This window comes from Daphnia magna, unplaced genomic scaffold (assembly GCF_020631705.1).
Source record: "Daphnia magna isolate NIES unplaced genomic scaffold, ASM2063170v1.1 Dm_contigs188, whole genome shotgun sequence".
In the NCBI taxonomy this organism is placed as follows: domain Eukaryota; kingdom Metazoa; phylum Arthropoda; class Branchiopoda; order Diplostraca; family Daphniidae; genus Daphnia; species Daphnia magna.
The window spans coordinates 1-138,013 of NW_025533162.1; the positions used below are offsets into that span (position 1 = coordinate 1).

At 40.0% G+C, this 138,013-nt stretch overlaps 5 protein-coding genes, 20 long non-coding RNA genes, 52 other non-coding genes and 1 pseudogene across 79 annotated transcripts; 55 read left to right on the plus strand and 23 right to left on the minus strand.

Annotated features, from left to right (window-relative positions):
• Positions 1-2,957: 2,957 nt before the first annotated feature.
• Positions 2,958-4,163, plus strand: LOC123467437. The gene has a single exon (XM_045167389.1). The coding sequence runs from the start codon at positions 3,000-3,002 to the stop codon at positions 4,095-4,097; it is 1,098 nt and encodes a 365-aa protein (XP_045023324.1). The 5' UTR covers positions 2,958-2,999; the 3' UTR covers positions 4,098-4,163.
• A 2,303-nt stretch (positions 4,164-6,466) lies between these two features.
• On the plus strand, positions 6,467-6,539 carry Trnav-cac. The gene has a single exon. It is a non-coding gene; the product is annotated as a tRNA-Val (tRNA).
• A 1,390-nt stretch (positions 6,540-7,929) lies between these two features.
• Positions 7,930-8,002, plus strand: Trnak-cuu. The gene has a single exon. It is a non-coding gene; the product is annotated as a tRNA-Lys (tRNA).
• Positions 8,003-8,230: 228 nt separating this feature from the next.
• Trnav-cac lies at positions 8,231-8,303 on the plus strand. The gene has a single exon. It is a non-coding gene; the product is annotated as a tRNA-Val (tRNA).
• Positions 8,304-10,271: 1,968 nt separating this feature from the next.
• Trnak-cuu lies at positions 10,272-10,344 on the plus strand. The gene has a single exon. It is a non-coding gene; the product is annotated as a tRNA-Lys (tRNA).
• Positions 10,345-10,572: 228 nt separating this feature from the next.
• Trnav-cac lies at positions 10,573-10,645 on the plus strand. Its single transcript has one exon. It is a non-coding gene; the product is annotated as a tRNA-Val (tRNA).
• Positions 10,646-12,037: 1,392 nt separating this feature from the next.
• On the plus strand, positions 12,038-12,110 carry Trnak-cuu. Its single transcript has one exon. It is a non-coding gene; the product is annotated as a tRNA-Lys (tRNA).
• A 228-nt stretch (positions 12,111-12,338) lies between these two features.
• Positions 12,339-12,411, plus strand: Trnav-cac. The gene has a single exon. It is a non-coding gene; the product is annotated as a tRNA-Val (tRNA).
• A 1,392-nt stretch (positions 12,412-13,803) lies between these two features.
• Positions 13,804-13,876, plus strand: Trnak-cuu. Its single transcript has one exon. It is a non-coding gene; the product is annotated as a tRNA-Lys (tRNA).
• Positions 13,877-14,104: 228 nt separating this feature from the next.
• Trnav-cac lies at positions 14,105-14,177 on the plus strand. Its single transcript has one exon. It is a non-coding gene; the product is annotated as a tRNA-Val (tRNA).
• A 1,392-nt stretch (positions 14,178-15,569) lies between these two features.
• Trnak-cuu lies at positions 15,570-15,642 on the plus strand. Its single transcript has one exon. It is a non-coding gene; the product is annotated as a tRNA-Lys (tRNA).
• A 228-nt stretch (positions 15,643-15,870) lies between these two features.
• Positions 15,871-15,943, plus strand: Trnav-cac. The gene has a single exon. It is a non-coding gene; the product is annotated as a tRNA-Val (tRNA).
• Positions 15,944-17,333: 1,390 nt separating this feature from the next.
• Trnak-cuu lies at positions 17,334-17,406 on the plus strand. The gene has a single exon. It is a non-coding gene; the product is annotated as a tRNA-Lys (tRNA).
• A 229-nt stretch (positions 17,407-17,635) lies between these two features.
• Positions 17,636-17,708, plus strand: Trnav-cac. The gene has a single exon. It is a non-coding gene; the product is annotated as a tRNA-Val (tRNA).
• A 1,390-nt stretch (positions 17,709-19,098) lies between these two features.
• Positions 19,099-19,171, plus strand: Trnak-cuu. The gene has a single exon. It is a non-coding gene; the product is annotated as a tRNA-Lys (tRNA).
• Positions 19,172-19,399: 228 nt separating this feature from the next.
• On the plus strand, positions 19,400-19,472 carry Trnav-cac. The gene has a single exon. It is a non-coding gene; the product is annotated as a tRNA-Val (tRNA).
• A 1,392-nt stretch (positions 19,473-20,864) lies between these two features.
• Trnak-cuu lies at positions 20,865-20,937 on the plus strand. The gene has a single exon. It is a non-coding gene; the product is annotated as a tRNA-Lys (tRNA).
• A 229-nt stretch (positions 20,938-21,166) lies between these two features.
• Trnav-cac lies at positions 21,167-21,239 on the plus strand. Its single transcript has one exon. It is a non-coding gene; the product is annotated as a tRNA-Val (tRNA).
• Positions 21,240-22,631: 1,392 nt separating this feature from the next.
• On the plus strand, positions 22,632-22,704 carry Trnak-cuu. Its single transcript has one exon. It is a non-coding gene; the product is annotated as a tRNA-Lys (tRNA).
• A 228-nt stretch (positions 22,705-22,932) lies between these two features.
• On the plus strand, positions 22,933-23,005 carry Trnav-cac. The gene has a single exon. It is a non-coding gene; the product is annotated as a tRNA-Val (tRNA).
• Positions 23,006-24,397: 1,392 nt separating this feature from the next.
• Trnak-cuu lies at positions 24,398-24,470 on the plus strand. The gene has a single exon. It is a non-coding gene; the product is annotated as a tRNA-Lys (tRNA).
• Positions 24,471-24,698: 228 nt separating this feature from the next.
• Trnav-cac lies at positions 24,699-24,771 on the plus strand. Its single transcript has one exon. It is a non-coding gene; the product is annotated as a tRNA-Val (tRNA).
• Positions 24,772-26,164: 1,393 nt separating this feature from the next.
• Positions 26,165-26,237, plus strand: Trnak-cuu. Its single transcript has one exon. It is a non-coding gene; the product is annotated as a tRNA-Lys (tRNA).
• Positions 26,238-28,175: 1,938 nt separating this feature from the next.
• Positions 28,176-28,248, plus strand: Trnak-uuu. Its single transcript has one exon. It is a non-coding gene; the product is annotated as a tRNA-Lys (tRNA).
• Positions 28,249-28,782: 534 nt separating this feature from the next.
• Trnam-cau lies at positions 28,783-28,855 on the minus strand. The gene has a single exon. It is a non-coding gene; the product is annotated as a tRNA-Met (tRNA).
• Positions 28,856-29,541: 686 nt separating this feature from the next.
• LOC123467423 lies at positions 29,542-30,241 on the minus strand. The gene is made up of 2 exons (XR_006641763.1): positions 29,938-30,241; positions 29,542-29,866 (listed from the first exon to the last, which is right to left on the minus strand). It is a non-coding gene; the product is annotated as an uncharacterized LOC123467423 (long non-coding RNA).
• A 643-nt stretch (positions 30,242-30,884) lies between these two features.
• Positions 30,885-30,957, plus strand: Trnak-uuu. Its single transcript has one exon. It is a non-coding gene; the product is annotated as a tRNA-Lys (tRNA).
• A 534-nt stretch (positions 30,958-31,491) lies between these two features.
• Trnam-cau lies at positions 31,492-31,564 on the minus strand. Its single transcript has one exon. It is a non-coding gene; the product is annotated as a tRNA-Met (tRNA).
• Positions 31,565-32,250: 686 nt separating this feature from the next.
• LOC123467428 lies at positions 32,251-32,949 on the minus strand. Its single transcript, XR_006641768.1, has 2 exons — positions 32,646-32,949; positions 32,251-32,574 (listed from the first exon to the last, which is right to left on the minus strand). It is a non-coding gene; the product is annotated as an uncharacterized LOC123467428 (long non-coding RNA).
• Positions 32,950-33,592: 643 nt separating this feature from the next.
• Positions 33,593-33,665, plus strand: Trnak-uuu. Its single transcript has one exon. It is a non-coding gene; the product is annotated as a tRNA-Lys (tRNA).
• A 534-nt stretch (positions 33,666-34,199) lies between these two features.
• Trnam-cau lies at positions 34,200-34,272 on the minus strand. Its single transcript has one exon. It is a non-coding gene; the product is annotated as a tRNA-Met (tRNA).
• A 686-nt stretch (positions 34,273-34,958) lies between these two features.
• Positions 34,959-35,657, minus strand: LOC123467429. The gene is made up of 2 exons (XR_006641769.1): positions 35,354-35,657; positions 34,959-35,282 (listed from the first exon to the last, which is right to left on the minus strand). It is a non-coding gene; the product is annotated as an uncharacterized LOC123467429 (long non-coding RNA).
• Positions 35,658-36,300: 643 nt separating this feature from the next.
• On the plus strand, positions 36,301-36,373 carry Trnak-uuu. Its single transcript has one exon. It is a non-coding gene; the product is annotated as a tRNA-Lys (tRNA).
• A 1,293-nt stretch (positions 36,374-37,666) lies between these two features.
• LOC123467420 lies at positions 37,667-38,365 on the minus strand. The gene is made up of 2 exons (XR_006641760.1): positions 38,062-38,365; positions 37,667-37,990 (listed from the first exon to the last, which is right to left on the minus strand). It is a non-coding gene; the product is annotated as an uncharacterized LOC123467420 (long non-coding RNA).
• A 643-nt stretch (positions 38,366-39,008) lies between these two features.
• Positions 39,009-39,081, plus strand: Trnak-uuu. The gene has a single exon. It is a non-coding gene; the product is annotated as a tRNA-Lys (tRNA).
• A 534-nt stretch (positions 39,082-39,615) lies between these two features.
• On the minus strand, positions 39,616-39,688 carry Trnav-cac. Its single transcript has one exon. It is a non-coding gene; the product is annotated as a tRNA-Val (tRNA).
• A 686-nt stretch (positions 39,689-40,374) lies between these two features.
• LOC123467424 lies at positions 40,375-41,074 on the minus strand. Its single transcript, XR_006641764.1, has 2 exons — positions 40,771-41,074; positions 40,375-40,699 (listed from the first exon to the last, which is right to left on the minus strand). It is a non-coding gene; the product is annotated as an uncharacterized LOC123467424 (long non-coding RNA).
• Positions 41,075-41,717: 643 nt separating this feature from the next.
• Trnak-uuu lies at positions 41,718-41,790 on the plus strand. The gene has a single exon. It is a non-coding gene; the product is annotated as a tRNA-Lys (tRNA).
• Positions 41,791-50,882: 9,092 nt separating this feature from the next.
• Positions 50,883-51,234, plus strand: LOC123467433 (annotated as a pseudogene).
• A 1,045-nt stretch (positions 51,235-52,279) lies between these two features.
• Trnak-uuu lies at positions 52,280-52,352 on the plus strand. Its single transcript has one exon. It is a non-coding gene; the product is annotated as a tRNA-Lys (tRNA).
• A 1,293-nt stretch (positions 52,353-53,645) lies between these two features.
• On the minus strand, positions 53,646-54,345 carry LOC123467430. The gene is made up of 2 exons (XR_006641770.1): positions 54,042-54,345; positions 53,646-53,970 (listed from the first exon to the last, which is right to left on the minus strand). It is a non-coding gene; the product is annotated as an uncharacterized LOC123467430 (long non-coding RNA).
• Positions 54,346-55,283: 938 nt separating this feature from the next.
• Positions 55,284-58,196, plus strand: LOC116930478. Its single transcript, XM_045167386.1, is given in 6 exon segments — positions 55,284-56,069; positions 56,071-56,095; positions 56,568-56,632; positions 57,248-57,330; positions 57,558-58,108; positions 58,177-58,196. Coding segments are annotated over 6 exon segments (1,428 nt in total). The 5' UTR covers positions 55,284-55,385.
• Positions 58,197-59,540: 1,344 nt separating this feature from the next.
• On the plus strand, positions 59,541-59,613 carry Trnak-uuu. Its single transcript has one exon. It is a non-coding gene; the product is annotated as a tRNA-Lys (tRNA).
• Positions 59,614-60,906: 1,293 nt separating this feature from the next.
• Positions 60,907-61,606, minus strand: LOC123467417. Its single transcript, XR_006641757.1, has 2 exons — positions 61,303-61,606; positions 60,907-61,231 (listed from the first exon to the last, which is right to left on the minus strand). It is a non-coding gene; the product is annotated as an uncharacterized LOC123467417 (long non-coding RNA).
• Positions 61,607-62,249: 643 nt separating this feature from the next.
• Positions 62,250-62,322, plus strand: Trnak-uuu. Its single transcript has one exon. It is a non-coding gene; the product is annotated as a tRNA-Lys (tRNA).
• Positions 62,323-63,615: 1,293 nt separating this feature from the next.
• On the minus strand, positions 63,616-64,315 carry LOC123467416. The gene is made up of 2 exons (XR_006641756.1): positions 64,012-64,315; positions 63,616-63,940 (listed from the first exon to the last, which is right to left on the minus strand). It is a non-coding gene; the product is annotated as an uncharacterized LOC123467416 (long non-coding RNA).
• Positions 64,316-64,958: 643 nt separating this feature from the next.
• On the plus strand, positions 64,959-65,031 carry Trnak-uuu. Its single transcript has one exon. It is a non-coding gene; the product is annotated as a tRNA-Lys (tRNA).
• A 2,636-nt stretch (positions 65,032-67,667) lies between these two features.
• On the plus strand, positions 67,668-67,740 carry Trnak-uuu. The gene has a single exon. It is a non-coding gene; the product is annotated as a tRNA-Lys (tRNA).
• A 353-nt stretch (positions 67,741-68,093) lies between these two features.
• Positions 68,094-68,165, plus strand: Trnaq-cug. The gene has a single exon. It is a non-coding gene; the product is annotated as a tRNA-Gln (tRNA).
• An 868-nt stretch (positions 68,166-69,033) lies between these two features.
• LOC123467422 lies at positions 69,034-69,672 on the minus strand. The gene is made up of 2 exons (XR_006641762.1): positions 69,430-69,672; positions 69,034-69,358 (listed from the first exon to the last, which is right to left on the minus strand). It is a non-coding gene; the product is annotated as an uncharacterized LOC123467422 (long non-coding RNA).
• A 704-nt stretch (positions 69,673-70,376) lies between these two features.
• Positions 70,377-70,449, plus strand: Trnak-uuu. Its single transcript has one exon. It is a non-coding gene; the product is annotated as a tRNA-Lys (tRNA).
• Positions 70,450-70,802: 353 nt separating this feature from the next.
• Trnaq-cug lies at positions 70,803-70,874 on the plus strand. Its single transcript has one exon. It is a non-coding gene; the product is annotated as a tRNA-Gln (tRNA).
• A 2,779-nt stretch (positions 70,875-73,653) lies between these two features.
• Positions 73,654-74,316, minus strand: LOC123467432. Its single transcript, XR_006641772.1, has 2 exons — positions 74,049-74,316; positions 73,654-73,977 (listed from the first exon to the last, which is right to left on the minus strand). It is a non-coding gene; the product is annotated as an uncharacterized LOC123467432 (long non-coding RNA).
• Positions 74,317-74,994: 678 nt separating this feature from the next.
• Trnak-uuu lies at positions 74,995-75,067 on the plus strand. The gene has a single exon. It is a non-coding gene; the product is annotated as a tRNA-Lys (tRNA).
• A 353-nt stretch (positions 75,068-75,420) lies between these two features.
• Trnaq-cug lies at positions 75,421-75,492 on the plus strand. The gene has a single exon. It is a non-coding gene; the product is annotated as a tRNA-Gln (tRNA).
• A 3,033-nt stretch (positions 75,493-78,525) lies between these two features.
• LOC123467419 lies at positions 78,526-79,031 on the minus strand. Its single transcript, XR_006641759.1, has 2 exons — positions 78,789-79,031; positions 78,526-78,717 (listed from the first exon to the last, which is right to left on the minus strand). It is a non-coding gene; the product is annotated as an uncharacterized LOC123467419 (long non-coding RNA).
• Positions 79,032-80,419: 1,388 nt separating this feature from the next.
• LOC123467434 lies at positions 80,420-82,938 on the plus strand. The gene is given in 5 exon segments (XM_045167387.1): positions 80,420-80,816; positions 80,818-80,842; positions 81,316-81,380; positions 81,995-82,077; positions 82,305-82,938. Coding segments are annotated over 5 exon segments (1,182 nt in total). The 5' UTR covers positions 80,420-80,441.
• Positions 82,939-84,288: 1,350 nt separating this feature from the next.
• Positions 84,289-84,361, plus strand: Trnak-uuu. Its single transcript has one exon. It is a non-coding gene; the product is annotated as a tRNA-Lys (tRNA).
• A 353-nt stretch (positions 84,362-84,714) lies between these two features.
• Trnaq-cug lies at positions 84,715-84,786 on the plus strand. The gene has a single exon. It is a non-coding gene; the product is annotated as a tRNA-Gln (tRNA).
• Positions 84,787-85,654: 868 nt separating this feature from the next.
• On the minus strand, positions 85,655-86,462 carry LOC123467440. Its single transcript, XR_006641777.1, has 2 exons — positions 86,051-86,462; positions 85,655-85,979 (listed from the first exon to the last, which is right to left on the minus strand). It is a non-coding gene; the product is annotated as an uncharacterized LOC123467440 (long non-coding RNA).
• A 541-nt stretch (positions 86,463-87,003) lies between these two features.
• Positions 87,004-87,076, plus strand: Trnak-uuu. Its single transcript has one exon. It is a non-coding gene; the product is annotated as a tRNA-Lys (tRNA).
• Positions 87,077-87,429: 353 nt separating this feature from the next.
• Positions 87,430-87,501, plus strand: Trnaq-cug. Its single transcript has one exon. It is a non-coding gene; the product is annotated as a tRNA-Gln (tRNA).
• An 868-nt stretch (positions 87,502-88,369) lies between these two features.
• Positions 88,370-89,068, minus strand: LOC123467421. The gene is made up of 2 exons (XR_006641761.1): positions 88,765-89,068; positions 88,370-88,693 (listed from the first exon to the last, which is right to left on the minus strand). It is a non-coding gene; the product is annotated as an uncharacterized LOC123467421 (long non-coding RNA).
• A 643-nt stretch (positions 89,069-89,711) lies between these two features.
• On the plus strand, positions 89,712-89,784 carry Trnak-uuu. The gene has a single exon. It is a non-coding gene; the product is annotated as a tRNA-Lys (tRNA).
• A 353-nt stretch (positions 89,785-90,137) lies between these two features.
• Trnaq-cug lies at positions 90,138-90,209 on the plus strand. Its single transcript has one exon. It is a non-coding gene; the product is annotated as a tRNA-Gln (tRNA).
• An 868-nt stretch (positions 90,210-91,077) lies between these two features.
• Positions 91,078-91,741, minus strand: LOC123467431. The gene is made up of 2 exons (XR_006641771.1): positions 91,474-91,741; positions 91,078-91,402 (listed from the first exon to the last, which is right to left on the minus strand). It is a non-coding gene; the product is annotated as an uncharacterized LOC123467431 (long non-coding RNA).
• A 679-nt stretch (positions 91,742-92,420) lies between these two features.
• Positions 92,421-92,493, plus strand: Trnak-uuu. Its single transcript has one exon. It is a non-coding gene; the product is annotated as a tRNA-Lys (tRNA).
• Positions 92,494-94,233: 1,740 nt separating this feature from the next.
• LOC123467435 lies at positions 94,234-95,118 on the minus strand. Its single transcript, XM_045167388.1, has one exon. It carries the CDS (start codon positions 95,051-95,053, stop codon positions 94,331-94,333), a length of 723 nt encoding a protein of 240 aa, XP_045023323.1. The 5' UTR covers positions 95,054-95,118; the 3' UTR covers positions 94,234-94,330.
• A 1,458-nt stretch (positions 95,119-96,576) lies between these two features.
• On the plus strand, positions 96,577-98,372 carry LOC123467436. 3 transcript variants are annotated; one of them, XR_006641773.1, is made up of 3 exons: positions 96,577-96,728; positions 96,865-97,058; positions 97,358-98,372. It is a non-coding gene; the product is annotated as an uncharacterized LOC123467436 (long non-coding RNA). The 3 variants fall into 3 exon arrangements; XR_006641774.1 differs by having other exon boundaries at positions 97,402-98,372; XR_006641775.1 differs by lacking the exon at positions 97,358-98,372 and adding an exon at positions 97,200-97,231.
• Positions 98,373-105,775: 7,403 nt separating this feature from the next.
• Positions 105,776-106,475, minus strand: LOC123467425. Its single transcript, XR_006641765.1, has 2 exons — positions 106,172-106,475; positions 105,776-106,100 (listed from the first exon to the last, which is right to left on the minus strand). It is a non-coding gene; the product is annotated as an uncharacterized LOC123467425 (long non-coding RNA).
• Positions 106,476-107,111: 636 nt separating this feature from the next.
• Trnak-uuu lies at positions 107,112-107,184 on the plus strand. Its single transcript has one exon. It is a non-coding gene; the product is annotated as a tRNA-Lys (tRNA).
• A 1,292-nt stretch (positions 107,185-108,476) lies between these two features.
• On the minus strand, positions 108,477-109,176 carry LOC123467426. Its single transcript, XR_006641766.1, has 2 exons — positions 108,873-109,176; positions 108,477-108,801 (listed from the first exon to the last, which is right to left on the minus strand). It is a non-coding gene; the product is annotated as an uncharacterized LOC123467426 (long non-coding RNA).
• A 2,012-nt stretch (positions 109,177-111,188) lies between these two features.
• Trnaq-cug lies at positions 111,189-111,260 on the plus strand. Its single transcript has one exon. It is a non-coding gene; the product is annotated as a tRNA-Gln (tRNA).
• Positions 111,261-112,127: 867 nt separating this feature from the next.
• Positions 112,128-112,827, minus strand: LOC123467418. Its single transcript, XR_006641758.1, has 2 exons — positions 112,524-112,827; positions 112,128-112,452 (listed from the first exon to the last, which is right to left on the minus strand). It is a non-coding gene; the product is annotated as an uncharacterized LOC123467418 (long non-coding RNA).
• A 1,073-nt stretch (positions 112,828-113,900) lies between these two features.
• On the plus strand, positions 113,901-113,972 carry Trnaq-cug. Its single transcript has one exon. It is a non-coding gene; the product is annotated as a tRNA-Gln (tRNA).
• Positions 113,973-120,677: 6,705 nt separating this feature from the next.
• On the plus strand, positions 120,678-121,954 carry LOC123467427. Its single transcript, XR_006641767.1, has 2 exons — positions 120,678-120,885; positions 121,664-121,954. It is a non-coding gene; the product is annotated as an uncharacterized LOC123467427 (long non-coding RNA).
• A 2,790-nt stretch (positions 121,955-124,744) lies between these two features.
• On the plus strand, positions 124,745-125,314 carry LOC123467438. Its single transcript, XM_045167390.1, has one exon. It carries the CDS (start codon positions 124,802-124,804, stop codon positions 125,264-125,266), a length of 465 nt encoding a protein of 154 aa, XP_045023325.1. The 5' UTR covers positions 124,745-124,801; the 3' UTR covers positions 125,267-125,314.
• A 1,416-nt stretch (positions 125,315-126,730) lies between these two features.
• On the minus strand, positions 126,731-128,810 carry LOC123467439. The gene is made up of 5 exons (XR_006641776.1): positions 128,493-128,810; positions 128,333-128,426; positions 128,122-128,234; positions 127,954-128,054; positions 126,731-126,845 (listed from the first exon to the last, which is right to left on the minus strand). It is a non-coding gene; the product is annotated as an uncharacterized LOC123467439 (long non-coding RNA).
• Positions 128,811-138,013: the final 9,203 nt, after the last annotated feature.

A 138,013-nucleotide genomic window follows, 5' to 3' on the forward strand; every position in this document is an offset into this window, starting at 1 on the left:
CGATGTGCCCCCGTTCCAGTTACGTATTACTGAAACCTTTGTACGAAACAATGCTTTGGAAGACTGAAGATTGTCCATCCATTGAAAACTCATCGGATTTTGAAAATCGATTCCGCAAATCGATTGCAACTCAGACTACCGATATTTTCGAAAATGAAATCGGACCCGACAGTGACAATCCAGACGATACCTTGGACAGTGACGCCCTTCCATTTGACACTAATTTTCCGACTCAAGAAATGGGTCAACGAAAGTTAAGCCAAGAGGACGTCGCCGTTTCATCTCATCAAAATACAGAAAATCAGTTGCCATCCGCTGAAATATGCGCCGATGCTACAAGTCAGCGTCATTCCACTCCAATTTCCGATGACAACTCCCACACACGCGACACTAACGAGTCCGAAAATCCACCAACAGAGTCCAAGGACGATTTGTCAGTAGAAAAGCCGGAACACCAAAATGCTACCGGACGACGCCCGCAAAGAAATCGAAGAAAACCAATTCGGTTTACTGATGGAATGGTCGAATGACTTTATTGGACGGAAGCGGACGAGACATCCTCGTAATCACCATCCCCGGGGCAAGAGCTGGGATGCCAGCATCAACACCTGCCGTATCACCGTACGAACTTCAACACCAACCAGACATCGACCGGGATTCACCAGCGCCCAGCACTGATTCTCGGGAGTTCCTGCATTGGCGACACAGAGGATCGACCTGCTGATCCGACGATGGCACCGAGCAGCACTACCAGACGACGGGTCGTCGCAGGCCACCAACCGGCGGCCACAACAATGACATCGCCGTCGTGATTTTCTTTTTTTTTTTGTTGTATCCTTTGTAGTAATAAAATAGAAATACATTGGTTGTTTTATGGATCTCAAAAAAAAAAAAACACATAAGAAGTGAGAGAGAGAAGTAAGTCTCTCCCTTAATAGTAGAGAAAAAATAAAAAATAAAATAAAACAAAGGAAAGGTATAAAAAAAAAAAAAAAAAAAAGGGAAACAGAAGAACTCTGAAAAAAAAAAAAACAAACAAACAAGAAAAATGAGAACAATAATTTCTTGGAAAAAAAGGAAACAAAAACAAGAAAAAAAAACAAACAAACAAACAAACACAAAAACAAGCTTACATGAGTTCTCTCAAAAAAAAAAAAAAAAAAAAAAAAAAAAAAAATAGAGGAAAAGAAAATTACCTCTTTAGACGATTGAACTTCTTACATACTTTCCATACGTTGGGATACCATAAAGCAATGTCGTGTCCAACAAGTATAAAATATTTTGTTATTTCTTTTTGCCTCTGTGTTCTTTGAAATATTTGCATTTAAGTTGTTCCCTCTCTGAGTAGGCCCATAAATTGCAAAACTTCCATATTTCCGTCTTTTACGATAGAAGTAGCAGACATTTATCGAAAAAAAAACTTGAAAGAAATAGTAGAATTTATTAGAAGTCCATCTGTTACAATTATTCAGTAGCAATACTACATTGGAAATGGTAAAAAGTGAAGTAAAGAAAAAAATAATAAGTAAAATTTTGATAGTAATGTATGCCATTTCAATTTAACAACTCCCACTTCTCTAAGAAATCCGTAGACGAACGAAACAGTTGAAATTTTTCTAAGTCCCACTATATATCACTTCCCTTTCATGATTTTCTATAGCTTTACTATCACTGCAAAGACTTTCCCCATATACACTACACATAAAACAGCGCCACCGCTAGCGCATTCCATTCTTACACACCCCAACATACGCTAAGTTTTTCACTTTCCCTTTCGTTTCCCTACTGCAGCTTCCCCGCCGCAGCAATATTGAAAATATTCTAAGTTCCCTTTTTGCCGAAGGCTACTTTCTCTACTCCCCCTATTCCATTTTTATTCCCCTCCGCTTCTTCCCCCCATTTGTACTTTTCCCCTGCATTGGACTTAGAAAAAAACGAGAGATGCGCGTGACCTTCCACGGCAGAAAAAATTTTTCCGCCGTAAAACTTTGAAACGTTTCTTTCTCGTCAGCATTTCCACATGATTCAATATTTTTCAATTCTTTCTTTTTGATAATTAAGCTCACTTTCCCTCGTTCCAACGATATAAATTTATTCGAAAAATATTGTGTCCTTCTACCATAAAAAACGGTTATATTACGACACCCCTATTTTGCTATTATTTTGCCGTGGCGTTGCCGATGAAAAGCCGACGGAAATCGTTGACCTTTCAAAAGCCGTCAGAATTTTTTTCTTTGCTGTTTTCTCTTCTTCCCTTTGACGTTTACTTCCATTATTTCTTTTTCATATTTGATTTTCTTAGCTAGTAAACCCACATGATGACTTAGACTAAGTTGGCCAGTATACTGTTCATTTTGTTTTGTTATGTCATTTACCGTATATTTTTACATGTAGTAATGTTGCCAATGCCGTTACTATTGCTACCGCTGTGTCTTCTACCTACGCGGGCGCATTCCAAACAACTGTGTGCGATTGCGCTGAACCGAAGAATATGGGAATTATTCAATTTTCCGATTCAAACTGCAAACCGGAAACAAACAATACCGATACCGTGCAAGTGAAATACACCGTTTACAGTGATGGAACGTTCCGCGGGTGAAATTTCCGGTTTTATTTGCGCGCAGTGGATAAACATTCGCCGTATTACGAAGACCTTTTTCGGCCAATTAGTGATCGTGCCGGACAAAATTTCTATTGATACGACGCCAACCGAGTGCTACGACATGATAAACAATAAAAGGTGTGGTGAACATCATATGACTTTATCGGACAACAAATATGTTTTTGGACGTGATCCGGAAATTGTCGGATACTGGTTACAAACAATCGATTCGGAAATTCTGAATTGTGTGCTCGAACAAGTTCAGCTTTATCAACAAATGGAAGATGAAGATTTTTCGACACCTATCGGAACAGCTTCCGCAAAATCTGGTAGCTTATCCCACAATCACCTTACACTTGTCTGGGACAAAACGTACACGCAAAAATCCCAACATACAATGCGAATTGTTGAATCTGGAACCGGCTCACTAACGAAGAATTTGGGAGATGAAAAATATTTTCGTCTTTTGGATGACCGCCGCCAACTGGATTTCCATTTAACTCCTCAGCCACCTTGCGTTCCAACTCAACAACACTGCTCCAACCGTACTACAACCTTTAACATCGTCGGCCAATCAAAATTGTCCCTGGTAACGGCGGCCATCATGGAAAAATTTCCGCCAATCACCGTAGAGACTCCCGCGCCATCTAGCGCTGAAGAGTTAGACAAAGCGGCAAATCAACAATATATTCAAGACCGTGTTACCGATCGTGAAAATGAATTAGTGCGTATGATTCAAAGGTTAGAATGTGATGCCCGGAAAGCAAAACATGAAAGAGCAATTGCAGCCGCTCAGTATAACGGTTGGCTTGCCGCTTCACATTTAAAATTACCACAGTGCACGAAATTACAAGCCTTCGGACAAACTGCTGTTGTGGTTAAGTGTAACTCAGTGAACGTCACATTTGAAACTGTAATTACGTCATGCGGACCACAGCCAAAATTCAACAATTATACCATTAATCTCGATGGCTGGGAATTAGTTAAATATTCCCCATGCTATTGGACCAACGGGTTCGTTAACTTCAACGATAAGCCTTACGCTTTTCGCAACAACACCTGGAAAAGAGTTGACGCTAACGTGGTATTGCCGGAACAAACGCTGGCACATTCCTTCCGTTACGACGACGTAAAATTCTTCGATTATGAACATCGTACTAACCCTGCTTACAACGACAACCTACTTAACCACATGAATGTCATGGCTGATATAGTAGCCGCCATGAATGAACATCCACCGACCGAATTTTCGTTAAATCACCAGCCCAGCGCATCAAGTGTGTTAGTGACAGCCGCTGGAGTAATACATTATACCAGCTGGTGGGAGACCATTAAAATGTGGTTCTTCATCAGCATATTCTGTATTCTCGGCCTAGTCATCTTACGTATCTGCTGCTGGTTGGGTATCTTTCGATTCATAAGAAAATTTTGCGGCTATCCAATAGAAGAGGCTCGTTCAACAACCACCAACCGCACCGCCATGCATCCAGTTTGATTACGGGACGTAATCTCGCACCGCCGGGAGCGATGTAACGAAGGCCTACAAATACATTTAATTATGACACCCACATTCTTATTATATTATGCTTACTCTCCCTTGGTATATAATTATGTCTACATTTTACTCTCTTGCATTTACTCTTCTTTTGCATATTACTCGATTATTGTAATCCGCATAGTAACCATTTGTCATAGACATCTTAGCGTTGACCTAATTGAACACCTGCTGTCTGACTCCACACGTGCGACGCATTATCACGCCACTAAACAAACTTCCGTGATTGGTCACACGTGCGACGCATTATCACGCCATTAAATAAACATCCGTTTGATTGGTCGCACGCGCGACGCCAATCAAGCCATTAAACAAACACCTTCTGATTGGCTGCACGCGCGACATAGCGATACGTCAACAGCATCACGCCACTTTGACGAGATGCGAAGTTTCTTTGGTGAACCCAAAAAATCTAAGAAAGATCAGACAGCTAGCAGCTCGCTAAATGTTCAGTTGCCTTCAACAACACTAGTTCGACATCTAACTTGCCTTAGTGTTTTCTCTTCAAGTATTTCTCTGACTACCTGTTTCCGTAAGTGCCTATCTGAATTGTATTTCCAATCGTCTCCATTTCGTGTATGTTTTCTCCGTGTTCCGCTCTCGCTACCACGAGCCACTTCGTATCGTTTTACCAACGTGCGCTCCCGTAACGCTCGCGCTACATCGGTAAGCTTCCAAATTGCACTTATTCTGTTGGTAATTATGGTTTGGCTCGTTATTCCCTTTCTTGTTATATTGTATGTTCTTTCCCGTGTAATTCTTATGGCCCTAGTCTAATAATACACTGTCATCATTGTGGGTAAACGTCTCCGAGTTCCGTATTCATATATTTGTCTTAATCCGTAAAGTCATCCACCCCTGAGAGGGAGGATGCTTTACAAGTAGCATAACTAATAAAGATAACCATAATCTGTTTAACTGTAGAGTTATCATGGTTGTACACCACTGATGACTAGGCAACGATGTATACGGAAAAGATACAGATGATTCTTAACCTATCATAAGGAGTCTCTAAGGATAAAAAAGAATATGTAAAAACTCCTATGCTACGCCCCTGGGTGGGATCGAACCACCAGCCTTCCGGTTAACAGCCGAACGCGCTAGCCAATTGCTCCACAAAGGCATCTGAATTAATTGGGGAAACGGAAACTTTGTGCTTCTTTACGACTGAGAGAAACGTAATGTGTTCATTCTCCAACCCTTTTGGTAATCCCAGAAACAACAATTGGGCACCATTTATCTAGTTTATGCTGCTACTGTCAGTGACAGGATACAAATGTTTAGTAAATAAAACCGGAAACAGACGGCTTCTTCCAGACGTCAGATGGCGCTGATGTTTTTAAATATTTTTTCCCTTCGTTACCACCATCAAGTTTACCAGGAGTAGAAATGGAAGTACTCTTCTCACGGAAGAAATTGAGCTACACTCGTTCTGCTCCAGAGATGGCGTCGCGGCTGGTAAGTTCCAAACTAACAAATATTTTAGGTTTGATCGAATCAAATAATTTACATTTTATTCGTATCACTGAGACGAATCCAATGCTCATTTGGGAAATATTCGTTTACAATTCATCGTTGGAGAAATTTAGGGTAAAAGTTTGTATCACGTGATCTACCTTATGGACACGTGTGATAAAGAGGAAGGGCTAGTTCGGAAACGTTTACTTTCATTACCTTAACCCTTGAATCTTTGCTTTCTTTCTCTCATTCCCTCTCTTCAGAAATTCCAATTAACCAGCCGCAAACGCCATCTCTGGAGCTTAACACGCGTAGCTCAACTGATTCTGCAGCCGTTACTACTCCCGATATACATCATGGTCTAACCCACCTCCTTTCCATATGTGGAGGCAGCTGTTTCATGTCTTGCTGGGAATCAAACGTATGAATCACACACAAAAAAAATTTATTTAAGTTGTTATTTTTCTTTAGGACTCCACCATTCCTTTGACAGAAGAAATACTCAATGGATTGTTGGGATCGTTTTTGTTTGCGTTAACCATTAACATGTGCCTGGCTAGCTCAGTCGGTAGAGCATGAGACTCTTAATCTCAGGGTCGTGGGTTCGAGCCCCACGTTGGGCGTTCAATTCCATGTGGTCTTAATCGAAACTTGGTTTCAATCAATGCGTGTAATTCAGTTCCCATAGTGTAGTGGTTATCACGTCGGCCTAACACGCTGAAGGTCCTCAGTTCGATCTTGGGTGGGAACAAGACATCCTTTGCATACATTTCTGATGTGGTTATTTATATTGTTAACTTAGATTCGGTTGTAAAACCCTTTTATAAAAAGGATCCTATTGTAAAATTCGTGTTCTCATAGTGTAGCGGTTATCACGTCGGCCTCACACGCTGAAGGTCCTCAGTTCGATCCTGGGTGAGAACAGTCGGTTTTTGAAGTTTATCAATTTCACTGCAATCTGCGTGTCTGAGTAGTAACCAAAGGGCACGCCAAGTGGGGAGTCGGGTGAATTTTCCATATGGTCCCGCACAAGGCTTTTAACTAGCTGATTACCACCAGAAGACTCCCGAAAATGAAGTACACATGTTGTTTTTAGAGTAGTTTTGTTGTTTTGACGATTCAAAATTCCTTTAATTTGCTATTTTACGCGTCCCAAGTTTACTCATCATCAATGAAAGGAGTGCAAAGTAGCATAACTAATAAAGATAACCATAATCTGTTTAACTGTAGAGTTATCATGGTTGTACACCACTGATGACTAGGCAACGATGTATACGGAAAAGATACAGATGATTCTTAACCTATCATAAGGAGTCTCTAAGGATAAAAAAGAATATGTAAAAACTCCTATGCTACGCCCCTGGGTGGGATCGAACCACCAGCCTTCCGGTTAACAGCCGAACGCGCTAGCCAATTGCGCCACAAAGGCATCTGAATTAATTGGGGGAAACGGAAACTTTGTGCTTCTTTACGACTGAGAGAAACGTAATGTGTTCATTCTCCAACCCTTTTGGTAATCCCAGAAACAACAATTGGGCACCATTTATCTAGTTTATGCTGCTACTGTCAGTGACAGGATACAAATGTTTAGTAAATAAAACCGGAAACAGACGGCTTCTTCCAGACGTCAGATGGCGCTGATGTTTTTAAATATTTTTTCCCTTCGTTACCACCATCAAGTTTACCAGGAGTAGAAATGGAAGTACTCTTCTCACGGAAGAAATTGAGCTACACTCGTTCTGCTCCAGAGATGGCGTCGCGGCTGGTAAGTTCCAAACTAACAAATATTTTAGGTTTTATCGAATCAAATAATTTACATTTTATTCGTATCACTGAGACGAATCCAATGCTCATTTGGGAAATATTCGTTTACAATTCATCGTTGGAGAAATTTAGGGTAAAGTTTGTATCACGTGATCTACCTTATGGACACGTGTGATAAAGAGGAAGGGCTAGTTCGGAAACGTTTACTTTCATTACCTTAACCCTTGAATCTTTGCTTTCTTTCTCTCATTCCCTCTCTTCAGAAATTCCAATTAACCAGCCGCAAACGCCATCTCTGGAGCTTAACACGCGTAGCTCAACTGATTCTGCAGCCGTTACTACTCCCGATATACATCATGGTCTAACCCACCTCCTTTCCATATGTGGAGGCAGCTGTTTCATGTCTTGCTGGAAATCAAACGTATGAATCACACACAAAAAAAATTTATTTAAGTTGTTATTTTTCTTTAGGACTCCACCATTCCTTTGACAGAAGAAATACTCAATGGATTGTTGGGATCGTTTCTGTTTGCGTTAACCATTAACATGTGCCTGGCTAGCTCAGTCGGTAGAGCATGAGACTCTTAATCTCAGGGTCGTGGGTTCGAGCCCCACGTTGGGCGTTCAATTCCATGTGGTCTTAATCGAAACTTGGTTTCAATCAATGCGTGTAATTCAGTTCCCATAGTGTAGTGGTTATCACGTCGGCCTAACACGCTGAAGGTCCTCAGTTCGATCCTGGGTGGGAACAAGACATCCTTTGCATACATTTCTGATGTGGTTATTTATATTGTTAACTTAGATTCGGTTGTAAAACCCTTTTATAAAAAGGATCCTATTGTAAAATTCGTGTTCTTATAGTGTAGCGGTTATCACGTCGGCCTCACACGCTGAAGGTCCTCAGTTCGATCCTGGGTGAGAACAGTCGGTTTTTGAAGTTTATCAATTTCACTGCAATCTGCGTGTCTGAGTAGTAACCAAAGGGCACGCCAAGTGGGGAGTCGGGTGAATTTTCCATATGGTCCCGCACAAGGCTTTTAACTAGCTGATTACCACCAGAAGACTCCCGAAAATGAAGTACACATGTTGTTTTTAGAGTAGTTTTGTTGTTTTGACGATTCAAAATTCCTTTAATTTGCTATTTTACGCGTCCCAAGTTTACTCATCATCAATGAAAGGAGTGCAAAGTAGCATAACTAATAAAGATAACCATAATCTGTTTAACTGTAGAGTTATCATGGTTGTACACCACTGATGACTAGGCAACGATGTATACGGAAAAGATACAGATGATTCTTAACCTATCATAAGGAGTCTCTAAGGATAAAAAAGAATATGTAAAAACTCCTATGCTACGCCCCTGGGTGGGATCGAACCACCAGCCTTCCGGTTAACAGCCGAACGCGCTAGCCAATTGCGCCACAAAGCCATCTGAATTAATTGGGGAAAACGGAAACTTTGTGCTTCTTTACGACTGAGAGAAACGTAATGTGTTCATTCTCCAACCCTTTTGGTAATCCCAGAAACAACAATTGGGCACCATTTATCTAGTTTATGCTGCTACTGTCAGTGACAGGATACAAATGTTTAGTAAATAAAACCGGAAACAGACGGCTTCTTCCAGACGTCAGATGGCGCTGATGTTTTTAAATATTTTTTCCCTTCGTTACCACCACCATAGCCTTCTCTATTAAGAAAGCCGAAAGGTTGGAGCTTTTTTTTGAAGCAAATTTTGCTTCCCTACCTCCAATTTTGCCCATCCTTCAAGTGTACCCACGGGAGCCGTTTTATCGCCTAGTGGCGATTTTAAAAAGTTAACTTTTCGATCGATATGAATTCATTCCTTCTGAAATGAATGAGGCATCCCTCAATTACACATGTTATGCCCATTCTCGCCGAGCCGGAGACAAAAAATTTTATTGTACGGCTTCACGTGTTGAATGGCTGCGAATGAACATATGCAATAAACAGGAATGCATGCCGTTCCGTGTAACATCGTCATTAAAATCCCCCCCGCAAAAAATATTAAAATCCTCACCAAAAAATAAAAAGGGGCGTTCATAAATTACCGCTCATAAATCCAGATGATTCTCTCCCTCCCCTTCATTTTTTTTTTACCAAAGATGGCTCCCGTGGGTACCCTTGGAGGAAGGGAATGGGAGGAAAGGTGAGCAAAATGTGCTTCACTTTTCCAACATGCAAGGGATAGCGTTCCTTTCGGCTTTCTCTAATAGAGAAGGCTATGCCACCACCAAGTTTACCAGGAGTAGAAATGGAAGTACTCTTCTCACGGAAGAAATTGAGCTACACTCGTTCTGCTCCAGAGATGGCGTCGCGGCTGGTAAGTTCCAAACTAACAAATATTTTAGGTTTTATCGAATCAAATAATTTACATTTTATTCGTATCACTGAGACGAATCCAATGCTCATTTGGGAAATATTCGTTTACAATTCATCGTTGGAGAAATTTAGGGTAAAAGTTTGTATCACGTGATCTACCTTATGGACACGTGTGATAAAGAGGAAGGGCTAGTTCGGAAACGTTTACTTTCATTACCTTAACCCTTGAATCTTTGCTTTCTTTCTCTCATTCCCTCTCTTCAGAAATTCCAATTAACCAGCCGCAAACGCCATCTCTGGAGCTTAACACGCGTAGCTCAACTGATTCTGCAGCCGTTACTACTCCCGATATACATCATGGTCTAACCCACCTCCTTTCCATATGTGGAGGCAGCTGTTTCATGTCTTGCTGGAAATCAAACGTATGAATCACACACAAAAAAAAATTTATTTAAGTTGTTATTTTTCTTTAGGACTCCACCATTCCTTTGACAGAAGAAATACTCAATGGATTGTTGGGATCGTTTCTGTTTGCGTTAACCATTAACATGTGCCTGGCTAGCTCAGTCGGTAGAGCATGAGACTCTTAATCTCAGGGTCGTGGGTTCGAGCCCCACGTTGGGCGTTCAATTCCATGTGGTCTTAATCGAAACTTGGTTTCAATCAATGCGTGTAATTCAGTTCTCATAGTGTAGTGGTTATCACGTCGGCCTAACACGCTGAAGGGCCTCAGTTCGATCCTGGGTGGGAACAAGACATCCTTTGCATACATTTCTCATGTGGTTATTTATATTGTTAACTTAGATTCGGTTTTAAAACCCTTTTATAAAAAGGATCCTATTGTAAAATTCGTGTTCTCATAGTGTAGCGGTTATCACGTCGGCCTCACACGCTGAAGGTCCTCAGTTCGATCCTGGGTGAGAACAGTCGGTTTTTGAAGTTTATCAATTTCACTGCAATCTGCGTGTCTGAGTAGTAACCAAAGGGCACGCCAAGTGGGGAGTCGGGTGAATTTTCCATATGGTCCCGCACAAGGCTTTTAACTAGCTGATTACCACCAGAAGACTCCCGAAAATGAAGTACACATGTTGTTTTTAGAGTAGTTTTGTTGTTTTGACGATTCAAAATTCCTTTAATTTGCTATTTTACGCGTCCCAAGTTTACTCATCATCAATGAAAGGAGTGCAAAGTAGCATAACTAATAAAGATAACCATAATCTGTTTAACTGTAGAGTTATCATGGTTGTACACCACTGATGACTAGGCAACGATGTATACGGAAAAGATACAGATGATTCTTAACCTATCATAAGGAGTCTCTAAGGATAAAAAGAATATGTAAAAACTCCTATGCTACGCCCCTGGGTGGGATCGAACCACCAGCCTTCCGGTTAACAGCCGAACGCGCTAGCCAATTGCGCCACAAAGGCATCTGAATTAATTGGGGGAAACGGAAACTTTGTGCTTCTTTACGACTGAGAGAAACGTAATGTGTTCATTCTCCAACCCTTTTGGTAATCCCAGAAACAACAATTGGGCACCATTTATCTAGTTTATGCTGCTACTGTCAGTGACAGGATACAAATGTTTAGTAAATAAAACCGGAAACAGACGGCTTCTTCCAGACGTCAGATGGCGCTGATGTTTTTAAATATTTTTTTCCCTTCGTTACCACCATCAAGTTTACCAGGAGTAGAAATGGAAGTACTCTTCTCACGGAAGAAATTGAGCTACACTCGTTCTGCTCCAGAGATGGCGTCGCGGCTGGTAAGTTCCAAACTAACAAATATTTTAGGTTTTATCGAATCAAATAATTTACATTTTATTCGTATCACTGAGACGAATCCAATGCTCATTTGGGAAATATTCGTTTACAATTCATCGTTGGAGAAATTTAGGGTAAAAGTTTGTATCACGTGATCTACCTTATGGACACGTGTGATAAAGAGGAAGGGCTAGTTCGGAAACGTTTACTTTCATTACCTTAACCCTTGAATCTTTGCTTTCTTTCTCTCATTCCCTCTCTTCAGAAATTCCAATTAACCAGCCGCAAACGCCATCTCTGGAGCTTAACACGCGTAGCTCAACTGATTCTGCAGCCGTTACTACTCCCGATATACATCATGGTCTAACCCACCTCCTTTCCATATGTGGAGGCAGCTGTTTCATGTCTTGCTGGAAATCAAACGTATGAATCACACACAAAAAAAAATTTATTTAAGTTGTTATTTTTCTTTAGGACTCCACCATTCCTTTGACAGAAGAAATACTCAATGGATTGTTGGGATCGTTTCTGTTTGCGTTAACCATTAACATGTGCCTGGCTAGCTCAGTCGGTAGAGCATGAGACTCTTAATCTCAGGGTCGTGGGTTCGAGCCCCACGTTGGGCGTTCAATTCCATGTGGTCTTAATCGAAACTTGGTTTCAATCAATGCGTGTAATTCAGTTCCCATAGTGTAGTGGTTATCACGTCGGCCTAACACGCTGAAGGTCCTCAGTTCGATCCTGGGTGGGAACAAGACATCCTTTGCATACATTTCTGATGTGGTTATTTATATTGTTAACTTAGATTCGGTTGTAAAACCCTTTTATAAAAAGGATCCTATTGTAAAATTCGTGTTCTCATAGTGTAGCGGTTATCACGTCGGCCTCACACGCTGAAGGTCCTCAGTTCGATCCTGGGTGAGAACAGTCGGTTTTTGAAGTTTATCAATTTCACTGCAATCTGCGTGTCTGAGTAGTAACCAAAGGGCACGCCAAGTGGGGAGTCGGGTGAATTTTCCATATGGTCCCGCACAAGGCTTTTAACTAGCTGATTACCACCAGAAGACTCCCGAAAATGAAGTACACATGTTGTTTTTAGAGTAGTTTTGTTGTTTTGACGATTCAAAATTCCTTTAATTTGCTATTTTACGCGTCCCAAGTTTACTCATCATCAATGAAAGGAGTGCAAAGTAGCATAACTAATAAAGATAACCATAATCTGTTTAACTGTAGAGTTATCATGGTTGTACACCACTGATGACTAGGCAACGATGTATACGGAAAAGATACAGATGATTCTTAACCTATCATAAGGAGTCTCTAAGGATAAAAAAGAATATGTAAAAACTCCTATGCTACGCCCCTGGGTGGGATCGAACCACCAGCCTTCCGGTTAACAGCCGAACGCGCTAGCCAATTGCGCCACAAAGGCATCTGAATTAATTGGGGGAAACGGAAACTTTGTGCTTCTTTACGACTGAGAGAAACGTAATGTGTTCATTCTCCAACCCTTTTGGTAATCCCAGAAACAACAATTGGGCACCATTTATCTAGTTTATGCTGCTACTGTCAGTGACAGGATACAAATGTTTAGTAAATAAAACCGGAAACAGACGGCTTCTTCCAGACGTCAGATGGCGCTGATGTTTTTAAATATTTTTTCCCTTCGTTACCACCATCAAGTTTACCAGGAGTAGAAATGGAAGTACTCTTCTCACGGAAGAAATTGAGCTACACTCGTTCTGCTCCAGAGATGGCGTCGCGGCTGGTAAGTTCCAAACTAACAAATATTTTAGGTTTTATCGAATCAAATAATTTACATTTTATTCGTATCACTGAGACGAATCCAATGCTCATTTGGGAAATATTCGTTTACAATTCATCGTTGGAGAAATTTAGGGTAAAAGTTTGTATCACGTGATCTACCTTATGGACACGTGTGATAAAGAGGAAGGGCTAGTTCGGAAACGTTTACTTTCATTACCTTAACCCTTGAATCTTTGCTTTCTTTCTCTCATTCCCTCTCTTCAGAAATTCCAATTAACCAGCCGCAAACGCCATCTCTGGAGCTTAACACGCGTAGCTCAACTGATTCTGCAGCCGTTACTACTCCCGATATACATCATGGTCTAACCCACCTCCTTTCCATATGTGGAGGCAGCTGTTTCATGTCTTGCTGGAAATCAAACGTATGAATCACACACAAAAAAAAATTTATTTAAGTTGTTATTTTTCTTTAGGACTCCACCATTCCTTTGACAGAAGAAATACTCAATGGATTGTTGGGATCGTTTCTGTTTGCGTTAACCATTAACATGTGCCTGGCTAGCTCAGTCGGTAGAGCATGAGACTCTTAATCTCAGGGTCGTGGGTTCGAGCCCCACGTTGGGCGTTCAATTCCATGTGGTCTTAATCGAAACTTGGTTTCAATCAATGCGTGTAATTCAGTTCCCATAGTGTAGTGGTTATCACGTCGGCCTAACACGCTGAAGGTCCTCAGTTCGATCCTGGGTGGGAACAAGACATCCTTTGCATACATTTCTGATGTGGTTATTTATATTGTTAACTTAGATTCGGTTGTAAAACCCTTTTATAAAAAGGATCCTATTGTAAAATTCGTGTTCTCATAGTGTAGCGGTTATCACGTCGGCCTCACACGCTGAAGGTCCTCAGTTCGATCCTGGGTGAGAACAGTCGGTTTTTGAAGTTTATCAATTTCACTGCAATCTGCGTGTCTGAGTAGTAACCAAAGGGCACGCCAAGTGGGGAGTCGGGTGAATTTTCCATATGGTCCCGCACAAGGCTTTTAACTAGCTGATTACCACCAGAAGACTCCCGAAAATGAAGTACACATGTTGTTTTTAGAGTAGTTTTGTTGTTTTGACGATTCAAAATTCCTTTAATTTGCTATTTTACGCGTCCCAAGTTTACTCATCATCAATGAAAGGAGTGCAAAGTAGCATAACTAATAAAGATAACCATAATCTGTTTAACTGTAGAGTTATCATGGTTGTACACCACTGATGACTAGGCAACGATGTATACGGAAAAGATACAGATGATTCTTAACCTATCATAAGGAGTCTCTAAGGATAAAAAAGAATATGTAAAAACTCCTATGCTACGCCCCTGGGTGGGATCGAACCACCAGCCTTCCGGTTAACAGCCGAACGCGCTAGCCAATTGCGCCACAAAGGCATCTGAATTAATTGGGGGAAACGGAAACTTTGTGCTTCTTTACGACTGAGAGAAACGTAATGTGTTCATTCTCCAACCCTTTTGGTAATCCCAGAAACAACAATTGGGCACCATTTATCTAGTTTATGCTACTACTGTCAGTGACAGGATACAAATGTTTAGTAAATAAAACCGGAAACAGACGGCTTCTTCCAGACGTCAGATGGCGCTGATGTTTTTAAATATTTTTTCCCTTCGTTACCACCATCAAGTTTACCAGGAGTAGAAATGGAAGTACTCTTCTCACGGAAGAAATTGAGCTACACTCGTTCTGCTCCAGAGATGGCGTCGCGGCTGGTAAGTTCCAAACTAACAAATATTTTAGGTTTTATCGAATCAAATAATTTACATTTTATTCGTATCACTGAGACGAATCCAATGCTCATTTGGGAAATATTCGTTTACAATTCATCGTTGGAGAAATTTAGGGTAAAAGTTTGTATCACGTGATCTACCTTATGGACACGTGTGATAAAGAGGAAGGGCTAGTTCGGAAACGTTTACTTTCATTACCTTAACCCTTGAATCTTTGCTTTCTTTCTCTCATTCCCTCTCTTCAGAAATTCCAATTAACCAGCCGCAAACGCCATCTCTGGAGCTTAACACGCGTAGCTCAACTGATTCTGCAGCCGTTACTACTCCCGATATACATCATGGTCTAACCCACCTCCTTTCCATATGTGGAGGCAGCTGTTTCATGTCTTGCTGGAAATCAAACGTATGAATCACACACAAAAAAAAATTTATTTAAGTTGTTATTTTTCTTTAGGACTCCACCATTCCTTTGACAGAAGAAATACTCAATGGATTGTTGGGATCGTTTCTGTTTGCGTTAACCATTAACATGTGCCTGGCTAGCTCAGTCGGTAGAGCATGAGACTCTTAATCTCAGGGTCGTGGGTTCGAGCCCCACGTTGGGCGTTCAATTCCATGTGGTCTTAATCGAAACTTGGTTTCAATCAATGCGTGTAATTCAGTTCCCATAGTGTAGTGGTTATCACGTCGGCCTAACACGCTGAAGGTCCTCAGTTCGATCCTGGGTGGGAACAAGACATCCTTTGCATACATTTCTGATGTGGTTATTTATATTGTTAACTTAGATTCGGTTGTAAAACCCTTTTATAAAAAGGATCCTATTGTAAAATTCGTGTTCTCATAGTGTAGCGGTTATCACGTCGGCCTCACACGCTGAAGGTCCTCAGTTCGATCCTGGGTGAGAACAGTCGGTTTTTGAAGTTTATCAATTTCACTGCAATCTGCGTGTCTGAGTAGTAACCAAAGGGCACGCCAAGTGGGGAGTCGGGTGAATTTTCCATATGGTCCCGCACAAGGCTTTTAACTAGCTGATTACCACCAGAAGACTCCCGAAAATGAAGTACACATGTTGTTTTTAGAGTAGTTTTGTTGTTTTGACGATTCAAAATTCCTTTAATTTGCTATTTTACGCGTCCCAAGTTTACTCATCATCAATGAAAGGAGTGCAAAGTAGCATAACTAATAAAGATAACCATAATCTGTTTAACTGTAGAGTTATCATGGTTGTACACCACTGATGACTAGGCAACGATGTATACGGAAAAGATACAGATGATTCTTAACCTATCATAAGGAGTCTCTAAGGATAAAAAAGAATATGTAAAAACTCCTATGCTACGCCCCTGGGTGGGATCGAACCACCAGCCTTCCGGTTAACAGCCGAACGCGCTAGCCAATTGCGCCACAAAGGCATCTGAATTAATTGGGGGAAACGGAAACTTTGTGCTTCTTTACGACTGAGAGAAACGTAATGTGTTCATTCTCCAACCCTTTTGGTAATCCCAGAAACAACAATTGGGCACCATTTATCTAGTTTATGCTGCTACTGTCAGTGACAGGATACAAATGTTTAGTAAATAAAACCGGAAACAGACGGCTTCTTCCAGACGTCAGATGGCGCTGATGTTTTTAAATATTTTTTCCCTTCGTTACCACCATCAAGTTTACCAGGAGTAGAAATGGAAGTACTCTTCTCACGGAAGAAATTGAGCTACACTCGTTCTGCTCCAGAGATGGCGTCGCGGCTGGTAAGTTCCAAACTAACAAATATTTTAGGTTTTATCGAATCAAATAATTTACATTTTATTCGTATCACTGAGACGAATCCAATGCTCATTTGGGAAATATTCGTTTACAATTCATCGTTGGAGAAATTTAGGGTAAAAGTTTGTATCACGTGATCTACCTTATGGACACGTGTGATAAAGAGGAAGGGCTAGTTCGGAAACGTTTACTTTCATTACCTTAACCCTTGAATCTTTGCTTTCTTTCTCTCATTCCCTCTCTTCAGAAATTCCAATTAACCAGCCGCAAACGCCATCTCTGGAGCTTAACACGCGTAGCTCAACTGATTCTGCAGCCGTTACTACTCCCGATATACATCATGGTCTAACCCACCTCCTTTCCATATGTGGAGGCAGCTGTTTCATGTCTTGCTGGAAATCAAACGTATGAATCACACACAAAAAAATTTATTTAAGTTGTTATTTTTCTTTAGGACTCCACCATTCCTTTGACAGAAGAAATACTCAATGGATTGTTGGGATCGTTTCTGTTTGCGTTAACCATTAACATGTGCCTGGCTAGCTCAGTCGGTAGAGCATGAGACTCTTAATCTCAGGGTCGTGGGTTCGAGCCCCACGTTGGGCGTTCAATTCCATGTGGTCTTAATCGAAACTTGGTTTCAATCAATGCGTGTAATTCAGTTCCCATAGTGTAGTGGTTATCACGTCGGCCTAACACGCTGAAGGTCCTCAGTTCGATCCTGGGTGGGAACAAGACATCCTTTGCATACATTTCTGATGTGGTTATTTATATTGTTAACTTAGATTCGGTTGTAAAACCCTTTTATAAAAAAGGATCCTATTGTAAAATTCGTGTTCTCATAGTGTAGCGGTTATCACGTCGGCCTCACACGCTGAAGGTCCTCAGTTCGATCCTGGGTGAGAACAGTCGGTTTTTGAAGTTTATCAATTTCACTGCAATCTGCGTGTCTGAGTAGTAACCAAAGGGCACGCCAAGTGGGGAGTCGGGTGAATTTTCCATATGGTCCCGCACAAGGCTTTTAACTAGCTGATTACCACCAGAAGACTCCCGAAAATGAAGTACACATGTTGTTTTTAGAGTAGTTTTGTTGTTTTGACGATTCAAAATTCCTTTAATTTGCTATTTTACGCGTCCCAAGTTTACTCATCATCAATGAAAGGAGTGCAAAGTAGCATAACTAATAAAGATAACCATAATCTGTTTAACTGTAGAGTTATCATGGTTGTACACCACTGATGACTAGGCAACGATGTATACGGAAAAGATACAGATGATTCTTAACCTATCATAAGGAGTCTCTAAGGATAAAAAGAATATGTAAAAACTCCTATGCTACGCCCCTGGATGGGATCGAACCACCAGCCTTCCGGTTAACAGCCGAACGCGCTAGCCAATTGCGCCACAAAGGCATCTGAATTAATTGGGGGAAACGGAAACTTTGTGCTTCTTTACGACTGAGAGAAACGTAATGTGTTCATTCTCCAACCCTTTTGGTAATCCCAGAAACAACAATTGGGCACCATTTATCTAGTTTATGCTGCTACTGTCAGTGACAGGATACAAATGTTTAGTAAATAAAACCGGAAACAGACGGCTTCTTCCAGACGTCAGATGGCGCTGATGTTTTTAAATATTTTTTCCCTTCGTTACCACCATCAAGTTTACCAGGAGTAGAAATGGAAGTACTCTTCTCACGGAAGAAATTGAGCTACACTCGTTCTGCTCCAGAGATGGCGTCGCGGCTGGTAAGTTCCAAACTAACAAATATTTTAGGTTTTATCGAATCAAATAATTTACATTTTATTCGTATCACTGAGACGAATCCAATGCTCATTTGGGAAATATTCGTTTACAATTCATCGTTGGAGAAATTTAGGGTAAAAGTTTGTATCACGTGATCTACCTTATGGACACGTGTGATAAAGAGGAAGGGCTAGTTCGGAAACGTTTACTTTCATTACCTTAACCCTTGAATCTTTGCTTTCTTTCTCTCATTCCCTCTCTTCAGAAATTCCAATTAACCAGCCGCAAACGCCATCTCTGGAGCTTAACACGCGTAGCTCAACTGATTCTGCAGCCGTTACTACTCCCGATATACATCATGGTCTAACCCACCTCCTTTCCATATGTGGAGGCAGCTGTTTCATGTCTTGCTGGAAATCAAACGTATGAATCACACACAAAAAAAATTTATTTAAGTTGTTATTTTTCTTTAGGACTCCACCATTCCTTTGACAGAAGAAATACTCAATGGATTGTTGGGATCGTTTCTGTTTGCGTTAACCATTAACATGTGCCTGGCTAGCTCAGTCGGTAGAGCATGAGACTCTTAATCTCAGGGTCGTGGGTTCGAGCCCCACGTTGGGCGTTCAATTCCATGTGGTCTTAATCGAAACTTGGTTTCAATCAATGCGTGTAATTCAGTTCCCATAGTGTAGTGGTTATCACGTCGGCCTAACACGCTGAAGGTCCTCAGTTCGATCCTGGGTGGGAACAAGACATCCTTTGCATACATTTCTGATGTGGTTATTTATATTGTTAACTTAGATTCGGTTGTAAAACCCTTTTATAAAAAGGATCCTATTGTAAAATTCGTGTTCTCATAGTGTAGCGGTTATCACGTCGGCCTCACACGCTGAAGGTCCTCAGTTCGATCCTGGGTGAGAACAGTCGGTTTTTGAAGTTTATCAATTTCACTGCAATCTGCGTGTCTGAGTAGTAACCAAAGGGCACGCCAAGTGGGGAGTCGGGTGAATTTTCCATATGGTCCCGCACAAGGCTTTTAACTAGCTGATTACCACCAGAAGACTCCCGAAAATGAAGTACACATGTTGTTTTTAGAGTAGTTTTCTTGTTTTGACGATTCAAAATTCCTTTAATTTGCTATTTTACGCGTCCCAAGTTTACTCATCATCAATGAAAGGAGTGCAAAGTAGCATAACTAATAAAGATAACCATAATCTGTTTAACTGTAGAGTTATCATGGTTGTACACCACTGATGACTAGGCAACGATGTATACGGAAAAGATACAGATGATTCTTAACCTATCATAAGGAGTCTCTAAGGATAAAAAAGAATATGTAAAAACTCCTATGCTACGCCCCTGGGTGGGATCGAACCACCAGCCTTCCGGTTAACAGCCGAACGCGCTAGCCAATTGCGCCACAAAGGCATCTGAATTAATTGGGGGAAACGGAAACTATGTGCTTCTTTACGACTGAGAGAAACGTAATGTGTTCATTCTCCAACCCTTTTGGTAATCCCAGAAACAACAATTGGGCACCATTTATCTAGTTTATGCTGCTACTGTCAGTGACAGGATACAAATGTTTAGTAAATAAAACCGGAAACAGACGGCTTCTTCCAGACGTCAGATGGCGCTGATGTTTTTAAATATTTTTTCCCTTCGTTACCACCATCAAGTTTACCAGGAGTAGAAATGGAAGTACTCTTCTCACGGAAGAAATTGAGCTACACTCGTTCTGCTCCAGAGATGGCGTCGCGGCTGGTAAGTTCCAAACTAACAAATATTTTAGGTTTTATCGAATCAAATAATTTACATTTTATTCGTATCACTGAGACGAATCCAATGCTCATTTGGGAAATATTCGTTTACAATTCATCGTTGGAGAAATTTAGGGTAAAAGTTTGTATCACGTGATCTACCTTATGGACACGTGTGATAAAGAGGAAGGGCTAGTTCGGAAACGTTTACTTTCATTACCTTAACCCTTGAATCTTTGCTTTCTTTCTCTCATTCCCTCTCTTCAGAAATTCCAATTAACCAGCCGCAAACGCCATCTCTGGAGCTTAACACGCGTAGCTCAACTGATTCTGCAGCCGTTACTACTCCCGATATACATCATGGTCTAACCCACCTCCTTTCCATATGTGGAGGCAGCTGTTTCATGTCTTGCTGGAAATCAAACGTATGAATCACACACAAAAAAAAATTTATTTAAGTTGTTATTTTTCTTTAGGACTCCACCATTCCTTTGACAGAAGAAATACTCAATGGATTGTTGGGATCGTTTCTGTTTGCGTTAACCATTAACATGTGCCTGGCTAGCTCAGTCGGTAGAGCATGAGACTCTTAATCTCAGGGTCGTGGGTTCGAGCCCCACGTTGGGCGTTCAATTCCATGTGGTCTTAATCGAAACTTGGTTTCAATCAATGCGTGTAATTCAGTTCCCATAGTGTAGTGGTTATCACGTCGGCCTAACACGCTGAAGGTCCTCAGTTCGATCCTGGGTGGGTAACAAGACATCCTTTGCATACATTTCTGATGTGGTTATTTATATTGTTAACTTAGATTCGGTTGTAAAACCCTTTTATAAAAAGGATCCTATTGTAAAATTCGTGTTCTCATAGTGTAGCGGTTATCACGTCGGCCTCACACGCTGAAGGTCCTCAGTTCGATCCTGGGTGAGAACAGTCGGTTTTTGAAGTTTATCAATTTCACTGCAATCTGCGTGTCTGAGTAGTAACCAAAGGGCACGCCAAGTGGGGAGTCGGGTGAATTTTCCATATGGTCCCGCACAAGGCTTTTAACTAGCTGATTACCACCAGAAGACTCCCGAAAATGAAGTACACATGTTGTTTTTAGAGTAGTTTTGTTGTTTTGACGATTCAAAATTCCTTTAATTTGCTATTTTACGCGTCCCAAGTTTACTCATCATCAATGAAAGGAGTGCAAAGTAGCATAACTAATAAAGATAACCATAATCTGTTTAACTGTAGAGTTATCATGGTTGTACACCACTGATGACTAGGCAACGATGTATACGGAAAAGATACAGATGATTCTTAACCTATCATAAGGAGTCTCTAAGGATAAAAAAGAATATGTAAAAACTCCTATGCTACGCCCCTGGGTGGGATCGAACCACCAGCCTTCCGGTTAACAGCCGAACGCGCTAGCCAATTGCGCCACAAAGGCATCTGAATTAATTGGGGGAAACGGAAACTTTGTGCTTCTTTACGACTGAGAGAAACGTAATGTGTTCATTCTCCAACCCTTTTGGTAATCCCAGAAACAACAATTGGGCACCATTTATCTAGTTTATGCTGCTACTGTCAGTGACAGGATACAAATGTTTAGTAAATAAAACCGGAAACAGACGGCTTCTTCCAGACGTCAGATGGCGCTGATGTTTTTAAATATTTTTTCCCTTCGTTACCACCATCAAGTTTACCAGGAGTAGAAATGGAAGTACTCTTCTCACGGAAGAAATTGAGCTACACTCGTTCTGCTCCAGAGATGGCGTCGCGGCTGGTAAGTTCCAAACTAACAAATATTTTAGGTTTTATCGAATCAAATAATTTACATTTTATTCGTATCACTGAGACGAATCCAATGCTCATTTGGGAAATATTCGTTTACAATTCATCGTTGGAGAAATTTAGGGTAAAAGTTTGTATCACGTGATCTACCTTATGGACACGTGTGATAAAGAGGAAGGGCTAGTTCGGAAACGTTTACTTTCATTACCTTAACCCTTGAATCTTTGCTTTCTTTCTCTCATTCCCTCTCTTCAGAAATTCCAATTAACCAGCCGCAAACGCCATCTCTGGAGCTTAACACGCGTAGCTCAACTGATTCTGCAGCCGTTACTACTCCCGATATACATCATGGTCTAACCCACCTCCTTTCCATATGTGGAGGCAGCTGTTTCATGTCTTGCTGGAAATCAAACGTATGAATCACACACAAAAAAAAATTTATTTAAGTTGTTATTTTTCTTTAGGACTCCACCATTCCTTTGACAGAAGAAATACTCAATGGATTGTTGGGATCGTTTCTGTTTGCGTTAACCATTAACATGTGCCTGGCTAGCTCAGTCGGTAGAGCATGAGACTCTTAATCTCAGGGTCGTGGGTTCGAGCCCCACGTTGGGCGTTCAATTCCATGTGGTCTTAATCGAAACTTGGTTTCAATCAATGCGTGTAATTCAGTTCCCATAGTGTAGTGGTTATCACGTCGGCCTAACACGCTGAAGGTCCTCAGTTCGATCCTGGGTGGGAACAAGACATCCTTTGCATACATTTCTGATGTGGTTATTTATATTGTTAACTTAGATTCGGTTGTAAAACCCTTTTATAAAAAGGATCCTATTGTAAAATTCGTGTTCTCATAGTGTAGCGGTTATCACGTCGGCCTCACACGCTGAAGGTCCTCAGTTCGATCCTGGGTGAGAACAGTCGGTTTTTGAAGTTTATCAATTTCACTGCAATCTGCGTGTCTGAGTAGTAACCAAAGGGCACGCCAAGTGGGGAGTCGGGTGAATTTTCCATATGGTCCCGCACAAGGCTTTTAACTAGCTGATTACCACCAGAAGACTCCCGAAAATGAAGTACACATGTTGTTTTTAGAGTAGTTTTGTTGTTTTGACGATTCAAAATTCCTTTAATTTGCTATTTTACGCGTCCCAAGTTTACTCATCATCAATGAAAGGAGTGCAAAGTAGCATAACTAATAAAGATAACCATAATCTGTTTAACTGTAGAGTTATCATGGTTGTACACCACTGATGACTAGGCAACGATGTATACGGAAAAGATACAGATGATTCTTAACCTATCATAAGGATTCTCTAAGGATAAAAAAGAATGTGTAAAAACTCCTATGCTACGCCCCTGGGTGGGATCGAACCACCAGCCTTCCGGTTAACAGCCGAACGCGCTAGCCAATTGCGCCACAAATGCATCTGAATTAATTGGGGGAAACGGAAACTTTGTGCTTCTTTACGACTGAGAGAAACGTAATGTGTTCATTCTCCAACCCTTTTGGTAATCCCAAAAACAACAATTGGGCACCATTTATCTAGTTTATGCTGCTACTGTCAGTGACAGGATACAAATGTTTAGTAAATAAAACCGGAAACAGACGGCTTCTTCCAGACGTCAGATGGCGCTGATGTTTTTAAATATTTTTTCCCTTCGTTACCACCATCAAGTTTACCAGGAGTAGAAATGGAAGTACTCTTCTCACGGAAGAAATTGAGCTACACTCGTTCTGCTCCAGAGATGGCGTCGCGGCTGGTAAGTTCCAAACTAACAAATATTTTAGGTTTTATCGAATCAAATAATTTACATTTTATTCGTATCACTGAGACGAATCCAATGCTCATTTGGGAAATATTCGTTTACAATTCATCGTTGGAGAAATTTAGGGTAAAAGTTTGTATCACGTGATCTACCTTATGGACACGTGTGATAAAGAGGAAGGGCTAGTTCGGAAACGTTTACTTTCATTACCTTAACCCTTGAATCTTTGCTTTCTTTCTCTCATTCCCTCTCTTCAGAAATTCCAATTAACCAGCCGCAAACGCCATCTCTGGAGCTTAACACGCGTAGCTCAACTGATTCTGCAGCCGTTACTACTCCCGATATACATCATGGTCTAACCCACCTCCTTTCCATATGTGGAGGCAGCTGTTTCATGTCTTGCTGGAAATCAAACGTATGAATCAAACACACAAAAAAATTTATTTAAGTTGTTATTTTTCTTTAGGACTCCACCATTCCTTTGACAGAAGAAATACTCAATGGATTGTTGGGATCGTTTCTGTTTGCGTTAACCATTAACATGTGCCTGGCTAGCTCAGTCGGTAGAGCATGAGACTCTTAATCTCAGGGTCGTGGGTTCGAGCCCCACGTTGGGCGTTCAATTCCATGTGGTCTTAATCGAAACTTGGTTTCAATCAATGCGTGTAATTCAGTTCCCATAGTGTAGTGGTTATCACGTCGGCCTAACACGCTGAAGGTCCTCAGTTCGATCCTGGGTGGGAACAAGACATCCTTTGCATACATTTCTGATGTGGTTATTTATATTGTTAACTTAGATTCGGTTGTAAAACCCTTTTATAAAAAGGATCCTATTGTAAAATTCGTGTTCTCATAGTGTAGCGGTTATCACGTCGGCCTCACACGCTGAAGGTCCTCAGTTCGATCCTGGGTGAGAACAGTTGGTTTTTGAAGTTTATCAATTTCACTGCAATCTGCGTGTCTGAGTAGTAACCAAAGGGCACGCCAAGTGGGGAGTCGGGTGAATTTTCCATATGGTCCCGCACAAGGCTTTTAACTAGCTGATTACCACCAGAAGACTCCCGAAAATGAAGTACACATGTTGTTTTTAGAGTAGTTTTGTTGTTTTGACGATTCAAAATTCCTTTAATTTGCTATTTTACGCGTCCCAAGTTTACTCATCATCAATGAAAGGAGTGCAAAGTAGCATAACTAATAAAGATAACCATAATCTGTTTAACTGTAGAGTTATCATGGTTGTACACCACTGATGACTAGGCAACGATGTATACGGAAAAGATACAGATGATTCTTAACCTATCATAAGGAGTCTCTAAGGATAAAAAAGAATATGTAAAAACTCCTATGCTACGCCCCTTGGTGGGATCGAACCACCAGCCTTCCGGTTAACAGCCGAACGCGCTAGCCAATTGCGCCACAAAGGCATCTGAATTAATTGGGGAAACGGAAACTTTGTGCTTCTTTACGACTGAGAGAAACGTAATGTGTTCATTCTCCAACCCTTTTGGTAATCCCAGAAACAACAATTGGGCACCATTTATCTAGTTTATGCTGCTACTGTCAGTGACAGGATACAAATGTTTAGTAAATAAAACCGGAAACAGACGGCTTCTTCCAGACGTCAGATGGCGCTGATGTTTTTAAATATTTTTTCCCTTCGTTACCACCATCAAGTTTACCAGGAGTAGAAATGGAAGTACTCTTCTCACGGAAGAAATTGAGCTACACTCGTTCTGCTCCAGAGATGGCGTCGCGGCTGGTAAGTTCCAAACTAACAAATATTTTAGGTTTTATCGAATCAAATAATTTACATTTTATTCGTATCACTGAGACGAATCCAATGCTCATTTGGGAAATATTCGTTTACAATTCATCGTTGGAGAAATTTAGGGTAAAAGTTTGTATCACGTGATCTACCTTATGGACACGTGTGATAAAGAGGAAGGGCTAGTTCGGAAACGTTTACTTTCATTACCTTAACCCTTGAATCTTTGCTTTCTTTCTCTCATTCCCTCTCTTCAGAAATTCCAATTAACCAGCCGCAAACGCCATCTCTGGAGCTTAACACGCGTAGCTCAACTGATTCTGCAGCCGTTACTACTCCCGATATACATCATGGTCTAACCCACCTCCTTTCCATATGTGGAGGCAGCTGTTTCATGTCTTGCTGGAAATCAAACGTATGAATCACACACAAAAAAAATTTATTTAAGTTGTTATTATTTTTCTTTAGGACTCCACCATTCCTTTGACAGAAGAAATACTCAATGGATTGTTGGGATCGTTTCTGTTTGCGTTAACCATTAACATGTGCCTGGCTAGCTCAGTCGGTAGAGCATGAGACTCTTAATCTCAGGGTCGTGGGTTCGAGCCCCACGTTGGGCGTTCAATTCCATGTGGTCTTAATCGAAACTTGGTTTCAATCAATGCGTGTAATTCAGTTCCCATAGTGTAGTGGTTATCACGTCGGCCTAACACGCTGAAGGTCCTCAGTTCGATCCTGGGTGGGAACAAGACATCCTTTGCATACATTTCTGATGTGGTTATTTATATTGTTAACTTAGATTCGGTTGTAAAACCCTTTTATAAAAAGGATCCTATTGTAAAATTCGTGTTCTCATAGTGTAGCGGTTATCACGTCGGCCTCACACGCTGAAGGTCCTCAGTTCGATCCTGGGTGAGAATAGTCGGTTTTTGAAGTTTATCAATTTCACTGCAATCTGCGTGTCTGAGTAGTAACCAAAGGGCACGCCAAGTGGGGAGTCGGGTGAATTTTCCATATGGTCCCGCACAAGGCTTTTAACTAGCTGATTACCACCAGAAGACTCCCGAAAATGAAGTACACATGTTGTTTTTAGAGTAGTTTTGTTGTTTTGACGATTCAAAATTCCTTTAATTTGCTATTTTACGCGTCCCAAGTTTACTCATCATCAATGAAAGGAGTGCAAAGTAGCATAACTAATAAAGATAACCATAATCTGTTTAACTGTAGAGTTATCATGGTTGTACACCACTGATGACTAGGCAACGATGTATACGGAAAAGATACCGATGATTCTTAACCTATCATAAGGAGTCTCTAAGGATAAAAAGAATATGTAAAAACTCCTATGCTACGCCCCTGGGTGGGATCGAACCACCAGCCTTCCGGTTAACAGCCGAACGCGCTAGCCAATTGCGCCACAAAGGCATCTGAATTAATTGGGGGAAACGGAAACTTTGTGCTTCTTTACGACTGAGAGAAACGTAATGTGTTCATTCTCCAACCCTTTTGGTAATCCCAGAAACAACAATTGGGCACCATTTATCTAGTTTATGCTGCTACTGTCAGTGACAGGATACAAATGTTTAGTAAATAAAACCGGAAACAGACGGCTTCTTCCAGACGTCAGATGGCGCTGATGTTTTTAAATATTTTTTCCCTTCGTTACCACCATCAAGTTTACCAGGAGTAGAAATGGAAGTACTCTTCTCACGGAAGAAATTGAGCTACACTCGTTCTGCTCCAGAGATGGCGTCGCGGCTGGTAAGTTCCAAACTAACAAATATTTTAGGTTTTATCGAATCAAATAATTTACATTTTATTCGTATCACTGAGACGAATCCAATGCTCATTTGGGAAATATTCGTTTACAATTCATCGTTGGAGAAATTTAGGGTAATTTAGGGTAAAAAGAAATGGAAGTACTCTTCTCACTCTTCTTCTTCTTCTTCTTCTTCTTCTTCTTCTTCTTCTTCTTCTTCTTCTTCTTCTTCTTCTTCTTCTTAAGAATTCTTAAGAATTCTTCCGGAATTTTTATGTCCAATTATTTTGTTAACACCGCTTAAACTCTTTGCGTTTTCCCTGAACGAAACCTGTTAGGTAGGTGGTGTTCTGCCGTGTTAGGCCATCTTGTGAAGGACTCAGAAACCAAGCCACTAGCGCACTTGACATTCTACCGGTAGATGGTGTATCCAGAATGTCACAATAGCAGACGGAAAACAACAATGTGACCGTGAGCCGAGAAGCAAACGCTGTTTTCATCTTTGCTGGTTTGCTACGATGACCGTTATTTGGAATCAAAGCAATGTAAGATTTTTTGTTTTTGGTTTGTTTGAAGGTTTCCTCATTTTGCGTGACATGGACACCCTTATTTTCGACCAAGATAAACAAAATTGGAAAATTTGTCGGCTTCTTCATTTTTCGAGACATGGATACCGTGATTTTGGATCAAGGTAATGTAAGACTTATTTGAAAATATGTGGTTTTCATAATTTGTCGTCGCATGATCAAAGAAACTACGTGGTGTTAATATATTGAATAACATAGGCATGTATTACGTAGCCCGGTTAGCTCAGTTGGTAGAGCGCGGGACTTTTAATCCTGAGGTCGAGGGTTCAATTCCCTCATCGGGCGTAATTTGAAGAGTTTTCTTTCCAGCAAGTTCTCATTACCGGTGTTTTCGTTAAGTTTGTATGATATTGAAATCATCCGCTAACGCATTAGGGCTCAATACCTCAACGTGGTGGAAGTAATCAGACGAGGTGACCGAGTGGTTAAGGTGATGGACTGCTAATCCATTGTGCATTGCACGCGTGGGTTCGAATCCCATCTTCGTCGGGAAACTTAAACTAGAGGTCAATTTCGATGCCAAAGATGTTTGTCATAGTCAAGTGTACATCCTTGAGAAAACATTGATTGCTGCATTCAATTAAGAAAGCCTCATTTGTTATAAGTGATTCTATGGTGTTTGATCATTTGTTAGCAGTGGTTCTATGGTGTAATGGTTAGCACTTCAGACTCTGACTCTGACAATCTGAGTTCAAATCTCGGTAGAACCTTTATTATCGTACCGTGGTATTTCTTGTTTTACATACAGCATTTAGAAACCAACCAGCTCTTACAGAGATTGACTGTTAGTGGAAAAAATTTAGTTAGTTTACTTAATACTGCCCCGAGTGAGGTTCGAACTCACGACCTCGAGATTATGAGACTCGCGCGCTGCCTACTGCGCTATCGAGGCATGTATGTATATTCAACACATTCGATCGAGAAACAATCCTATGATACCGTAAACTCTTTACTACCTAAATGAATAAACAACTTAATTTGTTAGCACGCGCAACTAAAATCTGGTGATCTGTACCAAGAGTAGAAACTCCCATAGTTCATGTGAAAGAAATAAATGAATAATATGCTTTCAGTATTTGATGTCCAATTATTTTGTTAACACGGCTTAAGCCACGTTCAGACTACAGCCTTTTTGAGCGTTTTACGTACTACGTATAACGTTTTTACGCTCCGAGTTACGTAGCTGGGAACGGAAGAGTGTTCAGACACAACGCTCTACGTAGTACGTAATACGTAAACTCAAAACGTAGTCAAAACGAAGTCAAAACTGAGCCTACGTAAAAATGAGATTGATCTCTTTTTTACATAAGTTTTTGGGACGTTCTACGCACTACGTAGCCAAAATCTATTACGCTTGTCTACATTCTTTTGTTTTTTCAGGTTTTCTCTCCTGTTTATTCATTCTGGGATATGTCAGGTGTAGAATTGTAAATTTAATAATTAATTTTTTTAATTTTTATTTTAAAAATAAATATGGCGCCTACTAAAGTTGCCAAAAAGAACTCCCCTAACAAATTCAAGTCGCCCCCAAAAAATCACCGATAAAGAAAATCAAAAAGTAAATATTATGTCATGAAATCTTTTGCAACTATTTTGGTTTATTGCTTATTCTATTTCAATTCATTCAATTTCATCAAAATTTTACATGGAAATTAACAATAGTAAGATAGTAAAACAATGTAGTCTATACCAACTGGTATTGAACGTCTCATTTTTGTGTCTTTTTTTGCAAGTTTTGGACCAACCATTTTCAACAGTTTATTGAACATGGATGGAGACATTCGAGTGATGTTTCGGAAGGTAAAGCAATCTGCCATACTTTTCTCTGCAAGAAGGACAGTTGTACACAGTGAATGCTGCTCCCGTTGTGATGAAGAGTTGTGGAATCTAGTCCACAGCCTACCTATTTCAGAATGATAATATACACAGTTACTAGTATTCATGTGTTAACTCATTGGAAATAAGAACACCTACCAACTGGTCGATAAGAATTTTGTAAAGCCTTTAAACGACGACGTTTCATCAACAAATAGAGCAAACAAACACACTTGGCCTTCCATCTCTACATAGCCATTGCGTTTTCATGAGCAATTCGTTGTTTGTTTACAGTTTCATCACTGTCAGTGTCACTGTCTTCCATATCCACGTCACTATTTTCAGAAATTTCGTCCTCAGAACTTTTATCAATAAATATAACAAAGAGCTACAACAGGTACAAAAATCTACAGTAGACGCTAGAATCTCCGCAGAATCTAGCCTACTCTACGTAAATTTGACAGTGTAGTCTGAACAGTCTACGAACACATTTACGTAAATATGGCTCCGTAAAAAACGCAGCGAAATTTACGAAGTACAAACGTAAACTTTAAACGTTATACGTTATACGTTATACGTAGAAAAGAGCTGTAGTCTGAACGATACTTTAAACTCTGTGCGTTTTCCCCGAACGAAACCTGTTAGGTAGGTGGTGTTCTGCCGTGTTAGGCCATCTTGTGAAGGACTCAGAAACCAAGCCACTAGCGCACTTGACATTCTACCGGTAGATGGTGTATCCAGAATGTCACAATAGCAGACGGAAAACAACAATGTGACCGTGAGCCGAGAAGCAAACGCTGTTTTCATCTTTGCTGGTTTGCTACGATGACCGTTATTTGGAATCAAAGCAATGTAAGATTTTTTGTTTTTGGTTTGTTTGAAGGTTTCCTCATTTTGCGTGACATGGACACCCTTATTTTCGACCAAGATAAACAAAATTGGAAAATTTGTCGGCTTCTTCATTTTTCGAGACATGGATACCGTGATTTTGGATCAAGGTAATGTAAGACTTATTTGAAAATATGTGGTTTTCATAATTTGTCGTCGCATGATCAAAGAAACTACGTGGTGTTAATATATTGAATAACATAGGCATGTATTACGTAGCCCGGTTAGCTCAGTTGGTAGAGCGCGGGACTTTTAATCCTGAGGTCGAGGGTTCAATTCCCTCATCGGGCGTAATTTGAAGAGTTTTCTTTCCAGCAAGTTCTCATTACCGGTGTTTTCGTTAAGTTTGTATGATATTGAAATCATCCGCTAACGCATTAGGGCTCAATACCTCAACGTGGTGGAAGTAATCAGACGAGGTGACCGAGTGGTTAAGGTGATGGACTGCTAATCCATTGTGCATTGCACGCGTGGGTTCGAATCCCATCTTCGTCGGGAAACTTAAACTAGAGGTCAATTTCGATGCCAAAGATGTTTGTCATAGTCAAGTGTACATCCTTGAGAAAACATTGATTGCTGCATTCAATTAAGAAAGCCTCATTTGTTATAAGTGATTCTATGGTGTTTGATCATTTGTTAGCAGTGGTTCTATGGTGTAATGGTTAGCACTTCAGACTCTGACTCTGACAATCTGAGTTCAAATCTCGGTAGAACCTTTATTATCGTACCGTGGTATTTCTTGTTTTACATACAGCATTTAGAAACCAACCAGCTCTTACAGAGATTGACTGTTAGTGGAAAAAATTTAGTTAGTTTACTTAATACTGCCCCGAGTGAGGTTCGAACTCACGACCTCGAGATTATGAGACTCGCGCGCTGCCTACTGCGCTATCGAGGCATGTATGTATATTCAACACATTCGATCGAGAAACAATCCTATGATACCGTAAACTCTTTACTACCTAAATGAATAAACAACTTAATTTGTTAGCACGCGCAACTAAAATCTGGTGATCTGTACCAAGAGTAGAAACTCCCATAGTTCATGTGAAAGAAATAAATGAATAATATGCTTTCAGTATTTGATGTCCAATTATTTTGTTAACACGGCTTAAGCCACGTTCAGACTACAGCCTTTTTGAGCGTTTTACGTACTACGTATAACGTTTTTACGCTCCGAGTTACGTAGCTGGGAACGGAAGAGTGTTCAGACACAACGCTCTACGTAGTACGTAATACGTAAACTCAAAACGTAGTCAAAACGAAGTCAAAACTGAGCCTACGTAAAAATGAGATTGATCTCTTTTTTACATAAGTTTTTGGGACGTTCTACGCACTACGTAGCCAAAATCTATTACGCTTGTCTACATTCTTTTGTTTTTTCAGGTTTTCTCTCCTGTTTATTCATTCTGGGATATGTCAGGTGTAGAATTGTAAATTTAATAATTAATTTTTTTAATTTTTATTTTAAAAATAAATATGGCGCCTACTAAAGTTGCCAAAAAGAACTCCCCTAACAAATTCAAGTCGCCCCCAAAAAATCACCGATAAAGAAAATCAAAAAGTAAATATTATGTCATGAAATCTTTTGCAACTATTTTGGTTTATTGCTTATTCTATTTCAATTCATTCAATTTCATCAAAATTTTACATGGAAATTAACAATAGTAAGATAGTAAAACAATGTAGTCTATACCAACTGGTATTGAACGTCTCATTTTTGTGTTTTTTTTGCAAGTTTTGGACCAACCATTTTCAACAGTTTATTGAACATGGATGGAGACATTCGAGTGATGTTTCGGAAGGTAAAGCAATCTGCCATACTTTTCTCTGCAAGAAGGACAGTTGTACACAGTGAATGCTGCTCCCGTTGTGATGAAGAGTTGTGGAATCTAGTCCACAGCCTACCTATTTCAGAATGATAATATACACAGTTACTAGTATTCATGTGTTAACTCATTGGAAATAAGAACACCTACCAACTGGTCGATAAGAATTTTGTAAAGCCTTTAAACGACGACGTTTCATCAACAAATAGAGCAAACAAACACACTTGGCCTTCCATCTCTACATAGCCATTGCGTTTTCATGAGCAATTCGTTGTTTGTTTACAGTTTCATCACTGTCAGTGTCACTGTCTTCCATATCCACGTCACTATTTTCAGAAATTTCGTCCTCAGAACTTTTATCAATAAATATAACAAAGAGCTACAACAGGTACAAAAATCTACAGTAGACGCTAGAATCTCCGCAGAATCTAGCCTACTCTACGTAAATTTGACAGTGTAGTCTGAACAGTCTACGAACACATTTACGTAAATATGGCTCCGTAAAAAACGCAGCGAAATTTACGAAGTACAAACGTAAACTTTAAACGTTATACGTTATACGTTATACGTAGAAAAGAGCTGTAGTCTGAACGATACTTTAAACTCTGTGCGTTTTCCCCGAACGAAACCTGTTAGGTAGGTGGTGTTCTGCCGTGTTAGGACATCTTGTGAAGGACTCAGAAACCAAGCCACTAGCGCACTTGACATTCTACCGGTAGATGGTGTATCCAGAATGTCACAATAGCAGACGGAAAACAACAATGTGACCGTGAGCCGAGAAGCAAACGCTGTTTTCATCTTTGCTGGTTTGCTACGATGACCGTTATTTGGAATCAAAGCAATGTAAGATTTTTTGTTTTTGGTTTGTTTGAAGGTTTCCTCATTTTGCGTGACATGGACACCCTTATTTTCGACCAAGATAAACAAAATTGGAAAATTTGTCGGCTTCTTCATTTTTCGAGACATGGATACCGTGATTTTGGATCAAGGTAATGTAAGACTTATTTGAAAATATGTGGTTTTCATAATTTGTCGTCGCATGATCAAAGAAACTACGTGGTGTTAATATATTGAATAACATAGGCATGTATTACGTAGCCCGGTTAGCTCAGTTGGTAGAGCGCGGGACTTTTAATCCTGAGGTCGAGGGTTCAATTCCCTCATCGGGCGTAATTTGAAGAGTTTTCTTTCCAGCAAGTTCTCATTACCGGTGTTTTCGTTAAGTTTGTATGATATTGAAATCATCCGCTAACGCATTAGGGCTCAATACCTCAACGTGGTGGAAGTAATCAGACGAGGTGACCGAGTGGTTAAGGTGATGGACTGCTAATCCATTGTGCATTGCACGCGTGGGTTCGAATCCCATCTTCGTCGGGAAACTTAAACTAGAGGTCAATTTCGATGCCAAAGATGTTTGTCATAGTCAAGTGTACATCCTTGAGAAAACATTGATTGCTGCATTCAATTAAGAAAGCCTCATTTGTTATAAGTGATTCTATGGTGTTTGATCATTTGTTAGCAGTGGTTCTATGGTGTAATGGTTAGCACTTCAGACTCTGACTCTGACAATCTGAGTTCAAATCTCGGTAGAACCTTTATTATCGTACCGTGGTATTTCTTGTTTTACATACAGCATTTAGAAACCAACCAGCTCTTACAGAGATTGACTGTTAGTGGAAAAAATTTAGTTAGTTTACTTAATACTGCCCCGAGTGAGGTTCGAACTCACGACCTCGAGATTATGAGACTCGCGCGCTGCCTACTGCGCTATCGAGGCATGTATGTATATTCAACACATTCGATCGAGAAACAATCCTATGATACCGTAAACTCTTTACTACCTAAATGAATAAACAACTTAATTTGTTAGCACGCGCAACTAAAATCTGGTGATCTGTACCAAGAGTAGAAACTCCCATAGTTCATGTGAAAGAAATAAATGAATAATATGCTTTCAGTATTTGATGTCCAATTATTTTGTTAACACGGCTTAAGCCACGTTCAGACTACAGCCTTTTTGAGCGTTTTACGTACTACGTATAACGTTTTTACGCTCCGAGTTACGTAGCTGGGAACGGAAGAGTGTTCAGACACAACGCTCTACGTAGTACGTAATACGTAAACTCAAAACGTAGTCAAAACGAAGTCAAAACTGAGCCTACGTAAAAATGAGATTGATCTCTTTTTACATAAGTTTTTGGGACGTTCTACGCACTACGTAGCCAAAATCTATTACGCTTGTCTACATTCTTTTGTTTTTTCAGGTTTTCTCTCCTGTTTATTCATTCTGGGATATGTCAGGTGTAGAATTGTAAATTTAATAATTAATTTTTTTAATTTTTATTTTAAAAATAAATATGGCGCCTACTAAAGTTGCCAAAAAGAACTCCCCTAACAAATTCAAGTCGCCCCCCAAAAAATCACCGATAAAGAAAATCAAAAAGTAAATATTATGTCATGAAATCTTTTGCAACTATTTTGGTTTATTGCTTATTCTATTTCAATTCATTCAATTTCATCAAAATTTTACATGGAAATTAACAATAGTAAGATAGTAAAACAATGTAGTCTATACCAACTGGTATTGAACGTCTCATTTTGTGTTTTTTTTTGCAAGTTTTGGACCAACCATTTTCAACAGTTTATTGAACATGGATGGAGACATTCGAGTGATGTTTCGGAAGGTAAAGCAATCTGCCATACTTTTCTCTGCAAGAAGGACAGTTGTACACAGTGAATGCTGCTCCCGTTGTGATGAAGAGTTGTGGAATCTAGTCCACAGCCTACCTATTTCAGAATGATAATATACACAGTTACTAGTATTCATGTGTTAACTCATTGGAAATAAGAACACCTACCAACTGGTCGATAAGAATTTTGTAAAGCCTTTAAACGACGACGTTTCATCAACAAATAGAGCAAACAAACACACTTGGCCTTCCATCTCTACATAGCCATTGCGTTTTCATGAGCAATTCGTTGTTTGTTTACAGTTTCATCACTGTCAGTGTCACTGTCTTCCATATCCACGTCACTATTTTCAGAAATTTCGTCCTCAGAACTTTTATCAATAAATATAACAAAGAGCTACAACAGGTACAAAAATCTACAGTAGACGCTAGAATCTCCGCAGAATCTAGCCTACTCTACGTAAATTTGACAGTGTAGTCTGAACAGTCTACGAACACATTTACGTAAATATGGCTCCGTAAAAAACGCAGCGAAATTTACGAAGTACAAACGTAAACTTTAAACGTTATACGTTATACGTTATACGTAGAAAAGAGCTGTAGTCTGAACGATACTTTAAACTCTGTGCGTTTTCCCCGAACGAAACCTGTTAGGTAGGTGGTGTTCTGCCGTGTTAGGCCATCTTGTGAAGGACTCAGAAACCAAGCCACTAGCGCACTTGACATTCTACCGGTAGATGGTGTATCCAGAATGTCACAATAGCAGACGGAAAACAACAATGTGACCGTGAGCCGAGAAGCAAACGCTGTTTTCATCTTTGCTGGTTTGCTACGATGACCGTTATTTGGAATCAAAGCAATGTAAGATTTTTTGTTTTTGGTTTGTTTGAAGGTTTCCTCATTTTGCGTGACATGGACACCCTTATTTTCGACCAAGATAAACAAAATTGGAAAATTTGTCGGCTTCTTCATTTTTCGAGACATGGATACCGTGATTTTGGATCAAGGTAATGTAAGACTTATTTGAAAATATGTGGTTTTCATAATTTGTCGTCGCATGATCAAAGAAACTACGTGGTGTTAATATATTGAATAACATAGGCATGTATTACGTAGCCCGGTTAGCTCAGTTGGTAGAGCGCGGGACTTTTAATCCTGAGGTCGAGGGTTCAATTCCCTCATCGGGCGTAATTTGAAGAGTTTTCTTTCCAGCAAGTTCTCATTACCGGTGTTTTCGTTAAGTTTGTATGATATTGAAATCATCCGCTAACGCATTAGGGCTCAATACCTCAACGTGGTGGAAGTAATCAGACGAGGTGACCGAGTGGTTAAGGTGATGGACTGCTAATCCATTGTGCATTGCACGCGTGGGTTCGAATCCCATCTTCGTCGGGAAACTTAAACTAGAGGTCAATTTCGATGCCAAAGATGTTTGTCATAGTCAAGTGTACATCCTTGAGAAAACATTGATTGCTGCATTCAATTAAGAAAGCCTCATTTGTTATAAGTGATTCTATGGTGTTTGATCATTTGTTAGCAGTGGTTCTATGGTGTAATGGTTAGCACTTCAGACTCTGACTCTCACAATCTGAGTTCAAATCTCGGTAGAACCTTTATTATCGTACCGTGGTATTTCTTGTTTTACATACAGCATTTAGAAACCAACCAGCTCTTACAGAGATTGACTGTTAGTGGAAAAAATTTAGTTACTTTACTTAATACTGCCCCGAGTGAGGTTCGAACTCACGACCTCGAGATTATGAGACTCGCGCGCTGCCTACTGCGCTATCGAGGCATATATGTATATTCAACACATTCGATCGAGAAACAATCCTATGATACCGTAAACTCTTTACTACCTAAATGAATAAACAACTTAATTTGTTAGCACGCGCAACTAAAATCTGGTGATCTGTACCAAGAGTAGAAACTCCCATAGTTCATGTGAAAGAAATAAATGAATAATATGCTTTCAGTATTTGATGTCCAATTATTTTGTTAACACGGCTTAAACCACGTTCAGACTACAGCCTTTTTGAGCGTTTTACGTACTACGTATAACGTTTTTACGCTCCGAGTTACGTAGCTGGGAACGGAAGAGTGTTCAGACACAACGCTCTACGTAGTACGTAATACGTAAACTCAAAACGTAGTCAAAACGAAGTCAAAACTGAGCCTACGTAAAAATGAGATTGATCTCTTTTTTACATAAGTTTTGGGACGTTCTACGCACTACGTAGCCAAAATCTATTACGCTTGTCTACATTCTTTTGTTTTTTCAGGTTTTCTCTCCTGTTTATTCATTCTGGGATATGTCAGGTGTAGAATTGTAAATTTAATAATTAATTTTTTTAATTTTTATTTTAAAAATAAATATGGCGCCTACTAAAGTTGCCAAAAAGAACTCCCCTAACAAATTCAAGTCGCCCCCCAAAAAATCACCGATAAAGAAAATCAAAAAGTAAATATTATGTCATGAAATCTTTTGCAACTATTTTGGTTTATTGCTTATTCTATTTCAATTCATTCAATTTCATCAAAATTTTACATGGAAATTAACAATAGTAAGATAGTAAAACAATGTAGTCTATACCAACTGGTATTGAACGTCTCATTTTTGTGTCTTTTTTGCAAGTTTTGGACCAACCATTTTCAACAGTTTATTGAACATGGATGGAGACATTCGAGTGATGTTTCGGAAGGTAAAGCAATCTGCCATACTTTTCTCTGCAAGAAGGACAGTTGTACACAGTGAATGCTGCTCCCGTTGTGATGAAGAGTTGTGGAATCTAGTCCACAGCCTACCTATTTCAGAATGATAATATACACAGTTACTAGTATTCATGTGTTAACTCATTGGAAATAAGAACACCTACCAACTGGTCGATAAGAATTTTGTAAAGCCTTTAAACGACGACGTTTCATCAACAAATAGAGCAAACAAACACACTTGGCCTTCCATCTCCACATAGCCATTGCGTTTTCATGAGCAATTCGTTGTTTGTTTACAGTTTCATCACTGTCAGTGTCACTGTCTTCCATATCCACGTCACTATTTTCAGAAATTTCGTCCTCAGAACTTTTATCAATAAATATAACAAAGAGCTACAACAGGTACAAAAATCTACAGTAGACGCTAGAATCTCCGCAGAATCTAGCCTACTCTACGTAAATTTGACAGTGTAGTCTGAACAGTCTACGAACACATTTACGTAAATATGGCTCCGTAAAAAACGCAGCGAAATTTACGAAGTACAAACGTAAACTTTAAACGTTATACGTTATACGTTATACGTAGAAAAGAGCTGTAGTCTGAACGATACTTTAAACTCTGTGCGTTTTCCCCGAACGAAACCTGTTAGGTAGGTGGTGTTCTGCCGTGTTAGGCCATCTTGTGAAGGACTCAGAAACCAAGCCACTAGCGCACTTGACATTCTACCGGTAGATGGCGTATCCAGAATGTCACAATAGCAGACGGAAAACAACAATGTGACCGTGAGCCGAGAAGCAAACGCTGTTTTCATCTTTGCTGGTTTGCTACGATGACCGTTATTTGGAATCAAAGCAATGTAAGATTTTTTGTTTTTGGTTTGTTTGAAGGTTTCCTCATTTTGCGTGACATGGACACCCTTATTTTCGACCAAGATAAACAAAATTGGAAAATTTGTCGGCTTCTTCATTTTTCGAGACATGGATACCGTGATTTTGGATCAAGGTAATGTAAGACTTATTTGAAAATATGTGGTTTTCATAATTTGTCGTCGCATGATCAAAGAAACTACGTGGTGTTAATATATTGAATAACATAGGCATGTATTACGTAGCCCGGTTAGCTCAGTTGGTAGAGCGCGGGACTTTTAATCCTGAGGTCGAGGGTTCAATTCCCTCATCGGGCGTAATTTGAAGAGTTTTCTTTCCAGCGAGTTCTCATTACCGGTGTTTTCGTTAAGTTTGTATGATATTGAAATCATCCGCTAACGCATTAGGGCTCAATACCTCAACGTGGTGGAAGTAATCAGACGAGGTGACCGAGTGGTTAAGGTGATGGACTGCTAATCCATTGTGCATTGTACGCGTGGGTTCGAATCCCATCTTCGTCGGGAAACTTAAACTAGAGGTCAATTTCGATGCCAAAGATGTTTGTCATAGTCAAGTGTACATCCTTGAGAAAACATTGATTGCTGCATTCAATTAAGAAAGCCTCATTTGTTATAAGTGATTCTATGGTGTTTGATCATTTGTTAGCAGTGGTTCTATGGTGTAATGGTTAGCACTTCAGACTCTGACTCTGACAATCTGAGTTCAAATCTCGGTAGAACCTTTATTATCGTACCGTGGTATTTCTTGTTTTACATACAGCATTTAGAAACCAACCAGCTCTTACAGAGATTGACTGTTAGTGGAAAAAATTTAGTTAGTTTACTTAATACTGCCCCGAGTGAGGTTCGAACTCACGATCTCGAGATTGTGAGACTCGCGCGCTGCCTACTGCGCTATCGAGGCATGTATGTATATTCAACACATTCTATCGAGAAACAATCCTATGATACCGTAAACTCTTTACTACCTAAATGAATAAACAACTTAATTTGTTAGCACGCGCAACTAAAATCTGGTGATCTGTACCAAGAGTAGAAACTCCCATAGTTCATGTGAAAGAAATAAATGAATAATATGCTTTCAGTATTTGATGTCCAATTATTTTGTTAACACGGCTTAAGCCACGTTCAGACTACAGCCTATTTGAGCGTTTTACGTACTACGTATAACGTTTTTACGCTCCGAGTTACGTAGCTGGGAACGGAAGAGTGTTCAGACACAACGCTCTACGTAGTACGTAATACGTAAACTCAAAACGTAGTCAAAACGAAGTCAAAACTGAGCCTACGTAAAAATGAGATTGATCTCTTTTTTACATAAGTTTTTGGGACGTTCTACGCACTACGTAGCCAAAATCTATTACGCTTGTCTACATTCTTTTGTTTTTTCAGGTTTTCTCTCCTGTTTATTCATTCTGGGATATGTCAGGTGTAGAATTGTAAATTTAATAATTAATTTTTTTAATTTTTATTTTAAAAATAAATATGGCGCCTACTAAAGTTGCCAAAAAGAACTCCCCTAACAAATTCAAGTCGCCCCCAAAAAATCACCGATAAAGAAAATCAAAAAGTAAATATTATGTCATGAAATCTTTTGCAACTATTTTGGTTTATTGCTTATTCTATTTCAATTCATTCAATTTCATCAAAATTTTACATGGAAATTAACAATAGTAAGATAGTAAAACAATGTAGTCTATACCAACTGGTATTGAACGTCTCATTTTTGTGTCTTTTTTTGCAAGTTTTGGACCAACCATTTTCAACAGTTTATTGAACATGGATGAAGACATTCGAGTGATGTTTCGGAAGGTAAAGCAATCTGCCATACTTTTCTCTGCAAGAAGGACAGTTGTACACAGTGAATGCTGCTCCCGTTGTGATGAAGAGTTGTGGAATCTAGTCCACAGCCTACCTATTTAAGAATGATAATATACACAGTTACTAGTATTCATGTGTTAACTCATTGGAAATAAGAACACCTACCAACTGGTCGATAAGAATTTTGTAAAGCCTTTAAACGACGACGTTTCATCAACAAATAGAGCAAACAAACACACTTGGCCTTCCATCTCCACATAGCCATTGCGTTTTCATGAGCAATTCGTTGTTTGTTTACAGTTTCATCACTGTCAGTGTCACTGTCTTCCATATCCACGTCACTATTTTCAGAAATTTCGTCCTCAGAACTTTTATCAATAAATATAACAAAGAGCTACAACAGGTACAAAAATCTACAGTAGACGCTAGAATCTCCGCAGAATCTAGCCTACTCTACGTAAATTTGACAGTGTAGTCTGAACAGTCTACGAACACATTTACGTAAATATGGCTCCGTAAAAAACGCAGCGAAATTTACGAAGTACAAACGTAAACTTTAAACGTTATACGTTATACGTTATACGTAGAAAAGAGCTGTAGTCTGAACGATACTTTAAACTCTGTGCGTTTTCCCCGAACGAAACCTGTTAGGTAGGTGGTGTTCTGCCGTGTTAGGCCATCTTGTGAAGGACTCAGAAACCAAGCCACTAGCGCACTTGACATTCTACCGGTAGATGGCGTATCCAGAATGTCACAATAGCAGACGGAAAACAACAATGTGACCGTGAGCCGAGAAGCAAACGCTGTTTTCATCTTTGCTGGTTTGCTACGATGACCGTTATTTGGAATCAAAGCAATGTAAGATTTTTTGTTTTTGGTTTGTTTGAAGGTTTCCTCATTTTGCGTGACATGGACACCCTTATTTTCGACCAAGATAAACAAAATTGGAAAATTTGTCGGCTTCTTCATTTTTCGAGACATGGATACCGTGATTTTGGATCAAGGTAATGTAAGACTTATTTGAAAATATGTGGTTTTCATAATTTGTCGTCGCATGATCAAAGAAACTACGTGGTGTTAATATATTGAATAACATAGGCATGTATTACGTAGCCCGGTTAGCTCAGTTGGTAGAGCGCGGGACTTTTAATCCTGAGGTCGAGGGTTCAATTCCCTCATCGGGCGTAATTTGAAGAGTTTTCTTTCCAGCGAGTTCTCATTACCGGTGTTTTCGTTAAGTTTGTATGATATTGAAATCATCCGCTAACGCATTAGGGCTCAATACCTCAACGTGGTGGAAGTAATCAGACGAGGTGAACGAGTGGTTAAGGTGATGGACTGCTAATCCATTGTGCATTGCACGCGTGGGTTCGAATCCCATCTTCGTCGGGAAACTTAAACTAGAGGTCAATTTCGATGCCAAAGATGTTTGTCATAGTCAAGTGTACATCCTTGAGAAAACATTGATTGCTGCATTCAATTAAGAAAGCCTCATTTGTTATAAGTGATTCTATGGTGTTTGATCATTTGTTAGCAGTGGTTCTATGGTGTAATGGTTAGCACTTCAGACTCTGACTCTGACAATCTGAGTTCAAATCTCGGTAGAACCTTTATTATCGTACCGTGGTATTTCTTGTTTTACATACAGCATTTAGAAACCAACCAGCTCTTACAGAGATTGACTGTTAGTGGAAAAAATTTAGTTAGTTTACTTAATACTGCCCCGAGTGAGGTTCGAACTCACGACCTCGAGATTATGAGACTCGCGCGCTGCCTACTGCGCTATCGAGGCATGTATGTATATTCAACACATTCGATCGAGAAACAATCCTATGATACCGTAAACTCTTTACTACCTAGATGAATAAACAACTTATCCCTGAGGGTATATATGTATATATACTGAAGGACTCTAACAATTTTAGGGTGTGGGGTATAGGGGGTAGGGTAGTAGTAGTAGATCTCAGAAGGTTTAATGTCCATTATGTATTTCCATATACGTTTCTTCCCTGAATGACCAATCGTCCCCAAATTTTGTACAAAATTCTGTCAAAATTTGATACGTGGTATAGTAGCTTTTTCATTTGATTCTATTACAGTTTTAAAAAATTAATTTGCGTAATTGTTACCTAGTTGGTTGCCGAATCCTAGGCAGTGAATTTGATTTTGTTTGCGTAACCTTACAGCTGTCAATGCATTGCAGTCAGTGCAGAAGGCTGTATAACAGTCACTAAACAGTAAGTGTTTTCTTTAACAAAATGTTTTAAGCAGTAGATTTTTATATATTTTTTTATATTGCAGTAGTAAACATGCTGCCAGAACGGAGACTATGAAGAAGAAAGTTACACAGCGGCGACAAGATAACTAATTTTAGATGCTATATCTACATTTATGTGTGTGATAGCTCAGCGGTAAGGTGTTAGGCTCAAAACACCAAGATCAATCGATCAATACTCTTTGAAACACAAAATTTATTTAGTTTTTTCCTTTTTATGCGTATATTTTGTTAAATTTTTAAGTCGCTTAGTATGTCTGTACCTTCGAAAATTTGTAGGAGGTTTCGAAAATTGAAAAACGTAAAAAATACACTGCGAAATTTGAACGTAAAAAACCTTTTCGTTATTTGAATGTTTAAAACCTTTGATTTTCAAACTTCTATCTAATATCGACGGTATAACGGGATTTTAGCGTACTGAAATAAGAAAATAACATACTTTTATTCGTTTTTACCATACTTAAACTAAAATGATTATACTTATCAAATTGAACATACTTAAAAAAATAGTAAAGTTTTTAGATAAGTATTTTTAAAGAAATTAAGTACTTAAAAAAATAAAGTGCCATAAGTCAACGTACTTTATTTTTATTTACATACTTATTTGTAAAACAAAAACTTTTCATTAAAGTATTTTATAGAAAAGCAATTGCTGTCATACTTTTATTTCAATTTCCCGTCACCTACGTTACCTCACACACTCACATTTCTCAATTATCTCACATTTTTATGAGGAAACAAAAAAAATTTTCTAAGTCCTTATTCGAATCCCCAATATACATGGCAAAATAATTTGTCATTTATAAGAACACATAGCTTATTGGTTAGAGCGGGTGACTAGCGATCTTGTGGCAAAGTGGTACAGTGTTCAAACCCCACCAAAGACTTGCTTTTTTCGTATTTAAGTATAAGTACTCTCCAACCGCTGTTCATTTTTCGAAGGTTAAATACTTCGAAAAATGAAAGTTTCGTTTGGCGTAAATCGAAACGTGGAAACTAATTCAGTTTTCAAAGGTTATTAACCTTCGATCTGGGTTGTTGACAATTCGAAGGTTTTTTCGTTCGAAAAACGAACGACTTTTTTAACAGTGTAAGTAATATTTATATGGTTACATTCCCTGAAATTGCTTTTACAAGACAATTCAATTTGTTGTCTATTTTTGAGAAAAAATCTTCATCTAATTCAAGATTGCAATCTCAATTTTTTTTACATAAGTCCCCGTGTTGCTAATTCCGGACAGTATACTGCTGCAGATGATGTAAAATTAAACTGCTATTCATACTAGTCGCATTATGTCAATAACAGCGTAGTGGTAAGGTGTTGCGCTAGCATCATTAAGTTTAATTGTTCAATACTCATGCGGAAATAAAACATTTTTTCCTCAAATGTCATTGTTTTTCTAATTTTTGGAAAATTTTTTTAAGTCGCTTAATAGGTCTTAAACTTACATTATCCTTATAGACAATTTTTTTTCAAAAAAATTGCCCGAAGGACATTACCGAAGGAATCTTGTTTGTTAGCACGCGCAACTAAAATCTGGTGATCTGTACCAAGAGTAGAAACTCCCATAGTTCATGTGAAAGAAATAAATGAATAATATGCTTTCAGTATTTGATGTCCAATTATTTTGTTAACACGGCTTAAGCCACGTTCAGACTACAGCCTTTTTGAGCGTTTTACGTACTACGTATAACGTTTTTACGCTCCGAGTTACGTAGCTGGGAACGGAAGAGTGTTCAGACACAACGCTCTACGTAGTACGTAATACGTAAACTCAAAACGTAGTCAAAACGAAGTCAAAACTGAGCCTACGTAAAAATGAGATTGATCTCTTTTTTACATAAGTTTTTGGGACGTTCTACGCACTACGTAGCCAAAATCTATTACGCTTGTCTACATTCTTTTGTTTTTTCAGGTTTTCTCTCCTGTTTATTCATTCTGGGATATGTCAGGTGTAGAATTGTAAATTTAATAATTAATTTTTTTAATTTTTATTTTAAAAATAAATATGGCGCCTACTAAAGTTGCCAAAAAGAATTCCCCTAACAAATTCAAGTCGCCCCCCAAAAAATCACCGATAAAGAAAATCAAAAAGTAAATATTATGTCATGAAATCTTTTGCAACTATTTTGGTTTATTGCTTATTCTATTTCAATTCATTCAATTTCATCAAAATTTTACATGGAAATTAACAATAGTAAGATAGTAAAACAATGTAGTCTATACCAACTGGTATTGAACGTCTCATTTTTGTGTCTTTTTTTGCAAGTTTTGGACCAACCATTTTCAACAGTTTATTGAACATGGATGGAGACATTCGAGTGATGTTTCGGAAGGTAAAGCAATCTGCCATACTTTTCTCTGCAAGAAGGACAGTTGTACACAGTGAATGCTGCTCCCGTTGTGATGAAGAGTTGTGGAATCTGTTAAGAATAAATAATTAGAAAAACAATATGGTGCAGGTGTGTTACTTTATTCAACACACAATGGCACAACTTTCACTTGCATTGGCTTTACCATGAGACAGAACAGTGTGAGGGGAAACAGGCACTTAGCAGTGCAAACAGAGGGGGGTTCAGGTATTCTTCAATATCAGCAATTACTTAATTTAGAGTAAGGATAGAATACTAGAATAGAACCTGATTAACGACTCGTGTCAAAGCTGGGAGAGAGAAGAAGACAAAAAAGTCAGAAGACATGTGAACAAAAAGACAAAGGGGAGGATGATGCTAAACAGCATCTTCCGTTTTCCTGGGTTTCAGCAACAGCAGATTTCCATTGGGTTGCCTAGTTTCAACATCTCCTCTCGAGCCAACGGGAATCTGCTTGACTTTCAATAAACGTGATATTAGCTTTGTTTTAAAAAAAGAAAAAAAAAAAAAAAAAATATAAAAAAAATTTTTGCTTAGTCCGTCCTATTTTTCGGCCAGAGGTCCGTCCACACCTAGCTTCTTGCGCATTCGTTCGAAATCCGGTTTTGGCAGTGGTTTTGTGAAAATATCTGCCTTTTGCTCTTTTGAGGGGACGTAAGTTGCATCAATGATTCCGTCCTCTTGTAGTTGACGGATAAAGTGGTATCTGACGTCTATGTGCTTCGTGCGTTGGTGAAACTCCGGGTTGTGGATCGATTTGATAGCACTCTGGTTGTCGCAGAGAATTTTTACTGGTTGGTTGTCCAATTCACCAAACTCTGAAAGGAGGCACTTCAGCCAGACCGCTTCTTTGCATGATTCGGATGCCGCAACGTATTCTGCTTCTGTGGTAGATTGCGACACGCACTTTTGTCTCCTGCTGGACCAAGATACAAGGCTTCCTCTAACGAAGAAGGCAAAGCCTGAGGTGGAGCACCGTGAGTCTAAATCTCCAGCATAATCGGCGTCCGTGTAGCCTACTAGTGGTTCAGCAGTTGAGGGGCCGAAGTAGACACCGAATTGGTCGGTTCCAGCTAGGTAGGATAAGACACGTTTTACCGCGTTCCAGTGAGCACGTCCAGGGTTTTGGCAAAACTTGGCCACTTGACTGACGGCGAAAGAAATGTCAGGTCTGCAAGTGATGGACAAATACAGCAGGCAACCGACGGCTTCTCGGTATGGCACATTTGACATATCTTGCTTCTCCTCTTCGGTTGATGGTGACATTTGTGCCGAAATACGGGAGCAGGGGTCAGCTGGAGTGGTAATGGCATGGCAAGTATCCATGTTGAACTTGGCAAGGATTTTCTTCACGAAGTCCGGCTGGTTGATGAACAGTTGTTGTCTGCTTCGATCACGATGAATGGAGAGTCCAAGGAAGCGAGTTGCAGGAAGGCTTCGCATATCAAATTCTTGGGATAGGAAGTCGATAACACTTTGGACGAGAGTTTGGTTGGTGCCCGCAACGAGACCATCGTCAACGAAGATGGCGACAATAAGAAGTTCATTTCCTTGGCGACGATAATACACACAAGGGTCTGCTTCACATCTTGTAAGTCCGAATTTTAAGAGAAATTGGTTAAACTTGTCATTCCAGACCCTCGGCGCTTGTTTTAGCCCGTAGATACATTGCTGCAGGAGACACACCCAGTCTTCTTTTCCTTCAACTGCAAAGCCTTCCGGTTGTTCCATAAAGATTTCTTCGTTGAGTTTTCCATAGAGAAACGCGGTCTTGACGTCAAGGAGAGTTATTTCTAGATCACGAGAAGCAATGACAGCAAGAATTGCGCGAAGGGAGTCGTATTTGAGCACCGGAGCAAATGTTTCCCTGTAGTCAATGCCGAACACTTGGGTAAAGCCCTTAGCAACTAGTCTTGCTTTGAACCTCTCCTTCATTCCTTCATAGGATGGCTTGAACTTGAACACCCATTTACTTCTGATGACGTTCCGGCCTGCTGGGCGCTGGACAAGTTTCCATGTATTGTTGTCCATCAGCGATTTGTATTCGTCTTCTGCCGCCACTTTCCACAGCTCCGCTTGTTCGGATGACATTGCCTCCTTGAGAGTATGAGGTTCGTAGGGCTCAATGGAGTTTGCTATGGACAGGGCTTCCATTCCAAAATTCAGATCGGGATTGGGGCCGTCTTTTGAGAGAGACCTTCTCCAGTCCAGGAAAGCTTGAGTGTAGGCTGGAGTGCGTTCCGAGCGCCGTGGTAGTGGGCGATCGAGTGGTAAGTCAGCCTGTGCTTCCTGTCGGAAATTTAGAATGTTGTTTGGATCTTCTCTGATTTCATTAATGAATGTTACCTCTGGTGGACGTTCATGTTCACGTTCATTCAACTCTTGTTCATCAGGCATCTCCTCTGCTTCCATAGGGGCCTCAGCAGAGCCTTGGGTTTGAACTTCAGTTTCCACGGGCTGCTCATTAGTTTCGCCCATATTTCTCGGCGGGAGGAAAAGATCGAAGGGGGTAGACTGGGTAGTTGATTGTAGAGCATCGGGCAGTGGTAGGTTGTTTGATTCGTCAACAACTACATTTCGGCTGACTTCAATTTTCCTCTTTGATTCGACCCATATGCGGTATGCTTTCTTAAACGGGCAACAGCCAACAAAGATCCCTTCGATCGCTTTTGGGTCCAGCTTCTGGCGACAAGCATCAGGCACGTGAACGAACGCAGGTGATCCGAAGATGCGAAGGTTTGAGATGTTGGGTTTTCGACCATGAAGAGCTTCATAGGGTGTGACTTTTCCGGTGCTTGAAAGCGTGCGGTTTTGAATGTACACTGCATACCCAATGGCTTCAGCCCAAAGTTCCTTTGAAACATTGCGAGCTAAAAACATGCTGCGAGCGGCTTCAACTATAGTTCGGTTGGCTCGTTCAGAGACACCGTTCTACATAAAAGGAAATAAGAGTTTTTTTTTTGTTGGTATGAAAAAAGAAAATTGTTTATATACCTGCTGTGGTGTGTAGGGTGCACTAGTTTCGTGCCGGATTCCCATTTTGGAGAGCCATTCTTGAAATTCACGTCCTATATATTCACCTCCATTGTCGGATCTCAACACACGGACGGTTGCGTTGTGTTGTGTTTTTAAGCTGGCAACCAAATTTCGGAAGAGATCCGGAACTTGGGATTTGGTCTGCATAAATTGCACTTCACACCAGTTGCTAAAGTCATCTTTGAATATTACAAAGAAGCGAGATCGACCCGGCGACATCGTTTCCATTGGGCCATTTACGTCAGAGTGGATTAGGGCACCAATACTTTCTCCTCGAATTCTTCCGGTCGGAAAAGGCTGTACATGCATTTTTCCTTTGATACAGTCGGTGCAGAGCTTTTGAGTGTTGCGTTCTCGATCCAGTTTTAGGCCATCAACAGCCTTTTGGTTTACCATGTTAAGGATCGTCCTATGGTTGGTGTGACCGAGTCTTTGATGCCAGATTGAAATGGGATGGGAGCGACTGACAGCAGCATGTGAAGTCTCCTGTTGAATTTTCACTACAACGTTGAGATAGTACAATTTCTCACTTGCACGTTGTCCTTCCATTTCCAGATGGCCGTTTCGGTAGAAGTGTACAGTGTCGTGGATAAAGACGGCTTCAATACCTTTGGTTGTGGCTGCACTGATTGAGAATAGGTTCATTCCCAGGCCAGGGACCAGGAGGCAGTCCGTAAGAAGAAGGGAGACACCTGCAGTATTGACGACTTCAACGTCTCCTTTTCCCTTAACAGCGAGTCGAGTGTTTCCAATCCCGACGACGGAGTGGGCACCTTCTTCATACGGTTTGAAGTTGATTAGGATGGACCGCTTATCCGTCATGTGCTGTGATGCTCCAGAGTCGGCTACGAAGCCATAGGTTTCAAAATCTACTCCGTAGGTTGATGACGCATACGTGTAATCGGTGTGATCGTCTCTTTGTTCTTGGTTGAGGTTTTGCTGTACCTATGGTTGAGTTAGTTATAGTTTGTTCAGATTATTATGAGCTTAAGTGTAGTACCTGTGACAGATTAGCGCTTTCATTTGTTGGTATGGGAGCTCCATCATTGATTCTGTGTCTGCAATTTTCAACTTTGTGGGGACCGAGTCCACAGTAGCTACAGAGATCATTGATTCTCTTTCTACAATTTTCAACTTTGTGGGGACCGAGTCCACAGTAGCTACAGAGATTATTGTTCTGGTGACCTCCTCCTCTTGAGCCACGAAAATGCCCTCGAAATCCACGTGCGTTTCCTCTGCCACCTTGGTAGCCACCTCTTCTACCTTGTTGAGTTCCACGTGGTACATTGTAGGGTGCTGGTCTATTGTAGCGATTAGAGTTGAAGGCCCGTTCGGAGTTTTGAAGCGCGCCAGAGTTACTGCTGGCAAAAGCCCCATCACGCGTTGCGACATTGTTTGCATTTTGATCGAGTTCTGCAATGGCTTCTTCCTCCTGAAGTTTAGAGAGCAGTAGTTTAACGGTCTTTCCTGTGTCAGGAGAGTTGTTCCACGTTGTGTAGAAGTGACGAAAGCTCGAGGGCAGAGCGGGAAGTATTTTAGATATGACTTGACTCTCAGGGATCTGTTCGCCTATGTCAAGAAGTCGAAGCCATAAAACCTCTAATGCAGTCACATGCATAGTGACATTGTGCCCTAAGAGGGATATGTTGTTGTAGTACATGCCACAGGATAATAGTTATTAAGTTATGTTACCAGTTTTAAAGCGATACTCAGTGAATTGTCGTAGCAATATGAGCTTGTTATCTGAGGCTGAGCGGGCGTGTTGGTTTCTCACACGCTGGTACATGTCAGCTGCAGTGGTGGATGTGCACAGCGTGTCACGTAATTCGTCAGTGATGGTCGCATAGATGTAATTGCGAACAGTACAGTCCTTACGGCACCAATTAGATATGGCTTTGGCGTTTTTGACAGTGTTGTCTGTGATTATCTAGAGTGGGAGAGAAAAAACACACGGTGGTTATTCTCAGTAGATATCTGCTTTTGCTTTGTGAGAAGGCACATGGTGGCTGTTCTCTATAACTTGCATTGGGAGAAAACACATGGTGGTTATTCTCAATAAATGTGTGCTTTTAATTGTGAGTATAAGTGGGCTCTAGTTTAAGCAATTGTGCCTCAAGATCGGCAAAAAAAAACTTGGTCTTGATTGAGCCACAAGGTGGGCTTGGTTTGGAACAAAAAAAAAAAGTGAATTCTAATAGGGCCCCAACTCAAGAAACAAAAAAAGTTTTTGAAATTTAGTAGACTTGAGTCTTGTTATGGGGCTGAATGCGATCAAATTATTTTCTGATAGAGTAGATGGGATGAGATTGCATTTAATGTTTTGACGTTTGGAAACTGAAAGAAAGTTTTTACGAGTAAAACCATCTTTACATATTATGATAATGTTTACCTCACTTGGTTTGACTTCAGTGCCGTTAATAATTGGCAACAGCTCATGTTGTTCCAGAATGAGCATCAATCCTTGTTGCCAACGAGTAAAGTTTGTGCCATCAAACTTGGTGAGGTGTCCCACATCTTTGAGGGGACTTGTAGCCATATTGTATTTCACTAATATGAACGTCAACTGGGCCCATAACCTGTTGAGAATAAATAATTAGAAAAACAATATGGTGCAGGTGTGTTACTTTATTCAACACACAATGGCACAACTTTCACTTGCATTGGCTTTACCATGAGACAGAACAGTGTGAGGGGAAACAGGCACTTAGCAGTGCAAACAGAGGGGGGTTCAGGTATTCTTCAATATCAGCAATTACTTAATTTAGAGTAAGGATAGAATACTAGAATAGAACCTGATTAACGACTCGTGTCAAAGCTGGGAGAGAGAAGAAGACAAAAAAGTCAGAAGACATGTGAACAAAAAGACAAAGGGGAGGATGATGCTAAACAGCATCTTCCGTTTTCCTGGGTTTCAGCAACAGCAGATTTCCATTGGGTTGCCTAGTTTCAACAGAATCTAGTCCACAGCCTACCTATTTAAGAATGATAATATACACAGTTACTAGTATTCATGTGTTAACTCATTGGAAATAAGAACACCTACCAACTGGTCGATAAGAATTTTGTAAAGCCTTTAAACGACGACGTTTCATCAACAAATAGAGCAAACAAACACACTTGGCCTTCCATCTCCACATAGCCATTGCGTTTTCATGAGCAATTCGTTGTTTGTTTACAGTTTCATCACTGTCAGTGTCACTGTCTTACATATCCACGTCACTATTTTCAGAAATTTCGTCCTCAGAACTTCTATCAATAAATATAACAAAGAGCTACAACAGGTACAAAAATCTACAGTAGACGCTAGAATCTCCGCAGAATCTAGCCTACTCTACGTAAATTTGACAGTGTAGTCTGAACAGTCTACGAACACATTTACGTAAATATGGCTCCGTAAAAAACGCAGCGAAATTTACGAAGTACAAACGTAAACTTTAAACGTTATACGTTATACGTTATACGTAGAAAAGAGCTGTAGTCTGAACGATACTTTAAACTCTGTGCGTTTTCCCCGAACGAAACCTGTTAGGTAGGTGGTGTTCTGCCGTGTTAGGCCATCTTGTGAAGGACTCAGAAACCAAGCCACTAGCGCACTTGACATTCTACCGGTAGATGGCGTATCCAGAATGTCACAATAGCAGACGGAAAACAACAATGTGACCGTGAGCCGAGAAGCAAACGCTGTTTTCATCTTTGCTGGTTTGCTACGATGACCGTTATTTGGAATCAAAGCAATGTAAGATTTTTTGTTTTTGGTTTGTTTGAAGGTTTCCTCATTTTGCGTGACATGGACACCCTTATTTTCGACCAAGATAAACAAAATTGGAAAATTTGTCGGCTTCTTCATTTTTCGAGACATGGATACCGTGATTTTGGATCAAGGTAATGTAAGACTTATTTGAAAATATGTGGTTTTCATAATTTGTCGTCGCATGATCAAAGAAACTACGTGGTGTTAATATATTGAATAACATAGGCATGTATTACGTAGCCCGGTTAGCTCAGTTGGTAGAGCGCGGGACTTTTAATCCTGAGGTCGAGGGTTCAATTCCCTCATCGGGCGTAATTTGAAGAGTTTTCTTTCCAGCGAGTTCTCATTACCGGTGTTTTCGTTAAGTTTGTATGATATTGAAATCATCCGCTAACGCATTAGGGCTCAATACCTCAACGTGGTGGAAGTAATCAGATGAGGTGACCGAGTGGTTAAGGTGATGGACTGCTAATCCATTGTGCATTGCACGCGTGGGTTCGAATCCCATCTTAGTCGGGAAACTTAAACTAGAGGTCAATTTCGATGCCAAAGATGTTTGTCATAGTCAAGTGTACATCCTTGAGAAAACATTGATTGCTGCATTCAATTAAGAAAGCCTCATTTGTTATAAGTGATTCTATGGTGTTTGATCATTTGTTAGCAGTGGTTCTATGGTGTAATGGTTAGCACTTCAGACTCTGACTCTGACAATCTGAGTTCAAATCTCGGTAGAACCTTTATTATCGTACCGTGGTATTTCTTGTTTTACATACAGCATTTAGAAACCAACCAGCTCTTACAGAGATTGACTGTTAGTGGAAAAAATTTAGTTAGTTTACTTAATACTGCCCCGAGTGAGGTTCGAACTCACGACCTCGAGATTATGAGACTCGCGCGCTGCCTACTGCGCTATCGAGGCATGTATGTATATTCAACACATTCGATCGAGAAACAATCCTATGATACCGTAAACTCTTTACTACCTAAATGAATAAACAACTTAATTTGTTAGCACGCGCAACTAAAATCTGGTGATCTGTACCAAGAGTAGAAACTCCCATAGTTCATGTGAAAGAAATAAATGAATAATATGCTTTCAGTATTTGATGTCCAATTATTTTGTTAACACGGCTTAAGCCACGTTCAGACTACAGCCTTTTTGAGCGTTTTACGTACTACGTATAACGTTTTTACGCTCCGAGTTACGTAGCTGGGAACGGAAGAGTGTTCAGACACAACGCTCTACGTAGTACGTAATACGTAAACTCAAAACGTAGTCAAAACGAAGTCAAAACTGAGCCTACGTAAAAATGAGATTGATCTCTTTTTTACATAAGTTTTTGGGACGTTCTACGCACTACGTAGCCAAAATCTATTACGCTTGTCTACATTCTTTTGTTTTTTCAGGTTTTCTCTCCTGTTTATTCATTCTGGGATATGTCAGGTGTAGAATTGTAAATTTAACAATTAATTTTTTTAATTTTTATTTTAAAAATAAATATGGCGCCTACTAAAGTTGCCAAAAAGAATTCCCCTAACAAATTCAAGTCGCCCCCAAAAAATCACCGATAAAGAAAATCAAAAAGTAAATATTATGTCATGAAATCTTTTGCAACTATTTTGGTTTATTGCTTATTCTATTTCAATTCATTCAATTTCATCAAAATTTTACATGGAAATTAACAATAGTAAGATAGTAAAACAATGTAGTCTATACCAACTGGTATTGAACGTCTCATTTTTGTGTCTTTTTTTGCAAGTTTTGGACCAACCATTTTCAACAGTTTATTGAACATGGATGGAGACATTCGAGTGATGTTTCGGAAGGTAAAGCAATCTGCCATACTTTTCTCTGCAAGAAGGACAGTTGTACACAGTTAATGCTGCTCCCGTTGTGATGAAGAGTTGTGGAATCTAGTCCACAGCCTACCTATTTAAGAATGATAATATACACAGTTACTAGTATTCATGTGTTAACTCATTGGAAATAAGAACACCTACCAACTGGTCGATAAGAATTTTGTAAAGCCTTTAAACGACGACGTTTCATCAACAAATAGAGCAAACAAACACACTTGGCCTTCCATCTCCACATAGCCATTGCGTTTTCATCAGCAATTCGTTGTTTTTTTACAGTTTCATCACTGTCAGTGTCACTGTCTTCCATATCCACGTCACTATTTTCAGAAATTTCGTCCTCAGAACTTTTATCAATAAATATAACAAAGAGCTACAACAGGTACAAAAATCTACAGTAGACGCTAGAATCTCCGCAGAATCTAGCCTACTCTACGTAAATTTGACAGTGTAGTCTGAACAGTCTACGAACACATTTACGTAAATATGGCTCCGTAAAAAACGCAGCGAAATTTACGAAGTACAAACGTAAACTTTAAACGTTATACGTTATACGTTATACGTAGAAAAGAGCTGTAGTCTGAACGATACTTTAAACTCTGTGCGTTTTCCCCGAACGAAACCTGTTAGGTAGGTGGTGTTCTGCCGTGTTAGGCCATCTTGTGAAGGACTCAGAAACCAAGCCACTAGCGCACTTGACATTCTACCGGTAGATGGCGTATCCAGAATGTCACAATAGCAGACGGAAAACAACAATGTGACCGTGAGCCGAGAAGCAAACGCTGTTTTCATCTTTGCTGGTTTGCTACGATGACCGTTATTTGGAATCAAAGCAATGTAAGATTTTTTGTTTTTGGTTTGTTTGAAGGTTTCCTCATTTTGCGTGACATGGACACCCTTATTTTCGACCAAGATAAACAAAATTGGAAAATTTGTCGGCTTCTTCATTTTTCGAGACATGGATACCGTGATTTTGGATCAAGGTAATGTAAGACTTATTTGAAAATATGTGGTTATTATCATTCAGCCACTTCGACCTTAACGGTGTAGAACTGATTTATTAGCTCCTCCAAAGACAAAAAATAATCTGGCAACGCCCGACCGTATGCACAGTGGGCGTGCCAGATCCCCACATCCTCAGAACCTTTTCAGCTCCGTCCAAACTTAGTCATGGGTGATATCCCGTCCTCGCCTTCGTCAAGTGAATCTACTAAACGTCGTCGTGCTTTACGTAGCATGTCTGGTGACACGCTTACTGTAGATTTAGGTGAAAATAGTGTTAATACGCCTGAGTTACCACCTGGTATTCCGAACTCCACAGATTCGCATGGTACGAAGAAAAACAAGAAGAAGCGTCATCGTTCTCGCGATAGCTCCCCTTCTGATTCAGACTCAGGATCATCGTCTTCTTCTAGATCTCACGATCGTAAAAAATCCCGCAAGGATGGCACGGATTCAGGCGGATTCGACGAACCATCCAACGTCGCCATGCTGCCTCGCTCACGTGTTCGTGACCTACGTCGATGGATGAAAGAAGGTATTGAATCCAAAACCGAGGGAAACACCCTCCGGTCTGCTTATGTTCCCAAATTTGAGGGTGACTTTGAACTTATGGCTCCTTTATTGGACCCATCAATGGCTCGCAAATGGCTGCGCAATCTTGGCGAATCGTCTGATCGAGCTAAGCTGAAAGACTTTTGGGAAAAACAGCTCTTATCATTGCAGAGAGAAGTGAAAGATGCCTTTCAGCCTCTTGCCTACATGTTAGGCGTCATGCCCGAAAATTCCGATGCTGAGATGCCCGTTCAAACTGCTATACGTCTGCTGGGCCACGTGTTTTCTCGCATCACCAAGATGAGACGCTCCAACGCCATGCGCCACTGTGCGCCCAAATTCTCTACGATGTTGATCGATAATCGTCTGTTCTCATCTCGTGATTACCGTAATTTGTTTGGCAACAAATTTATTGACGCTTTGGAGAAAGAAGCAATTGCTGATGCCAAAATGGATCAGATCGGACGCTACGGTGGTCCTTCCAACAGCCGTGGAGGCAATACTCATTTCCGCAAAGGCGGATCCAATTCTGGTTCTGGCGCCAATTTCAAATCCAACGGTAACTGGAACTTCAACAAACCACACTCGTCTAACCGCAACAAGTCTGGCGGACAACAATTTACCGGCGCTTCTAATAATAACAAGTATGTATCAAATTTTCTCCCCCTGTCTGTTCTGTCGATAGCTCGATTGTAGGCGGTCGCCTATCTCTTTTCTCTAATGCCTGGCACGCTTTCACGGATGATCCTTGGATCTTAAACATTATTGATTATGGGTTTTCTATTGAATTTACTCATCCCCCCGTCCAGAAGCTTATTCCGCCAGAAGTAATTATGGACAAGGAGAAAACCGCTATTTGCAACTCGGAAGTCGAGTCCCTTAAAAAGAAAGGAGCCATCGTCGTGGCCCCCTCTCCCGTTGAAAGTTTTATTAGTAATCAATTTGTCGTTCCCAAAAAAGCAACCGGGAAGTATCGCCCCATTTTTAATCTCAAAGCGCTTAACCAATTTATTCGCTATGAGCACTTCAAAATGGAATGTTTAGATAATGTAAAATATTTGATTTGCAGAAACGATTGGCTTGTCAAACTCGACCTACAAGATGCTTATTTTGTAGTCCCTGTGACCAGTCAACATCGTAAATTTTTGCGTTTCATATGGGATGGCGTCGTTTACCAATACGTATGCTTGCCGTTCGGTTTGAGTAGCGCCCCACGGATGTTTACTAAGCTCATGAAACCAATAATCGCTCATTTGCGTAAACTTGGTATTCGTCTGCTAATTTATCTTGATGATCTGTTAATCTTGGGCAGTTCCCTTAATGGCGTTCTACAACATTTGCGCTCAGTAGTGAATTTACTTTTGTCCCTTGGTTTCCTTATAAATTGGGAAAAATCGGTCGTAATTCCGTCTCAGTCCATCGAATTTCTAGGCCTCGAAATCGACTCGCGCATGTTGTCATTTTCTCTTCCCAAATGTAAAGTTGATAACATTGTCTCCCTTTGCCAATCTATTTTGAAAAAAGATCGAGTAAAGCTTCGCGAGCTCGCCGCAGTACTCGGAAATTTCTCTTGGTCGATAACATCAGCTCCTTACGCCCCAAGTCACTACCGGTCCTTACAGAGATTTTATATTCAGGCAGTCGGAGATTTTAGTAATTTGAACAAACTCGTTACCCTCACGCAAGAAGCGCGAATTGATATTCAATGGTGGGTTCATAATCTTAAACTTTCAAATGGCAAATCAATAATTCCACCATGTCCCGACTTATCGATTTATTCTGATGCCTCATTGAAGGGATGGGGATCGGTTTGCGATGGCGTTACTGCAAGAGGCCCCTGGCCTCTTGCCGACCAATCACGTCATATTAACGAGCTCGAGTTACTAGGCTCCCTTTACGCCCTGCAAATTTTTACCCAAAATTCATCCGATATATCTGTTTCTCTTCTTTTGGACAATTCTACAGCTGTAGCTTACGTAAATAATTGCGGTGGTACCAAGTCCCGTTCCCTCTCCGCCATCTCTTCTCAAATGACTTCCTGGTGTGAAACACGCAACATCTCTTTGTCGGCTTCCCATTTACCTGGGATGTTTAATTCCATTGCAGACCGGGAATCACGGTCGACATTGGATCCAAGCGATTGGATGCTATTCACAGGGGCATTCAAACGTCTCCAGGATGTGTGGCCCATGGAGGTGGATCTTTTTTCGGCGGCGTGGAACAAACAATTGCCGAAGTTTGTTTCCTGGCTACCACAGCCGAACGCGATAGCCGTGAACGCCTTCTCCCTCAATTGGTCACGCCTGAATTGTTACGCGTTCCCCCCATTCGCAATGATTCCGAGATGTCTGACAAAGATAAAGAAGGAGAAAGCTGTTGTCATTTTGGTTTGCCCGCTTTGGTCGTCTCAGCCGTGGTACCCTCTTTTGTTGGAAATGGCAACGGACATTCCGAGAGTGTTCAGCTCACACCCGATCCTCCTTCATTCGAACTCCCTCGAGCCACACCCACTCATTCAATCGAAAAAATTCCTCCTAGCCGCATGGAAATTATCAGGGGACGCCTTGAAAAGCGAGGCCTTCCGCCATCAGTTGTTAGATTATTGCTGGCCAGCTCCCGTGGATCTACGTTATCTACCTACCAGTCAGCCTGGAACGGTTGGTACCGTTGGTGCATGGCAGGGAACCAAGATCCCTTGTCAAACGATCTAAATACTATCTTGCAGTATCTCGCTCACTTGTTTGATTGCGGTCTTGCGTCGCAAACGATAAATTTACATCGATCGATGTTATCAATGACCTTGGAGCCCGTAAATGGCATAAATATCGGGGAACACCCGTTGGTGGTCCAGCTTTTAAAAGGATGCTACAATTCATTACCCCCTCGCCCTCGATATAACAACATGTGGAATCCAGATGACGTTTTAAAATTCATATCGTCGTTACCTGATAATTCTGATCTCTCCCTTTCAGTCATCTCTTATAAACTCGTTACCCTGACGGCTCTGTCATCTCTTCTTCGAGTGTCCGAAATCGCGTCCATTTCGAGAACCTCAATTCATTGCTCCGCGTCTGCAGCAACCTTTTCTCTTTCTCGCCCGCGCAAAACCCAACATGATGGGCCGTTACAATCTATTTCTTTGCCCCGCCTCTCCGGTCGTATTTGTCCAGTTGATTGCCTTGAAAATTATCTAGGACGCTCCAAATCATTGTGTCCATCATCAGATTCTCTGTTTATTTCGCTTAAGAAACCTTATCGAGCGGTGGGCTCTTCCACTATCGCCAGATGGATAAAGAAGTGTCTGTCAGACGCTGGAATAGATGATTCATTTTCAGCACATTCCACTAGAGGCTCTGGTGCATCTAAAGCAGCCAAAATTGGCATTCCCATTGAACAAATTTTGAAAGCCGCTAGTTGGACTAATGAGTCAACATTCAATCGATTTTACAATCGCCCTTTGACTTCCGCGTCTGTTGCGAGTTCAATTCTCACACAAACAGATTGACATCATCTTTAAAATCACCGTTAAGGTCGAAGTGGCTGAATGATAATAATTGTGGATTACTCGAGGGTCGCGTAGCGACCCGAAGAGTAATCTAGATTATTAGAAATGAAAGAACGAGACCTTAACGGTCTCGTTATTCCCTCCCTCACCTCCCTGTTTAATTATCATGTTCTTTTTTCTTTTACAGAGGTAAACGCTTCGTTAACTCCAAGAACGGCTACGGCAATTAACGTATCCTTGGCAAGATTTTGTTCGCGTTCCTCATCAACACAGAATTTCTCATTTTTGGAAGTCAATCATGTTTGTGTTTATTTGTGTCTCTGAAAAGTCCTGAGGATGTGGGGGATCTGGCACGCCCACTGTGCATACGGTCGGGCGTTGCCAGATTATTTTTTGTCTTTGGAGGAGCTAATAAATCAGTTCTACACCGTTAAGGTCTCGTTCTTTCATTTCTAATAATCTAGATTACTCTTCGGGTCGCTACGCGACCCTCGAGTAATCCACAATTTTCATAATTTGTCGTCGCATGATCAAAGAAACTACGTGGTGTTAATATATTGAATAACATAGGCATGTATTACGTAGCCCGGTTAGCTCAGTTGGTAGAGCGCGGGACTTTTAATCCTGAGGTCGAGGGTTCAATTCCCTCATCGGGCGTAATTTGAAGAGTTTTCTTTCCAGCGAGTTCTCATTACAGGTGTTTTCGTTAAGTTTGTATGATATTGAAATCATCCGCTAACGCATTAGGGCTCAATACCTCAACGTGGTGGAAGTAATCAGACGAGGTGACCGAGTGGTTAAGGTGATGGACTGCTAATCCATTGTGCATTGCACGCGTGGGTTTGAATCCCATCTTCGTCGGGAAACTTAAACTAGAGGTCAATTTCGATGCCAAAGATGTTTGTCATAGTCAAGTGTACATCCTTGAGAAAACATTGATTGCTGCATTCAATTAAGAAAGCCTCATTTGTTATAAGTGATTCTATGGTGTTTGATCATTTGTTAGCAGTGGTTCTATGGTGTAATGGTTAGCACTTCAGACTCTGACTCTGACAATCTGAGTTCAAATCTCGGTAGAACCTTTATTATCGTACCGTGGTATTTCTTGTTTTACATACAGCATTTAGAAACCAACCAGCTCTTACAGAGATTGACTGTTAGTGGAAAAAATTTAGTTAGTTTACTTAATACTGCCCCGAGTGAGGTTCGAACTCACGACCTCGAGATTATGAGACTCGCGCGCTGCCTACTGCGCTATCGAGGCATGTATGTATATTCAACACATTCGATCGAGAAACAATCCTATGATACCGTAAACTCTTTACTACCTAAATGAATAAACAACTTAATTTGTTAGCACGCGCAACTAAAATCTGGTGATCTGTACCAAGAGTAGAAACTCCCATAGTTCATGTGAAAGAAATAAATGAATAATATGCTTTCAGTATTTGATGTCCAATTATTTTGTTAACACGGCTTAAGCCACGTTCAGACTACAGCCTTTTTGAGCGTTTTACGTACTACGTATAACGTTTTTACGCTCCGAGTTACGTAGCTGGGAACGGAAGAGTGTTCAGACACAACGCTCTACGTAGTACGTAATACGTAAACTCAAAACGTAGTCAAAACGAAGTCAAAACTGAGCCTACGTAAAAATGAGATTGATCTCTTTTTTACATAAGTTTTTGGGACGTTCTACGCACTACGTAGCCAAAATCTATTACGCTTGTCTACATTCTTTTGTTTTTTCAGGTTTTCTCTCCTGTTTATTCATTCTGGGATATGTCAGGTGTAGAATTGTAAATTTAATAATTAATTTTTTTAATTTTTATTTTAAAAATAAATATGGCGCCTACTAAAGTTGCCAAAAAGAACTCCCCTAACAAATTCAAGTCGCCCCCAAAAAATCACCGATAAAGAAAATCAAAAAGTAAATATTATGTCATGAAATCTTTTGCAACTATTTTGGTTTATTGCTTATTCTATTTCAATTCATTCAATTTCATCAAAATTTTACATGGAAATTAACAATAGTAAGATAGTAAAACAATGTAGTCTATACCAACTGGTATTGAACGTCTCATTTTTGTGTCTTTTTTTGCAAGTTTTGGACCAACCATTTTCAACAGTTTATTGAACATGGATGGAGACATTCGAGTGATGTTTCGGAAGGTAAAGCAATCTGCCATACTTTTCTCTGCAAGAAGGACAGTTGTACACAGTGAATGCTGCTCCCGTTGTGATGAAGAGTTGTGGAATCTAGTCCACAGCCTACCTATTTCAGAATGATAATATACACAGTTACTAGTATTCATGTGTTAACTCATTGGAAATAAGAACACCTACCAACTGGTCGATAAGAATTTTGTAAAGCCTTTAAACGACGACGTTTCATCAACAAATAGAGCAAACAAACACACTTGGCCTTCCATCTCCACATAGCCATTGCGTTTTCATGAGCAATTCGTTGTTTGTTTACAGTTTCATCACTGTCAGTGTCACTGTCTTCCATATCCACGTCACTATTTTCAGAAATTTCGTCCTCAGAACTTTTATCAATAAATATAACAAAGAGCTACAACAGGTACAAAAATCTACAGTAGACGCTAGAATCTCCGCAGAATCTAGCCTACTCTACGTAAATTTGACAGTGTAGTCTGAACAGTCTACGAACACATTTACGTAAATATGGCTCCGTAAAAAACGCAGCGAAATTTACGAAGTACAAACGTAAACTTTAAACGTTATACGTTATACGTTATACGTAGAAAAGAGCTGTAGTCTGAACGATACTTTAAACTCTGTGCGTTTTCCCCGAACGAAACCTGTTAGGTAGGTGGTGTTCTGCCGTGTTAGGCCATCTTGTGAAGGACTCAGAAACCAAGCCACTAGCGCACTTGACATTCTACCGGTAGATGGCGTATCCAGAATGTCACAATAGCAGACGGAAAACAACAATGTGACCGTGAGCCGAGAAGCAAACGCTGTTTTCATCTTTGCTGGTTTGCTACGATGACCGTTATTTGGAATCAAAGCAATGTAAGATTTTTTGTTTTTGGTTTGTTTGAAGGTTTCCTCATTTTGCGTGACATGGACACCCTTATTTTCGACCAAGATAAACAAAATTGGAAAATTTGTCGGCTTCTTCATTTTTCGAGACATGGATACCGTGATTTTGGATCAAGGTAATGTAAGACTTATTTGAAAATATGTGGTTTTCATAATTTGTCGTCGCATGATCAAAGAAACTACGTGGTGTTAATATATTGAATAACATAGGCATGTATTACGTAGCCCGGTTAGCTCAGTTGGTAGAGCGCGGGACTTTTAATCCTGAGGTCGAGGGTTCAATTCCCTCATCGGGCGTAATTTGAAGAGTTTTCTTTCCAGCGAGTTCTCATTACCGGTGTTTTCGTTAAGTTTGTATGATATTGAAATCATCCGCTAACGCATTAGGGCTCAATACCTCAACGTGGTGGAAGTAATCAGACGAGGTGACCGAGTGGTTAAGGTGATGGACTGCTAATCCATTGTGCATTGCACGCGTGGGTTCGAATCCCATCTTCGTCGGGAAACTTAAACTAGAGGTCAATTTCGATGCCAAAGATGTTTGTCATAGTCAAGTGTACATCCTTGAGAAAACATTGATTGCTGCATTCAATTAAGAAAGCCTCATTTGTTATAAGTGATTCTATGGTGTTTGATCATTTGTTAGCAGTGGTTCTATGGTGTAATGGTTAGCACTTCAGACTCTGACTCTGACAATCTGAGTTCAAATCTCGGTAGAACCTTTATTATCGTACCGTGGTATTTCTTGTTTTACATACAGCATTTAGAAACCAACCAGCTCTTACAGAGATTGACTGTTAGTGGAAAAAATTTAGTTAGTTTACTTAATACTGCCCCGAGTGAGGTTCGAACTCACGACCTCGAGATTATGAGACTCGCGCGCTGCCTACTGCGCTATCGAGGCATGTATGTATATTCAACACATTCGATCGAGAAACAATCCTATGATACCGTAAACTCTTTACTACCTAAATGAATAAACAACTTAATTTGTTAGCACGCGCAACTAAAATCTGGTGATCTGTACCAAGAGTAGAAACTCCCATAGTTCATGTGAAAGAAATAAATGAATAATATGCTTTCAGTATTTGATGTCCAATTATTTTGTTAACACGGCTTAAGCCACGTTCAGACTACAGCCTTTTTGAGCGTTTTACGTACTACGTATAACGTTTTTACGCTCCGAGTTACGTAGCTGGGAACGGAAGAGTGTTCAGACACAACGCTCTACGTAGTACGTAATACGTAAACTCAAAACGTAGTCAAAACGAAGTCAAAACTGAGCCTACGTAAAAATGAGATTGATCTCTTTTTTACATAAGTTTTTGGGACGTTCTACGCACTACGTAGCCAAAATCTATTACGCTTGTCTACATTCTTTTGTTTTTTCAGGTTTTCTCTCCTGTTTATTCATTCTGGGATATGTCAGGTGTAGAATTGTAAATTTAATAATTAATTTTTTTAATTTTTATTTTAAAAATAAATATGGCGCCTACTAAAGTTGCCAAAAAGAACTCCCCTAACAAATTCAAGTCGCCCCCAAAAAATCACCGATAAAGAAAATCAAAAAGTAAATATTATGTCATGAAATCTTTTGCAACTATTTTGGTTTATTGCTTATTCTATTTCAATTCATTCAATTTCATCAAAATTTTACATGGAAATTAACAATAGTAAGATAGTAAAACAATGTAGTCTATACCAACTGGTATTGAACGTCTCATTTTTGTGTCTTTTTTTGCAAGTTTTGGACCAACCATTTTCAACAGTTTATTGAACATGGATGGAGACATTCGAGTGATGTTTCGGAAGGTAAAGCAATCTGCCATACTTTTCTCTGCAAGAAGGACAGTTGTACACAGTGAATGCTGCTCCCGTTGTGATGAAGAGTTGTGGAATCTAGTCCACAGCCTACCTATTTCAGAATGATAATATACACAGTTACTAGTATTCATGTGTTAACTCATTGGAAATAAGAACACCTACCAACTGGTCGATAAGAATTTTGTAAAGCCTTTAAACGACGACGTTTCATCAACAAATAGAGCAAACAAACACACTTGGCCTTCCATCTCCACATAGCCATTGCGTTTTCATGAGCAATTCGTTGTTTGTTTACAGTTTCATCACTGTCAGTGTCACTGTCTTCCATATCCACGTCACTATTTTCAGAAATTTCGTCCTCAGAACTTTTATCAATAAATATAACAAAGAGCTACAACAGGTACAAAAATCTACAGTAGACGCTAGAATCTCCGCAGAATCTAGCCTACTCTACGTAAATTTGACAGTGTAGTCTGAACAGTCTACGAACACATTTACGTAAATATGGCTCCGTAAAAAACGCAGCGAAATTTACGAAGTACAAACGTAAACTTTAAACGTTATACGTTATACGTTATACGTAGAAAAGAGCTGTAGTCTGAACGATACTTTAAACTCTGTGCGTTTTCCCCGAACGAAACCTGTTAGGTAGGTGGTGTTCTGCCGTGTTAGGCCATCTTGTGCAGGACTCAGAAACCAAGCCACTAGCGCACTTGACATTCTACCGGTAGATGGCGTATCCAGAATGTCACAATAGCAGACGGAAAACAACAATGTGACCGTGAGCCGAGAAGCAAACGCTGTTTTCATCTTTGCTGGTTTGCTACGATGACCGTTATTTGGAATCAAAGCAATGTAAGATTTTTTGTTTTTGGTTTGTTTGAAGGTTTCCTCATTTTGCGTGACATGGACACCCTTATTTTCGACCAAGATAAACAAAATTGGAAAATTTGTCGGCTTCTTCATTTTTCGAGACATGGATACCGTGATTTTGGATCAAGGTAATGTAAGACTTATTTGAAAATATGTGGTTTTCATAATTTGTCGTCGCATGATCAAAGAAACTACGTGGTGTTAATATATTGAATAACATAGGCATGTATTACGTAGCCCGGTTAGCTCAGTTGGTAGAGCGCGGGACTTTTAATCCTGAGGTCGAGGGTTCAATTCCCTCATCGGGCGTAATTTGAAGAGTTTTCTTTCCAGCGAGTTCTCATTACCGGTGTTTTCGTTAAGTTTGAATGATATTGAAATCATCCGCTAACGCATTAGGGCTCAATACCTCAACGTGGTGGAAGTAATCAGACGAGGTGACCGAGTGGTTAAGGTGATGGACTGCTAATCCATTGTGCATTGCACGCGTGGGTTCGAATCCCATCTTCGTCGGGAAACTTAAACTAGAGGTCAATTTCGATGCCAAAGATGTTTGTCATAGTCAAGTGTACATCCTTGAGAAAACATTGATTGCTGCATTCAATTAAGAAAGCCTCATTTGTTATAAGTGATTCTATGGTGTTTGATCATTTGTTAGCAGTGGTTCTATGGTGTAATGGTTAGCACTTCAGACTCTGACTCTGACAATCTGAGTTCAAATCTCGGTAGAACCTTTATTATCGTACCGTGGTATTTCTTGTTTTACATACAGCATTTAGAAACCAACCAGCTCTTACAGAGATTGACTGTTAGTGGAAAAAATTTAGTTAGTTTACTTAATACTGCCCCGAGTGAGGTTCGAACTCACGACCTCGAGATTATGAGACTCGCGCGCTGCCTACTGCGCTATCGAGGCATGTATGTATATTCAACACATTCTATCGAGAAACAATCCTATGATACCGTAAACTCTTTACTACCTAAATGAATAAACAACTTAATTTGTTAGCACGCGCAACTAAAATCTGGTGATCTGTACCAAGAGTAGAAACTCCCATAGTTCATGTGAAAGAAATAAATGAATAATATGCTTTCAGTATTTGATGTCCAATTATTTTGTTAACACGGCTTAAGCCACGTTCAGACTACAGCCTTTTTGAGCGTTTTACGTACTACGTATAACGTTTTTACGCTCCGAGTTACGTAGCTGGGAACGGAAGAGTGTTCAGACACAACGCTCTACGTAGTACGTAATACGTAAACTCAAAACGTAGTCAAAACGAAGTCAAAACTGAGCCTACGTAAAAATGAGATTGATCTCTTTTTTACATAAGTTTTTGGGACGTTCTACGCACTACGTAGCCAAAATCTATTACGCTTGTCTACATTCTTTTGTTTTTTCAGGTTTTCTCTCCTGTTTATTCATTCTGGGATATGTCAGGTGTAGAATTGTAAATTTAATAATTAATTTTTTTAATTTTTATTTTAAAAATAAATATGGCGCCTACTAAAGTTGCCAAAAAGAATTCCCCTAACAAATTCAAGTCGCCCCCAAAAAATCACCGATAAAGAAAATCAAAAAGTAAATATTATGTCATGAAATCTTTTGCAACTATTTTGGTTTATTGCTTATTCTATTTCAATTCATTCAATTTCATCAAAATTTTACATGGAAATTAACAATAGTAAGATAGTAAAACAATGTAGTCTATACCAACTGGTATTGAACGTCTCATTTTTGTGTCTTTTTTGCAAGTTTTGGACCAACCATTTTCAACAGTTTATTGAACATGGATGGAGACATTCGAGTGATGTTTCGGAAGGTAAAGCAATCTGCCATACTTTTCTCTGCAAGAAGGACAGTTGTACACAGTGAATGCTGCTCCCTGTTGTGATGAAGAGTTGTGGAATCTAGTCCACAGCCTACCTATTTAAGAATGATAATATACACAGTTACTAGTATTCATGTGTTAACTCATTGGAAATAAGAACACCTACCAACTGGTCGATAAGAATTTTGTAAAGCCTTTAAACGACGACGTTTCATCAACAAATAGAGCAAACAAACACACTTGGCCTTCCATCTCCACATAGCCATTGCATTTTCATGAGCAATTCGTTGTTTGTTTACAGTTTCATCACTGTCAGTGTCACTGTCTTACATATCCACGTCACTATTTTCAGAAATTTCGTCCTCAGAACTTCTATCAATAAATATAACAAAGAGCTACAACAGGTACAAAAATCTACAGTAGACGCTAGAATCTCCGCAGAATCTAGCCTACTCTACGTAAATTTGACAGTGTAGTCTGAACAGTCTACGAACACATTTACGTAAATATGGCTCCGTAAAAAACGCAGCGAAATTTACGAAGTACAAACGTAAACTTTAAACGTTATACGTTATACGTTATACGTAGAAAAGAGCTGTAGTCTGAACGATACTTTAAACTCTGTGCGTTTTCCCCGAACGAAACCTGTTAGGTAGGTGGTGTTCTGCCGTGTTAGGCCATCTTGTGAAGGACTCAGAAACCAAGCCACTAGCGCACTTGACATTCTACCGGTAGATGGCGTATCCAGAATGTCACAATAGCAGACGGAAAACAACAATGTGACCGTGAGCCGAGAAGCAAACGCTGTTTTCATCTTTGCTGGTTTGCTACGATGACCGTTATTTGGAATCAAAGCAATGTAAGATTTTTTGTTTTTGGTTTGTTTGAAGGTTTCCTCATTTTGCGTGACATGGACACCCTTATTTTCGACCAAGATAAACAAAATTGGAAAATTTGTCGGCTTCTTCATTTTTCGAGACATGGATACCGTGATTTTGGATCAAGGTAATGTAAGACTTATTTGAAAATATGTGGTTTTCATAATTTGTCGTCGCATGATCAAAGAAACTACGTGGTGTTAATATATTGAATAACATAGGCATGTATTACGTAGCCCGGTTAGCTCAGTTGGTAGAGCGCGGGACTTTTAATCCTGAGGTCGAGGGTTCAATTCCCTCATCGGGCGTAATTTGAAGAGTTTTCTTTCCAGCGAGTTCTCATTACCGGTGTTTTCGTTAAGTTTGTATGATATTGAAATCATCCGCTAACGCATTAGGGCTCAATACCTCAACGTGGTGGAAGTAATCAGACGAGGTGACCGAGTGGTTAAGGTGATGGACTGCTAATCCATTGTGCATTGCACGCGTGGGTTCGAATCCCATCTTCGTCGGGAAACTTAAACTAGAGGTCAATTTCGATGCCAAAGATGTTTGTCATAGTCAAGTGTACATCCTTGAGAAAACATTGATTGCTGCATTCAATTAAGAAAGCCTCATTTGTTATAAGTGATTCTATGGTGTTTGATCATTTGTTAGCAGTGGTTCTATGGTGTAATGGTTAGCACTTCAGACTCTGACTCTGACAATCTGAGTTCAAATCTCGGTAGAACCTTTATTATCGTACCGTGGTATTTCTTGTTTTACATACAGCATTTAGAAACCAACCAGCTCTTACAGAGATTGACTGTTAGTGGAAAAAATTTAGTTAGTTTACTTAATACTGCCCCGAGTGAGGTTCGAACTCACGACCTCGAGATTATGAGACTCGCGCGCTGCCTACTGCGCTATCGAGGCATGTATGTATATTCAACACATTCGATCGAGAAACAATCCTATGATACCGTAAACTCTTTACTACCTAAATGAATAAACAACTTAATTTGTTAGCACGCGCAACTAAAATCTGGTGATCTGTACCAAGAGTAGAAACTCCCATAGTTCATGTGAAAGAAATAAATGAATAATATGCTTTCAGTATTTGATGTCCAATTATTTTGTTAACACGGCTTAAGCCACGTTCAGACTACAGCCTTTTTGAGCGTTTTACGTACTACGTATAACGTTTTTACGCTCCGAGTTACGTAGCTGGGAACGGAAGAGTGTTCAGACACAACGCTCTACGTAGTACGTAATACGTAAACTCAAAACGTAGTCAAAACGAAGTCAAAACTGAGCCTACGTAAAAATGAGATTGATCTCTTTTTTACATAAGTTTTTGGGACGTTCTACGCACTACGTAGCCAAAATCTATTACGCTTGTCTACATTCTTTTGTTTTTTCAGGTTTTCTCTCCTGTTTATTCATTCTGGGATATGTCAGGTGTAGAATTGTAAATTTAATAATTAATTTTTTTAATTTTTATTTTAAAAATAAATATGGCGCCTACTAAAGTTGCCAAAAAGAATTCCCCTAACAAATTCAAGTCGCCCCCAAAAAATCACCGATAAAGAAAATCAAAAAGTAAATATTATGTCATGAAATCTTTTGCAACTATTTTGGTTTATTGCTTATTCTATTTCAATTCATTCAATTTCATCAAAATTTTACATGGAAATTAACAATAGTAAGATAGTAAAACAATGTAGTCTATACCAACTGGTATTGAACGTCTCATTTTTGTGTCTTTTTTTGCAAGTTTTGGACCAACCATTTTCAACAGTTTATTGAACATGGATGGAGACATTCGAGTGATGTTTCGGAAGGTAAAGCAATCTGCCATACTTTTCTCTGCAAGAAGGACAGTTGTACACAGTGAATGCTGCTCCCGTTGTGATGAAGAGTTGTGGAATCTAGTCCACAGCCTACCTATTTAAGAATGATAATATACACAGTTACTAGTATTCATGTGTTAACTCATTGGAAATAAGAACACCTACCAACTGGTCGATAAGAATTTTGTAAAGCCTTTAAACGACGACGTTTCATCAACAAATAGAGCAAACAAACACACTTGGCCTTCCATCTCCACATAGCCATTGCGTTTTCATGAGCAATTCGTTGTTTGTTTACAGTTTCATCACTGTCAGTGTCACTGTCTTACATATCCACGTCACTATTTTCAGAAATTTCGTCCTCAGAACTTTTATCAATAAATATAACAAAGAGCTACAACAGGTACAAAAATCTACAGTAGACGCTAGAATCTCCGCAGAATCTAGCCTACTCTACGTAAATTTGACAGTGTAGTCTGAACAGTCTACGAACACATTTACGTAAATATGGCTCCGTAAAAAACGCAGCGAAATTTACGAAGTACAAACGTAAACTTTAAACGTTATACGTTATACGTTATACGTAGAAAAGAGCTGTAGTCTGAACGATACTTTAAACTCTGTGCGTTTTCCCCGAACGAAACCTGTTAGGTAGGTGGTGTTCTGCCGTGTTAGGCCATCTTGTGAAGGACTCAGAAACCAAGCCACTAGCGCACTTGACATTCTACCGGTAGATGGCGTATCCAGAATGTCACAATAGCAGACGGAAAACAACAATGTGACCATGAGCCGAGAAGCAAACGCTGTTTTCATCTTTGCTGGTTTGCTACGATGACCGTTATTTGGAATCAAAGCAATGTAAGATTTTTTGTTTTTGGTTTGTTTGAAGGTTTCCTTATTTTGCGTGACATGGACACCCTTATTTTCGACCAAGATAAACAAAATTGGAAAATTTGTCGGCTTCTTCATTTTTCGAGACATGGATACCGTGATTTTGGATCAAGGTAATGTAAGACTTATTTGAAAATATGTGGTTTTCATAATTTGTCGTCGTATGATCAAAGAAACTACGTGGTGTTAATATATTGAATAACATAGGCATGTATTACGTAGCCCGGTTAGCTCAGTTGGTAGAGCGCGGGACTTTTAATCCTGAGGTCGAGGGTTCAATTCCCTCATCGGGCGTAATTTGAAGAGTTTTCTTTCCAGCGAGTTCTCATTACCGGTGTTTTCGTTAAGTTTGTATGATATTGAAATCATCCGCTAACGCATTAGGGCTCAATACCTCAACGTGGTGGAAGTAATCAGACGAGGTGACCGAGTGGTTAAGGTGATGGACTGCTAATCCATTGTGCATTGCACGCGTGGGTTCGAATCCCATCTTCGTCGGGAAACTTAAACTAGAGGTCAATTTCGATGCCAAAGATGTTTGTCATAGTTAAGTGTACATCCTTGAGAAAACATTGATTGCTGCATTCAATTAAGAAAGCCTCATTTGTTATAAGTGATTCTATGGTGTTTGATCATTTGTTAGCAGTGGTTCTATGGTGTAATGGTTAGCACTTCAGACTCTGACTCTGACAATCTGAGTTCAAATCTCGGTAGAACCTTTATTATCGTACCGTGGTATTTCTTGTTTTACATACAGCATTTAGAAACCAACCAGCTCTTACAGAGATTGACTGTTAGTGGAAAAAATTTAGTTAGTTTACTTAATACTGCCCCGAGTGAGGTTCGAACTCACGACCTCGAGATTATGAGACTCGCGCGCTGCCTACTGCGCTATCGAGGCATGTATGTATATTCAACACATTCGATCGAGAAACAATCCTATGATACCGTAAACTCTTTACTACCTAGATGAATAAACAACTTAATCCCTGAGGGTATATATGTATATATACTGAAGGACTCTAACAATTTTAGGGTGTGGGGTATAGGGGGTAGGGTAGTAGTAGTAGATCTCAGAAGGTTTAATGTCCATTATGTATTTCCATATACGTTTCTTCCCTGAATGACCAATCGTCCCCAAATTTTGTACAAAATTCTGTCAAAATTTGATACGTGGTATAGTAGCTTTTTCATTTGATTCTATTACAGTTTTAAAAAATTAATTTGCGTAATTGTTACCTAGTTGGTTGCCGATTCCTAGGCAGTGAATTTGATTTTGTTTGCGTAACCTTACAGCTGTCAATGCATTGCAGTCAGTGCAGAAGGCTGTATAACAGTCACTAAACAGTAAGTGTTTTCTTTAACAAAATGTTTTAAGCAGTAGATTTTTATATATTTTTTTATATTGCAGTAGTAAACATGCTGCCAGAACGGAGACTATGAAGAAGAAAGTTACACAGCGGCGACAAGATAACTAATTTTAGATGCTATATCTACATTTATGTGTGTGATAGCTCAGCGGTAAGGTGTTAGGCTCCAAACACCAAGATCAATCGATCAATACTCTTTGAAACACAAAATTTATTTAGTTTTTTCCTTTTTATGCGTATATTTTGTTAAATTTTTAAGTCGCTTAGTATGTCTGTACCTTCGAAAATTTGTAGGAGGTTTCGAAAATTGAAAAACGTAAAAAATACACTGCGAAATTTGAACGTAAAAAACCTTTTCGTTATTTGAATGTTTAAAACCTTCGATTTTCAAACTTCTATCTAATATCGACGGTATAACGGGATTTTAGCGTACTGAAATAAGAAAATAACAAACTTTTATTCGTTTTTACCATACTTAAACTAAAATGATTATACTTATCAAATTGAACATACTTAAAAAAATAGTAAAGTTTTTAGATAAGTATTTTTAAAGAAATTAAGTACTTAAAAAAATAAAGTGCCATAAGTCAACGTACTTTATTTTTATTTACATACTTATTTGTAAAACAAAAACTTTTCATTAAAGTATTTTATAGAAAAGCAATTGCTGTCATACTTTTATTTCAATTTCCCGTCACCTACGTTACCTCACACACTCACATTTCTCAATTATCTCACATTTTTATGAGGAAACAAAAAAATTTTCTAAGTCCTTATTCGAATCCCCAATATACATGGCAAAATAATTTGTCATTTATAAGAACACATAGCTTATTGGTTAGAGCGGGTGACTAGCGATCTTGTGGCAAAGTGGTACAGTGTTCAAACCCCACCAAAGACTTGCTTTTTTCGTATTTAAGTATAAGTACTCTCCAACCGCTGTTCATTTTTCGAAGGTTAAATACTTCGAAAAATGAAAGTTTCGTTTGGCGTAAATCGAAACGTGGAAACTAATTCAGTTTTCAAAGGTTATTAACCTTCGATCTGGGTTGTTGACAATTCGAAGGTTTTTTCGTTCGAAAAACGAACGACTTTTTTAACAGTGTAAGTAATATTTATATGGTTACATTCCCTGAAATTGCTTTTACAAGACAATTCAATTTGTTGTCTATTTTTGAGAAAAAATCTTCATCTAATTCAAGATTGCAATCTCAATTTTTTTTACATAAGTCCCCGTGTTGCTAATTCCGGACAGTATACTGCTGCAGATGATGTAAAATTAAACTGCTATTCATACTAGTCGCATTATGTCAATAACAGCGTAGTGGTAAGGTGTTGCGCTAGCATCATTAAGTTTAATTGTTCAATACTCATGCGGAAATAAAACATTTTTTCCTCAAATGTCATTGTTTTTCTAATTTTTGGAAAATTTTTTTAAGTCGCTTAATAGGTCTTAAACTTACATTATCCTTACAGACAATTTTTTTTCAAAAAAATTGCCCGAAGGACATTACCGAAGGAATCTTGTTTGTTAGCACGCGCAACTAAAATCTGGTGATCTGTACCAAGAGTAGAAACTCCCATAGTTCATGTGAAAGAAATAAATGAATAATATGCTTTCAGTATTTGATGTCCAATTATTTTGTTAACACGGCTTAAGCCACGTTCAGACTACAGCCTTTTTGAGCGTTTTACGTACTACGTATAACGTTTTTACGCTCCGAGTTACGTAGCTGGGAACGGAAGAGTGTTCAGACACAACGCTCTACGTAGTACGTAATACGTAAACTCAAAACGTAGTCAAAACGAAGTCAAAACTGAGCCTACGTAAAAATGAGATTGATCTCTTTTTTACATAAGTTTTTGGGACGTTCTACGCACTACGTAGCCAAAATCTATTACGCTTGTCTACATTCTTTTGTTTTTTCAGGTTTTCTCTCCTGTTTATTCATTCTGGGATATGTCAGGTGTAGAATTGTAAATTTAATAATTAATTTTTTTAATTTTTATTTTAAAAATAAATATGGCGCCTACTAAAGTTGCCAAAAAGAATTCCCCTAACAAATTCAAGTCGCCCCCAAAAAATCACCGATAAAGAAAATCAAAAAGTAAATATTATGTCATGAAATCTTTTGCAACTATTTTGGTTTATTGCTTATTCTATTTCAATTCATTCAATTTCATCAAAATTTTACATGGAAATTAACAATAGTAAGATAGTAAAACAATGTAGTCTATACCAACTGGTATTGAACGTCTCATTTTTGTGTCTTTTTTGCAAGTTTTGGACCAACCATTTTCAACAGTTTATTGAACATGGATGGAGACATTCGAGTGATGTTTCGGAAGGTAAAGCAATCTGCCATACTTTTCTCTGCAAGAAGGACAGTTGTACACAGTGAATGCTGCTCCCGTTGTGATGAAGAGTTGTGGAATCTAGTCCACAGCCTACCTATTTAAGAATGATAATATACACAGTTACTAGTATTCATGTGTTAACTCATTGGAAATAAGAACACCTACCAACTGGTCGATAAGAATTTTGTAAAGCCTTTAAACGACGACGTTTCATCAACAAATAGAGCAAACAAACACACTTGGCCTTCCATCTCCACATAGCCATTGCATTTTCATGAGCAATTCGTTGTTTGTTTACAGTTTCATCACTGTCAGTGTCACTGTCTTACATATCCACGTCACTATTTTCAGAAATTTCGTCCTCAGAACTTCTATCAATAAATATAACAAAGAGCTACAACAGGTACAAAAATCTACAGTAGACGCTAGAATCTCCGCAGAATCTAGCCTACTCTACGTAAATTTGACAGTGTAGTCTGAACAGTCTACGAACACATTTACGTAAATATGGCTCCGAAAAAACGCAGCGAAATTTACGAAGTACAAACGTAAACTTTAAACGTTATACGTTATACGTTATACGTAGAAAAGAGCTGTAGTCTGAACGATACTTTAAACTCTGTGCGTTTTCCCCGAACGAAACCTGTTAGGTAGGTGGTGTTCTGCCGTGTTAGGCCATCTTGTGAAGGACTCAGAAACCAAGCCACTAGCGCACTTGACATTCTACCGGTAGATGGCGTATCCAGAATGTCACAATAGCAGACGGAAAACAACAATGTGACCGTGAGCCGAGAAGCAAACGCTGTTTTCATCTTTGCTGGTTTGCTACGATGACCGTTATTTGGAATCAAAGCAATGTAAGATTTTTTGTTTTTGGTTTGTTTGAAGGTTTCCTCATTTTGCGTGACATGGACACCCTTATTTTCGACCAAGATAAACAAAATTGGAAAATTTGTCGGCTTCTTCATTTTTCGAGACATGGATACCGTGATTTTGGATCAAGGTAATGTAAGACTTATTTGAAAATATGTGGTTTTCATAATTTGTCGTCGCATGATCAAAGAAACTACGTGGTGTTAATATATTGAATAACATAGGCATGTATTACGTAGCCCGGTTAGCTCAGTTGGTAGAGCGCGGGACTTTTAATCCTGAGGTCGAGGGTTCAATTCCCTCATCGGGCGTAATTTGAAGAGTTTTCTTTCCAGCGAGTTCTCATTACCGGTGTTTTCGTTAAGTTTGTATGATATTGAAATCATCCGCTAACGCATTAGGGCTCAATACCTCAACGTGGTGGAAGTAATCAGACGAGGTGACCGAGTGGTTAAGGTGATGGACTGCTAATCCATTGTGCATTGCACGCGTGGGTTCGAATCCCATCTTCGTCGGGAAACTTAAACTAGAGGTCAATTTCGATGCCAAAGATGTTTGTCATAGTCAAGTGTACATCCTTGAGAAAACATTGATTGCTGCATTCAATTAAGAAAGCCTCATTTGTTATAAGTGATTCTATGGTGTTTGATCATTTGTTAGCAGTGGTTCTATGGTGTAATGGTTAGCACTTCAGACTCTGACTCTGACAATCTGAGTTCAAATCTCGGTAGAACCTTTATTATCGTACCATGGTATTTCTTGTTTTACATACAGCATTTAGAAACCAACCAGCTCTTACAGAGATTGACTGTTAGTGGAAAAAATTTAGTTAGTTTACTTAATACTGCCCCGAGTGAGTTCCGAAATCACGACCTCGAGATTATGAGACTCGCGCGCTGCCTACTGCGCTATCGAGGCATGTATGTATATTCAACACATTCGATCGAGAAACAATCCTATGATACCGTAAACTCTTTACTACCTAAATGAATAAACAACTTAATTTGTTAGCACGCGCAACTAAAATCTGGTGATCTGTACCAAGAGTAGAAACTCCCATAGTTCATGTGAAAGAAATAAATGAATAATATGCTTTCAGTATTTGATGTCCAATTATTTTGTTAACACGGCTTAAGCCACGTTCAGACTACAGCCTTTTTGAGCGTTTTACGTACTACGTATAACGTTTTTACGCTCCGAGTTTCGTAGCTGGGAACGGAAGAGTGTTCAGACACAACGCTCTACGTAGTACGTAATACGTAAACTCAAAACGTAGTCAAAACGAAGTCAAAACTGAGCCTACGTAAAAATGAGATTGATCTCTTTTTTACATAAGTTTTTGGGACGTTCTACGCACTACGTAGCCAAAATCTATTACGCTTGTCTACATTCTTTTGTTTTTTCAGGTTTTCTCTCCTGTTTATTCATTCTGGGATATGTCAGGTGTAGAATTGTAAATTTAACAATTAATTTTTTTAATTTTTATTTTAAAAATAAATATGGCGCCTACTAAAGTTGCCAAAAAGAATTCCCCTAACAAATTCAAGTCGCCCCCCAAAAAATCACCGATAAAGAAAATCAAAAAGTAAATATTATGTCATGAAATCTTTTGCAACTATTTTGGTTTATTGCTTATTCTATTTCAATTCATTCAATTTCATCAAAATTTTACATGGAAATTAACAATAGTGTAAGGAATGCATCCGCTCACTCTTTCTTGGAAAAATATCCTCCCTCTCATTCCTGGAAACAAGTCATTTTCCTTTCCATCCTTTCATTACGCTCACCTTGCGTTGGTGATCGCGTTGACTTTGTTTGTCGTATAAAACCCCATCAATTGTAATTCTTCGTTAGTCAACGCTGGGCTGTTCACCCAGTCTAGTGTTGATTCACCCCTTCGCGAGTCAAGTGTCAGGTCGTTTATTCGACCTGCTACTGGCTTGCTCGTTCCCCGTTTAAACTTGTCTTATTTGTGTCTTTTTTGTGCTTGACGCTGGCTATACGGCTACGGCCTGTATGTATGCCTCCAATCATTTGAGACATTCATCGACTTGTTTGAATCATGTTAACATTTTACGGGAATATACCATCGAACGAAGTCCGCAGCTTCCCTTAATCGAGTAAAAGCTATTTACTTAAAGATGAAGTAAGTAGGGGTTTTACATATTGGTGGCAGCGATGGGATCATCATCACCATCGATCCCAACCACGAAGTTCTATCGACCGGAATTCATTGCTGGGCCTTCATTTACCTTACGTTCAAGAGATCGAGCCACTGAAAGAACAACCAAGAGCTGACATTCTACCACCTATCACTTTTTATTTTTATTTACAGTTACGTTCACTGGAACGCTCTGGAACGCTCCGTTTATCGATGTTTCCCATCAGCTTTCATTTCTCACTGTTCCAATTTCAGTCATTGTCTTGTTTTGCTAGATTGCGGGACGCAATCTCCCATTTCCCCAAGGTATGTAAGGAATGCATCAGCTCACTCTTTCTTGGAAAAATATCCTCCCTCTCATTCCTGGAAACAAGTCATTTTCCTTTCCATCCTTTCATTACGCTCACCTTGCGTTGGTGATCGCGTTGACTTTGTTTGTCGTATAAAACCCCATCAATTGTAATTCTTCGTTAGTCAACGCTGGGCTGTTCACCCAGTCTAGTGTTGATTCACCCCTTCGCGAGTCAAGTGTCAGGTCGTTTATCCGACCTGCTACTGGCTTGCTCGTTCCCCGTTTAAACTTGTCTTATTTGTGTCTTTGTTGTGCTTGACGCTGGCTATACGGCTACGGCCTGTATGTATGCCTCCAATCGTTTGAGACATTCATCGACTTGTTTGAATCATGTTAACATTTTACGGGAATATACCATCGAACGAAGTCCGCAGCTTACCTTAATCGAGTAAAAGCTATTTACTTAAAGATGAAGTAAGTAGGGGTTTTACATATTGGTGGCAGCGATGGGATCATCATCACCATCGATCCCAACCACGAAGTTCTATCGACCGGAATTCTTTGCTGGGCCTTCATTTACCTTACGTTCAAGAGATCGAGCCACTGAAAGAACAACCAAGAGCTGACATTCTACTCGCTATCACTTTTTATTTTTATTTACAGTTACGTTCGCTGGAACGCTCCGTTTATCGATGTTTCCCATCAGCTTTCATTTCTCACTGTTCCAATTTCAGTCATTGTCTTGTTTTGCTAGATTGCGGGACGCAATCTCCCATTTCCCCAAGGTATGTAAGGAATGCATCCGCTCACTCTTTCTTGGAAAAATATCCTCCCTCTCATTCCTGGAAACAAGTCATTTTCCTTTCCATCCTTTCATTACGCTCACCTTGCGTTGGTGATCGCGTTGACTTTGTTTGTCGTATAAAACCCCATCAATTGTAATTCTTCGTTAGTCAACGCTGGGCTGTTCACCCAGTCTAGTGTTGATTCACCCCTTCGCGAGTCAAGTGTCAGGTCGTTTATTCGACCTGCTACTGGCTTGCTCGTTCCCCGTTTAAACTTGTCTTATTTGTGTCTTTTTTGTGCTTGACGCTGGCTATACGGCTACGGCCTGTATGTATGCCTCCAATCATTTGAGACATTCATCGACTTGTTTGAATCATGTTAACATTTTACGGGAATATACCATCGAACGAAGTCCGCAGCTTCCCTTAATCGAGTAAAAGCTATTTACTTAAAGATGAAGTAAGTAGGGGTTTTACAATAGTAAGATAGTAAAACAATGTAGTCTATACCAACTGGTATTGAACGTCTCATTTTTGTGTCTTTTTTTGCAAGTTTTGGACCAACCATTTTCAACAGTTTATTGAACATGGATGGAGACATTCGAGTGATGTTTCGGAAGGTAAAGCAATCTGCCATACTTTTCTCTGCAAGAAGGACAGTTGTACACAGTGAATGCTGCTCCCGTTGTGATGAAGAGTTGTGGAATCTAGTCCACAGCCTACCTATTTAAGAATGATAATATACACAGTTACTAGTATTCATGTGTTAACTCATTGGAAATAAGAACACCTACCAACTGGTCGATAAGAATTTTGTAAAGCCTTTAAACGACGACGTTTCATCAACAAATAGAGCAAACAAACACACTTGGCCTTCCATCTCCACATAGCCATTGCGTTTTCATGAGCAATTCGTTGTTTGTTTACAGTTTCATCACTGTCAGTGTCACTGTCTTACATATCCACGTCACTATTTTCAGAAATTTCGTCCTCAGAACTTTTATCAATAAATATAACAAAGAGCTACAACAGGTACAAAAATCTACAGTAGACGCTAGAATCTCCGCAGAATCTAGCCTACTCTACGTAAATTTGACAGTGTAGTCTGAACAGTCTACGAACACATTTACGTAAATATGGCTCCGTAAAAAACGCAGCGAAATTTACGAAGTACAAACGTAAACTTTAAACGTTATACGTTATACGTTATACGTAGAAAAGAGCTGTAGTCTGAACGATACTTTAAACTCTGTGCGTTTTCCCCGAACGAAACCTGTTAGGTAGGTGGTGTTCTGCCGTGTTAGGCCATCTTGTGAAGGACTCAGAAACCAAGCCACTAGCGCACTTGACATTCTACCGGTAGATGGCGTATCCAGAATGTCACAATAGCAGACGGAAAACAACAATGTGACCGTGAGCCGAGAAGCAAACGCTGTTTTCATCTTTGCTGGTTTGCTACGATGACCGTTATTTGGAATCAAAGCAATGTAAGATTTTTTGTTTTTGGTTTGTTTGAAGGTTTCCTCATTTTGCGTGACATGGACACCCTTATTTTCGACCAAGATAAACAAAATTGGAAAATTTGTCGGCTTCTTCATTTTTCGAGACATGGATACCGTGATTTTGGATCAAGGTAATGTAAGACTTATTTGAAAATATGTGGTTATTATCATTCAGCCACTTCGACCTTAACGGTGTAGAACTGATTTATTAGCTCCTCCAAAGACAAAAAATAATCTGGCAACGCCCGACCGTATGCACAGTGGGCGTGCCAGATCCCCACATCCTCAGAACCTTTTCAGCTCCGTCCAAACTTAGTCATGGGTGATATCCCGTCCTCGCCTTCGTCAAGTGAATCTACTAAACGTCGTCGTGCTTTACGTAGCATGTCTGGTGACACGCTTACTGTAGATTTAGGTGAAAATAGTGTTAATACGCCTGAGTTACCACCTGGTATTCCGAACTCCACAGATTCGCATGGTACGAAGAAAAACAAGAAGAAGCGTCATCGTTCTCGCGATAGCTCCCCTTCTGATTCAGACTCAGGATCATCGTCTTCTTCTAGATCTCACGATCGTAAAAAATCCCGCAAGGATGGCACGGATTCAGGCGGATTCGACGAACCATCCAACGTCGCCATGCTGCCTCGCTCACGTGTTCGTGACCTACGTCGATGGATGAAAGAAGGTATTGAATCCAAAACCGAGGGAAACACCCTCCGGTCTGCTTATGTTCCCAAATTTGAGGGTGACTTTGAACTTATGGCTCCTTTATTGGACCCATCAATGGCTCGCAAATGGCTGCGCAATCTTGGCGAATCGTCTGATCGAGCTAAGCTGAAAGACTTTTGGGAAAAACAGCTCTTATCATTGCAGAGAGAAGTGAAAGATGCCTTTCAGCCTCTTGCCTAAATGTTAGGCGTCATGCCCGAAAATTCCGATGCTGAGATGCCCGTTCAAACTGCTATACGTCTGCTGGGCCACGTGTTTTCTCGCATCACCAAGATGAGACGCTCCAACGCCATGCGCCACTGTGCGCCCAAATTCTCTACGATGTTGATCGATAATCGTCTGTTCTCATCTCGTGATTACCGTAATTTGTTTGGCAACAAATTTATTGACGCTTTGGAGAAAGAAGCAATTGCTGATGCCAAAATGGATCAGATCGGACGCTACGGTGGTCCTTCCAACAGCCGTGGAGGCAATACTCATTTCCGCAAAGGCGGATCCAATTCTGGTTCTGGCGCCAATTTCAAATCCAACGGTAACTGGAACTTCAACAAACCACACTCGTCTAACCGCAACAAGTCTGGCGGACAACAATTTACCGGCGCTTCTAATAATAACAAGTATGTATCAAATTTTCTCCCCCCTGTCTGTTCTGTCGATAGCTCGATTGTAGGCGGTCGCCTATCTCTTTTCTCTAATGCCTGGCACGCTTTCACGGATGATCCTTGGATCTTAAACATTATTGATTATGGGTTTTCTATTGAATTTACTCATCCCCCCGTCCAGAAGCTTATTCCGCCAGAAGTAATTATGGACAAGGAGAAAACCGCTATTTGCAACTCGGAAGTCGAGTCCCTTAAAAAGAAAGGAGCCATCGTCGTGGCCCCCTCTCCCGTTGAAAGTTTTATTAGTAATCAATTTGTCGTTCCCAAAAAAGCAACCGGGAAGTATCGCCCCATTTTTAATCTCAAAGCGCTTAACCAATTTATTCGCTATGAGCACTTCAAAATGGAATGTTTAGATAATGTAAAATATTTGATTTGCAGAAACGATTGGCTTGTCAAACTCGACCTACAAGATGCTTATTTTGTAGTCCCTGTGACCAGTCAACATCGTAAATTTTTGCGTTTCATATGGGATGGCGTCGTTTACCAATACGTATGCTTGCCGTTCGGTTTGAGTAGCGCCCCACGGATGTTTACTAAGCTCATGAAACCAATAATCGCTCATTTGCGTAAACTTGGTATTCGTCTGCTAATTTATCTTGATGATCTGTTAATCTTGGGCAGTTCCCCTAATGGCGTTCTACAACATTTGCGCTCAGTAGTGAATTTACTTTTGTCCCTTGGTTTCCTTATAAATTGGGAAAAATCGGTCGTAATTCCGTCTCAGTCCATCGAATTTCTAGGCCTCGAAATCGACTCGCGCATGTTGTCATTTTCTCTTCCCAAATGTAAAGTTGATAACATTGTCTCCCTTTGCCAATCTATTTTGAAAAAGATCGAGTAAAGCTTCGCGAGCTCGCCGCAGTACTCGGAAATTTCTCTTGGTCGATAACATCAGCTCCTTACGCCCCAAGTCACTACCGGTCCTTACAGAGATTTTATATTCAGGCAGTCGGAGATTTTAGTAATTTGAACAAACTCGTTACCCTCACGCAAGAAGCGCGAATTGATATTCAATGGTGGGTTCATAATCTTAAACTTTCAAATGGCAAATCAATAATTCCACCATGTCCCGACTTATCGATTTATTCTGATGCCTCATTGAAGGGATGGGGATCGGTTTGCGATGGCGTTACTGCAAGAGGCCCCTGGCCTCTTGCCGACCAATCACGTCATATTAACGAGCTCGAGTTACTAGGCTCCCTTTACGCCCTGCAAATTTTTACCCAAAATTCATCCGATATATCTGTTTCTCTTCTTTTGGACAATTCTACAGCTGTAGCTTACGTAAATAATTGCGGTGGTACCAAGTCCCGTTCCCTCTCCGCCATCTCTTCTCAAATGACTTCCTGGTGTGAAACACGCAACATCTCTTTGTCGGCTTCCCATTTACCTGGGATGTTTAATTCCATTGCAGACCGGGAATCACGGTCGACATTGGATCCAAGCGATTGGATGCTATTCACAGGGGCATTCAAACGTCTCCAGGATGTGTGGCCCATGGAGGTGGATCTTTTTTCGGTGGCGTGGAACAAACAATTGCCGAAGTTTGTTTCCTGGCTACCACAGCCGAACGCGATAGCCGTGAACGCCTTCTCCCTCAATTGGTCACGCCTGAATTGTTACGCGTTCCCCCCATTCGCAATGATTCCGAGATGTCTGACAAAGATAAAGAAGGAGAAAGCTGTTGTCATTTTGGTTTGCCCGCTTTGGTCGTCTCAGCCGTGGTACCCTCTTTTGTTGGAAATGGCAACGGACATTCCGAGAGTGTTCAGCTCACACCCGATCCTCCTTCATTCGAACTCCCTCGAGCCACACCCACTCATTCAATCGAAAAAATTCCTCCTAGCCGCATGGAAATTATCAGGGGACGCCTTGAAAAGCGAGGCCTTCCGCCATCAGTTGTTAGATTATTGCTGGCCAGCTCCCGTGGATCTACGTTATCTACCTACCAGTCAGCCTGGAACGGTTGGTACCGTTGGTGCATGGCAGGGAACCAAGATCCCTTGTCAAACGATCTAAATACTATCTTGCAGTATCTCGCTCACTAGTTTGATTCCGGTCTTGCGTCGCAAACGATAAATTTACATCGATCGATGTTATCAATGACCTTGGAGCCCGTAAACGGCATAAATATCGGGGAACACCCGTTGGTGGTCCAGCTTTTAAAAGGATGGTACAATTCATTACCCCCTCGCCCTCGATATAACAACATGTGGAATCCAGATGACGTTTTAAAATTCATATCGTCGTTACCTGATAATTCTGATCTCTCCCTTTCAGTCATCTCTTATAAACTCGTTACCCTGACGGCTCTGTCATCTCTTCTTCGAGTGTCCGAAATCGCGTCCATTTCGAGAACCTCAATTCATTGCTCCGCGTCTGCAGCAACCTTTTCTCTTTCTCGCCCGCGCAAAACCCAACATGATGGGCCGTTACAATCTATTTCTTTGCCCCGCCTCTCCGGTCGTATTTGTCCAGTTGATTGCCTTGAAAATTATCTAGGACGCTCCAAATCATTGTGTCCATCATCAGATTCTCTGTTTATTTCGCTTAAGAAACCTTATCGAGCGGTGGGCTCTTCCACTATCGCCAGATGGATAAAGAAGTGTCTGTCAGACGCTGGAATAGATGATTCATTTTCAGCACATTCCACTAGAGGCTCTGGTGCATCTAAAGCAGCCAAAATTGGCATTCCCATTGAACAAATTTTGAAAGCCGCTAGTTGGACTAATGAGTCAACATTCAATCGATTTTACAATCGCCCTTTGACTTCCGCGTCTGTTGCGAGTTCAATTCTCACACAAACAGATTGACATCATCTTTAAAATCACCGTTAAGGTCGAAGTGGCTGAATGATAATAATTGTGGATTACTCGAGGGTCGCGTAGCGACCCGAAGAGTAATCTAGATTATTAGAAATGAAAGAACGAGACTCTTAACGGTCTCGTTATTCCCTCCCTCACCTCCCTGTTTAATTATCATGTTCTTTTTTCTTTTACAGAGGTAAACGCTTCGTTAACTCCAAGAACGGCTACGGCAATTAACGTATCCTTGGCAAGATTTTGTTCGCGTTCCTCATCAACACAGAATTTCTCATTTTTGGAAGTCAATCATGTTTGTGTTTATTTGTGTCTCTGAAAAGTCCTGAGGATGTGGGGGATCTGGCACGCCCACTGTGCATACGGTCGGGCGTTGCTAGATTATTTTTTGTCTTTGGAGGAGCTAATAAATCAGTTCTACACCGTTAAGGTCTCGTTCTTTCATTTCTAATAATCTAGATTACTCTTCGGGTCGCTACGCGACCCTCGAGTAATCCACAATTTTCATAATTTGTCGTCGCATGATCAAAGAAACTACGTGGTGTTAATATATTGAATAACATAGGCATGTATTACGTAGCCCGGTTAGCTCAGTTGGTAGAGCGCGGGACTTTTAATCCTGAGGTCGAGGGTTCAATTCCCTCATCGGGCGTAATTTGAAGAGTTTTCTTTCCAGCAAGTTCTCATTACCGGTGTTTTCGTTAAGTTTGTATGATATTGAAATCATCCGCTAACGCATTAGGGCTCAATACCTCAACGTGGTGGAAGTAATCAGACGAGGTGACCGAGTGGTTAAGGTGATGGACTGCTAATCCATTGTGCATTGCACGCGTGGGTTCGAATCCCATCTTCGTCGGGAAACTTAAACTAGAGGTCAATTTCGATGCCAAAGATGTTTGTCTTAGTCAAGTGTACATCCTTGAGAAAACATTGATTGCTGCATTCAATTAAGAAAGCCTCATTTGTTATAAGTGATTCTATGGTGTTTGATCATTTGTTAGCAGTGGTTCTATGGTGTAATGGTTAGCACTTCAGACTCTGACTCTGACAATCTGAGTTCAAATCTCGGTAGAACCTTTATTATCGTACCGTGGTATTTCTTGTTTTACATACAGCATTTAGAAACCAACCAGCTCTTACAGAGATTGACTGTTAGTGGAAAAAATTTAGTTAGTTTACTTAATACTGCCCCGAGTGAGGTTCGAACTCACGACCTCGAGATTATGAGACTCGCGCGCTGCCTACTGCGCTATCGAGGCATGTATGTATATTCAACACATTCGATCGAGAAACAATCCTATGATACCGTAAACTCTTTACTACCTAAATGAATAAACAACTTAATTTGTTAGCACGCGCAACTAAAATCTGGTGATCTGTACCAAGAGTAGAAACTCCCATAGTTCATGTGAAAGAAATAAATGAATAATATGCTTTCAGTATTTGATGTCCAATTATTTTGTTAACACGGCTTAAGCCACGTTCAGACTACAGCCTTTTTGAGCGTTTTACGTACTACGTATAACGTTTTTACGCTCCGAGTTACGTAGCTGGGAACGGAAGAGTGTTCAGACACAACGCTCTACGTAGTACGTAATACGTAAACTCAAAACGTAGTCAAAACGAAGTCAAAACTGAGCCTACGTAAAAATGAGATTGATCTCTTTTTTACATAAGTTTTTGGGACGTTCTACGCACTACGTAGCCAAAATCTATTACGCTTGTCTACATTCTTTTGTTTTTTCAGGTTTTCTCTCCTGTTTATTCATTCTGGGATATATCAGGTGTAGAATTGTAAATTTAATAATTAATTTTTTTAATTTTTATTTTAAAAATAAATATGGCGCCTACTAAAGTTGCCAAAAAGAACTCCCCTAACAAATTCAAGTCGCCCCCAAAAAATCACCGATAAAGAAAATCAAAAAGTAAATATTATGTCATGAAATCTTTTGCAACTATTTTGGTTTATTGCTTATTCTATTTCAATTCATTCAATTTCATCAAAATTTTACATGGAAATTAACAATAGTAAGATAGTAAAACAATGTAGTCTATACCAACTGGTATTGAACGTCTCATTTTTGTGTCTTTTTTTGCAAGTTTTGGACCAACCATTTTCAACAGTTTATTGAACATGGATGGAGACATTCGAGTGATGTTTCGGAAGGTAAAGCAATCTGCCATACTTTTCTCTGCAAGAAGGACAGTTGTACACAGTGAATGCTGCTCCCGTTGTGATGAAGAGTTGTGGAATCTAGTCCACAGCCTACCTATTTAAGAATGATAATATACACAGTTACTAGTATTCATGTGTTAACTCATTGGAAATAAGAACACCTACCAACTGGTCGATAAGAATTTTGTAAAGCCTTTAAACGACGACGTTTCATCAACAAATAGAGCAAACAAACACACTTGGCCTTCCATCTCCACATAGCCATTGCGTTTTCATGAGCAATTCGTTGTTTGTTTACAGTTTCATCACTGTCAGTGTCACTGTCTTCCATATCCACGTCACTATTTTCAGAAATTTCGTCCTCAGAACTTTTATCAATAAATATAACAAAGAGCTACAACAGGTACAGAAATCTACAGTAGACGCTAGAATCTCCGCAGAATCTAGCCTACTCTACGTAAATTTGACAGTGTAGTCTGAACAGTCTACGAACACATTTACGTAAATATGGCTCCGTAAAAAACGCAGCGAAATTTACGAAGTACAAACGTAAACTTTAAACGTTATACGTTATACGTTATACGTTATACGTAGAAAAGAGCTGTAGTCTGAACGATACTTTAAACTCTGTGCGTTTTCCCCGAACGAAACCTGTTAGGTAGGTGGTGTTCTGCCGTGTTAGGCCATCTTGTGAAGGACTCAGAAACCAAGCCACTAGCGCACTTGACATTCTACCGGTAGATGGTGTATCCAGAATGTCACAATAGCAGACGGAAAACAACAATGTGACCGTGAGCCGAGAAGCAAACGCTGTTTTCATCTTTGCTGGTTTGCTACGATGACCGTTATTTGGAATCAAAGCAATGTAAGATTTTTTTTTTTGGTTTGTTTGAAGGTTTCCTCATTTTGCGTGACATGGACACCCTTATTTTCGACCAAGATAAACAAAATTGGAAAATTTGTCGGCTTCTTCATTTTTCGAGACATGGATACCGTGATTTTGGATCAAGGTAATGTAAGACTTATTTGAAAATATGTGGTTTTCATAATTTGTCGTCGCATGATCAAAGAAACTACGTGGTGTTAATATATTGAATAACATAGGCATGTATTACGTAGCCCGGTTAGCTCAGTTGGTAGAGCGCGGGACTTTTAATCCTGAGGTCGAGGGTTCAATTCCCTCATCGGGCGTAATTTGAAGAGTTTTCTTTCCAGCAAGTTCTCATTACCGGTGTTTTCGTTAAGTTTGTATGATATTGAAATCATCCGCTAACGCATTAGGGCTCAATACCTCAACGTGGTGGAAGTAATCAGACGAGGTGACCGAGTGGTTAAGGTGATGGACTGCTAATCCATTGTGCATTGCACGCGTGGGTTCGAATCCCATCTTCGTCGGGAAACTTAAACTAGAGGTCAATTTCGATGCCAAAGATGTTTGTCTTAGTCAAGTGTACATCCTTGAGAAAACATTGATTGCTGCATTCAATTAAGAAAGCCTCATTTGTTATAAGTGATTCTATGGTGTTTGATCATTTGTTAGCAGTGGTTCTATGGTGTAATGGTTAGCACTTCAGACTCTGACTCTGACAATCTGAGTTCAAATCTCGGTAGAACCTTTATTATCGTACCGTGGTATTTCTTGTTTTACATACAGCATTTAGAAACCAACCAGCTCTTACAGAGATTGACTGTTAGTGGAAAAAATTTAGTTAGTTTACTTAATACTGCCCCGAGTGAGGTTCGAACTCACGACCTCGAGATTATGAGACTCGCGCGCTGCCTACTGCGCTATCGAGGCATGTATGTATATTCAACACATTCGATCGAGAAACAATCCTATGATACCGTAAACTCTTTACTACCTAAATGAATAAACAACTTAATTTGTTAGCACGCGCAACTAAAATCTGGTGATCTGTACCAAGAGTAGAAACTCCCATAGTTCATGTGAAAGAAATAAATGAATAATATGCTTTCAGTATTTGATGTCCAATTATTTTGTTAACACGGCTTAAGCCACGTTCAGACTACAGCCTTTTTGAGCGTTTTACGTACTACGTATAACGTTTTTACGCTCCGAGTTACGTAGCTGGGAACGGAAGAGTGTTCAGACACAACGCTCTACGTAGTACGTAATACGTAAACTCAAAACGTAGTCAAAACGAAGTCAAAACTGAGCCTACGTAAAAATGAGATTGATCTCTTTTTTACATAAGTTTTTGGGACGTTCTACGCACTACGTAGCCAAAATCTATTACGCTTGTCTACATTCTTTTGTTTTTTCAGGTTTTCTCTCCTGTTTATTCATTCTGGTATATGTCAGGTGTAGAATTGTAAATTTAATAATTAATTTTTTTAATTTTTATTTTAAAAATAAATATGGCGCCTACTAAAGTTGCCAAAAGGAATTCCCCTAACAAATTCAAGTCGCCCCCAAAAAATCACCGATAAAGAAAATCAAAAAGTAAATATTATGTCATGAAATCTTTTGCAACTATTTTGGTTTATTGCTTATTCTATTTCAATTCATTCAATTTCATCAAAATTTTACATGGAAATTAACAATAGTAAGATAGTAAAACAATGTAGTCTATACCAACTGGTATTGAACGTCTCATTTTTGTGTCTTTTTTGCAAGTTTTGGACCAACCATTTTCAACAGTTTATTGAACATGGATGGAGACATTCGAGTGATGTTTCGGAAGGTAAAGCAATCTGCCATACTTTTCTCTGCAAGAAGGACAGTTGTACACAGTGAATGCTGCTCCCGTTGTGATGAAGAGTTGTGGAATCTAGTCCACAGCCTACCTATTTAAGAATGATAATATACACAGTTACTAGTATTCATGTGTTAACTCATTGGAAATAAGAACACCTACCAACTGGTCGATAAGAATTTTGTAAAGCCTTTAAACGACGACGTTTCATCAACAAATAGAGCAAACAAACACACTTGGCCTTCCATCTCCACATAGCCATTGCGTTTTCATGAGCAATTCGTTGTTTGTTTACAGTTTCATCACTGTCAGTGTCACTGTCTTCCATATCCACGTCACTATTTTCAGAAATTTCGTCCTCAGAACTTTTATCAATAAATATAACAAAGAGCTACAACAGGTACAAAAATCTACAGTAGACGCTAGAATCTCCGCAGAATCTAGCCTACTCTACGTAAATTTGACAGTGTAGTCTGAACAGTCTACGAACACATTTACGTAAATATGGCTCCGTAAAAAACGCAGCGAAATTTACGAAGTACAAACGTAAACTTTAAACGTTATACGTTATACGTTATACGTAGAAAAGAGCTGTAGTCTGAACGATACTTTAAACTCTGTGCGTTTTCCCCGAACGAAACCTGTTAGGTAGGTGGTGTTCTGCCGTGTTAGGCCATCTTGTGAAGGACTCAGAAACCAAGCCACTAGCGCACTTGACATTCTACCGGTAGATGGCGTATCCAGAATGTCACAATAGCAGACGGAAAACAACAATGTGACCGTGAGCCGAGAAGCAAACGCTGTTTTCATCTTTGCTAGTTTGCTACGATGACCGTTATTTGGAATCAAAGCAATGTAAGATTTTTTGTTTTTGGTTTGTTTGAAGGTTTCCTCATTTTGCGTGACATGGACACCCTTATTTTCGACCAAGATAAACAAAATTGGAAAATTTGTCGGCTTCTTCATTTTTCGAGACATGGATACCGTGATTTTGGATCAAGGTAATGTAAGACTTATTTGAAAATATGTGGTTTTCATAATTTGTCGTCGCATGATCAAAGAAACTACGTGGTGTTAATATATTGAATAACATAGGCATGTATTACGTAGCCCGGTTAGCTCAGTTGGTAGAGCGCGGGACTTTTAATCCTGAGGTCGAGGGTTCAATTCCCTCATCGGGCGTAATTTGAAGAGTTTTCTTTCCAGCAAGTTCTCATTACCGGTGTTTTCGTTAAGTTTGTATGATATTGAAATCATCCGCTAACGCATTAGGGCTCAATACCTCAACGTGGTGGAAGTAATCAGACGAGGTGACCGAGTCGTTAAGGTGATGGACTGCTAATCCATTGTGCATTGCACGCGTGGGTTCGAATCCCATCTTCGTCGGGAAACTTAAACTAGAGGTCAATTTCGATGCCAAAGATGTTTGTCTTAGTCAAGTGTACATCCTTGAGAAAACATTGATTGCTGCATTCAATTAAGAAAGCCTCATTTGTTATAAGTGATTCTATGGTGTTTGATCATTTGTTAGCAGTGGTTCTATGGTGTAATGGTTAGCACTTCAGACTCTGACTCTGACAATCTGAGTTCAAATCTCGGTAGAACCTTTATTATCGTACCGTGGTATTTCTTGTTTTACATACAGCATTTAGAAACCAACCAGCTCTTACAGAGATTGACTGTTAGTGGAAAAAATTTAGTTAGTTTACTTAATACTGCCCCGAGTGAGGTTCGAACTCACGACCTCGAGATTATGAGACTCGCGCGCTGCCTACTGCGCTATCGAGGCATGTATGTATATTCAACACATTCGATCGAGAAACAATCCTATGATACCGTAAACTCTTTACTACCTAAATGAATAAACAACTTAATTTGTTAGCACGCGCAACTAAAATCTGGTGATCTGTACCAAGAGTAGAAACTCCCATAGTTCATGTGAAAGAAATAAATGAATAATATGCTTTCAGTATTTGATGTCCAATTATTTTGTTAACACGGCTTAAGCCACGTTCAGACTACAGCCTTTTTGAGCGTTTTACGTACTACGTATAACGTTTTTACGCTCCGAGTTACGTAGCTGGGAACGGAAGAGTGTTCAGACACAACGCTCTACGTAGTACGTAATACGTAAACTCAAAACGTAGTCAAAACGAAGTCAAAACTGAGCCTACGTAAAAATGAGATTGATCTCTTTTTTACATAAGTTTTTGGGACGTTCTACGCACTACGTAGCCAAAATCTATTACGCTTGTCTACATTCTTTTGTTTTTTCAGGTTTTCTCTCCTGTTTATTCATTCTGGGATATGTCAGGTGTAGAATTGTAAATTTAATAATTAATTTTTTTAATTTTTATTTAAAAAATAAATATGGCGCCTACTAAAGTTGCCAAAAAGAATTCCCCTAACAAATTCAAGTCGCCCCCAAAAAATCACCGATAAAGAAAATCAAAAAGTAAATATTATGTCATGAAATCTTTTGCAACTATTTTGGTTTATTGCTTATTCTATTTCAATTCATTCAATTTCATCAAAATTTTACATGGAAATTAACAATAGTAAGATAGTAAAACAATGTAGTCTATACCAACTGGTATTGAACGTCTCATTTTTGTGTCTTTTTTTGCAAGTTTTGGACCAACCATTTTCAACAGTTTATTGAACATGAATGGAGACATTCGAGTGATGTTTCGGAAGGTAAAGCAATCTGCCATACTTTTCTCTGCAAGAAGGACAGTTGTACACAGTGAATGCTGCTCCCGTTGTGATGAAGAGTTGTGGAATCTAGTCCACAGCCTACCTATTTAAGAATGATAATATACACAGTTACTAGTATTCATGTGTTAACTCATTGGAAATAAGAACACCTACCAACTGGTCGATAAGAATTTTGTAAAGCCTTTAAACGACGACGTTTCATCAACAAATAGAGCAAACAAACACACTTGGCCTTCCATCTCCACATAGCCATTGCGTTTTCATGAGCAATTCGTTGTTTGTTTACAGTTTCATCACTGTCAGTGTCACTGTCTTACATATCCACGTCACTATTTTCAGAAATTTCGTCCTCAGAACTTCTATCAATAAATATAACAAAGAGCTACAACAGGTACAAAAATCTACAGTAGACGCTAGAATCTCCGCAGAATCTAGCCTACTCTACGTAAATTTGACAGTGTAGTCTGAACAGTCTACGAACACATTTACGTAAATATGGCTCCGTAAAAAACGCAGCGAAATTTACGAAGTACAAACGTAAACTTTAAACGTTATACGTTATACGTTATACGTAGAAAAGAGCTGTAGTCTGAACGATACTTTAAACTCTGTGCGTTTTCCCCGAACGAAACCTGTTAGGTAGGTGGTGTTCTGCCGTGTTAGGCCATCTTGTGAAGGACTCAGAAACCAAGCCACTAGCGCACTTGACATTCTACCGGTAGATGGCGTATCCAGAATGTCACAATAGCAGACGGAAAACAACAATGTGACCGTGAGCCGAGAAGCAAACGCTGTTTTCATCTTTGCTGGTTTGCTACGATGACCGTTATTTGGAATCAAAGCAATGTAAGATTTTTTGTTTTTGGTTTGTTTGAAGGTTTCCTCATTTTGCGTGACATGGACACCCTTATTTTCGACCAAGATAAACAAAATTGGAAAATTTGTCGGCTTCTTCATTTTTCGAGACATGGATACCGTGATTTTGGATCAAGGTAATGTAAGACTTATTTGAAAATATGTGGTTTTCATAATTTGTCGTCGCATGATCAAAGAAACTACGTGGTGTTAATATATTGAATAACATAGGCATGTATTACGTAGCCCGGTTAGCTCAGTTGGTAGAGCGCGGGACTTTTAATCCTGAGGTCGAGGGTTCAATTCCCTCATCGGGCGTAATTTGAAGAGTTTTCTTTCCAGCGAGTTCTCATTACCGGTGTTTTCGTTAAGTTTGTATGATATTGAAATCATCCGCTAACGCATTAGGGCTCAATACCTCAACGTGGTGGAAGTAATCAAACGAGGTGACCGAGTGGTTAAGGTGATGGACTGCTAATCCATTGTGCATAGCACGCGTGGGTTCGAATCCCATCTTCGTCGGGAAACTTAAACTAGAGGTCAATTTCGATGCCAAAGATGTTTGTCATAGTCAAGTGTACATCCTTGAGAAAACATTGATTGCTGCATTCAATTAAGAAAGCCTCATTTGTTATAAGTGATTATATGGTGTTTGATCATTTGTTATCAGTGGTTCTATGGTGTAATGGTTAGCACTTCAGACTCTGACTCCGACAATCGGAGTTCAAATCTCGGTAGAACCTTTATTATCGTACCGTGGTATTTCTTGTTTTACATACAGCATTTAGAAACCAACCAGCTCTTACAGAGATTGACTGTTAGTGGAAAAAATTTAGTTAGTTTACTTAATACTGCCCCGAGTGAGGTTCGAACTCACGACCTCGAGATTATGAGACTCGCGCGCTGCCTACTGCGCTATCGAGGCATGTATGTATATTCAACACATTCGATCGAGAAACAATCCTATGATACCGTAAACTCTTTACTACCTAAATGAATAAACAACTTAATTTGTTAGCACGCGCAACTAAAATCTGGTGATCTGTACCAAGAGTAGAAACTCCCATAGTTCATGTGAAAGAAATAAATGAATAATATGCTTTCAGTATTTGATGTCCAATTATTTTGTTAACACGGCTTAAGCCACGTTCAGACTACAGCCTTTTTGAGCGTTTTACGTACTACGTATAACGTTTTTACGCTCCGAGTTCCGTAGCTGGTGTAAAGCATCCTCCCTCTCGGGTGGATGACTTTACGGATTAAGACAAATATTTGAATACGGAACTCGGAGACGTTTACCCACAATGATGACAGTGTATTACTAGACTAGGGCCATAAGAATTACACGGGAAAGAACATACAATATAACAAGAAAGGGAATAACGAGCCAAACCATAATTACCAACAGAATAAGTGCAATTTGGAAGCTTACCGATGTAGCGCGAGCGTTACGGGAGCGCACGTTGGTAAAACGATACGAAGTGGCTCGTGGTAGCGAGAGCGAGACACGGTGAAAACAGACACGAAATGGAGACGATTGGAAATACAAGTCAGATAGGCACTTACGGAAACGGGTAGTCAGAGAAACACTTGAAGAGAAAACACTAAGGCAAGTTAGATGTCGAGCTAGTGTTGTTGAAGGCAACTGAACATTTAGCGAGCTGCTAGCTGTCTGATCTTTCTTAGATTTTGGGTTCACCATGAAACCTCGCATCTCGTCAAAGTGGCGTGATGCTGTTGACGTGTCGCTATGTCGCGCGTGCAGCCAATCAGAAGGTGTTTGTTTAATGGCTTGATTGGCGTCGCGCGTGCGACCAATCAAACGGATGTTTATTTAATGGCGTGATAATGCGTCGCAAGTGTGACCAATCACGGAAGTTTGTTTAGTGGCGTGATAATGCGTCGCACGTGTGAGTCAGACAGCAGGTGTTCAATTAGGTCAACGTTAAGATGTCTATGACTAATGGTTACTATGCGGATTACAATAATCGAGTAATATGGAAAAAGAAGAGTAAATGCAAGAGAGTAAAATGTAGACATAATTATATGCCAAGGGAGAGTAAACATAATATAATAAGAATGTGGGTGTCATAATTAAATGTATTTGTAGGCCTTCGTTACATCGCTCCCGGCGGTGCGAGATTACGTCCCGTAATCAAACTGGATGCACGGCGGTGCGGTTGGTGATCGGTGAACGAGCCTCTTTTGATGCGCTGGGCTGGTGATTTAACGAAAATTCGGTCGGTGGATGTTCATTCATGGCGGCTACTATATCAGCCATGACATTCATGTGGTTAAGTAGGTTGTCGTTGTAAGCAGGGTTAGTACGATGTTCATAATCGAAGAATTTTACGTCGTCGTAACGGAAGGAATGTGCCAGCGTTTGCTCCGGCAATACCATGTTAGCGTCAACTCTTTTCCAGGTGTTGTTGCGAAAAGCGTAAGGCTTATCGTTGAAGTTAACGAATCCGTTGGTCCAATAGCATGGGGAATATTTAACTAATTCCCAGCCATCGAGATTAATGGTATAATTGTTGAATTTTGGCTGTGGTCCGCATGACGTAATTACAGTTTCAAATGTGACGTTCACTGAGTTACACTTAACCACAACAGCAGTTTGTCCGAAAGCTTGTAATTTCGTGCACTGTGGTAATTTTAAATGTGAAGCGGCAAGCCAACCGTTATACTGAGCGGCTGCAATTGCTCTTTCATGTTTTGCTTTCCGGGCATCACAGTCTAACCTTTGAATCATACGCACTAATTCATTTTCACGATCGGTAACACGGTCTTGAATATATTGTTTATTTGCCGCTTTGTCTAAATCTTCAGCGCTAGATGGCGCGGTAGTCTCTACGGTGATTGGCGGAAATTTTTCCATGATGGCCGCCGTTACCAGGGACAATTTTGATTGGCCGACGATGTTAAAGACTGTAGTACGGTTGGAGCAGTGTTGCTGAGTTGGAACGCAAGGTGGCTGAGGAGTTAAATGGAAATCCAGTTGGCGGCGATCATCCAAAAGACGAAAATATTTTTCATCTCCCAAATTCTTCGTTAGTGAGCCGGTTCCAGATTCAACAATTCGCATTGTATGTTGAGATTTTTGCGTGTACGTTTTGTCCCAGACAAGTGTAAGGTGATTGTGGGATAAGTTACCAGATTTTGCGGAAGCTTTGCCGATAGGTGTCGAAAAATCTTCATCTTCCATTTGTTGATACAGCTGAACTTGTTCGAGCACACAATTCAGAATTTCCGAATCGATTGTTTGTAACCAGTATCCGACAATTTCCGGATCACGTCCAAAAACATATTTGTTGTCCGATAAAGTCATATGATGTTCACCACACCTTTTATTGTTTATCATGTCGTAGCACTCGGTTGGTGTCGTATCAATAGAAATTTTGTCCGGCACGATCACTAATTGGCCGAAAAAGGTCTTCGTAATACGGCGAATGTTTATCCACTGCGCGCAAATAAAACCGGGAAATTTCACCGCGGAACGTTCATCACTGTAAACGGTGTATTTCACTTGCACGGTATCGGTATTGTTTGTTTCCGGTTTGCAGCTTGAATCGGAAAATTGAATAATTCCCATATTCTTCGGTTCAGAACAATCGCACACAGTTGTTTGGAATGCGCGCGCGCGTAGGTAGAGACACAGCAGTAGCAATAGTAACGGCATTGACGACATTACTACATGTAAAAATATACGGTAAATGACATAACAAAACAGAATGAACAGTATACTGGCCAACTTAGTCTAAGTCATCATGTGGGTTTACTAGCTAAGATAATCAAATATGAAGAAGAAATAATGGAAGTAAACGTCAAAGTAAAAGAGAGAAAACAACAAGAAAAATTTCTGACGGCTTTTGAAAGGTCAACGATTTTCCGTCGGCTTTTCATCGGCTACGTTACGGCAAAATAATAGAAAAATAGGGGGGTGTCGTAATATAACCGTTTTTTATGGTAGAAGGACACAATATTTTTCGAATAAATTTGTATCGTTGGAAAGAGGGGAAAGTGAGCTTAATTATCAAAAAGAAAGAATTGAAAAATATTGAATCATGTGGAAATGCTGACGAGAAAGAAACGTTTCAAAGTTTTACGGCGGAAAATTTTTCTGCCGTGGAAGGTCACGCGCATATCTCGTTTTTTTTCTAAGTCCAATGCAGGGGAAAAGTACAAATGGGGGGACGAAGCGGAGGGGAATAAAAATGGAATGGGGGGAGTAGAGAAAAATAGCCTTCGGCAAAAAAAACTTAGAATATTTTCAATATTGCTGCGGCGGGGAAGCTACAGTAGGGAAACGAAAGGGAAAGTGAAAAACTTAGCGTATGTTGGCGTGTGTAAGAATGGAATGCGCTAGCGGTGGCGCTGTTTTATGTGTAGTGTATATGGGAAAAGTCTTTGCAGTGATAGTAAAGCTATAGAAAAGCATAGAAGGGAAGTGATACACAGTGGAACTTAGAAAGAATTTCCGCTGTTTCGTTCGTGTACGGATCTCTAAGAGGAGTGGGAGTTGTTGAACTGAATTGGAATACATTACTATCAAGGTTTGTCTAATTTCCTTTTCTCAATACTTTACTGTTTACTATTTCTAATGTTGTATTGCTACCGACTAAGAATAACAGATGGACTTCTAATAAATTCTACTATTTCTTTCAAGTTTTTTTTTTTTTTTTTTTGAAGAAATGTCTGCTACTTCTATGGAAAGTTTTGCAATTTATGGGCCTACTCAGAGAGGGAACAACTTAAATGCAAATATTTCAAAGAACACAGAGGCAAAAAGAAACAACAAATTATTTTTATACTGGTTGGACACGACATTGCTTTATGGTATCCCACGTATGGAAAGTATGTAAGAAGTTCAATCGTCTAAAGAGGTAATTTTCTTTTCCTCTATATTTTCTTTTTTTTTCTCTGAGAGAACTCATGTAAGTTTGTTTTTTTTTTTTTGTGTTTGTTTGTTTGTTTGTTTGCTTTTTTTTCCCTTGTTTTGTTTCCCTTTTTTTTTTTTTCCCAAGAAATTATTGTTCTCATTTTTCTTTGCTTGTTTGTTTTTGTGTTTTTTTTTTCAGAGTACTTCTGTTTCCTTTTTTTTATACCTTTCCTTTGTTTTATTTTATTTTTATTTATTTTTTTTTTTTTTTTGATTCTGATTATTATTATTTTTTTTCATGAGATACCAAAAAACAACCAATGTATTTCTACTTAATAACTACAAAGGGTACAACAAAAAAAAAAGAAAATCACGACGGCGACGTCATTGTGGAGGCCGACGGGTGGTGGCTTGCGGCAACCCGTCTTCTTGTAGAGCTGCTCGGCGCAATCGTCGGATAATCAGGTCGAATCTTCTATGTCGCCAATGCAGGAACTCCCGAGAATCGGTGCTGGGCGCTGGTGAATCCCGGTCGATGTCTGGTTGGTGTTGAAGTTCGTACGGTGATACGGCAGGTGTTGATGCTGGCATCCCAGCTCTTGCCCCGGGGATGGTGATTACGAGGATGTCTCGTCCGCTTCCGTCCAATAAAGTCATTCGACCATTCCATCAGTAAACCGAATTGGTTTTCTTCGATTTCTTTGCGGGCGTCGTCCGGTAGCATTTTGGTGTTCCGTCTTTTCTACTGACAAATCGTCCTTGGACTCTGTTGGTGGATTTTCGGACTCGTTAGTGTCGCGTGTGGAGTTGTCATCGGAAATTGGAGTGGAATGACGCTGACTTGTAGCATCGGCGCATATTTCAGCGGATGGCAACTGATTTTCTGTATTTTGATGAGATGAAACGGCGACGTCCTCTTGGCTTAACTTTCGTTGACCCATTTCTTGAGTCGGAAAATTAGTGTCAAATGGAAGGGCGTCACTGTCGAAGGTATCGTCTGAATTGTCACTGTCGGGTCCGATTTCATTTTCGAAGATATCGGTAGTCTGAGTCGCAATCGATTTGCGGAATCGATTTTCAAAATCTAACGAGTTTTCAATGGATGGACAATCTTCAGTCTTCCAAAGCGTAGTTTCGTACAAAGGTTTCAAACGATTGACGTGGGTACGCTGGCATACATAGGAATTATCGGCTATATCTACTGTATTATTGGTATGTACTTTTACAACTCTATAAGGACCTTTATATTTCGAAGTGAATTTCCTACTGTCACCTTCTTTAACTACACGAATATCTAATAAAACTCTATCTCCTACGACATATTTTCTTTCTTTCGCACGTTTATTATATTGTTCACGCTGACGATTCCGTGCTTTCTCGCTTTCTTCACGGACTCGCTGAAAGCTATAGCGTAATCGATCAGCTAAATTTCCTACATAGTCGGATACAGATTTAAAAGTTTGGGGGGAAGCGTCTAAAAATTCATTAATGGGAAGATTAGGGTCTCTACCGTGGACTAAATAATAAGGGGTTTCAAGTGTCGAAGAGTGAACTGAACTACGATAAGCGAATAAAACATCGTCTAACATATTTTCCCAATTTGCATGTTCTCCGTCTTTCAATTCTTTTCTTAACATCGCGGTTAGTGTCCGATTAAACCTTTCTGTCTCGCCATTACTAGCGGGATTGTAGGCCGTTGTCAATCTTTGGTCAATTTTTAATTTCTTACAAAAATAACGGAACAATTTCGAAGTGAAATTCGTTCCACGATCGGAAATAATGGCTTTAGGCATACCATGTCTTACGATTATTGTTTTATATACACATTCTGCCGTGGTTTGGGCAGTTTGGTCTTTTAGAGCAACTGCTTCCACCCAGCGACTAAAATAATCAGTAATAACTAAAATATAACTATTTCCATTAGGCGAAGCGGGAGTAATAGGGCCTAAAAAATCCATGCCTATTACTTGGAAAGGGGCTTTAGCAATTTCATGGGGGTGCAAAAGTGCTCTATATGTGGAAGAAGTGTTAGCTATACAAGTTTCACAAGCTTGACAATATTCTAAAATATCTTTTCTCATTGTAGGCCAATAATAATGATTTTTGACCTTCAAATACGTTTTATAAAAAGCTAAATGTCCACCCATCGGTGCGTCATGTAATTCTTTTAACACTAAATGGCGGAGCGATAAGGGTAACACTACTTGACAATTAATTTCGTTACGCTTACTATTTTTGGAAGGCACTTCGTGGCGATAAAGTGTACCTTCTATAATTTCAAAATATTCGATTTCTTTAGCCCATTCAGGTTTAGATTGGCTATTTTCCTCATTGAGCTCTCCTTTCTCTAAATAATTTCTAATGGCTACACAAAGGTCGTCTTCTAGCTGTTTTTCACAAATTAACTTAATATTATTTGGTACCGGCTGAATACTAGCTACTTTCAATCGTGATAAACAATCAGCATTTTGATGAATACGTCCAGGCCTATACTTTAATTCATAATTTGTAGCAGCTAATAGTATAGCCCATCTACCTAACCTACCGTTATTATCTTTCTGATTTTTCAGCCATTGCAAAGGACGATGGTCACTAATAATTTCAAAGGGTTTATCTAAGAGATAATGTCGGAAATGTTTAATTGCATCAATTACGGCTAATGCTTCTTTCTCAGTTGTACTGTATTTCATTTCGGCCTTGGTCAATTGTCTACTAGAGTAGGCTATTGGATGTTCTTGCTCATGCTGCATTTGAGACAGCACGGCTCCTATTCCATAATCGCATGCGTCAGTAAAAAGCAAAAATTTTTCGTTAAAATTTGGATAAGCGAGGACTGGGGGAGTTACCAGAGAAGTGCGTAATTTCTCAAAGGCAACCTGTTCCTCCGTTCCCCAGGCAAAAGGTTTCCTACTTAGATCTTTATGCGTTAATCGAGTTAACGGCTTAGCTATTGAACCGAAATTTTTAATAAATCTTCTATAATATCCAGCAAGCCCAAGAAATGATCTCACTTCGTCAACAGAAGTTGGCGTTTTGTAATTCTCTATCTTATCAATTTTAGCAGGATCGGGTTTAATACCGTCCGTTGAAATGACATGACCTAAATAATGTACTGAACGTTTAATAAACTGACATTTGTTAAGTTTTAATTTTAAATTTGCTTCTTTTAATAGGGTAAAAATTTCTCTGATATCTCGTAAGTGATTTTCAAAAGTGTCTGAAAAAATTATGACATCATCCAAATATACTAATGCTTTACTTCCTAAGACGTCTCTTAGTACATAATTCATTAATCGTTGAAAAGTGGCTGGTGCATTACACAAACCGAATGCCATTCTTTTAAATTCGTAAAGATTATTTTCTACAACAAAAGCGGTTTTTTCAATATCTGGATCATGAACTTGAATTTGCCAATAGCCGGAAGCTAAATCGAGAGTTGTGAAGAATTTTTTTCCATATAATTTATCTAAAGTTTCGTCAATTCTTGGCATGGGAAACGAATCTTTCTTTGTAATATCATTTAATTTCCTATAATCGACGCAAAATCTTATTTCTCCATTCTTTTTCTCTACTAATACCACGGGTGAAGCCCATGGGGACTGCGAATATCGAATTACGTTTGCTTGAAGCATTTCTTGCACTTTGTCTTCTAATAATTTCCTTTGGTTATTTGTTACTCTATATGGGCGTTGTCGAATGGGGCCTCGTCCTTGGGTATCAATTGTGTGTTTAATAAGGTTAGTATTCCCTAGTTCGGAATCTTTTGAAGCAAACAAGTCGTGAAAGTCATTTAATAATTTAGAGAGCGGTGCTTGAAATTCGGTGTTGACTTCTGAAATAACAATAGGCTCAGTTATTTCGTTAGGCTTAGCTTCTCGTTGATCTACAGCTATTTTTTCGATGACATGATGAATAATTTCAATTACGCCCAACTTGGTGTTTCTTGGGATTTTGACTTGGTTTAACGAATGGTTTTCAACTACAATATTATACGTTCCATCTCCCGATACTTTTCCGATAAATTCTTCAATATAAACTCCTGCCGGCAAATTTTCTACTGGTGTAAATATAAATGCGGTGTTAGGGGAAACATACGGAAATGAACCCTTTAGCTGGCCTACAATTACGAGCGACGTCTGACGAGATAGCGTCGTCTTTTTGACCGTCGTAACTGCCATTTCCGGTACCCTAAAAACAGAAGATGAGCCTTGCCCATCTCTAGCTAGATAAATGCTCTTAGTTTCTCCATCAAGCTTAAATGCGTGTTTCTGAATTGCGTCCCATCCAAGGATACAATCTTCAGAAATCCCATTTGTAATAATAAATTCTTGTTGTAAAATTGACTCTCCGTATCCAACGGGCAAAGTCACTTTTCCCAACGTATGTAACTTTTCTCCCCTACATCATATAAATCGAAATCAAGCTGACTGCAGATCACCTGACCTCTAGGGGGCAACTTTTGAAATAATCTCTCGTGAATAATACTTTTAGACGCGCCTGTATCAAATAATGCTTGTAACGGAACCTGGAAAATTTTTAATGGAATTCTTGGAGTTGATTCATTCGTAATGGTTGTTAATTTCGCGACTTGTCGGGATTTAAAATGAGGCTCTTCATCAACTGACCCGAAGCTACAGTTGATTCCTACTGGTTTCCCTGGTTTTGAGGGGAACCTGGTATGTTAGGCCTATTGGTGCTTCTGAACTTAGGGCAGTTATTAGATTTATGGCCGATGTCCCGGCAAGAATAACATATAGGCGGCTGAGCTTGTTCTAGTCCTTGACGTTGATAACGGCGACAATCTGCCTGAATATGACCGCGATAGCCACAAAAATTGCAAATTATCGACAGCTGTGTAGGCCTATTGTTGGTGTCGTTAGATGATCTCGGAAACGATGGTGTAGCGTTTGTAGGCCTATTCTGTGTGTTTGAGAATTGTCGATTCCCACTATTGTTAGGAAAGCGCGGCGGAAACGGTCTACTATTACCATACTGGTTAACAGTAGGGGTTTGAAAAGAAACTTGCTTCCTGTATGCTGCGTTTGCCGGATAAGAGACGTCATTTTTATTTAGTTGAAGTTTTTTCACGGTTTGCATAAGCTCATTAAGTACGTCTTTAATTTCTTCGCTTTCTGTTTTCTTTTCCACGACAGGTTTATCCCCGTGGCGAATATTGGCAACTGCCTTATCCACAGCTTCTTTTTGGTCTATTATCATCTGCTTAATTTCTTTTAACTCGGCACTGCTGGTGTCTTGTGACCCGTCTATGGATCGAATAAATTCCTGCTTTTCGCGATCGGTTTCCAACGCTTCTAGTCTGAGGGCATACACCCGTGTTGCTGCAACCAGTTCGTTAAAATCTTTAAATTCCTTATATTTGACTTTTGTCTGCAATTTGGAGTCTAATCCCTCAATAAATTTTTGCATGAGAATAACTGCAAACGATTTTTCGGAATGACCTAAGGGATACGCGCGTTTAAAAATTTCCTGTATACGTAGCGCGTAATCGACAACTTTTTCGCCTGGCTTACGTTTGGCTTTGTTAAACTTTTGAAGATATAAATCAACATTTTCATCGCCATGAAAATGGTCAAGCAATGCTTCTTTAATTGACTCATAATCATGAGGATGTTCTTTTAAAATTGCCTGAATGACGGAAAAAGCTCTGTCCGTTAACTTAGCACGTAACATCTGAATCGTTTTTTCTTCTGACCATCCCGACCCATCTACTATACTTTCAAATGATTCTAACCAAGAGTCAAAACGAGTAATAGGGCTTCCGGTGAAAGAAGGAAGTAATTGTAACCGGGAGAAAGTATGCTGGTTATTTTGAAAATCGTCCAAATCTCTGACTGTTGCCGCTCTGGTGGGGAAAGTACAGTAGGCCATGTTGTTGTTTTGAACTGGCAATCGAAATCCTAAATTTCCCTGTTGCGAAGTCTGAGACTGTGCTGGGACGCTGCTCGTAGGCGATCGAGGTTCGTAACAACGTCTGCTGTGCTCCTGGGTGGTGTAATCAGTATGCGCGGCCGTCGGGTCGAATCTCGACGACGGGCGAAGCGCATAGGGCGGTGGACGGTGTGTCGTACTGGTATCGGTGGTTGAGGGGTTCTCTCCTCTTGATGGTGTGCTGGTTGTTGGGCCGCGGATTGTTGAGGTACGTCCTCCGCCGTATGGGACGGTAGGAACCGTTGCAATCGGACCTTGACTTGGGAGAGTGTTTGTTTGATCTCCTCTGCCAGCTGCACGTTGTTCGGGTTGACCGCTCCCGGGAAGTTGTCCAATTTCCTCAGCAACGAGTTGATTTCCGGAACTAGCGGTTCCAGCGGAGTCAGCATGCGTAGCTCCCGCAGGTAGAAGATTAAGTTGCGGACGTCTATCAGGAACGACTGTTGATGGGTCAGTAGCTGCACTTCCAAGTGGGAGGATAACTCTCTCACTTCGTACGTTAGATGTAGGTAGCGTATTTCTCGGTGTCTGATTGAAGTTCCAAAATTCTGAAAAGAGGCTAGGACTGTCTCGTGTTTCTGCGGTGTCACGCCTTGCAGTTCCGTGATGCAGTAAATTTGACTCAGCAGAAATATTAGGAATTGTCTCGCATGTGATATGAAGATCGATGTCAGCACGGACGCTTGGGCTTCCGATTGGGTTGTTTTCTTCACCTGTGCGTGTAGTTTCACCTGTAGGATCGACGTCAGATGTCTCAGCAGAATCGTTGGTTCTGTCCACACCGTCGTTGGATTCGTTTCGGGTAAATAGTGGTTCGATAGACGGATGTCTTGAATCAACCAAATTAGCTGTACCCAGGTCTTCGGATCGGTCGACTGAAGGTCCGCTTCTCTCTCCTTCAGGCTCTTGATCGCAAGGATAAGGTACGGAAGCTGGCTCGTTTTGGGCTGGAATATCTTCTGTTGATTGTTCTTGATTTTGTCGAATAGATGTCGTAGGCTCAGGTTCAGTTGATTTTCCATTCGGGGAGTTCCTCGTGAAAAACCCTAACACAGTTTTTGCTACTGAACTTGACTTAGGCGAAACTTTTGGAGGAGATTTAGCTGGAGACATACGCGCAGCAATTCTAGCAAAAATAGAGGGAGAACGCTTCCCTGCAACGGTACCAGAGGCCAAGCTACCTCTGGGTTTCCGCCTGGAAACAAGATCAAGACGAGCTACGGCTTCGTACGCACCGTTAGACCTAAGCTTACTTAACTGAGAACTAACTCTAGATGGTTGTGTACTTACAACGGAAGAAGCGGGTTCAGCATGCAACTTATCGAAATTAAGTGATCTAGCTACAGTTGGCTCACTCGGCCGGGGAACGTTAATTTGGGGCACACTGGGTTGTATGGGAGTTCGTGGAATTCTCGACCCGCCAGTAATAACATCATCATTCATTGTGGTTGAGTTCAAAAAGCGCTGCCACCATTATGTAAAGCATCCTCCCTCTCGGGTGGATGACTTTACGGATTAAGACAAATATTTGAATACGGAACTCGGAGACGTTTACCCACAATGATGACAGTGTATTACTAGACTAGGGCCATAAGAATTACACGGGAAAGAACATACAATATAACAAGAAAGGGAATAACGAGCCAAACCATAATTACCAACAGAATAAGTGCAATTTGGAAGCTTACCGATGTAGCGCGAGCGTTACGGGAGCGCACGTTGGTAAAACGATACGAAGTGGCTCGTGGTAGCGAGAGCGAGACACGGTGAAAACAGACACGAAATGGAGACGATTGGAAATACAAGTCAGATAGGCACTTACGGAAACGGGTAGTCAGAGAAACACTTGAAGAGAAAACACTAAGGCAAGTTAGATGTCGAGCTAGTGTTGTTGAAGGCAACTGAACATTTAGCGAGCTGCTAGCTGTCTGATCTTTCTTAGATTTTGGGTTCACCATGAAACCTCGCATCTCGTCAAAGTGGCGTGATGCTGTTGACGTGTCGCTATGTCGCGCGTGCAGCCAATCAGAAGGTGTTTGTTTAATGGCTTGATTGGCGTCGCGCGTGCGACCAATCAAACGGATGTTTATTTAATGGCGTGATAATGCGTCGCAAGTGTGACCAATCACGGAAGTTTGTTTAGTGGCGTGATAATGCGTCGCACGTGTGAGTCAGACAGCAGGTGTTCAATTAGGTCAACGTTAAGATGTCTATGACTAATGGTTACTATGCGGATTACAATAATCGAGTAATATGGAAAAAGAAGAGTAAATGCAAGAGAGTAAAATGTAGACATAATTATATGCCAAGGGAGAGTAAACATAATATAATAAGAATGTGGGTGTCATAATTAAATGTATTTGTAGGCCTTCGTTACACTGGGAACGGAAGAGTGTTCAGACACAACGCTCTACGTAGTACGTAATACGTAAACTCAAAACGTAGTCAAAACGAAGTCAAAACTGAGCCTACGTAAAAATGAGATTGATCTCTTTTTTACATAAGTTTTTGGGACGTTCTACGCACTACGTAGCCAAAATCTATTACGCTTGTCTACATTCTTTTGTTTTTTCAGGTTTTCTCTCCTGTTTATTCATTCTGGGATATGTCAGGTGTAGAATTGTAAATTTAATAATTAATTTTTTTAATTTTTATTTTAAAAATAAATATGGCGCCTACTAAAGTTGCCAAAAAGAATTCCCCTAACAAATTCAAGTCGCCCCCAAAAAATCACCGATAAAAAAATCAAAAAGTAAATATTATGTCATGAAATCTTTTGCAACTATTTTGGTTTATTGCTTATTCTATTTCAATTCATTCAATTTCATCAAAATTTTACATGGAAATTAACAATAGTAAGATAGTAAAACAATGTAGTCTATACCAACTGGTATTGAACGTCTCATTTTTGTGTCTTTTTTTGCAAGTTTTGGACCAACCATTTTCAACAGTTTATTGAACATGGATGGAGACATTCGAGTGATGTTTCGGAAGGTAAAGCAATCTGCCATACTTTTCTCTGCAAGAAGGACAGTTGTACACAGTGAATGCTGCTCCCGTTGTGATGAAGAGTTGTGGAATCTAGTCCACAGCCTACCTATTTAAGAATGATAATATACACAGTTACTAGTATTCATGTGTTAACTCATTGGAAATAAGAACACCTACCAACTGGTCGATAAGAATTTTGTAAAGCCTTTAAACGACGACGTTTCATCAACAAATAGAGCAAACAAACACACTTGGCCTTCCATCTCCACATAGCCATTGCGTTTTCATGAGCAATTCGTTGTTTGTTTACAGTTTCATCACTGTCTGTGTCACTGTCTTCCATATCCACGTCACTATTTTCAGAAATTTCGTCCTCAGAACTTTTATCAATAAATATAACAAAGAGCTACAACAGGTACAAAAATCTACAGTAGACGCTAGAATCTCCGCAGAATCTAGCCTACTCTACGTAAATTTGACAGTGTAGTCTGAACAGTCTACGAACACATTTACGTAAATATGGCTCCGTAAAAAACGCAGCGAAATTTACGAAGTACAAACGTAAACTTTAAACGTTATACGTTATACGTAGAAAAGAGCTGTAGTCTGAACGATACTTTAAACTCTGTGCGTTTTCCCCGAACGAAACCTGTTAGGTAGGTGGTGTTCTGCCGTGTTAGGCCATCTTGTGAAGGACTCAGAAACCAAGCCACTAGCGCACTTGACATTCTACCGGTAGATGGCGTATCCAGAATGTCACAATAGCAGACGGAAAACAACAATGTGACCATGAGCCGAGAAGCAAACGCTTTTTTCATCTTTGCTGGTTTGCTACGATGACCGTTATTTGGAATCAAAGCAATGTAAGATTTTTTGTTTTTGGTTTGTTTGAAGGTTTCCTCATTTTGCGTGACATGGACACCCTTATTTTCGACCAAGATAAACAAAATTGGAAAATTTGTCGGCTTCTTCATTTTTCGAGACATGGATACCGTGATTTTGGATCAAGGTAATGTAAGACTTATTTGAAAATATGTGGTTTTCATAATTTGTCGTCGCATGATCAAAGAAACTACGTGGTGTTAATATATTGAATAACATAGGCATGTATTACGTAGCCCGGTTAGCTCAGTTGGTAGAGCGCGGGACTTTTAATCCTGAGGTCGAGGGTTCAATTCCCTCATCGGGCGTAATTTGAAGAGTTTTCTTTCCAGCGAGTTCTCATTACCGGTGTTTTCGTTAAGTTTGTATGATATTGAAATCATCCGCTAACGCATTAGGGCTCAATACCTCAACGTGGTGGAAGTAATCAGACGAGGTGACCGAGTGGTTAAGGTGATGGACTGCTAATCCATTGTGCATTGCACGCGTGGGTTCGAATCCCATCTTCGTCGGGAAACTTAAACTAGAGGTCAATTTCGATGCCAAAGATGTTTGTCATAGTCAAGTGTACATCCTTGAGAAAACAATGATTGCTGCATTCAATTAAGAAAGCCTCATTTGTTATAAGTGATTCTATGGTGTTTGATCATTTGTTAGCAGTGGTTCTATGGTGTAATGGTTAGCACTTCAGACTCTGATTCTGACAATCTGAGTTCAAATCTCGGTAGAACCTTTATTATCGTACCGTGGTATTTCTTGTTTTACATACAGCATTTAGAAACCAACCAGCTCTTACAGAGATTGACTGTTAGTGGAAAAAATTTAGTTAGTTTACTTAATACTGCCCCGAGTGAGTTCCGAACTCACGACCTCGAGATTATGAGACTCGCGCGCTGCCTACTGCGCTATCGAGGCATGTATGTATATTCAACACATTCGATCGAGAAACAATCCTATGATACCGTAAACTCTTTACTACCTAAATGAATAAACAACTTAATTTGTTAGCACGCGCAACTAAAATCTGGTGATCTGTACCAAGAGTAGAAACTCCCATAGTTCATGTGAAAGAAATAAATGAATAATATGCTTTCAGTATTTGATGTCCAATTATTTTGTTAACACGGCTTAAGCCACGTTCAGACTACAGCCTTTTTGAGCGTTTTACGTACTACGTATAACGTTTTTACGCTCCGAGTTACGTAGCTGGGAACGGAAGAGTGTTCAGACACAACGCTCTACGTAGTACGTAATACGTAAACTCAAAACGTAGTCAAAACGAAGTCAAAACTGAGCCTACGTAAAAATGAGATTGATCTCTTTTTTACATAAGTTTTGGGACGTTCTACGCACTACGTAGCCAAAATCTATTACGCTTGTCTACATTCTTTTGTTTTTTCAGGTTTTCTCTCCTGTTTATTCATTCTGGGATATGTCAGGTGTAGAATTGTAAATTTAATAATTAATTTTTTTAATTTTTATTTTAAAAATAAATATGGCGCCTACTAAAGTTGCCAAAAAGAATTCCCCTAACAAATTCAAGTCGCCCCCAAAAAATCACCGATAAAGAAAATCAAAAAGTAAATATTATGTCATGAAATCTTTTGCAACTATTTTGGTTTATTGCTTATTCTATTTCAATTCATTCAATTTCATCAAAATTTTACATGGAAATTAACAATAGTAAGATAGTAAAACAATGTAGTCTATACCAACTGGTATTGAACGTCTCATTTTTGTGTCTTTTTTTGCAAGTTTTGGACCAACCATTTTCAACAGTTTATTGAACATGGATGGAGACATTCGAGTGATGTTTCGGAAGGTAAAGCAATCTGCCATACTTTTCTCTGCAAGAAGGACAGTTGTACACAGTGAATGCTGCTCCCGTTGTGATGAAGAGTTGTGGAATCTAGTCCACAGCCTACCTATTTAAGAATGATAATATACACAGTTACTAGTATTCATGTGTTAACTCATTGGAAATAAGAACACCTACCAACTGGTCGATAAGAATTTTGTAAAGCCTTTAAACGACGACGTTTCATCAACAAATAGAGCAAACAAACACACTTGGCCTTCCATCTCCACATAGCTATTGCGTTTTCATGAGCAATTCGTTGTTTTTTTACAGTTTCATCACTGTCAGTGTCACTGTCTTCCATATCCACGTCACTATTTTCAGAAATTTCGTCCTCAGAACTTTTATCAATAAATATAACAAAGAGCTACAACAGGTACAAAAATCTACAGTAGACGCTAGAATCTCCGCAGAATCTAGCCTACTCTACGTAAATTTGACAGTGTAGTCTGAACAGTCTACGAACACATTTACGTAAATATGGCTCCGTAAAAAACGCAGCGAAATTTACGAAGTACAGTATCCTGCACAAAAATCCGAACACCGATTTAATTTTTTAAAGCCACTTTAAGGTTTTTTAATAAGCCCCTATGGGGGGGGGTTTTTTTTTTTTGGGGGGGGGGTGATGGACACGACAGGGCTAGGGTTGGTTAAGTCTAGACCTACAAACAAATGCCTTAAGGTATTACGCTTTATAGCAAGTAACAGGTCAGGACATTTTTGCAACCCCCGGGGTGTTTTTTAGCAGTTGGAAATTTAGGGCTTGGGCTTGGTAATGTTGCTTACCAAAACAATTTAAGTTTTTTTTCAACCCCCCAAAAAAATTTTAATTTTTTTTTTTTGGGGAGGTTTAGTTTTTTGAATGTGATGCTGGAGATCCATGTTCGATTCCAGATGAGGTGATGACTTATTGTGGTTTGCTTACGAGAAATTCTCGTTCATATACAAAAAAAAGTTTTCATCGAGCAATATGTGGTTTTTTTTTTTTTTAAAAAAACTTAATAAAAATTATAATTCACTTCGTTCTAAAAAAATTAATATTCCCAGCATATTCGAATGAAAATATTATAAAGATACGAAATGTTTCGCAATTCCTTATCGGGAATCGAACACTGATCTACGGCGTCCGCAATCAGATGCTCTACGCATATGCCATCGGTATCAATATAATTGTGCACAGGCAGCTCTCTGAGTTATTTTGGGCAAGGAATATTACACAGCCATTTTAAATCCAACATTTCCAACTGTCGTTTTTAAAAAAAACACCCTGGGGTGGAAAAATGTCCCGACCTGTTACTTGCCTTAAACCGTAATAGCATAAAACAAAATTTAACTTTCCCAGCCCTACAGTCCATCTACCCTCCCCTCTCTAAAGAAAAACAAACAAAAACCCTTTACCCCGCCAATAGGTGGCTTTAAAAAATCTAATCGGTGTTCGGATTTTTGTGCAGGAAACTGTACAAACGTAAACTTTAAACGTTATACGTTATACGTTATACGTAGAAAAGAGCTGTAGTCTGAACGATACTTTAAACTCTGTGCGTTTTCCCCGAACGAAACCTGTTAGGTAGGTGGTGTTCTGCCGTGTTAGGCCATCTTGTGAAGGACTCAGAAACCAAGCCACTAGCGCACTTGACATTCTACCGGTAGATGGCGTATCCAGAATGTCACAATAGCAGACGGAAAACAACAATGTGACCGTGAGCCGAGAAGCAAACGCTTTTTTTCATCTTTGCTGGTTTGCTACGATGACCGTTATTTGGAATCAAAGCAATGTAAGATTTTTTGTTTTTGGTTTGTTTGAAGGTTTCCTCATTTTGCGTGACATGGACACCCTTATTTTCGACCAAGATAAACAAAATTGGAAAATTTGTCGGCTTCTTCATTTTTCGAGACATGGATACCGTGATTTTGGATCAAGGTAATGTAAGACTTATTTGAAAATATGTGGTTTTCATAATTTGTCGTCGCATGATCAAAGAAACTACGTGGTGTTAATATATTGAATAACATAGGCATGTATTACGTAGCCCGGTTAGCTCAGTTGGTAGAGCGCGGGACTTTAATCCTGAGGTCGAGGGTTCAATTCCCTCATCGGGCGTAATTTGAAGAGTTTTCTTTCCAGCGAGTTCTCATTACCGGTGTTTTCGTTAAGTTTGTATGATATTGAAATCATCCGCTAACGCATTAGGGCTCAATACCTCAACGTGGTGGAAGTAAACAGACGAGGTGACCGAGTGGTTAAGGTGATGGACTGCTAATCCATTGTGCATTGCACGCGTGGGTTCGAATCCCATCTTCGTCGGGAAACTTAAACTAGAGGTCAATTTCGATGTCAAAGATGTTTGTCATAGTCAAGTGTACATCCTTGAGAAAACATTGATTGCTGCATTCAATTAAGAAAGCCTCATTTGTTATAAGTGATTCTATGGTGTTTGATCATTTGTTAGCAGTGGTTCTATGGTGTAATGGTTAGCACTTCAGACTCTGACTCTGACAATCTGAGTTCAAATCTCGGTAGAACCTTTATTATCGTACCGTGGTATTTCTTGTTTTACATACAGCATTTAGAAACCAACCAGCTCTTACAGAGATTGACTGTTAGTGGAAAAAATTTAGTTAGTTTACTTAATACTGCCCCGAGTGAGGTTCGAACTCACGACCTCGAGATTATGAGACTCGCGCGCTGCCTACTGCGCTATCGAGGCATGTATGTATATTCAACACATTCGATCGAGAAACAATCCTATGATACCGTAAACTCTTTACTACCTAAATGAATAAACAACTTAATTTGTTAGCACGCGCAACTAAAATCTGGTGATCTGTACCAAGAGTAGAAACTCCCATAGTTCATGTGAAAGAAATAAATGAATAATATGCTTTCAGTATTTGATGTCCAATTATTTTGTTAACACGGCTTAAGCCACGTTCAGACTACAGCCTTTTTGAGCGTTTTACGTACTACGTATAACGTTTTTACGCTCCGAGTTACGTAGCTGGGAACGGAAGAGTGTTCAGACACAACGCTCTACGTAGTACGTAATACGTAAACTCAAAACGTAGTCAAAACGAAGTCAAAACTGAGCCTACGTAAAAATGAGATTGATCTCTTTTTTACATAAGTTTTTGGGACGTTCTACGCACTACGTAGCCAAAATCTATTACGCTTGTCTACATTCTTTTTTTTTTCAGGTTTTCTCTCCTGTTTATTCATTCTGGGATATGTCAGGTGTAGAATTGTAAATTTAATAATTAATTTTTTTAATTTTTATTTTAAAAATAAATATGGCGCCTACTAAAGTTGCCAAAAAGAACTCCCCTAACAAATTCAAGTCGCCCCCAAAAAATCACCGATAAAGAAAATCAAAAAGTAAATATTATGTCATGAAATCTTTTGCAACTATTTTGGTTTATTGCTTATTCTATTTCAATTCATTCAATTTCATCAAAATTTTACATGGAAATTAACAATAGTAAGATAGTAAAACAATGTAGTCTATACCAACTGGTATTGAACGTCTCATTTTTGTGTCTTTTTTTGCAAGTTTTGGACCAACCATTTTCAACAGTTTATTGAACATGGATGGAGACATTCGAGTGATGTTTCGGAAGGTAAAGCAATCTGCCATACTTTTCTCTGCAAGAAGGACAGTTGTACACAGTGAATGCTGCTCCCGTTGTGATGAAGAGTTGTGGAATCTAGTCCACAGCCTACCTATTTAAGAATGATAATATACACAGTTACTAGTATTCATGTGTTAACTCATTGGAAATAAGAACACCTACCAACTGGTCGATAAGAATTTTGTAAAGCCTTTAAACGACGACGTTTCATCAACAAATAGAGCAAACAAACACACTTGGCCTTCCATCTCCACATAGCCATTGCGTTTTCATGAGCAATTCGTTGTTTGTTTACAGTTTCATCACTGTCAGTGTCACTGTCTTCCATATCCACGTCACTATTTTCAGAAATTTCGTCCTCAGAACTTTTATCAATAAATATAACAAAGAGCTACAACAGGTACAAAAATCTACAGTAGACGCTAGAATCTCCGCAGAATCTAGCCTACTCTACGTAAATTTGACAGTGTAGTCTGAACAGTCTACGAACACATTCACGTAAATATGGCTCCGTAAAAAACGCAGCGAAATTTACGAAGTACAAACGTAAACTTTAAACGTTATACGTTATACGTTATACGTAGAAAAGAGCTGTAGTCTGAACGATACTTTAAACTCTGTGCGTTTTCCCCGGAACGAAACCTGTTAGGTAGGTGGTGTTCTGCCGTGTTAGGCCATCTTGTGAAGGACTCAGAAACCAAGCCACTAGCGCACTTGACATTCTACCGGTAGATGGCGTATCCAGAATGTCACAATAGCAGACGGAAAACAACAACGTGACCGTGAGCCGAGAAGCAAACGCTGTTTTCATCTTTGCTGGTTTGCTACGATGACCGTTATTTGGAATCAAAGCAATGTTTAGGATTGTTTGGTTTTTGGTTTTTTGAGTTGCGTTATTTTGGAAATTTGGCCTCATCTTTTATCCTTATTCAACGAACAAAATAATGTGAAAATTTGTCGGCTTCTTCATTTTTCGAGACATGGATTGTCGTGATTTTGGATCAATGTAATGTAAGACTTGTTTGAAAATATTTGGTTTTTCATAATTTCGTCGCATGATCAAAGAAACTACGTGGTGTTAATATATTGAATAACATAGGCAAGTATTACGTAGCCCAGTTAGCTCAGTTGGTAGAGCGCAGGACTTTTAATCCTAAGGTCGAGGGTTCAATTCTCTCATCGGGCGTAATTTGAAGAGTTTTCTTTCCAGCGAGTTCTCATTACCGGTGTTTTTTTTAAGTTTGTATGATATTGAAATCATCCGCTAACGCATTAGGGCTCAATACCTCAACGTGGTGGAAGTAATCAGACGAGGTGACCGAGTGGTTAAGGTGATGGACTGCTAATCCATTGTGCATTGCACGCGTGGGTTCGAATCCCATCTTCGTCGGGAAAATTAAACTAGAGGTCAATGTCGATGCCAAAGATGTTTGTCATAGTCAAATGTACATCCTTGAGAAAACATTGATTGCTGCATTCAATTAAGAAAGCCTCATTTGCTATAAGTGATTCTATGGTGTTTGATCATTTGTTAGCAGTGGTTCTATGGTGTAATGGTTAGCACTTCAGACTCTGACTCTGACAATCTGAGTTCAAATCTCGGTAGAACCTTTATTATCGTACCGTGGTATTTTTTGTTTTACATGCAGCATTTAGAAACCAACCAGCTCTTACAGAGATTGACTGTTAGTGGAAAAAATTTAGTTACTTTACTTAACACTGCCCCGAGTGAGGTTCGAACTCACGACGTCGAGATTATGAGACTCGCGCGCTGCCTACTGCGCTATCGAGGCATGTATGTGCATTCAACACATTCGATCGAGAAACAATTCGGATAAAGTCTATTTTACCCGACCAAATTTACTTTATTGTTACTTTACTTTTATTAAATTCAGAGAAGCAAGTATACTGAACTGATCTGTATCTACTTGTAAACTGAATAAATGTTCTGCGTAAATTCCAATGTTGCCAACTGTTGGAATGCAATGTTGCCGTCATTAATTGGTAATATAGATTAAATACGTGTATACATATTGCAAAATATTTGTATGGAAACATTACTCTGCTAGCTCAGTGGTATAGCATTGGATTGTTAAGAAAAAGGATCTAGGATCAAATCTAGTTGTTGGATGTTAATTTATTATTATATGTTTAGTATTCTGTTTATTCAATTGGTTATTAAGTTGATAAAGTGATTCTAGTACTTACTTTAGTAGTATTACGACATTTTATACTCATACATACTATTTTATACTATACATACTATTTTTTTACATCATCATACTATACTATACTATACTATATTATACTATACTATACTATCGTGTTCGTCTGCTAATCCAACTGAACGAGTGTTTTTTTATCTCTCCCATATTTTCTCTCACCATTTCGTGAGTTCTTAATCAACTGGCCATATTTTTGATTTGTTTTACTGCCGGTAATCTCCTGCTAACGGTGTCAGTCATTCAATTTTTTCTCGTACGCTGTATATTTTTGTCACAAGTGACATTGGCCCAGCCACCAACATGAGTAAGGGCGACGGTGGCGACACCTCTGGGGCAGAATCGTCAACCCAGCCAAAACGCACCTGTATCTTCTGTCAAAAGGGATACAACGGAAAAAAGATTCCAAATATTGCAGCAAACCATGCTTTCAAGACTCCCAGAAGGCCCACAGCAAGAATGTCTTCCTCATCAACAGCATTAATCAAGCATCTTCCCAGCCGTCTACAGAAACTGAGACATTCACCACCCCAAAACCAGTACCAAGTCAAAACGCCCGCTGTCAGCTAACTCCAGCATCGACGAGTCTAGAGCTGACTCCAAGAAAACTCGTTGCGAGGATCTCTCCAGCTTCACAGAAGATCCTGAGCTCTCGCATCTTGACTCTCTCTCCAAAGAAGCTGTCAGCTCTAAACTCCGTGCTGCTCTCGACCTTGCAAAGGCCCAACACGACCACATCGCCAAGCTGGAAGCTGAGTTGATTAACGTTAAACTAGCTTTCGCGGACTCGATGACCCTACGATACATGAATCAGCAATCGTCATCTTCCAATCCGCCACCTTCCAGTGATACTCCACTGCCGTCCACATCGACTTACTCTCAAGCCGTAAAAGGCCGTCAAGCACCCGTTCTCGTTGCCAGCTACGCCGCATCTGCAAAGCCTGCTGATCGCATATCTCTCGCCGGTATGGAGGAGCTGCTTGGTTCCAGTGGTGGTGGCCCTGTTCCTGCCTCTGTCAGACAAAAAGACAACAACATCATCGTCCGATTAGCTGATCCAGCTGACCTCGATCGGGCCAAAACCATCTTGGAATCCAAAGCCGGACCAGACAGTATCAATGTTTTTAACTCTGTTTCACGTCCATCTAAATTTTTCCCGGCTGTTGCCCTTTTTGTCAATCTTAGCTATCTACCCAGCCTTAAAGAAGAGTTGATGTTAAGGAATCGTGGCCTGAGAGGAAAAATTGAGTCTGTGTCCCAACTGTTCGCCAAACCTGACTCCCAAAAAGGCCATGTAAAAATTCTATTCAACTGCAAGGTAGCCAGAGATCACGCTCTGGCTGAAGGTGAAATTGATTTTTTTAATACTACTGCTCGCATTGTTGAAATTCTTTTAGACCGTGAGGTTCGTCGCTGTTTTAAATGCCAAGGTTATGGTCACGTTCAGGCATCCTGCCGTGACCCTAACCCAAGGTGTGGTAAATGCGCAGGCGCGCACCTTACCCGCGACTGTAATTCTCTGATCAGAAAATGTGTTAATTGTGGTGGTGCCCACCAATCTGGAGATCGATATTGTCCCACCCAAATGAAAGCGGTGGCGAGGTACAGGGCAAAAATGGAGAAAAGTTAATGCGTGTGTCTCCTAGTTCAACAAACAGTCTGTTTCGGTGCTTACAGGTGAATCTCCGCCACTCAAGGGTTGCCTCGTCTTCTCTTGCTCAAATCATTGTCGAAAACGTTTTAGACATTGTTCTCATTCAAGAACCTTTCGCAAAAGGCCACCAGTCTCCCTCCATCATCAATATTCCACCAGGCTATGTTGCATTCCACTGTCTCTCTCAAGAGCATGCCTACGGTGCTGCGATTTTAGTTAAACTTTCTCTTGCCAAGTCTTGTCGGGCAATCGATCGAAGTCGCTCTAACCATATCGCTGCAGTCGATTTACATTCTGCGCACGGCACCTTTCGTTTCATTTCCACTTATCTTCGTCCCTCCATTAAAAACATTGCCGATCAGTTCAGCGCTGATCTCAGCTGCCTTTTCACGAAACTGTCCATCGTCTCAGTCGACTCTAATGCTCTAAGCAAGGTTTGGAACAGCAAGCTCACTAATAGTAGAGGATCAGAACTTGAATTACTCATCGCTAATCATTTCCTTCGTGTTCTCAATCGACAACTGGATGATCTTGACTTTGTTCCTGCTGGCACCTCATTCCTTGGCATCTCTCTAGCCGGGAGTGCTATCACCTGTACACGCTGGTTCTATCCTACCATTCCGTCCTTCTCTGATCACCCATACATATACTTTGAAATCAATCGCTCCCCCTCATCTGCGTGCAGCACTGCTCAAGCTCAATCTCGAGCTCCAAATTCAACTCCCCACATCTCTCGTATTCGCCTTGATAAATTTCGCCTAAAAGTCGCAGATGCTGTGAGGAATCTTGTAGTGCAAACTAATCCGACTACCTCCACTATCGATGACATGATTGTAAAGCTCTCTGCCCTCATTTCCTCTGCTGCCAAAAGCTCTAAAGATCCTACCTACATTCCTGTCTCCACTTGCAGAACGCCTTGGTGGACAAAGGAACTCTGGGTACTTCGTCACAAATCCCGACAGGCTTTTATATTATGGTCAGTCCAACGAACAGAATCTAACAGGCAGGCATTCAAAGCTCACAAAGCTACCTATCAGAGGGAAATTCGCAACGCCAAACTCTCGTCTTGGAACAAGCTATGTGACTCCCAGCCTAGCAGTAGTGACCTCTTCTCGGCCCTAAAGGCCAAATCAGGCAAATCATCAAACGTCAGCCTTCCATCCTCTATTTCATTTGACGGCTCGATCTCCTCCAATCCTACAGAAATTCTAAAAAAGTGTGCAGAACATTTTTCCCCTTCCCCACTCTATCTACGCAGGCCCACGCACAGGCCGAAGAGCTTGCGGCCTCCTTCTCTCAATCATCCACGGCATTCGTTGTACCATCCAACTCCCCTCCAATCTCCCAGGAGGAGCTTTCTAATGCTATCACCTCTCTGAATCTCAAATCTGCTCCTGGAGCCGATGGCCTTTCCACTGCTATCATTTGTGCAATCTCTAATCAGATAATTGGTCAGCTTCTATTCATCATGAATGCATGTTTCTCTCTTTCTCACTTTCCTAGCTGTTGGAAGGTTGCCAAGGTGACCATTATCGGTAAACCTAACAAACCCGCTTACGACACTCTGAATAGCTTTCGACCAATTAGCCTAGTCAACACATTTGCTAAGATCCTTGAAAAGCTCATTTTAAATAGACTCCTTTGGCATGCGTCGGTCTCTCAATGGTTGAGCCCGAACCAACATGGATTCACTCAAGGCAGATCAACTGAAACGGCTGCTCACTCCTTGATTTCTTTTTGTGACGAAGGCAGAGACGCTAAATGTGTCACAGCATGTGCATTTCTTGATATTAAAAGTGCATTCGACGCTGCTTGGCACCCTGCTATTTTCTCTGCACTTGCTGTCCGCAACTGCCCAAGATATTTGGTCCAGCTAGTCTTTGACTATCTCTCCAACCGCACGGCCATCCTCTCGCTTGAAGGCTCGACCTCCTCCTTTCACTTTGATCTTGGCTGTCCTCAAGGTGGAGTCCCTCTCCATTTCTGTGGTCGGTTCTTGTTGATGATGTCCTGCGCCTCAAATTTTCATTTCCGTACCGGATTGGTGGATACGCTGACGATCTGAATGTGGCCACATATCATAAAGACACTTGCATTGCCACCCGAAATTTACAGACCATGTGTGACGAGGTGTCGAACTGGTGTCTAACCAGCAAACTCTCCCTCAATGCGACAAAAACGGTGTTTATGATTATGTGCAAAAGATTTTTTGACTGGTCTCATCTCAGCATCTCTATAAATGGCATGCTTCTCCCCCATCTGTAGAGACACTCTTTCTGGGTCTAACAATTGACTGCCGCCTCAAATGGAACTCCCACATTGCCAATAAAATTGCTGCAGCTAAACGTGCATTCTTTACACTGAGATCCGGTCTGAAATCCACCTGGGGATATGACAAAAAGCGTCTAAAATTTCTGTATCACTCTGCGGTTGAGCCTATCTTGCTGTACGGCTGCTCCGTCTGGGCCCCTTTTCTTAACACTAGAAAAGGCGTTAAGCAGCTACGCACCTTCCAGCGCCTCTATTGCGCTTTCATTGGCCAGCTCTTTCAAAACTGTCTCCGCGGAGGCATGTTTTATTCTAACAAATATCCTTCCGATTGATTTACGTATACAAGAGATCACCCATCTCCGATTCAGCTCCGGACGTACAGGATGCTTTTCTGCTCTTTCACTAAAGTGGCTTACGAGCAAACTTCCACCCTTTTCTCCGCTGCTCAAAGGTGATTCTAACCACCGCCACTTTAATCTCTACTGGCCTCCATGGGCCTTTCCTTTATATCCGACACTGACAAGCGAGATCTGCAGATTACTCCCAACTAAGGATTCTGTTCTTAGAATTTTTGTTGCTACCTCTCGGTGCGGCGACTCTTTCAACTGTTGCATTATCTCCACATGTCATAATAACGTAATGAAAGTGACCAACGGCCCACTTTCGGCTGATAGCTTACACCATGCCAGTCAACTCACTGTCCTTCACGCTTTGATCCAGGCCAGCCATGTTGTTGAGAGCGGATGGCAGGTTGAAATCTTTGCCCAGCACATTTCTTCTTTTGCGTTTACTCGCTACGGTGCTCACCTCTCTGAAGTTGAGCGGCTTTGTGTCGACGCCACGCCCCCTACCGAGATAATTTACGCCTCTTCGTCTGCCAGCCCTCCTCTGCTGAGGGCATCCAACTTGCATTAGCCGGCTGCGACATTCCTAGCTCTGGCCTGAATGTCCTCCCACAACTTCTTATCTCCAAAACTTCTTATCGTTACTCAATCGGTAAGTTAGTGCGCGATGCATGGCAGACAGAATGGCAGGCTTGCCACAACGGTGCAGTAACTAGAGAATTTTTCCCCACGATCCAATCAGCAACTGTGCTTCACCCAAACCAACTCTGTCGCCAGATCGCTCAAATTCTCTCAGGTCACTCTTTCCTCAAAGAACATCAATTTCGCTTCAAATTAACCCTTCTCCAAAGTGTGATTGTGGGGGCGGCTCAGAGTCAGTCTCTCATTTCTTATTTCACTGTCCTCTCTTCTCTACACAACGCCTTGTATTTCTTACGTCTTGTTCCTCTGAGGATGGCCACTGGCCTAGACCTCTCGCCTCTATTCCAACTCATCCCAACATCTGGAAAGCTTTCATTGCTTTCATCCGCTCAACCAAACGTCTGCGATAGTATAGCTCATAGGCTACCCTATCTATCGGGGCTAACTAGGCTTTGTTTGTCTTTATAATAATCCTTTTCATCAATTTATCGATTAGGCATGTTTTCATTTCTCGACGCCTCCCTAATTGTTCTAGGCCCTTTGAGCTTCATAGGCCGCCTCTGAGCAAATGTGCAGCCCATTATGTCTTGGGTTGCATCTCTCCTCTCTCTTGCTGGCCAAGGGAGAGTGAGTCAGTTTTACCACCCTCCTTCGCTCCCTAGCTCCATCTCTATCCTCAGCATGCCACAGATCTTCCCACTGCAACTGCGCGCGATACCCTCTCTGTCTTGGTGGAGGCTGTATCGGTGGCCGTCGGCTGGCGGCCTCGAAGGTCCAACCAAACCGAGTAGGCTCCAGCAAGCCAAACAGAGATCGTGTACGTTCCGCCCTCTCAGTGTGGTGCAGATAGGCCCAGTTTCCCCCTGTACATATATATATATCTGGTATCCACTCGTGTATGTCACTGTCGCATGTATTCTAGTCGTTGACTACGGAAAATAAACTCCGGACAATACTCCAACCTCGGAGTGCATCCAGCTATTAAAAAAAAAAAAAAAAAATACTATACTATACTATACTATACTATACTATACTTGAGTTGAGTTATACTATACTCTTTAAGGTATTACTGTTTTGTTTTAAAAATATTAATATGTTGACAAATTTATTAATTGACCTATGATATTAGTTGTTCCGACTATGCAAATGTATTCTGCAGTCCTCGTTCCGCATTTTATGCTCGTCGCAGGGTGTTTTCCATAATATACTATGCATACTACTGTGCACAAAGGATGCTTTGATTTAATTTATTAAAATACTAACAGTTGTATTTTGGTCCATGTTCAATTACCTGTCCATGTTGCTAACTTAAATATAGTTTTTTTCTGTAGGTTGGCATCGATTCCTGTTGCTTCTGGGCAACACCGTTTTCAGTACTTCAAACTACGTTGGTAAACTATAGACCAAGATCGGATGCTGAGTTGCCAAGGCTGAATTCCGACCTGCGGTATTTGTCCTCTCGGGCCCTATAGGGGGAAATGAAAAATAATATATTTAATTAAGTTGTAGTTAGTTTTATTACAAAATCTTTTGGAATCGTGTACTACCTCTATGCTGATATAATACAAAAAATTTTATCTCCAAAAAAGCTGTTATTTTTCCAGGAAACTTTTTGAAAGGTACTTGTTTACCTTTCCACAACACCCCCTCCCCGTATTACAACTGTAGAACAAGAAGCAGACGTTTTTCTAAGTAAATTTCTGTTTCCTTATGAATAAGTCCTTTAGCATAATCAGATAACTGAAAAAGACTAATTGTGTCAAATAACTCATTACCGACATCACAAACTACACTACTCATGACATAAAAACGAAAACAGTTTGACACTACAGTCACTAGTCACAGTCAATCACTTTACGTCTGCTACGGTACATTGTAAACAAGTACCTTTCAAAAAGTTTCCTGGAAAAATAACAGCTTTTTTGGAGATAAAATTGTTTGTATTATATCAGCACAGAGGTATAGTACACGATTCCAAAAGATTTTGTAATAAAACTAACTACAACTTAATTAAATATATTATTTTTCATTTCCTCCTATAGGGCCCGAGAGGAAAAATACTGCAGGTCGGAATTCAGCGGTGGCAACTCAGCATCCGATCTTGGTCTATTGTTAGACTCTGATTAAGATTTCACATGATCATCTTATAATGCATGTTTTGGTATTCAGATGTTATCTTTGCAGCATGGGAGAACTTTTCATATAGTTATTTTGGAACCGTGACACTAATACCTGCAGAAACTTTTCACAGCTTTTTGGAATTGTTATTCTGGCATAAAATTTCATCCCATCATCTGAGAGTTACGATTCAAGGTGACAAAATAATTGTTTTATTGTGTTGACTATAAAAGCAATAGGTGGTGATCTCACTATATATAAGCGAACTTCTTTGATGAACTACATGATGAATGAAACAATACAGGTTATTTCCTGAATAAATATAGAACCACATATTCTTCATTTATATTGTTTCATTATTTGTAGGTGCTGGTATACTATCCATGGCCAACTGCGGGCTAAACACAAATGGAGCTAAGTTTTTTTATAACACTTTGTTATTGAGAACTTGTGTGTGATTGTAAGAAATAGTAATTAGTGTATAATTAAAAATTTATTATAGCCCCAACACAATAGCTTCATGTCATGCACTCCATATTTAGAAAGATCTACTATGGCATGTCTGTTGTGAAACGGATTGGGTTTGTTGTAACCGATAAAGATGACAGGCCAACTGATGAAGTGAAAATTGTGAAATGTATAATCAAATATGAATGTAGATTTCACTACTAAATTTTTAATTTTTTGCTATGGATTGTAGCCCATAGCAAAAAATTAAAAATTTAGTAGTAATTTTCTATATGGTGGATATTATGTTGATGGTTGTATCTATTAATGAAATAGTTCTCAGTTATACGTATTTGATTTTGTATTTATTACTTATACAATTTAAACTAATGAATTATTTATTATGTTTTACCTTTCTTGTTTTGGACAAATTATAAACAATCTCAGAAAACACTTGTGTTTGCAACGCTAGATTCTATTAACTCATCATAGCTAATTGAGTAGCCACCAATACTTGAAAGGTATCTAACACGTAGAAAAGAAAATAGAATATTAATAATGTAGATTACATGTCTGTAGTTGTATTTGTATTTTTGAATTTTGAATCTGTATCAGATGACAGTAGTAGATAGTTTTTCCAGTGTTGTGACTTTATATGTATAATTATGTAATTGCTAGTTTTTTGATGAATTATTCTTAATAGAATTGATTTGCTTGTTATTTATTTAAATAAATTTAGTTATAATTTAGTATTTGAAAATGAGTTATTGTGTGTAAATTTTATATATATAGATTTTAAAATATAACATGCAACAACGAATAATTTCATGTAGCAGACGACATATTGTATTCTTTGTATTTCATTCATTTTTTAAAGTTTGTAGTGTATACATCTGTGTATTGGATAACTTTTTTTAAGGTAAGTGTTCGTTGTTAATATTTTGGTAATAGAGTAGTGTTATTAGAGTAATTTCTTTATTATTATTATTTATTTGACTAATTTAATTACTTAACTTAATTATACATTACTTTATAAAGTTATAAGTAACTTAATAGATTTACTTTACCTTACTGATTAGCAAAAATGTTACTTTTTACTTAACTTAAATGTGTTAATTTTACTTAATATTTAGAGTGTTTAACTTAATTATTTTACTTTACTTTACTATTTTACTTTATTACTTTACTTTACTTTACTATTTTACTTTATTACTTTACTTTACTTTACTATTTTACTTTATTACTTTACTTTACTTTACTATTTTACTTTATTACTTTACTATTACATTACTTTACCCACCCAAAACCCCTATTTTGCCTCGCATAGCTCGGGCTTGGTCCCGCTTAGTTACTTAAGTATAGTTAAGTTAAGTTATTTTAGTTTACTATATTACTTTATTACTTTACTATTACATTACTTTACCCACCCAAAACCCCTATTTTGCCTCGCATAGCTCGGGCTTGGTCCCGATTAGTTACTTAAGTATAGTTAAGTTAAGTTATGTTAGTTAAGTTAATTTGGTCGGGTAAAATAGACTTTTACCAACAATCCTATGATACCGTAAACTCTTTACTACCTAAATGAATAAACAACTTAATTTGTTAGCACGCGCAACTAAAATCTGGTGATTTGTACCAAGAGTAGAAACTCCCATAGTTCATGTGAAAGAAATAAATGAATAATATGCTTTCAGTATTTGATGTCCAATTATTTTGTTAACACGGCTTAAACTCTGTGCGTTTTCCCCGAACGAAACCTGTTAGGTAGGTGGTGTTCTGCCGTGTTAGGCCATCTTGTGAAGGACTCAGAAACCAAGCCACTAGCGCACTTGACATTCTACCGGTAGATGGCGTATCCAGAATGTCAATATAGCAGACGGAAAACAACAATGTGACTGTGAGCCGAGAAGCAAACGCTGTTTTCCGTGGTTTTATAACCATGCCATGAGTTGGAACAGCCCTGGCTATGTATCAACCGTATCAAGTGCCATCGACCAAAGTGCCCCAATGGAATACGAAGAGCTATCCACCAAACGCAAGAACACCGATGATAACCACAATCCACGCCCAGGACCCCCCGCTTCTCCGACCTATTCGACCAACCATGCAGCGGAGTACCTGTGATCATACACTTCACCAGTGATCCCAAATCATTCCTTGATCTAAGTATCACCGAAAAAAGCACTTCATGCACGCCCTAATAGATACCGTAGGGCAAGTCAAATCAGGAACAAAATGGACATACAAAGGGGACCTCAACATATATCCGTCATCAACAAAACAAAAAAACAACTCCTAGACTTAAAGGTAGTGAATAACCTCAACATAAATTGCACACTCGCCATGTCAGAGGCATCCATCAGAGGCGTTATCAGGAATGTACCCACCAAAGACAAAGAAGAGGACATCCTTTCCCTACTAGCTGACCAAGGAGTAGTTAAAGTCCAGAGATTCTCGTCCCTATCAACAGATGGCAGCAGAATACCCCTAAAAACTGTCACTCTCTACTTCAACACCCTCCAACTCCCCATGAAGTAATCATGGCCCATGAAGTCTTCCCAGTGAAGCAATTCATACCAAGACCGGCTCTCTGCCGCATATGCTGGAACTTCGGCCACCCTGAAGAAAATGTACGGCACCCCCACCTGCAAACAATGCGCAGAACAACACTGCAACACTACACCATGCAACAACCCAACAAAGTGCCCCACATGTTTAAAACCAGGTCATCCAGCAGTGACAATGGAGTGCCCCAAGTACAACAACAGGCAACAGATAATTAAATTTGCCTACGAAAATAGGATCCCCATCACAGAAGCCAGCAAAATCCTGAACAACCCGGAACCCATGAGACCAACCCAGCTACCAAAATTCAAAACCTCCACCAACACCGACCCTGAAGTAGAAGACCTCCGTCGCGAAATCGACTACCTAAGGAAACAAATCGAAGGAATTACCATAATACAACCCACTACAACAGCAAGGATCGCAGCCCTCGAAGATACAGTAGCAGACATACAAGAGAAAATAACCCCACTCACCAACCTGCCATCGACAATCGAAAAAATCAAAAAGGATATGGAATCTGGATTCACCTCTAACAATACCCAACTGTCAGCAATCACAGCCCTCCTCCAAAGCATCCGACCACCCGCCAAACCACCCAACAAACCACCAACTAACACTACAGATAAAAGTCGAAAATGATTAAGCCGATCAAGATCATCCAATGGAATGCCCGAAGTCTTTATAAAGCAAAATTACAAGAATTCAAATACAACATAAGATACCATGACCCACACATTGTTATAATCAGTGAAACTTTTTGGAAAGATGGATACGTACCTAAGTTCTCATCGTTCAATACGTTCTACCTAAACCGGAACAATCACGGTGGAGGCGTAGCGATCCTCACCAAAAAGAATATACGAGCGACCTCCATATCTCTTCCACAATCACCAAACATAGAAGCCGTAGGAGCCACCATCTACCTAAAAAACAACAAAGCAATAGATATAGTATCAATATATTGCCCAGACGGGAACCTAAACACTTACCAAGAACTAACGGACATCCTAAACGCAACCAAAAACAGCTTAGTAATCGGAGGGGATTTGAATGCCCATTCAGAAGTATGGGAAGACCACCACCAACAAAATAGATGCGGCAGAGATGTGACGGACCTACTTCTAAATGATAACAGATTAATTCTCTGCACCCCGAAGAACCTAGGAACCCGACCAAATCCAAACGGAAGACACAACTCAACCATAGACCTAACGTTTACTTCCCCAGACCTGGCCTATTGTACCGACATCCACACCGAAACATACTGGGGTAGCGACCACCTCCCTATTATCATACAACTAAACACCAACTCCCCCCCTTAACTTCACAAAACGACCATTGGAAATTCAACAAACACAAGTGGGAAAACTGGAACAAGGAAATAAAACGAAATGTTACACCAACATCTCTAAATGCAGCTACATCCCCGGAGGAAGCATTCAAAAGCTATTACACAACCTTAATGGAAACATCCTATAAATACTTCTCACCCGCAAAAGAAAAAAAGGAATCAAACAAACCTTGGTGGACCGCCCTCTGCAAAACAACAACAAAAGCAGCACGGAAGGCATACAAAAAATGGCGTACAACACTTCTCCCAGCAGACAAAACCCATCTTAACAAACTAGAAGCAATTAAAAGAAAAACAATTATATCAGCAAAGAACCAATCCTGGAGCAACTACATCTCGTCCATGGACAAGAATACATCCGCCTTCTGGAAATTTACGAAACACACAATGAATGGACAACCAAGTCACCACAGCACCACACCCATCACCAAAAGCAATGGAGAACTAACAACCAACCCTGCCGAAAAAGCACAAACACTACTTAACCAATTCTGCCCGATGGAAAAAGAAGAGAGAAAGGACGGCCGCACCGAACTGTATAATCAAATCATACAGGATGCAATCGACAACAATGTAATCCACCCGCTCAACCTACCCATTTCCATAACGGAGTTGAATATAAGCATCAATGGACTTCCCAATAAAGCTATGGGAAGAGATAAAGTCCATAATGAAATGATTACAAAGCTTGACAAAGAAAATCGATGTACCCTACTAGAACTACTAAACATCTCGTTCAGCTCCGGATACTTACTTACCCCAGAATGGAAGAATGCCATCGTCGTACCCATACCAAAGCCGAACAAGCCACCGAATTTGCCTGATTCCTATAGGCCAATATCCCTCACATCATGCCTCTGCAAAGTCCTGGAAAGAATAATGAATAACAGATTAAAATGGTATGCTGAAAAAAATCGACTCCTCCCAAAATTCCAGACCGGGTTTAGGAACGGGTGTACAACAACTGATAATCTAATACGTCTAGAGTCTGCAATCAACAACGGATTCAACGAAAACAAATCCACAACGGCGGTATTCCTTGATATAGAAAAGGCATATGATAGCACATGGATCACGGGACTCATCTACAAAATCACAAAATCCAAAATCACAGGAGCAATTGTGAGATGGATCCAAAATCTCCTAACCGAAAGAACAATCGCAGTAAGAACCGACAATGAAATATCAGCCGAAAGAACACTAAAGAGAGGCGTGCCCCAGGGATGCGTCCTCAGCCCACTACTGTTTAACATAATGATGGCAGACTTCCCAGCACCAACTAGCAATTGCGAAATCTCAATGTTCGCTGACGACATTGAAATCCACTCAACTGCAGTTAAAAAATCGGAAACAGAACGGTCACTACAATGCTATCTCAGAAAAATAGAAGAATGGGCTGGCCTGTGAAAACTGAAGTTCTTGGTTCCAAAATGCGTCGCAGTTAACTTCACAAGAAAGAAGGCGAGAGAACCAGACCTCAATCTAACGCTATACAACACTGCCATCACGGAAAGAAAAGAATTTAAATTCCTTGGAATAATTTTCGATTCTAAACTAACATGGAAAAACCACACTGAATACGTAAATGCAAGCATCCAACGTCGGGCAAATCTGTTAGAAACCCTAACATACGGAAAGTCAGCCTTACAACTCAAACTACTCATCCGCATCTACGTAGCCATTATTCGCAGTAAAGTAGACTACGGGTCCATCATCCTATCCACAATGCCAAAAACCAGAGTCAACAAACTGGAAACTACCCAAAACCAGATAGTAAGATCCATCCTAGGTTGCTTTAAATCAACCCCCACTGCCCTAATCCAACTAGAAACAGGAATCACAGCCATAAGTGATAGATGGAACTTACTCGCCACCAAATATCTGGCTAAACTTTCAAGAAAACCATGGAACCCAGCATACCAAGCAATGCACACTCTTGTAAACAACAAGACAGAATGGAAAGTGAGAAGCTTACCTGCAATAATAAGGCATCTCAACGCAGTAGAAGATGGAATAATCCCCCAATTGCCAGAGCCCACACACCAACCTTACACTCATCCAATAGCACCATGGAACCTGTTTGAAATAAATACGGGTTACTTCCCATTGAACAAGAAAAAGCTATCAACAACACCGCACTCACCTCAACGATGTTCCTTGAGATTAGGAACAGTGAACATAAAGACCACATAGCCATCTTCACTGACGGATCAACTTGTCTGAAGACACTGAAGACCACCTGTGCTGTATATATACCTGAAACAGACTTTAAAAAAGCATGGTTACTAACAGAACCCACCAACAGCCTTAATGCAGAACTAGCTGCCATTAAACAAACACTGAAGTGTACATACAATCAAATCTGGAACGAAATCACCATATTAACAGACTCCAAGTCAGCTATCCAAGCAATCTCCAACTTCAAATGGGAAACAAGCACATCCATACCTGAAATAATACAAGAAATAAACAATCTCAAGTCAGCAGGAACAAAAATTAACCTATATTGGATACCAAGTCATTCTGGAATAAGAGGAAATGAAATCGCAGACCAGCTAGCAAACATCAGAAGAAGTGCAGACGACGGGGCGACGATGACGCACTCACCCAACATGGCAGAAATCCTAACGAAAATAAAAACAAACACCAAAACAGAACACTCGAAAAAATAAAACAAAACTCCACCAACCAAGCCGTAACAAATAGAAACCGAATGGGCGTATGCACCTGGCATACACACAGGAATAGAGCCATACAAACTGCACTGATGAGACTGCGAAGTGGCCACAATAAACTAAATGCCACCATCAGTAAATGGGACATGAACGTCCAGCCGGAATGTCCAAATGGATGCGCAGAAAAGAAAACACCGAACACGTACTCATACACTGTCCACACTACTCCAGAGAAAGAAGAGAACTAAGCGACGCGTTGGAAGAACTCAACCTACCCCTAGAGGTACCAACACTAACGGGCATAAACTTCAACATCCCTAAACACACCCAAGGAAAAATCGCGAAAGCACTCATCAAATACATCACGGACACCAAGATCATAGAACGAATCTAACAACCCATCTAATCCAACCCCCTAAACGTCTATTAATTTTGATTGTATCTATTTAAACTATAAGTATCCAATACACAAAGACGCAACGGTGTGTAAGGGCCCCTACTATGGCGGCCCGTAAACTGTAACCAGTGGCAACAAGCCATGGCCAGTGGCACCTAAACGTATTAAAAAAAAAAACGCTGTTTTCATCTTTGCTGGTTTGCTACGATGACCGTTATTTGGAATCAAAGCAATGTAAGATTTTTTGTTTTTGGTTTGTTTGAAGGTTTCCTCATTTTGCGTGACATGGACACCCTTATTTTCGACCAAGATAAAAAAATTGGAAAATTTGTCGGCTTCTTCATTTTTCGAGACATGGATACCGTGATTTTGGATCAAGGTAATGTAAGACTTATTTGAAAATATGTGGGTTTCATAATTTGTCGTCGCATGATCAAAGAAACTACGTGGTGTTAATGTATTGAATAACATAGGCATGTATTACTTATCCCGGTTAGCTCAGTTGGTAGAGCGCGGGACTTTTAATCCTGAGGTCGAGGGTTCAATTCCCTCATCGGGCGTAATTTGAAGAGTTTTCTTTCCAGCGAGTTCTCATTACCGGTGTTTTCGTTAAGTTTGTATGATATTGAATTATCCGCTAACGCATTAGGGCTCAATACCTCAACGTGGTGAAAGTAATCAGACGAGGTGACCGAGTGGTTAAGGTGATGGACTGCTAATCCATTGTGCATTGCACGCGTGGGTTCGAATCCCATCTTCGTCGGGAAACTTAAACTAGAGGTCAATTTCGATGCCATAATGGTCATAGTCAAGTGTACATCCTTGAGAAAACATTGATTGCTGCATTCAATTAAGAAAGGCTAATTTGTTATAAGTGATTCTATGGTGTTTGATCATTTGTTAGTAGTGGTTCTATGGTGTAATGGTTAGCACTTCAGACTCTGACTCTGACAATCTGAATTCAAATCTCGGTAGAACCTTTATTATCGTACCGTGGTATTTCTTGTTTTACATGCAGCATTTAGAAACCAACCAGCTCTTACAGAGATTGACTGTTAGTGGAAAAATTTAGTTACTTTACTTAACACTGCCCCGAGAGGTTCGAACTCACGACCTCGAGATTATGAGACTCGCGCGCTGCCTACTGCGCTATCGAGGCATGTATGTATATTCAACACATTCGATCGAGAAACAATCCTATGATACCGTAAACTCTTTACTACCTAAATGAATAAACAACTTAATTTGTTAGCACGCGCAACTAAAATCTGGTGATCTGTACCAAGAGTAGAAACTCCCATAGTTCATGTGAAAGAAATAAATGAATAATATGCTTTCAGTATTTGATGTCCAATTATTTTGTTAACACGGCTTAAACTATGTGCGTTTTCCCTGAACGAAACCTGTTAGGTAGGTGGTGTTCTGCCGTGTTAGGCCATCTTGTGAAGGACTCAGAAACCAAGCCACTAGCGCACTTGACCTTCAGCGTGTTAGGCCGACGTGATAACCACTACACTATGGGAACTGAATTATACGAATTGATTGAAACCAAGTTTCAATTAAGACCACATGGAATTGAACGCCCAACGTGGGGCTCGAACCCACGACCCTGAGGTTAAGAGTCTCATGCTCTACCGACTGAGCTAGCCAGGCACAAGTTAATGGTTAACGCAAACAGAAACGATCTCAACAATCCATTGAGTATTTCTTCTGTCAAAGGAACGGTGGAGTCCTAAAGAAAAATAACAACTTAAATAAATTTTTTTTGTGTGTGATTCATACGTTTGATTTCCAGCAAGACATGAAACAGCTGCCTCCACATATGGAAAGGAGGGTTAGACCATGTCAAGTGCGCTATGTCACATTGTGAATTTTCCATATGGTCCCGCACAAGGCTTATAACTAGCTGATTACCACCAGAAGGCTCCCGAAAATGAAGTACACATGTTGTTTTTAGAGTAGTTTTGTTGTTTTGACGATTCAAAATTCCTTTAATTTGCTATTTTACGCGTCCCAAGTTTACTCATCATCAATGAAAGGAGTGCAAAGTAGCATAACTAATAAAGATAACCATAATCTGTTTAACTGTAGAGTTATCATGGTTGTACACCACTGATGACTAGGCAACGATGTATACGGAAAAGATACAGATGATTCTTAACCTATCATAAGGAGTCTCTAAGGATAAAAAAGAATATGTAAAAACTCCTATGCTACGCCCGTGGGTGAACGAACCACCAGCCTTTTTTTTGTAAAATTCTCTTTATTATCTTTTGTTATCAGCTAATTGGGGCATTAAAACAAACGAAGCAAAAAAAAAAAAATTTTGGTCACCGGATGCAGATGTTAGCAAAAGGGATGTAGACGAAAATGTGGCAATGCTGGGGACTCTAATAATAAACAAAACAAAAACAAACAAATGCAATGTGTTTTGAGGTGGGGATAATACACCGTAAAATAGAAACAAAAAAGTAAAACAAAGAAGAATTGGTAGCAGAAGACTTGGTAACAGAAAATATTAACAAAAATATACAAAGGCCATTGATGTTGGGAAAAGGAAATACAAAATAAACAAAAATAAACAAAATATACTAAAATTTATGGTAAAAGATTAGGTAGGACATAGGGATCTAGGTTGACGAAGGGCTTTCCATAGGCTCTCTACTCTTCTTGACGGGATGCGAAGGTGACTCTTTCCTTCCAGGTGATGTAAGAGGTAAGCAGCCGAAGAGTGGAAAGAAAACTGGAGATTTCTATCGGTCCAAAACAGCCAATGTATCAAATCTTCTTGACGAACTGGTGCAGCCCATCGACTCATAGTTCCTTCCAACCAGCTCCAAACGATGAGGCGTTCAGGGACACTGTACACTGATGCTCATCGGCTTCGGGTCTTCATTGCAGAATACACAAGGCAATCCTTGGTGGGGTCCAACCGATGGCATCTGGTCCTGGTAGGAGAAGGGTTGAACAGGAACATGGTCTCTCTGATGTCAGTTGAAAAGGGATGCAGTCTCCTTCAGATACGTGGGCCAATCCAGACAGGCCTCCGGATCTCCAGCTTTCCCATTGTTTGTTTTCTCCAGGACCCAATGGCTGTAGCTTCGATGAACCATTGGATTCCTCTGCACCAATGGAAGATGCGAAATGCTTGATTTGACAGGTGGTTCCTGAAGGTACAGGGTCTCTTTCTCACGACTGACTACAGGTGTGGTGTTGTCCTTGTAGAGTGGCAATAATGTTCGGAGAGGAAAGGACATCCAATAACGAAGTAGAGAGCTTTCTGGACTGCTGGGCCTTCTGTCAGACTTTGTACGCGTGGCAGATAGGAGGTGAAACAAAAGAGTGTGTGTTGACCATTCCCAGTCCCCTCTTGACAGTAATCGTAAATTACGGTTTTCTCGGCCTTTCTACTTCTCCCCATCCAGAAATTTCATGACAGCCTTCGAAATCTGCTCAGCCATTTTTTATTACAAAGTAATACCTGTGCAAAGTACATACAGTTCCGGAGAGAACCTTCGACTTAGGAACATTACCCTCTGGTAAATATTAAACTGTCGACTGGCATTCTCTCGCAAGAATACCATTTAAAGAGCAAATGCATCATTCCAAACCCCTACCTGTCTTACTATGGATGGGAAAATTTAATTTCTAACAGGGACAATTTTGCAATGCCACAAGCTTTTTTACTCAAGAGGCCAAATTGATCTAGAGCTTTCCTAGTCCCGAGTCCCAGGGCTTTGTTTTCTCCTTTATTCATCCTGCTCTTGTCCACTGAGACAGAAACATATCTAGCGATCTTCTCCTGCCCTGGTAAAATCTTCTGTCACAAGAACGAAATGGTGATCGTCATCAACAAAGGCTCTGACAGTGAGTTTTTTTAAAACAATCGATATAATCCCTTTTGAGAACTCGAGATAAAACGCACAAGCAAAGGCTCAATGTATAGAACAAAGAGATGGACAGATAAAGTATCCCTGGGCGAATCGACCAATATCCTATCATCTCAGCCACCCCGATCCGTTGACGGATTATACATTCCCGTTACAGAATACATAGCCCGTAAAACCAACTGACGGAAAGTGGTGGGGCAACCCACAACATCCAGAACCTCGAGGACTTCGCACGAACCGTGGTCGTACCCTTTCAAAGTCAACTCCAACAATGGCAGCGCCCATACCCTGAATCGAAAAGTGGAAGAGCCACGACATCCCCGGTCTCAACGAATTGAATGACATCTCTATAAAGACTTAAGTTATCAAAAATCAATCTACCAGGTACCCCACCTTTTTGATGAGGCCCTATGTAGATGATGCAGCGGTTCGCCTCAATCGTCTCGCTAACACAGACGCTAAGTGACTTTTGTAGTCAGCAATTCAAAAGAGAAATTGGAATTAGAAATTCCACAAAAGTCCTTGAAGATTTGAATTAGCCTGATCGCCGCTTGGCCTCATGCGAAGACGCCAGAGATTCCTCAGGATACGATTAAACATATTGTCACGGGCAATCAAATTAGCACACTGGTTAAGTTGAGAAAACCACTTCAGCAAAAGGCACCGCAATGCCGGGCCAATCGATTACGGCACAGGACAAGGTGGTGGTTTCTCCCCATCGGCCCACACTATTCTACTTCCCTAGTAACGACTACGAACCGATGATGCCTCGCAATGGGTCTACCACCAACTTACATACACACGCACTCACACGCTAACACACAACATACAGACAAAAAGAGCAATCCCCGGATGAGAGGATGATGCGACCGACCGACGCAACAAGCAGACAGAATCTGCTAGGGAAAGGGTTAAAGATGAAAGTGAGGTCGCCGCGAAGCCATCTAGCGCTCAACTAAAGAACTAAAGCATTAGAGAACAGACGGATCGTGATATTTCTCCTCCACGAAGAATGATCGTCCTGATCATCAACATGAAACAACAAAGGAATTAATTAAGCACTATACAGGCATAACACAACATTCAAAAACAAATTAACACGTCTTATTCTTAGCCCTTATACTACTCCTAGCCTTAGTCTTATTCTTAGCTTTACTCTACTCTTACTAGCAGTAACTTACAACTAGCACTCCAATCAGAACATTGTTTACTATGAAGACGCATCTTCCTCAAGCTTCACAACTGTTGGAAGGTACCATCTTCCAAACTCTCTCATGCGCAATAGATCCTCACAGTGAAGACCCCCTGTCGTGGCGGTCCAACCTTCCACGTCACGAAATCTCACTTGCCGTGACGGTCCAACCTTCACGACACACAACCAACCAAACCAACAAGCCAACATACATGATACACGTTAAATTGGCCACAACAAATCACAATTTAACTACAAATCAAGTCGAGTCGGAGACTTCAATCTTCGGCGTTTTAAGAACATGGATCGGTCACTTCGCCCTTAATTAAGTTGTTGATGAAGCGCCTTTTCGCAATGTTGTTTGATCTACAGCTCGAGATAGCTGATCACTCCACCGCATCAGGCGTCTTTTTCTTCAGCTCGTCTCCCACCTACTTTTTCACTTTGACGCACTAAGCCTAAACGGCTTTTGACGAAACACTGGATCACAACTTTGACTTCTTTTCTTCTGTTCAATGGCTCCACGATCTGCCATAACTTGAAGTGATGGTTCCACCATACGGCCCAGATTTCGTAAACCTAAAAACAAAAGCCTGGGTTTGATCACACACAAATCAAACGAGGCTTCAAATCCAAAACTAGACCTAAAAGCAGACAATCTTCGACACAAAAATCACAAAAGCAAACAAAATTAGAATTGAAATCATAAAAGAATTTACAAAATCGAATTAGCGTCCGCCTAACCTAACACCAACATCAACACAACGGCAGGGGAAAATCGCTGGACGACCTATTAACACGCAACATCAACGTAAGGAACAGTAAGTTGAGTCCAGAACGTCGACGATGACGCCACAATTTTCACTCAAATTTACCAAGTTTTTTTTCACACACACAGAATCAAAATTTAAAATTTTTTTCAAACAACGAGTGTAATCTATACCCCTGCATCTCCACCATTGTCATGCAATCAAATTAGCACACTCATAGAAACTACTTGCAAAGGCACCGCAATGCTGGCCAATCGACACGGCACAGATGCGCGGTGGCTTTCACCATCGGCCTCACACTATCTCTACTCTTAACACTACGCCGATGATGCCTCAATGGGTCTACCACCAACTTACACACACGCACTCTCACGCTAACACACAAGCAAATATACAGACAAAAAGAGCAAACTCGGACGAGAGTGACAGATGCGACCGACCGACGCAACAAGTAGACAGAATCTGCTAGGGGAAAAGGGTTAAAGAGGAAAGTGAGGTCCGCCGCGAAGCCATCTAGCGTCAATCAAAGAACTAAAGCATTAGAGAACAGGGGACGACTGCACAATATCCAAGAAATGGGGGCGATCACGTCCCAAAATTCTACGTAAACCTGTAAGCGAATGCCACTGTGCCAGGAGATCGTTTGACTTCCATTGCTATTAGGAGCAGCTCTAATCTCAAGAAGTGAAATCGGTGCCGTTAGGTCGGGGTTGGCTTAAAGCAATCTCTTACCTTTTAAGGAACTCAGTCTCTGTGCCAGTGTGTCAGGAGGAGGTTGATTTTTAAAAATTTTATAAAATGAATAACTGCTGAAATGTCCTCTTGGTCGATAAGCAAGTACACAGAGGCAATAATTTTATCAATGCGACACTTACGGCAGTTAATTCTGGCCTCTATTTACATGAAAAATACTTGCTTCTTCTACCTCTGGGCCTCGAAGCAGCGGGAACGAATCCATACCTTTAAGTGTGCTCTCCCAAGACTTCGAGAATTTCCTCAACTGGTGAAAGGCAACCCAATCAAAGGTGTCTGCCAACTTCTGAATGCAAGACTGATAGAAAACTTAGTTTTTCTTATCAGTCTTGCTCTTTGCCTTGAGTAAATAATCTACCGAATGCGCTTGATACTCTTGGTTTCCAGGACACTCTCCCCACCAATTTGCTACATTGCTTTCCCTAAGAGGATGATTAAAGATTCTGAATGAAATTAGGTTACATATTTCTGATAACCTTTCTTCTGACAATATCAAAGTATTTAGTTTCCACAACCGGGCAGAGGATCTTACATGATTCGGGAGATCGAGATTGCAAGTAAGTGTTGTTTGAACTGACTGATGGTCACTAATCGATAAAGACTGCAAAGAATATTAAAATTTATCTGCAAAAGATCGACACTAGCATAACCATCAAGCCTAGGAAGAACCCGAATGCACGGAAAGGTGACCTGGTTCACTATGATTTAGCTTTTTCCAGATGTCTACCAGATCGAGACCAGTAACCATCTCCTTTTAAAGCATAGCTAACGACACTGGGGATAGGGAGAGACTGGGTATTTGCCCTATCTTGATGTCGTCAACGCAGTAAAATCGCCGCATCAACACGCGCAGTCGAGTGGTAACCGAGCAGGCAGGAACGGTTTGTCGAAGAAAAGTGTTTCTCTCGTTCTAGCTCCGTTTACCTGACGGGCATAAATATTTAATAAACGTAAAACATTTTACGTCGATAGAGATAAGCCTTCCATCAGGTTCATAAGAAGCAATCGAGAATATTCCAGACCATGCTTAATGAGAATGGCTGTTCCGTTTTTGTTGGGACCGACATTTGCTAGCAAGTGGTAACAGCTTTCAATAATTGGACAAGAATGAAAGGCTACCTCTGGTCCGTTCGATATCTAGATTACTGTCCTTAAGAAATTAAAGAATTTGACGTCGCTCGACTGACCTAATACCCCAATGTTGATAGAAGCGATTTTTAGTCTTGAAGTCATTTGTTAGGTTTTGCGAGTCGGTGAATGCCTGGAGGAAGGTTTAGAATTGGGCCGTCACAGTTGGAAGCGTTTGTTTCGTAAAAAATGTGGAATTTCAGGGTCCTTGTTTTGTTGTGGTCCATGGTCTCACTTCTATGTCGGGTTCCCATCGATCTCCGCTATAATTCGCTGCTGGTTCTTGGTCTTGTGTCTCTGTGTCAGGGGCTGTCATTTGGGATTTTGGCACTGGTTTTGAAGGGCTGTCTTCAGAAGTGTAATAGTCAAGGAACTGCAGAGTGCTACATTCCATGGTTTCAGTTTCAAATTTGAGTCCTTCCTGAGGGTGAATCTTGGCAATTCACCCTCCAAAGGTACCTTGGAAACCATGGAACAAGTTAGCCAAGGGAATTACTATGATTCTGTGTAATGGTCTCTGTCTTTTTAGTCATTTTGGGAACAGGTTTTTGGACAATGGTGGGTCTTGGTTCGTTTTAATGTCGGGCAGTTGTAGCTATAAAGCGGGTCTCATCGTCACAAATGCAAGTAGCTTTTGTCCGTCATACTTTACCAAGCGGCACGATAACTCCCACTGTAATGTATGACGGAATGCTGCCACGTCATTCGTACGATCATCCAAGTGGCAAGACAGGGTATAAAACTTCATCCTCTGACACCTGATAGCGTTCCCCACCGAGCTTCAATTACATTCCCAAAGTTCTTTAGACGGGTCTGAACTACTCCCAAGTCTAGATTCTGTGGAACTTCTGCAATTCGAACAAATTTCTGGATATTGCTATCCCTTATGACTCACAAACCCTTTCCTCCAATTCGGTCCTGACGATACCACTGTGTTGGGGACAAAAACTTGAGGTGTATGTCTGGATGTAAACGTAATTATAGCGACCTGGTTTCTCGTATCTAGCACAGCAATTCAGGCCTAAGAGATCCTGTGGCCCAACCTTCAAACCATGCCAAAACCAAGGAACTGTACGCATAATTAATCTCGGGAATTGAACCCAAAATCAATATCTACACTATTGAGCCACTTGGCAGCCATTGTCCCCTTAGACAATGTAACAACTAAAAAGGGGGAGGGAAGGTCCTCACAGACACGCAAACAAACACACAAATCAAACAATTTGGGGC

What these genes read in the sequence shown, in the direction of transcription:
- LOC123467437 (XM_045167389.1), top strand. Translation starts at nt 3,000, where the DNA reads ATGCGAATTGTTGAATCTGGAACCGGCTCACTAACGAAGAATTTGGGA.
- LOC123467435 (XM_045167388.1), bottom strand. Translation starts at nt 95,053, where the DNA reads ATGGAAAAATTTCCGCCAATCACCGTAGAGACTACCGCGCCATCTAGC.
- LOC123467438 (XM_045167390.1), top strand. Translation starts at nt 124,802, where the DNA reads ATGGAGTGCCCCAAGTACAACAACAGGCAACAGATAATTAAATTTGCC.